Below are 125,340 nucleotides of genomic sequence, written 5' to 3'. Positions count from 1 at the left end.
TATTTTAAGCCTCATCCATATATATATATAGAGAGAGAGAGATTTGTATTAGAAAACACCTACATACAGCCATGTGCAAAATGACACATAGGGTCCACATCTAACATGCTGTTAACATGTTGCTGTTCGCCGATTGTGTAATTTGTTCTTCTTCGCTCATATTTTGGGATACCCCTGCACTACAAGCTGCGCAGCGTTTCTGTGTTGATAAAATTCTAATGAATGCAAATAACAACTGCCATACACCAAAATTAGCAGAAATATGCGTATATATAAATATACTTGATCATCGCCAGCCAAGGTTCATGTAATCCACCATCAACTTACTGTTAGAGACGGCTATATATGTTCAGCTTCAGCTTATTAGTATTCCAACAAAGAAGAAGTACGTGCTCCGACCATTCATTTGGTTATAGTTTACACGAATGGGTGTATACATTATTGTTAATCAAAGATAATTATTTGGTGTGGTAAATATAGTCAAATTACAACACTCATCTGATGAAAGAAAGTGTATCAGACATGAAACTGTTGGTGCATTTATATTTCCTGTAACAATGAAACGTTTTAAATTACATAATGCACACAATTGCTTGCAATCCAATTTAACCATTCTTGAGCCATATCTTTGTAATGCTCAGACATAATGGTACTTTGGTGCATTGTCATTTTGGTTAATGATCGAATTCAGAATGACTGACTTGTGGATATTTTGTATTTATGAATGCTGTTCCAGAGACGTATATATGGTATGCTTTCTTTTCTATGGGATATTTGTTCATATAAACTTACACTGAAAACGAACAGGGACTATGGCATGATTTATTATTTCATCAAACGAATTCAACTTTCAAGAATGTTGTATACATTATTGCAATTGCTTTTCGAAAAGTTATTGTTTTCAAATAAAAACATTCCTTCAAACTCTTTGTTTCGAAAAAAAGACATTCAATCCACATTAGGAAACTATCCGCCAATTCACGTTAGGAAACAAAGTAATTCCGTCAATAATGTGTAAAAAAGGGATTATTTTAAATGCATCAACTTAATAACAAGAGAAGAAAGGGCAGATTTGAAAAGATGCACAATTTGCAGTCTCTGGTATAAGTATGAAACCAATTTGATTTCCTCTAATCCTAATTTGAATATAAATGATAGCCAATGATACGAACTATCACTATTTCATAAAAACAAGTGGATTTCTACATGCTTGCATGGTATATTTCTTATGTAAAATATATGCATAATTGGACAATTAAAACAATAACATTTGGATACAACTGTATATGTGTTTCCCCAGTATCACATTAGGACGTTAATATTGTCACAGCATAATTATGTTAATATAATTATAACAAGCATTTTATTCATAAAGTTTTGAAAAATAAACGCATTACATTTTAGATCAAAATCAACGTACGACAATATGTCATAATCAATTATATTATCCGGTCTTAATCATGCAGTCACCCGTAGTGCAGTTACATGTTTGTTTCAGAAATATATACGCCCGGTAATACATACTCCCACACAATATACATATACAATATGTTACACTACATGTGTATGTTACATTTCAATGTGGTCAGAAACTCTGAAGCAACAAATGATTACTTCAGTAGGTCACATACATTAAAATGTCACTGATATGGTACCATATACTGGTTATAAGCCCTTTATTGCCAACACTGTCACAAATGCTTTGCTCGTGCAAATCGTGAGAAGATTGTTGGTCAATCGTTTGCTTTAAAATGTGATAAAATATTTTACAGATATAAAATTTAATTCACAATGTGAAAAAGAAAAATAAGTGATTTACTCAGCCAAATAATTTACAGCAACACATTTTTTAACGCATGTTGGGGTCATGAAATGTGTTATGTCGCCTTATCTTTATTGAACAGCACATAAAAACACACGATAGTTAAAAACATTTTGTTGTCAACAGCATGGGAAAAGTTTTTCATTTTTGCGTTATCTGGAACAACATACAGACATAATACCGATGAACCACTCAACTGACATCGACATAAGATAAGTTTTAGACGATTAGGTAATCTAAAAAACATATAGTAACACATATTGGTGGTAAACCATATCAGTGGCAACTATATAGGACGAGTTTTTTTTTCAGTCAAGGCATATGATAACAACATATGATAACCCTGCTGGTATTAAACCATGCAAATATACATGTGAACAATGTTACCAGATTTATATTCGGCCAAGTCATCTGGAACGCGAACACTCATGATAAATAATGCCATGTCCTCTGAAACAATACACAGCAACACATATTGATGTTATTATACTATTTCAGTGTCAGCAGTGCAAAAGAAGAGTTTTGGTCTGTCACGACATCTCAAACAACACGTGAAAATATAAGTAATACAATAGTTTTTAACAACATAACAGTACATAATTTGTTACTCGGCACGGCAAAGAAATAAACACTGGCATACCCATCCATTAATTTAAATTCAAAATTTTGATAGTGATTTCAACAAAGTACGATGGACATATAACAGTATACATAGGATTAAGTACATGTACACACGTTCATAGGACAATTGATATAATGGTGCAGAAACTAATGTGCTACATGTGATGAAATAATTATTCTCGGCGCATTCACATACATCAGGTGATATCAGGTGGTTGCAAAACAAGGGCAACACTTGAGTGGCAGAAATATATATATAAACGCTATTTCGTATTATCACATAGTGAATTACCTGTTTTGGTAGAATATTTGAATGTTGTCTCCATTCTTAATAGGACATGCAATTACAGACCTAATTCAAGTCACTTATCAACATTCTGTTTACATTAAGATCAAAGTTCTGTGTTCTGTTAAACATGCATTGATTAATCTTGAAAATGTATATTTAGAAATAACATTACAAGGCACACTGATCTAAGATAGTTACAGGGTAGCCATTCCTGGTTTTTTGGATGGCATATCTATTTAGTAACGATTTATCGTGTGTACATCATTATTACAAATGAATTCAGCAAATAAATAATACAGTGTACATAGTCGGAATGACTTTGATTGGATATTCTATGTTACGTTTTGTATATAAAGTACACTAAGGTCACACCGACTTAATTTTATGGATGACATCCGCGCGCGCATTAGTTTTCGCCTGTTCTCAAAAAAAAAAATCTCCGACGACGAGTCTCCACAGAACGGTTTTCTGTCCGGAACTTGCCGACTCATATTGTCGCAAAGCGCCGACTTGTCGTAAAACTCGTTTTGGACTACCTCAAAACCAAACTTCGCACAGTTAGATGCGCGTTACGTAAATGATCCAACATGGCGACCACACCACCAAAATACGTGAGCATAAAAGTTCAGAGGTATAAGGGAGGGATTGTTGTGGACTGCAATAGACGTTGGCCTGGGAGATGTGACGTTTACACAGCTGTACGATGAGAGAAATGGGGGAGGAATGGAGGTGTATGGTGGCCTAAAAGTCGGTTAGACGACAAGTCAGTTCGGTTGCTTTGTCTGCATTGAAGTCGACAAAACTGGGGTGAAGAAAAATTTCTTCTTATTTTTTTTTCATTTTCTGATTAGGATAATTTACTTGCACACACAGTCAGTAATATTTTGATCATATGACAAATTTTCATCAAGATACATGTACATAAATTTCTGCATTCAAATTGTTGTTGACTCTCTGTTGGTGTTTTTTTACAATATCGAGCCTCTTATAATTTGTTACATAGTTGAAGTAGTTCTAGAGCATTTGTGTCTACACTTAGTCTATCTGAAGTGTCACTTTCAAAGCTGTAGTTTGAATGTCAAAGAAGTTAATTTCCAGGTTTCTGTTGACAAACTTATTGTTCATTTTTAATTATTTTTTTTTCAATACAACACAGTAAGTTTTTCTTTATTATTGAGTTGATGTGTATGCCTTTGGCAAAGCTAACATCTGCCTTATCGTCTTGCCTTTTCAAAATCAAAGGTGATGATACCTGTGACAGTAATACAGTACGAGATGTTTACATCAACATGTGCCTCCTACAAATAAAGACTTGTTGTTTTTTTGATATACCGTGGTTCAATTCGTAATAATAGTTCCGTAGTCCTGTGGTTTTAGCAACATTTTTTTTTTTTTTGGCAGGATTTTTTTTTTTCGCCCTCTCGCATTAGTTTTGGGGTCTTCAGAGGATGTCATCCATAAAATTAAGTCAGTGTGGCCTAACTAAAACAGTAATTTTTGAGATAGTATGTGCGCGAAGCTTAGATTTTTTTATTTGGGTAACTATCCCAGAAATTGAAAAACAGAAAATGTCACATCTGTGGTTTGTTAAAACAGTTGATATTTCAACTCTGTAACAGGGTTTCCAACACTAACTAACAGTTCTCAATGTTACAGCGCGTCTTTAACTATAGCTAATATTTGGCGCAAGCTGTGCTCACTTTTATTCGAAATATGTCAATTCAATATGTTTAAGTATACTTGCTATTTATTGACAACAGATAATGTCAATGATGTCTTGTTGGGATATCGATTGGATATTCCTAAATTTCCATTCCAGTCGACGTCCATTGCGGGTTTTGTTTTGTTTTTCTTCAAAAACAGGCATGGCTTATGTTGATATACATTGGATGTATTTCAATGCCTACGTGACACCTGTACATTTTTAATAATCGGCACTTTGCAAGTAATGTAAGACTCGCCTGGACCTCAATCCACTATTAACATCGCTGTGAGTTGTTGACGGATTTATTCAAACGTGTTTATCTACGCGGGGTGAATACAAAAACCATCATTTACATTTTACATTTATATTTTCTTCTGTATTGAAATGCATAAGCTGTATTTATTTTAGTCGTATTTTTGTATTTATATATTACTAATGCACTTTGGCAATAAGAAAAGATAAGAAGATGAGATTGAAGATCAGTATTTAAGTCTAAACGTGATTTTGATGAACTGATGCGATATTTCAAACATAAATTATGATTTGTGCTTTATCTTCAATTTCTTGCTGTATGGACAAAACCTGACATTCATTTTGTTTTGCAATGACTGACACATTGACTATATATCGGACACTGTTCTCTAATGAAATCGGTTTAAAAAGACAGTGTATCTGGAAAAAAAACTTTTGACGGTTCTTAATTAAGATGTATTCCTTATGCACGACTTATACAGAAGACATCTTGCAAGTTGCATGTTATCAAGTATCCTGGAAAATTATTAGTGAAATGCCTTGTGTATTACTTTGAAGTGCCTGCTTCCAAAACAAATTGTGAATACAAATTAGTTTTCTCGACAATAAGTTGTACAATAATTAGTAGTAACAAGTTGTTTATCCTATTGTCATTTGTACTGTGGAGCATTGAGAGAAGTATAATTATCGTTTTATCTTGCAGTTGAGGGCAGTCTACGGATTCGAAATGTAAAGTTCTTTCAAGCTATGATTTTGTATTGAAGTCGCTATCAGTGCGGTCGGTATTCAGTACACACAGTACAATGAAACAGGAAAGTTTTTTTGTTGTAATGTTTTGTATTGTAAACATATACTCGTCTAGAAATATGTGCGTTTTGCCCGTTAAACACAATCGAAATGCAAATGCAATTTCGTTCCCGGGTGCCCTTTATATCTCACGCTAAGAACAAAATATTTTTGGCAAATCACTTCTCGTGACAAATTAAAAAATACATATAAAAAAATAATGACATCCAACTCGGTAACAGTGCATATATCCCTTGCAAAATATATATACAAGACTAAACAAATAAGAGAGGAAGCCCTCGCATAGATATCATGTAATTAGTTATGTATCTGTGTTGTATATTATTATATGTTATAGTCACATGGACCTGTGGCCTAGAAACACGTTAATCAGTAAAAACTCGTCTAGAAACTGAAGGTCAAGAAAATGACTTATTGAATATTGGAAATCTCCATCATGATCTTTAACGTGTACTGGCGACATGCACAACGCTTGAGACAGACATTTTAAACGTCTCCATCCAATAGGCCATTCCCCAAACTAATGCTGCGGCTAGACGTACTCTGTTTTATATTGATGAGTAAACAGTCGGCTGGGGCGAACGTGTTAACCACTTTACCATGTCTAGGTGGTGGTATATTATATTATTGAACTGTGGGTTGTGTGTAATTCCTAGTAGCAAGTATAACACTGCATTATTCCACCACGATAGATTAAACAGAGTCACGTTGCAACGGACACTCGTAAAATAAATTAGGCCCTGGGGAGACACCTAGTTTTATTTGAACCCCTTCTAACCGTCGTTTTAATCACGTTTGGATTATTGTCTTGAAAAAAAATCCTCCGCCGAGCTCATTGTTCACAATACTAGTTCACATTCGTGCAGCGACGTTCCAATCCAGTGTCTACGCCGCGATCGAGTGTCGACACAGGCAGACAGTCGCCGATTGACAGGCGCCGACTGTGTTGTTCTAAAAAAAATGTAATATACCTGTCTTGCTCATCAATTGTAATTCGCTCTTACTCTGTGACCAGGAATAAAGACCTCAATGGTAAATGTGTGTATGTGGAGTTCTTTGTAAATATTCTCAGCGCATCTAAGGCATTCCCTTCATCTTTATAAATATTCAGAATCATAGAGGTTTCCATTGGTTTATTGAATCACTATGTTACGTTTTCAAAAAACGTCACACTGTGAACGAAGTCACGAATTGTGTGAAACAGAATGGTGAGAACAATTTTATGAGTATATCCAGCAGACACGAAAATAAATAATACATGTGAGCAGACATTTTAGACATTTATCAAATTAATGTTCAATAAATGGGTTAAGCAACTTCGGGAAAAAAATGATATATTTGGCATCTTGTTTAATAGCGTTCAGGCATCGTGTCACTCCACCGATAATAAGTGAGGGTACTGTTGTCAGGAAATTCACTCGTTATTCATTGCAGAAACTAAATATTTACTTTGAATTGATGTGCATATCATCACGATAATAGGAACACTTGTTTGTCAATGCATGACGCTATGCAGCTGTATACGTTGATTTCGAGATTTACCAGGCATGATAACAAGTGCGTGACACGGTTTAAACCTACGATAGATTATTGAATGATATCATATTCTATAGCATTGTGGCGCAATTCGGTTGTTTTGCGGCGATCTGCGTGTCAATCATTCTATAGGCCACATTCCACGAGTACCCGGATAAACACCATGTGATTGCATTAACACTGTGAATGTTAAACCGTAAAACACACAACTGCAATCTTTTAACGAAAAATAAAAGTTACTGGCAAAATTGTTGAGCATACCACTCCTAAAAACCTGTGTGATACTTTGGTAGAATATATGTCTTACATCGTACAGCATCTATCGATTGTTCGAACGTACCGTCTACTGCTAAGGCGACTGCTATTATACACCCTTCTCTCGGATCAAGTATTCCATACACATATTACTTCGTTCCATAATAGTAGTTTGTGGACGGAATTTTCGGGGAGGGTACAGATTGACACACGATATAGTGGATCCATTAAATTAAGTAGTTTAATATATCTCTTTATACATTAAATTGAAAGCTTCTGTAATGCACTTATTCGATGAGAGGTGGTCCATGATGAGAAGTCTCAACATAATTGTATACAGCTGTTAGCAAAGCGACACATTCAAGCAGGCCAAGGCGAAGGCGAGACATTTAAATCAACACATTTCCATGCATCGAACAAGCAACAATAGATTATGCGACTCGCTATGAGTCTGGAAGATGTCGCTGCAAAACCTGGCAGCTTTCGCGGAAATTGTTCACGAACCGAAGAGAAAACTATTCTGAAAACACTACCTTTACAAGAATATTACTTCACTTAAGACGAAGACGTTCCATTGGACTGTCATTCTTTTAACACCGGTAGGTTGCAATTACACCGGTCACTACATGATGTCGCATGCAATATTTGCCCTGTATGTACATATATGTGTGTGTGCGTGTTTGTTTGTTTGGTAAATACATATCTCCAGTTCACACTTATGTATATAAATAAGTAAAATAACCCACTCCTTGAGAGAGAAAGAATATCCAAAACTCGCAAGAGAAAAATGTTTTCGGGTTTCTTCCGACAATATAAGGTACATACATTGTAATATAGGCAGACTGGTCTAAAGAGAGGAAGATTCGAAGAGTAGAATAAATTTGTCATCAAAATGGCCACCATGACTTGGCCTTGTCTCTGTGCTTCTTTTCAAGAGCCTTGGTTGTTCTGGAAAAAACAGACGCCCTGTCTGCCATGACTTCTGTCTGGTCTACTGTTCGACCCAGTTTTTCACCTCGTTCCCGCTGAGCCTAACGAGAGATAAAAATACTAGTGTGAGTGTGTAGTTCGGTGATCGTCAGTGTAGGCCAGTGTATGATTTGCCACCCACCCACATTGAATGTGTTGTCAGCGCCCTCGGCTCGTCAGCGGCGGAGAGCGCATGCACGTAGAGTGTTTCGGGGTTGATGTTACGAACGCCATGGCGCGGTATATCCCGGGAAGAAATCGAATTCTCATCTGGAAGGTAAAAATAGTGTAGTACAAATAAAAATTGCGCCGTTTAGAAACGTTTTCGTCAATTTCACTTCAATGAATGAATGAATGAATGAATGAATGAATGAATGAATGAATGATATTTTTTCCGGGCTGAAATATTTGTTATATACACATAAACAGCAATACCCCATCTCCCTCTCTGTCAGTGTTCGACACCCTAATAAAATAACACCAACCTTGTTTGCCCACCACACTGTATTTCTATTTGAAGTGTTCATTGAGCATACTAGTATAATGAACAACCACGAGCGCGTGGTTAGCAATGCTGGCATAATTAATTATTTTCTTTTACTTATGTGACCAGGGTCATCATAGACATCATCCTAAAAAGCAGAGTCACTGATAGTGTACCGAATGTCTCAACTCTGTTCCATCGGACCAATTTACCCAACAACCATACGTAAATTATTTTACTAAGTGGGCAGGGTGTTCAACGAACTCGTTAAGCATCGCTGTCATTGTGTTTAAAATGTAGCTTAAAGCGGGAGGGTCGTCACCTGAGCACGCATGGGAATTGAGTCTCAAGCGACGATAACAATACACGCTAAATCGCAAAGGCTCATGGGTAGACGCCTGTTTGTAAACAATAACACGCTACGGCCATCTGATGCATGCGCAGGTGACGACTCCCCCGCTTTAAGCATATCGAATTGTCAGACGCAAAAATTCAATACAAATCATTAAATCAATAGTAAGTAACCTACATCTAGATATATAACTGTATTAAATCCACTATATAATTAATAGGTGGAATTCCAATCTAAAACACTATGTGCAAATGAGATTGTCGTGAGCGTCCCATATACAGTGATTACAACATGCAGGTGAAAACAATACTAGTATATAATAAAAGTATACACATATAATGAAATCGACACCTGCTCAAGCTATGAACAACTTGTGACATTGGCAGAGCACTATTTTCTTGACCAGAAACAGGTTCGCAGGGAATCCTTGACTCAGCAATTTATGCACCTAAACAAGTGTATTGTTTGCAAATACTGAAGACTTGCTTTAGTTTTACTTAAAAAGTTGTCGCAATGCGCTGATATAACTTGATTGCCTAGCAACGTATACAACACATGTAAATACATTACAGTAAATACATATGTATAAATAATGTATGGACACGCGTTGAGTGACGACCAACGCCCTCTCAAATAAGTAAAAGTTTATTGGGGGGTAAAGGTACAAATTGCATACCTGGATGAAATACTTGACCACAATGAGTCATTTGTGACCCTGTAACGTTATTTTAATCCAAATAATGTAGTAAACCTCTAATAAGGTACGTTTTGTGGTCTCACAGAGTCTTAATTTCGCTCATTCACATATATATAGAGGTCTGGATTTCTTTTTTGTCTTACAAAAACAAATAATTAATTGTCAATTGAGCGCGATCACGCTAAAGAGGCCAAATTGACAATTAATTATATTTTTGTGAAATATAATATTATCATATATCTGTCACCGTAACGTCATAAGTTACAGCGTGTTGTACTTTTGCGGCGTATTTTCATCCTAACATATTAGGAAATACGAAGGAAGGTCGCATACTCCGTTGTACTGTCTTCGTGCATACTTTTTTGGTATCCCCGGTAACCGGGTTCGATCATTACAATTACCTGTCGTAGTCTTTCCAGATCTTTTAACAGACTTCCTGAACTTGAACTTTTTGCACCCATTGATGGGGGAGGATTTCTTGGAGCGGATTGTTCTTTATTGGTACCGGCGGAATATAGCCGACTTCTGCTGCCATGGTGTTCCGGATGCGTTCCATAATGGGGCGTTCTGTAAGTGTACGTTGGCGATGAGGGCGCTGACGATGTGATGTAAGGCGGTGAGTGAGAAGGACTTGATTCACCTGTCAAAGAAGTGGACGCGTTAGTTTTTATGAATGTTTTTTGCATAATTATTTCCACAAAACAGACTGTGGGTTATTAAATTAATCATCAGTTTCGAAAAAACGGATTTTAAAACTATTCAATACCTTATGAGTGATACTATAGGCAATGTTTACACTGTCATCACGCACGAATTTGAGACATAATAAAAAGTCCTTATCATAGTCATAGAAACCAATTATAACAAAAGTTTCAAAACAGAACAAAATCGTTTGGAACCATAACTAAGGCCGCTATTATTGTAATTCTTGGTATTTTTGCATGAGTATGACCACTCTGAGTTGCGAAAGTAGAATACATAAAATAGTTTGCTGAGTGACCTTATGTGATGTAAGGCGGTGAGTGAGAAGGACTTGATTCACCTGTCAAAGAAGTGGACGCGTTAGTTTTTATGAATGTTTTTTGCATAATTATTTCCACAAAACAGACTGTGGGTTATTAAATTAATCATCAGTTTCGAAAAACCGGATTTTAAAACTATTCAATACCTTATGAGTGATACTATAGGCAATGTTTACACTGTCATCACGCACGAATTTGAGACATAATAAAAAGTCCTTATCATAGTCATAGAAACCAATTATAACAAAAGTTTCAAAACAGAACAAAATCGTTTGGAACCATAACTAAGGCCGCTATTATTGTAATTCTTGGTATTTTTGCATGAGTATGACCACTCTGAGTTGCGAAAGTAGAATACATAAAATAGTTTGCTGAGTGACAAAATAAAAAAAGAGTAAATACAAATGGGAGGATACCGAACTTGTTTCCATGCAAACAAAACATGACTTTCAATTTCTCGGTATCGTTAAATTCTACTTTAACTTTAACGGCCATTTTAATTTTAATATTGGCATGGTGCATACACCCATTCAGAATATCAAAGAGCAGTTTAACAAAGTCTCAGGAAAACATACAGGGGTTTTGAAATGAACAACATAAATCTCGTTTAGAGCGGGGATTCATATAATGAAGGGCATTTGTACAAGCAATTACGGTGATTCACTCATTCACTCACCCAGTCAGTCAGTCAGTCAGTCAGTCAGTCAGTTGCGATCGAGTAGTATTCAAAATACTGAGTTCGTGAAGTGTTTCATGCATGCGGTGACAAACAATATATATTCTCGTTTATATCCGCTTCTCCGCATACTCGTATTTTCATGCAAATAATACTTGATAGGTGAATAGCTAGTGGAATACATCTCTTTTGTAATCAGCGCCCTCTAGCGACGAAGAATTCTATGACGTAAATGGGTGACACGTAGGCCGTTCAAAGCCTCGATATCGTTTCGATCCGTAGTCGTACTCAAGATGACGAACAGAAGCAGAAGCGCTCCGTCACTAGGGGGCGCGGGTTACATGTAAGGTATATTATGCGCGCGTATAATATACAGCATTTAAAAGCAGCTTAATATACCACAATTAAACGTGACATCACTAAATAAATACAAAATATGGCGGTATTAATGATGCTACAACCGCAAGTTTATGCCATAGGTGTATGCCAGGATAGCTGATATATAACAATACAGGTTCAGTAAGTCCCACATATATTTACGTGAGTTTCGTTTAATCTCAGACAGAGGTATAACGAAACCGATTTCGAGGAAAAGTACAAAGACATGTAAGCTTAATCTCTAAATTCGTTAAAATCCAGATCTTTACCTGATTAAAAACATAGCAAATGGGTCGGAATTTCACGTTACCATGGCGATAAGGCCCTTCTAGGCTGAGACTAAGTGCCTTTTTGTTGTAATCTGATTAAATATAACATAGGAAACAGTGGCACGTGATTCTCAAAGTTGATTGATTAGATACCGACTTAAAGTCCATTATCGGATGATCGACAAACTTGAAATGTGGCTTCATCGTTGATTTACCCATATTCACTTGTCCACGAAGCACACAGTTCCAGACATTGAGACAATCGTCCTAGGGGTCTCTAACCATCTTAGGATGGATTTGAATTGATATATACATACCGGTAATAAATATATATCATCAGAGCATAACTACTGAACCATATATTTCCTGACATGATTTATCGCAACCCAATTAATTTGGAATATTATAACGGACTGCTTTGATAACGATAGACATTTCCCTACATTATTGGTTATTTCATTTTTTGCAAGCAGAACAGTTAACATTGCAAAATATAATTAAGAAACGTACCGCGGAAGGACATAATTGAGATGTTCAGTGGAGTTTCACGTGGGTGGGTTCAAAGTGGACGCACGGGAGTTTTCATGAAAGAACACGAAGGAAACTATTATTTGAAGAAACGATAAATTGCATTCCCAACTCTTAGTGACTTATCGTCTCAAAATAAATGTGTAATGACAATGCACAGTAGAAGTATTTCCACCCAAGCCCGACTTGGCCGATACATTTAAACATCAACTTGGAATTCTTCTGATACAGCTCACAGATACGATATTAATGGATGTGTTTTAGGATTTTTAACTATTAGACAATAATAGATATTTGTTTTGTTACTAAGTAGTATTACATCGCGTTTGTAGCCTTCATTCTTTCTCGTCTGTTTTTGTTAATGGGTTTTTTTGTAGATTTTTGTTGGTAGTTTTTCAATTTAAAATTAGTAAAGTTAAACAAGAACACGTTCTAACACCCATGTATTAGCATAGGACAAACTACTGAAAGTGGGTTCCTTTCCCTTCTATTTTTTTCTTCAAAATACTATTCCCGACACATTATCCCGAGTTTCTAAACAAAAATGGGAAATACATACTAAACAAATTTGAACAAATCATGTTTTACTTTTTTCCGACAGAGTCCCTTGTATTAACTTCGCTATCTGCGTAAAGTAATAAAACGTTTAAGCTTAAAACTGTGACCCTTGGCACTGTTGTTTCCGCATAGGACCTTGCATTGTAAAAATGGAGCTACGTCACAGAACGTTCTACGTTGCTAAGACGCGCACCACTATTCGGGGGGGCGGACATCCGGGCATTTTCACCGACTGGCAACAGAAAACGGTACTTTGGGATGGTTGTTGAGACTACCCTGAATAGTGTAACAAGATTGGCCCTACGTGGATAACATATATAAATTTGGTTGTTCAGGATTACTTCAAAGTTGAGTTTATGTTGTTTTAACAACTAGCCCAAGGAACATTTTTTCTGAGAGTTTTCGGCCATTGTTTTCGCTGGTTGTGGTTGCCAGACGGTGCAAATGCCCGGATGTTCGCCACGAGAATAGCAATAAGCAATCTATTCCAAAGTATCGGCAATCTCAAAAGTTTTTAATGAAACTCTATTGATCAACCTCAAATTAGATGCACGATACCTGTATATTATTTACTGTATTTGATGCGCACGCGCATTACGAAGCAATCGGCGTATAATCGGCGTCATCGTGACGCATAATTACTTCAGTGAAATTGCACATCAAAACCTCTCCTAAATCATGTCCACTACTAACCAGAATCAGCAGCATCGAATATTAGTATTATTCAGGCCTGAAAACATACACGACATTACACACCATACACAACATTTCACAAGGTTTTCAAACATTTCACAAGGTTCCCCAACATTTCACAAGGTTTCCGACATTACACAACATTTCACAAGGTTTCCCAACATTTCACAAGGTTTTCCAACATTTCACAAGGTGTTCCGACATTACACAACATTTCACAAGGTTTCCCAACATTTCACAAGGTTTTCCAACATTTCACAAGGTGTTCCGACATTACACATTTCACAAGGTTTCCAACATTACGCAACATTTCACAAGGTTTCCCAACATTTCACAAGGTTTCCGACATTACACAACATTTCACAAGGTTTCCCAACATTTCACAAGGTTTTCCAACATTTCACAAGGTTTCCGACATTACACAAGGTTTCCGACATTACACAACATACACAACATTTCACAAGGTGTTCCGACATTACACAACATTTCACAGGGTTTCCAACATTACAAACATTTCACAACATTATATATTATACGACATTTCACAAAATTTCTAATATTATACGACAAACATAGCACCACACAACATTTAACAGCATAACACAGCGCACATCATTAACAGTAATTAAGGCATACCATGCACAACATACAAAACATTACATAACAAACACAACATTAATGTTGCACATAACCATGCAGCATTTTACAACATTGCACATCAATATACAACATAACATGTTGATACACAACATTACATAGTATAACACAACATTGCGCAGCATTGCACAACATTACACAATATTAAACAACATTTCACGCAACATTACATAACATACTCTATATAACGTTACATAGCATATAAAACTAATGTTGATTCAAGCCTAACGCGAAAACCGCAGTTTTGACAAATTACCCCGATAACTGCCACGCATGCTCAGCTGGTTTAAGGGTAGATCATAAATACGATAAGCTATTCTCTCGGCATAGAGTTCAAATTACAGACACGACTGGACATTACTTTTGCTCAATATAAACGTGTACTATACACTGAATGTAGGTAAAGCGGGTATGTTAGAAATTATTTATGTACTCGAGCGGTAGTTACCACACTGTACGAGTTCGTGCCCTGACGTAGGCTGACAGAATGGAGAGAGGCTAATGCAACCGTTTTGTTGGATTTGAATGAGACTGATTTCAGATGAAAACGATTGGTTTTATAAACCTATAAATCATGTTTATAAGTATTAACATGCCTTACTTGACTTCGGTGTAATAATTTGAATAAAAACTGATGATCGATATTGATAAATTTTCATAAATACGTTCATAAGCAGTACAAAAGATAAAAAAAACTTGTTTTGATAGACATGGTCAAAAAGTGGCCATCTTGCACCTGGCCTTCTTATATATGCAGACTTTATAGTTGAATTTTAGCCGTTTATTTGAAGTAGAATTTGCTCAAAAGTAAAGTATATTTAAATCAAGCTAATTAATATGCATAAACCTGTGAAACACATTATTGCAATATTTACATATTATTTTTTTATACTTGTAAGGAATTGATAAAAAAGATAACTAGCATGAAATGTGTCAATTTAGTAACAATGGATAACTCGCCCATTGTTATTTTTTTCAATTCGAGCAATACATCATATCGTGTTGGGAGAAATTGTATTAGATCCTAAATGTCACACATCCGGGTACTTTCCGGAGTATTGTCTCGTAATAGTATTAATTGCGTACATTACACTTCAATCGTTGCTTAAATTACTACCGATTGCATTTTTTTAAATATAATCGAGACGTTTTCATCTATAGAGAAACTCCCATACAATACCAGGATGTATGACCTTTCTGGGGTCATGCATAAGTTAATTTACATATGGTCTATTTGCTAATCACGCGTGATGATACGCATGGATTTCTACAAAAACTAATAATGAAGTTACCACACATAGACGCACAACAAAGACTCAAAGCACGACATAATCTCGTGTTTTGAAGCCAGAGACAGGGATTCTAGTTATAAAAATGTATATCCTCATTTAAAAAAAACGTAATATGCAACTGTGAATTTACGAACTAATACCATATAGACCGTTGCACTGCTTGTTTGTTTTTGTTTTTTTGTTTTTTTTGTGGGGGTGGCACTGAAGAATTGTTATTACAGGGAGTTGGAACAACTGCAGTCAAGTTAGTTGTAAACAGTGAGAACTCGACATTCATCTCCGGGACTTGGTGTGAATCAGCCATCTCTGATACCAACAATACGTTGCGATAAGGTTCTAGAATTCTACATCCGGTATAAACCAAATCCGAGGTGTTCAAGAACACTGGGGGGGGGGGGGGAGTATAATGTAATTTACAGTACACAGTATAGTGTGTTGTCTAGAGAAACGCACCGGGCATGTTTTCAACCCAATGTAATGTTTTAATGTCACATAAAATTTCGCGATCGAGGAACGCCGGATGCAGATGATGTTAGTTTCGTAAAATAAATCGTACAAACGGTTCCTGACCTTTCATTATCTGCAATACCGTATTTGTGTCCATCTGACGCATATTAGCATATGAAGAGACTGTCGATCGCTTATCATTTCAAATAATGGATACCTCGACGCCGACATTGCTAAACTATATAAAAGTACTACATAACAGCTCAGTATGCAGAGTTTACCGTTAATGCCGTGAATATTGATAAGACTGTAAGTCCCACACGCATAGATATATATTTTATTTAGACGATTCCAATAAAATTATCCGACAAAGAACATTTACCATACATATTTATGTCTATGTCACTACTGTGCTTCATAAAATAAATGTCGGTTGAATGTTTAAATAGCATTAAATGTTTCGGCACCCTTAATCGAAATTATTTACTTGGAACCAATGAGGGTAGGCATATTCTTTTATCTCAACTTGGAGAAGCGTCGATTTTAATTTCAATCAAAATGTTCCTTCCAATTGCTGTTTTACAGAATCCCCTCAACGAAGGAAAGCAAAAATATTTTATGTCAGGGTGACCTTATTTAGTATGTGTATAATGTCGCTTTTATTGTTAATCGAAGATTTGACCTTTGGCCGTTGTTTACATGGTATGCATAATTACCTCATATTATTTACATATTTCCTACACATTCTTGTGTAGCAACAGGTCACCCCAAAACATATCACCGATATCGTAAATATTAGCATACATTTGTATATTTACGTTCTGTTAATTTACATATTGCCTACATGTGTAGCACGTAGCTATCGTTTATTCACTCAAAATTTGCATAAATTTGCATAATTACGTCCTGTTAATTTATGTAATTCGTACATATTTCTGTTTAGCAACACGTCAAAAGAACACTACACAAATACTATCGTTTCTTCACTCCACATTTGCATAAATTTGCATTATTAATTACGTCCTGTTAATTTATGTATTTTTGTACATATTTCTGTGTAGCAACACGTCATAATGACGCTACACAAATATCATTTCTTCACCCCCAATTTGAATAACTTTGCATAATTACGTTATATTTTTTACCGATTGCGTACACATACGTGTAGCAAAAGTTACTACAATTGAAATTTGCATAAATTTGAATATTCACGTCCTGCTAATTTATCGTTTATGTAAAAACTTTACGTAGCAACACGTCGCCACAACAAACGATATCGCCGATATAGCTCCTTCAATTGAATTTGTTCAAAATTTGCATAATTACGTCTCACTAATTTACATATTTCCTACACCTGTAGCAACACGTCACAGTAAATTACTAGACCAATGAAATCTCAGCGAGAGTATAGCAAAAAAATAATAATGTAAATTTGAAATTCAAAATACGCTTGCTCGAGATCAAGCGATAAAAAATAACATATCAGTGATTACTGTAACTTGTCAATTTCAGGAATAGAGCGTGAAATAATACAACAACGTTCTACACAGTGTCAACCATTGGAGCAAGTTGACCTTTAATTAAAATAAGCTACGAATTAGATTTACAGTACTACACTAAAACGGGCAGGACAATATTCATTAAACCGCGAACTGAGACGTGATAATCCATCTAATGCCGACTCGTGAACAATGGGGCACAACACAGGTAGTGTGAGTGCAATTCTCTGGGCGAATTTCAATATTAAATATTGTACGTTTTACAAAATGCATGCAACAAGACGCCTCTGTCTCGGCGGATCTGAAACTTCGTATGAAGAAGGAATTGCCATCAAGTTAAGTAGATGGATTTTGATTAATGATAAGTCAGACCAAATTACCAATATCTGATTGACACTGATTATTAATCTGTACTTGTAGCGTGTTTCGATTAATGCGCCCGTAAAATCCGACCTAGATAAAATTACACTGGATGGATTGTTGAAATGCAGTTTAAAGAACCTCGAAATGAAAAACCGAGATCCGCCTCCTTTCCCAGTAGTGTGAACAATTGTAAAAACAACATCATTCGATATATGTCAAGGTTGCTTCGTGTGGAGCTTAAACATGAACATTCGGTACATCTTTCACTCACAGCGAGAGATATGTCGACCCAAATCTGGTTAATACCGCTCCTCTCGACGTGCGATGAATCGAAAAATATTTGTTAATAAGTAGTACATCTACATATCGTCGACACCTGACATCTACGCTGATGTTATATTAATTATAATAACGAATGAATGGACGTGCTTACCGGATTCGCTAGATGACGCGTATTCCGTTCGTGGCACCATATCTACTCCATATTTTAGGCGAAGCTTTCGCTCCTTTAGCTCTTTAGAATACGATTTGTGCATGCCGTTCTGTTTAAGTACAGGCCGTGCCTCCTATTTCACTGAAAACTGCTGGTGTGCGCCGACGATCTTTGGATTTAAAACCAACAAGCTGCGTCAACACTGTACCATCTTATAGTACATATACACACAACGGAATCCTAATCGTGTAGGTGAACTATAACCCTTTCCCTGCACCTGACCTAACCCTGACAAATCGATGGCATCATTTCAAAATCTTTGTAGATGCGTGAAGTCTGTGCGAACTGGTGAAGACATGGAAACCTCTCGTATCAGGCAGGTGATTTTGGAAGTCAGAGCGCTGCCGTTCGGGTGTCACGTGACCATGACGCTTTGACCTCAATTATTCGTTGCAGTGCATAGAATTTACACAGCGCCCGACATAGCGACAACTATGATTGCCAACACAGTTTGATTTATTATATGAAATAAACAATATGCGCGCTTCGTTTCATTTTCTACGTAGGAATATTCCGCGCAAATCAAAACGTACATTCTTCCAATCAAATAACTCCAGACTCGGAGTTAATGGAAAATACACTATTTTCGCTGAAGGGATGAATCAGTTTAAATAGACTTCATAGAAAACACCAAAAATGTTTTTCCAGCCATAATTAATTCCAGCTAAAATAAAGCAGTACAACGAAACGCGCTGCATTGTGGGAAATGTGCCGAGTAATTGAACTATCAAATCCTGTTTGTTTACATTTCAATTTTACAATTTGATTTGAACTAATTTGATTTAAATCACTTGAATATAATTTTATGTTGATTAAAAAACGTACCCCGCATACCGGTATACCGTGAATAAAGTTACAGCTTTAAAACTGTGCAAATAAATGTCACCTGTAAACACTGACATATGGAGCTTCCGTGTGACGCAATCAGATATGGTACATTATGACATAACAGAAACTTGTGCACTAGAACAGTTGCCGTTAACATTAAAATGAACCGTGTTTTATATTAAATTGATGTTTGAATAAATTCAAAGTACTGCAATTGATTGAAATCGAGGGCAACCACCTCTCGTCACACAAGGCCTTCGACACGCTCAATCGACACACTGAATCCAGTTTATCTCCGAGCTTTAAATATTGAAGCAGGAATAAATCGATTCTGTTAGAAGTCACAAATATATCACATTATTGCCTAAGGGGTGGACCATTAGAAACTCTGGAGGGTAGATTTTATAGAGAAAAAAATGAAAACAAAAATTTAATGAATGTGTTTACAATGTGGGCATATAATAGAGGACAAATATTTACTGCAAAACAATATCCTGATTAAATCTACTAATTCAAAACAGATTTCTCACTGTTTAATGATAGACCCATGTATGTCTAAATTCCTGATATTAAATAAATTATAATGTACAACAAATAAATAAATAGTTATGATTACGGTTTTTAAAATAAGGATAATGTCATTCTGTATGCGCGGCATGTGAGTACAGACGTGGAAATGTCTTGTAGGCCTATATGCTTGATTAGTAACTGTATGTAGCTAGATAGGATTATTCAAATACGACACACTCCACTGATGTTATCATGTGACCACGTCGGCGTGACAGATTACCCGGATGTTACTAGTCCATGATAATAATAATAATACACGCTCCCCTCGTGTCGGATACCGGATCAACCCCCGGTTGAATACTAAGAACCATGACATCGTGCGTTTTCTCATTAAATATGCGCATATTTATTTATGTATGGCTTGCGTTTATCGATGGTCCCTGGTTCTCGTTCGATCGTCATGTGACCACTGTGTGAGTAAAATTTGAAGGGTAAAACGCACCTGATATTATTTATACTTGACAAAAATGTGAACTATTCTTCTTAAATGGGAGGACGGTTTTCCCGTCTTGAAATACCATCATTGGGTGAAAACAGTGCCCCGGTGGGTGGATGTATGAGAGAGTGAATTACATTTTAAAAGCCGTGTCTTAAGAAACAGCAATTTACTATAGTGGTGTCAAATTACATGGACAAAATTAATGTGTTCATTCAGCCGTTCCTTAATCTAATTTCTTGATTGATTACTCGGTATATATATATATATATATATATATATATATATATATATATATATATATATATAAAGGAAGGTAGTCGATTATTCCAGGTGAGAGTGCTCGATACTAAACGATGAGTTTGTAGAGCAGATTTACATACGTGGACAGAGAAAATAAGACACGACTACATGAGTAAAGTTCCTACATGAGTAAAGTTCCTCATGTAGTCGTGTCTTATTTTCTCTGTCCACGTATGTATATATATACATACGTATATATATATATACATTGTATATTTATATCAAATAATCAAATGATAAATTCTGTCTCAATTATGAAGAATATGAATCTCTTTATTGTCAGATATTGGTCATCTCAATGTTTTTGAAATACAGTACTTTTTGAATTTAATTTATTCTATATGATAATAAATAGAATGTGTAATGTTTAATAGCTTGTAATAAAGTCCCTGGATGTATCATAGATCAAAGCATCATACTAGTATTCTTTGTTTTTCGGGTCGAGATGTGTGGGCAAGAAAACTCGTTTTGCTGTCAACGTCAGCTTGTTTGGTTGTGAAAGAGAGAATCGAGGACGTGTGTTCTAAATTTGTCAGGAAAAGCGATATATTTGTGCGACATGTTTACAGAATAGCTTAGAATATCGTTTTGTCATCACCTTTACAACAAGTGACATCATGAACTTGAATCGACCCTTGGAGGCATCCTTTTATGAAGCTGCACTTGTTGATATCCTGGGTGATTCCGTGAGTGTCAGTGTCGCATACGACTTGTTTACCACTTCCGTGTGACTGAGAATGTTCTAGAACCGTACTGTGTCTGGGTGATATATAGAAGATAATATTTGGTAATCGTAGTCCTAAATAACTATTAAAAATAGCTAGACGTTTCGAGCAATGGCTCTTTATCGATATGTCTGGGTGGAATTTTTAGAAACTGGTTGAATAGGTAATAGGACACTGTGGAAGGCAATAGAAGGTAATGGAACATTCTAGAAATTTGTAGTAAATTCTAGACTCATTATGTATGCTAATGTAATGGTCTATTTATATACAGTGTGGGTATATATAGGGGAGTTGTTCAGCACTGAGATCAGATCGAAGATCTCGTTAAATTGTATTGGAGTTTAAGTATCTAGTTATTGGAGTAGTGGAGATTTCCCACGTTATTGTACTTGATGGTTGCAGAGTATAATAATACCAGTACCAGTTGAAACCTCATCTGTTGGCTCCGTGTTCGTATTTTATCATCGCCGCCAGGGAAGTCTTTTTGTTACTGTTGCCATTTTGGTATTTGAACAATCACACCTGTACTATACCAATTACGGTAATATTACGTTGTGTGTGACAGTCAGTCAGTGTCAGTATATGGGTTTCCTGTCATGGATTTTGTGTGGACTGCGCTCATATATCCGCAGTATTTTTATCATTGTAAGTGAAGCAAATCATCGTTTACATTTGGGAAAAAACACAACTCGTCATTACGGTGCACATCAATATGAAATCAGACAATATACACAAATTGCACTATTGTCATCATTTATTTATTTATTTATTTATTTATTTATTTATTTATTTATTTATTTATTTATTTATTTATTTATTTATTTATTTATTTATTTATTTATTTATTTATTTATTTATTTATTTATTTATTTATTTATTTATTTATTTATTTATTTATATTTTTATTTTATTTTATTTTTTATTTTTTTATTTTTTTATTTATTTATTATAAAATACAGGTGCACGATTCACAAGAAATAACTCTACTGTTCATCATTGTCATGAATAACGTTACCCAATTCAGACGAATCTCAAAAAATAATAATTGCCAAGGAAGACTGGAGTCACGGCTCCCATCTCGCCTCTTTCATTGACATGCGGGATATCGATTTTGCTCAATTTGTTACGTTTACCCCGGATATGTTCTTGCGGACAATAGCCTACATTATTGCTTGAGCTGTTTGTAAAGTAGGGCGTATTCATTATTCGACAAGTTGGCAAGGATCCGCGCAACAAAATCGACCTGTAATCACAATATTTGTTTTCAAAATATCATAATGTTGTCGTGTACACATATACATGTTGAAATATAGAATAATAAGTCTTATAATTTGTGAAATTGAAGATTTTGAAACTTTTTGAACTTTTGAAACGTAACAATTATCAATTAGACACGAATTGTTAATTCTCTGTTTCAAGAGAAGAGCGCCACCACATGACCTAACATCAAATCTTGTCACTCGAAGATCATGAAATTTTCAAAAACCTACTATCACGGGGGTAATTCTTCTCTCTCTGGGGTTCTCCACACTTGCCAGGGGGGAATCTCGTCTCTATATCTCGTCCCCTTGAGGTATGGGATCGGGAACGTCACTTATACTTTACAGTCAAATAAGGCACACACAACGAAATACGTTTCAGCTCTCGTCTTAGTCGGTCAATCGAGCACTCTATAAGACACAGCGCCCTGGGGAAAAATCCCCAAGACTATCGCAAGGCTGACCCAAGACTCTTTTAGACTGCATCAACACTCGTCCCAAGGCTTTCCAGGACTTCTCTCGACTGCGTCTATCGTGCTGTGCTCCCCAAGACCAACTCAAACTCTCTTTATTCATTTTCAAAACTCTAACCAATTACAAAACAGTAAAAAGACTCTAGGGCGTAACCTTCAATCATAAAGCCAATCACACTAAGTACTGAATACGTCATATCTTTTGATTAATCGTTCACTACATTAATAACTATGAATATAAACTGTCAGAATGAGTAGTCTAAATAGCGGCGGTTATCTGGTAATTAGTTCCAAATCACTGAGCCAAGTTCCGTCCAAAACTTCAAATAGGCCTGAACGATGACAGACATAACACAGCAATTCAGCTAATAATCAGCTAATTAAGTCGGTTAACAGATACGCAAAAACAAATTCATGACACTACTGTGAAAAACAAAACAAAGCTACATATTTATCTACTAGTAAACTAAAGAACAGTTAATTGTTAGTCACTAAGCATCTTTAGTGTCTTCCTTATATAAAGGTAATATTTAAGTATAATTATATTACGTTGAGTTGACTACAGTTTAATACAGAGACGAATATTTATGATCCATGAAAGGAATAGCACGTGAACCAAATGGCCAAAAAATGTATATATATATATATATATATATATATATATATATATATATATATATATATATATATATATATATATATATATATATATATATATATATATATATATATGCCATCGTTGAAAGCGCCATGTTGTATACATCGTGGCGTGAACATTCATGCGGTACACATGAATCATAATAGATATTCGGTCTGTGCAATGGTTGCTGGCAGCTCGCGAGTATGGTCGGGGTGACCATATATACACGAGACATTATACAATTGTTTGGCGACTCAATTTTCAGTCACTTTTGAAGGGATTTTAAATTTGGTGAATCATCGAGTAAATTCTTACTCGGAATATCCGTTCAATCATATTGATTTCTCAAATTTCGCGATCATTCAGAATTGGCCCTCGATTAATCAAATGTAGTTATATTATACTACTGTCTATTACGTACCTTCCATAATACACGATTGTCTTACTCGCAAAGAACAAGACATATGTTTAGAAAAGTACACATCGACCCCGCCGTTAATTTGTTCCAATCCCTACACATACCAGCAATAAATATATTTGTCATATTTTTCTGTGTTTTTCCTATTTTTTATTCAATACATCGTTATAATTTAATAGCACAATTTCTCCCTGAGTTGGCACGGAGAAAAATGAACGCAAAACCAAACAATTTTAAAATTCAATTTAATGAAGCAAGCGAACCATGTTTTACACCATTCTAGACAAATTTCATCAGTATTTTGTATCCACATACTTCATCAAATCCACCATCTTGGTTCATATCAATTCATCGCTAGTCGTATTATAATCATAACAGTGATAGTGACAACACGATTTGGTAGCAAACTATTATTTATGATGAACTGGATTGACTTCCTTTATGATGCGGCACGTTCATAATAGTAAGTTTTGAATATCAGTTTTAAAGTGCCTGTGAAATTCCCACCCACACGTTCCCCATTTTAGACCTGTGTCCTACTGAAATGGCCAGTTATTGATTTGTTTGTATCCAAGTAAATTTGAAATTTTTCTTGTGCTGTAGCCACGGCCACCTATCCTGTATATTATAATTAAAGACAAAAAATAACAGAAGTTGAGCTCTCCCTACTAAATAATTATTGTGTTTTCATGGTTGGCATGTTTTTTAAAGCAGGGATTTTAGATTGTTGACAATTCCCAAGTAGATCCTGAAACTTAAATCACATATAAACAATGCAACTCGAAATTTAAGACAAACATGTTTGTGAAACATATTTATCTCTGATTGCGATGTTATGCAACCTTCGAGTTGGGTCGGATCGGAAATTTCATATCCACGAGGAACATAACAATATGTATGTTTTAGTTTCCCACGATATAATGTTCTTATAGAAAAACGTATCTTTGTTATGCGAACCGAAAATCCTGGTGTATATTACAACTCGTCATATTTGTATTGTTATGTATGCTTTCAAGCGCAGAAAATCACTGAATTTATTACGAAAACATGTATAGAGCACGATTTTCATTTTATCTGTGTTTGTCCTAAATATTAACTCGAGGTATTATTTGACCTATCCGTCTAATAAAAAACGAACATCTCTTTCTGTTCTAGTACCAATCCTTGTATTTTGGATAGAAAAGTCAAGTACACTTTGTATCAAGCTAAATTGTGTTTTCTTATCTTTATATTTGTATTGTAAATGTTCCCCTCTGGTCCGATGGCCCGCAAAGAATGATGAATATCGTATATGTTTTAGTAAGAGCGTTTACACCTATGCCTGACGTCGTGTCCAGGAAACACGCAATAGTCTGCGTTGTATTGGAAATATAACATGATGTATTCAGTATACATCTACATGTTTCTTCTCCGAATCTCTTTCATACGGGGCTGAAAAAACAACAGAGGTCTTATTCGAATCAGATTTGTTACACAGTTCAAGTTCAATTCGCACGGTTTCCGGCGCCGAAGCCGACCGACAACCCACCCGTGGCCGTTCCTACGATCGTTAGGCGACGGCCAAATAAATGAACCTTGGCTGGCGAAGATGGATTTGTTAGTGAACATCAATCAGATTCAGTTCAGAGGCGGCGGCACGCGAGTTATTATTATTGTTAGGTGATGACGCCTCCCAACATTTTCCCGGGGGCACCCCCGGTGCTGCCGCCACTGCAGCGGTCGGCCTGGTCAATGCTGTCCCTGTTGTCAATATCGGTAGACAGCGACCCCCTCAGTGTATATCCTGACAAATACCAGCAACGTTGTTGGTATGTGCTTGTAACGGAATATCGAGTCGAAATGTGTGAACTGCGAACTCGTTGATGAGCATGCGTACAAAGTCACATATTCCTTTGGAATTGTGGATAAATATTGAAAAATATAGAATTCATACCAGTAACATCATACCATTTAAAAAAATGTAAATCATTAAATTATTATAAAAGAGCATATTATTTGAAATTCCTTAGTTTTCAATTTGGTTCGAAGCTCTTTTAATTTGTCTTCACATTTGGCAAAACTGTGCGGGACAATCGCCTGAATGTAGACATGATCACAAATTGTTGAGTAGTGGATGGGAAATAAGAATATAAATTTAAGCAAAGTCGGGCGCATTAAATTTTACAAACTCCTCAAGCTAAACTACTAGGAAACGAACAGTCTTTTAGCACGAGCATAATTGTGTAATTTATTCGTTTACAGAAAAAGTAATATTCTATATGTGAGCGTGTCACGTGTCACATAGATATAGACATAAAAGCACATTTTTAAACAGCTTGATCCGTGGTGATTTAAAAAAACATATACTAGTACTTCACTCGTGTAGCCATTTTGTAGCCAATCGGAAGATGAAAACAATTATGCAATAAGAAATGTTGTTTGTGAAGATCAGTTACATTGTAGATATATTTGTCTAAACCTACAGTACTCTCAAAATGAAATGTGTGGAAAGGTCAGAGGTCATGATATCTACTTTTAACATTGCTGACATTACGATGGAAACTATATTTCTAAAGATGCAATACATTTATTATTATATTAAAGCGGGGGAGTCGTCACCTACTTATACGTCATGTTGCTATAGCGTGCCAGTGTCATTGTTCACAAACAAGCGTCTACCCATGAGCCTTTGCGTTCTTAGCGTGTGTTGTTACTAGTTACAATTCCCACGCGTGCGCAGGTGACGACAAACCTGCTTTAATTTATATTATTTTAGCAAACATAAGATATTTTTAACACATTCTATGTGTTAGTTTGTTCCACATGTTTGCATATTGAGGTTTAATAGTAAACATCAAATCAATGCTTATACAAATGTTTAATAATAATTTATAGTGGACTAAGTCATACGATATGAAACAAAATAGCAGACTCACAAAACACAATTAATATTGACAAAAATAAAATTATAGATTATTCAAAAAAAAAAGATGCCACGATTCCGGCAAATGCTCAGAATCGTAGTTGTTCTGATATGTTACGTTGTATTTCGTTGGGAGATACTAGTAGTTTGAATTATTGTTATCTTGAAAACTTGATAATAATTATTATCATCAAACCCATAATTATTTCAATATCAATAAATTCCATTTTTTTTTTATTTTGTTGTTTTAGCATATCGGTCCACCCCGACAGAATTGACGGTGTGCCCCTAAGAATTGTGATGATTACTTTTATAGTCACTCTTGGCTAACAAGAACAAGTATTCGGTCCGATTTGCCAGTTAACATCAACGGTAAAGTGTGGTTGTTGCGTACAACCTAGAAAAATGTATGACCGAATGTACCACGTGATCCAATCTGTCCTTTTATCCTGGTTAAACTTTGACCTTTCACTCCAAGCTCCAATATGGCGACATACAGGTAGATCTGTAACTTCCTGTTGAGTGTCGTGACCGTTTGGGCGTTCATTGCGAAGAAAATGTCGTTATTTATCCTGAATATTGGCTAGATTCCTCACGGTAAGCATCTGATCGTATAAAAATATTAACGAAAACAGTACTTTTCCAGTTGTTTTGGTTGTTCAATATCGTGTAGCGCCGGGATAGCAAACTTTCGTTCCGCAATAAATATTCCCGAGGTCAGTTGGGTGTTATCGATTATCGGTGTTAACGCGAAGACACATGCAAAATACACTGCTGGTTTATTTATGCAGTATACAGTTTAGTGGACCATAGTATGGTGAACATAGATGCAAAAGTTTGAAGCATGTGAGTCGAGTTCTAAATGTCAACATTGGGATTTATCTCGGCGTTGGACTCAGAGAGGTCAAATGAGGGCGGAACCATAATAGTTCCAGTCGATGCAGACTATGTACCTGTGGAATGTATCGGTGTAGTGCAATCTTCTAGATGTAATCGGACTGTGTCTTTTACGTGGCGCTACATAAATTTTATCGGAACATAATGTTTTTATAAATTGCTATAACAAATTTGTTATGTTATTTTCGGTTCCTCGATGATATTGTGTAGTGACGCAAGATTCCAGGAAATGCCCGATGAAATCGGTGCCAATGAAACAAGTGATATATATGGCGATTTAAATTGTTCTGTTTGGTCTAAATAATATTAAGCTTGCACATAACAACTTCACTTGTCTGTGTTCTTGCCTGGATTAGCTGTACTGATTCTATATAGTAGTTCATGCCAATTTTAAATTGCAAAAAATAATGTAATGCTGTATTTTGTTTTGACATGGCCATGAAACCTCAAACCACAAAACAAACAAGATTAATATGACTGAAACAGAGTTTTTTTAATCCTCTTATTGGTGTTGTTCTTTTTGTGGATTTTAGTTTCATGATTGATACTAATAACAATGATATGATATGACTTTCTGACTGCATTGCATAACATAATAGGTTTTCTCAGAGTTCAAAATCTACTTTGTGCTGAACATAAAAAAAGTGATTAACCTCGGGGAGTGTGCCACAGACTTAGTGATGAGGTCAATGTAACTGGGTGAGATTTTTATGGATGCAACTTTAAGGGAACCTTGGTTAAGATAACACCAGGATATTGTGTTTAATTATTGCACATCCCTGTTCTGTAGTCCGAACATGGGTAAGAGAATTTGCTCTTGCAATAAAAAAAAGTCAGGCGAGACACACAGTGTCGAAACTGTTGCTAAAATATGTTTCAAAGAATTCAGAAAATAGCATCTCAGATTTTAGCCTCTGAAATATTTTTATTGAATAGAAATGTTTTTAACATTTGTACCTCTGAAAGTACCAGAATGTATGACCCTCTGAAGTCATGCATAACACCTTATGCACTGAAAGATTTATAGATTTCCTTCCAACCCAAACTGAAATTTCGACAGTAACAGTTCTGCAATCTTAGCATAGTACATGTTTAAATTACACAAATGCAGATAAAGAAAAAACAATACACAATCATCTGGTGGCTACATTCTGGTGGTAAATAATATTGTGATAAAATGTGTGTATCTGTTGCGAAAATCAAAATACTTGTTTCATAAAACATTTTTCTATTTCCCTCAAAGACAGTAGTATCCCCAAATTGCTAGTTTGTTTATACTAGTATTTTATAGGGTTGCTAGACTTTGAGCTTAGTACCCTTGGTGCAAAGTCAAGTAAGGTTGTAGTCAAGTCAGTCGTTAATACTTTTCCTTCTGAATTTATGTGACGACAAGTTTACTTATACTATCACTGCATCTGAGAAACTGAATATTACGTACTTCCTAGGTTAGTTGGGTTTAGCACACACTAAAGCAGTATTCAAACATCAGTGCATGACAAGATTTATTGTAGTGAAAGAAATAATATTTGTGTTGATAAACATGGAAGCATGTTTTGTTCTGATCATTATAACCTTCCGATATGATTTTTTTGCCAAGTGACTCAAAATTTAAATGATTTTTAAATAAATATATACAACTTTATGTGCCTCAGGGAGATGTAGAGCTTGTTTGATATTAAATGTTTGTTGGGGATTATTTACATATTCACACTGTCAGTAGTCAATTGCGGGTATGCATGGTATTTTTTATTAGCTCTGCTGTCATCAAAGATGACCAAGTGGACCTCTTGGGTTGACCACACCTGTCATTGCCCGTCTGTCATACGTTGACTTTTTCTCCAAAACCGTCAGCTGGATTGGCTTGCTATTTATACCACACCTACCTGGGACTAACATCTGTCAGATTTTCTCATTTCATGACATCACATGTAAACCTGTGGCATGAATGTTGTTGTTATGGATTACACACAAACTTATTATTTTCATGATACCATATGCAAGTGGCTATTTTTGCATTTTTGACTTCTTCTATGAAACCGCCTGGCGCATTGCTTTGAAATTTATAATGTAGACACATAGGCTGGTCATCTTTCAAATTTGTTCATTTGGTAAAAGTATCTCTATTTTTGTGAAAGTTATGAATTGTTTTGTGAATATTTAGTTCCCTGTTCGGATGCAGTCCAAAAACGGGGACTTATGTTTTGACCTCTGTCCGTGCGCCCTTGCTTCCATTCGTGCGTCTCGGCTGTTCACAGATGGATTTTGTTCAAACTTGGTATATAGGTTGGACATTATAGGACCTTGATGCACATCATTTTGTTTTCAGATAAGATTAAAAATGGCCAACTGGTGGCCATTTTGTTTCAATAAATGTGGTTCTCGTGCCATATCTCTGACTTGCTGTGACTGATTATGTTCAAATTTTAAATATTCATTATACATCATGTCATAAATATACAGATATATTGGTTCAACGATCTTATTAAAAATGGCCGAATGGTGGCTATTTTTGTGCTAAAAAATCATCAAAATCAAGCATTTCTCGGCTTTTTACAGATGGATTTTGTTCAAACACATCATTTTGTTTTCAGATAAGATTCAAAATGGCTGACTGGTGGCCATTTGGACTTGCTTTGACTGATTATGTTCAAATTTTATATATTCATTATACATGTATTAATTAATGCTGTTCCAGAGCAATATCTCTCAATACTTGTTTGGCGATCAGATACAAATGTCAATAATTTAATGTTAAAAAATCATCATAATCATATTCCTGACATGTTTATATTCCAGCTTATTACTATAAACGAAGCTATATATCTTAAATTCAATAACAAACGGGGACTGTGCCATGCATGGCTTGTTTTTTCTATTTTTCCCACCTGCCCATACGTTATATATGGGCTATGTATAATACATGGACTGTAATAGACAAGTGTATTGTTAGGTTCTCAACTACCATGGCCAATATTTTTAAAAAATGTTGAATTTCAGGTCAAGGTTATTTTCAATGTTAATAATATACTGTAAAACATGTCTTTTTAGCGAATTTAGCGAGTGAACTGTTTCGCTAATTCAAGATGTCGCTAATGACTTTATTATAAATTCAAAATGGCCGCCAAACAATGTCTTTTTTCTCCACACACACTTTGTAAACAATACAGAAAAACAACATACTGACATGATAGATACACTTTATTGAAAATTAAATTAACACAAAGAAATAAACGTATTCATTGTGGTCATTATTTCAATAAAAATAAATAAATGAAGTGATACTGATATATTGTTACGTATATTAATAGTACCTTGTAATTTTTGAGTCCCACTATATAAGACCAATGTTCTGGATATAACGCAGCAACGATACCTGCTTTTTCAAATCCCTGTTGAATCATTTTTTTATCATTGCGAACAGTTTTTCTTTGTTTTTATGGAGGTGATAACTGCGCGTTTGTTTTGACGCGCGACAGACAAGTATTGTGAAAACAGGAAATCAACAATGACAGGAGAAATTCGCTAAATCAACATTTTGCTATTACGTCATTTTACCACAATTCGCTAAATTTGCATGTCGTTTTTTCAACATGTTTTACAGTATTTTGCTTTTAGACAACTGTAACAGTTGGAAGGTAGTCTTTATCAGTACACATCGTGTTGGGTAGTTAACTATCTGGGCCAATGTTTCCATGGTATTTTTCAGTACACATTGTGTTGGCTTCTGAACAACCTGGGCCAATGTTTTTAAAAAAATATTGAACTTCAGGTCAAGGTCATTTCAATGTATATATGTTTGCTGCTATTAGACAACTATGTTGAAGTTGAGGTCTCTGACTTTCTTTGACTTATTATGTTCACATTTCTAATATTCGTAACATCATGTCATAGATATTTAGATATATTGGTTTGACGATCCTATTCAAAATGGTCGAATGGTGGCCATTTTTGTGCTAAAAAAATCATCAAATATCAAGCATTCTGGCATTTATGGATGGATTTTTTTCAAACTTATAACATACATTAGATGACGGGTTCCTGATGCACATCATTTTATTTTTTAGATCGGATTCAAAATGACTGACTGGCCATTTTGTTTTAAATACTGGGCTTCTAGAGACATATCTCTGACATGCTTTGACTTATTATGTTTAAATTTTATATATTCGTTATACATCATGTTATAGATGTATACATGTATTCAAAATGGCTGATTTTGTTTTAATTAATGCTGTTCCAGAGCAATATCTCTCAATATGGACAAGTACTTGTTTGACGATCAGTTGCAAATGTCAATCATTTTAACGTTTAACATTCATAATCATATTCCTGACATATATAAACAAAACTATATATTTAAAATTTGATAACTGACAGGGACTGTGCCATGCGTGGCTTGTTTTTCATTTTTTTGCAACAGATGATATGTCATATTTTTAGCCATAATTCTTTGTCAGAGAATCCAAGATGGTAGACTACATGATACATACTATATACTGATAAGAAGTTGGATATCTAGAAAATGAAAAGTGATACAAAAAATACTGTAAATTGCATTTTCCTGCAGTGGTGTAGTTTGTTTATCTGAGAGCATTGTTAGCCTAGACTTACACTAATATTTTGAAAGCTTTGAAAGTATTTCAAATACCAAATTCACTCTTAATGTTTGTTATTTAATTATCATAGTACTAATACTATGAGGATACTGCGAAGTATGCACATGGGCAGTATTGGGGATCATATAATCTTATTTTTTATCCTGCTTGTTATATTGTAGTCTGTACTTGATGTTATTGTATTTATGTTGCACGCTATAATGCACATCTGCATCAAATGTAAATAAATGGCAGTGTTGAAAATGTGACATCCTTGAATGCTGGAATGCTGGTGATGTAGTTGTAAACGGGAAAATATGACTGTTTGATTGAGTGCCGATCAAATTTTATTGTTTCCTTGGCAAGTCACATGTTTAATTTATGTAGCAGTGAACATTCATTATTAATCACTGACGTCACAAATTTCGTTTTTTTAAATTGCCCTCAACCTTTTCACTTTCTTGCCCAAATTTTCTGCATTTATTCTTATATTCTTCAATATTTTTGGAAAGGAACTCAAATTTTGGAGCCAACAGACAAAATTTGAGTCAATTTGGATATTTTTGTTCCAAATTTCTAAAGAAAAGTGCAGACTATAAATGGAACTATTTTGTAAATTTGTGATGAAAAGAGGGAACTGGTGGTGAAAAAGTTACAATATCTTACTGCCAAATTGAAAGCAGCAGAAATAAATTTGTTTTATGTGTTTATATGATTATTGATATGTGAACAATGTTTTAACTTTTATAAAATAACACTCCCATCAGTAAACAATAGGATTCTTAAAAAAATAATATCATTAATGACAGCTAATTATTTGACCTTGCTTGTCAATTACATAATTGCAAGCTGTGCTGTTCTTACTGCATAACTGATTCCTCTGAGTACAGCCATGCACATGTAATTGATCTGCACAAATATCTATTTCTGTGTTCCATTTCAAGGTTATCTGCATATTATTTTCTCTGTAATGAATTGATAGCAAGATTATGTAAACTGAAAAGCTCTATACAATTATAATTTGATAATAAGTTTCTGAAACAGACAGTCATAAAATAACAAAATTAATCAATTTGCCTTGCATATTCAGTTCAGTCATTCAATTTCCAAAAGCCAACTTAACCCTTTGACCGTCGAAGTCAATTTTAGTTACATATTTGCAACAACAAAAAATTGATAAATTTTGATTGTAGGCAATAGAAACAGACTCATTTCAATCTTACTCATTATCAGTAAAATCATTGAAAAAACTCTCCACAAACAATTATCTTCCTTAACAAATTTAATATTACCAATAAGCACCAATATAGATTTCACAGAAAATACAGCACCAAGCTTGCCGCTTAGGTATGTGCTCTGTAACTTACAGCACATGAACCTAAAAACGTTAGGTAATCAAACAAAAATGATGTTGTACTAAAGTCCAAAAAGTAGGTTAAAGATCTTCACTTTTTCGTAGCATTAAAAGGATTTGCTCCCTCACCTATTGTGACACCCTCAAATCGACTGATTTCCATTCCCCTCAAGAGTCAACAATGGTATATTCTGCCATTTTACGCCACGACTCAATTTGCCATCAATAATGTTTCATTGGCAGTCACTGTCGTATTTGAGTCTTGCCAATAACATTTTGGTTCAAATTCATGTAACATACCGGAAATTGTCGTGTCGCCACAACAACACTTATACATGTTTAAACCTTAGTGGAGGAAATTCACTTGCATTGAATTGTGTTTGCAATCTAGGCAATCAAAAAATGTATTTGCACTAAAGTACGTTCAAGATCTGTTCTTTCTCATAGCATAAACAAATGGAAATAAACATGGAAGAATGGGCGAGCATTCATAACATTCGTCGTGATATTACATTACTTGCATTACACTGCGCTTTTGTCTTGCCATACATTGCGTTTTTAGAGTCCCTCAATTTTGTTTCAAAGCCTGCAGTTACACAGAGATAGCCAGAACGTTAAAAACTTTTTCGTGAAATTCACGTGCAGTAAGTTACGTTTTCGGATTCCCTCAAATTTATTTTGACCTTTGTCACCTATTCCCACATCAGAGTGTAGTACAGCATTAATATCTGTTCACCAGGAAACTTCGTTGGTATTTTCACTCGAAATACAAGGGCCATAAGACTTGCTTTCCAAGGACAATTTCTTTTGTTTCAAGTTCGTTGTATGCCTAGAAACATAGCAACGTTGTTATTTTGGTGAATATATAGAACATGTCCTATTCAAATAAAGGATTTTGATATCATGCCAATTGAACAACTCCGTACTTGAACGTCTCCAGTATAAAAAATCCTCTACTCTCCGAAATTTGACAATGGCACTAACGCAAAATGAACTTCTTTTTCAACGCATATTTACTGGGATGGGATGTAATCGATAATGTTGACGTCGCCTTACGTAAAAATACACTCTCGAACATGACAACATTCAGTCTCAGACAACTAACCAAATGAATGGAAATATCAATTAAATCAATCATGAAGACTGATGATTCGATTGATGGTCCGAAAAGCTGTATTGTTCATTTCTATGCAATTGTGATTCTCAATTTCAATGTGTAAAATATTGGTGGTATGAACGGCGATGACTGACAGACTGTTTTGATTCTGTAAGCTTTCTTGACACTGGCAACTGACTTTTATCTTTTTGTTACTATTATGACTTTTTCTCGGTTGAATTTTACACTGATAAATAAGTATTAAGTAAGTAAACAATGCGGTGCATAGTCAACATGAGACTTCAGATAATAGCTAGGACCTGAAGATAGTGTCAACATACAGCATTAATGGGCAAGTGTCACTTAGTGACAATCCCTTTTTTCAGTCCCCGTTCGGACGTAGTCCGAAAACGGGGACTTATGTTTTGCCCTGTGTGCGTCTGTGCGTGCGTGCGTGCGTGCTCACCTGTATCTCGAACATGCATGGACCGATTAAAATCAAACTTCACTCATACATCACACATTATATGGGACATATGCACATGCATTTCTTTCATGATCCGATTAACGATAGCTGAATAGCGGCCATTTTAAGGCCGAAAATGCATCAAAATTGCACATTTTCACCATTCCGGACCCGGATCTCAGTTATGCATGGACGGATTTTGTTCAAATTTGGTACATACATTAAACATAATAGGACCTTGATGCACGTCATTTTTTTTTTTTTTTGATCGGGTTTGAAATGGCCGACTGGCGGCCATTTTGTTTGAAAGAATTCAGTTCTGGATCCGTATCTGAGACATGTTTGGATTGATTGAGTTCAAACTTCACACACACAAGGTACATCATGTCACAAATATGTATGTGCATTTGTTTCATGATCTCATTAACGATAGCCAAATGGCGGCCGCTTTAAGGCCGAAAATGCATTGAAATCTCACATTTTCACCATTCCGGACCCGGATCTCAGTTATACATGGACGGATTTCGTTCAAATTTGTTACATACATTAAACATAATAGGACCTTGATGCACATCATTTCTTTTTTCAGATCAAGTTCGAAATGGCCGACTGGCGACCATTTTGTTTTAAAGAATTCAGTTCTGGATCCGTATTCGAGACATGCTTGGATTGATCGAGTTCAAACTTCACACACACAACGTACATCATGTCAAAAATATGTATGTGCATTTGTTTCATGATCTCATTAACGATAGCCAAATGGCGGCCGCTTTAAGGCCGAAAATGCATTGAAATCGCACATTTTCACCATTCCGGACCCGGATCTCAGTTATGCATGGACGGATTTCGTTCAAATTTGGTACTTACATTAAACATAATAGGACCTTGATGCACGTCATTTTTTTTTTCCGGATCAAGTTCGAAATGGCGGACTGGCGGCCATTTTGTTTTAAAGAATTCAGTTCTGGATCCGTATCCGAGACATGTCTGGATTGATCAAGTTCAAGCTTCACACAAACAAGGTACAACATGTCAAAAATATGTATGTGCATTTGTTTCATGATCTCATTAACGATAGCCAAATGGCGGCCGCTTTAATGCCGAAAATGCATTGAAATCACACATTTTCACCATTCCGGACCCAGATCTCAGTTATGCATGGACGGATTTCGTTCAAATTTGGTACATACATTAAACATACTAGGACCTTGATGCGCGTCATTTTTTTTTTTCGGATCAAGTTCGAAATGGCCGACTGGCGGTCATATTGTTAAAGAATTCAGTTCTGGATCCGTATCCAAGACATGTCTGGATTGATCAAGTTCAAACTTCACACACACATGGTACGACATGTCACAAATAGATATGTCCATTTGTTTCATAATCCGCTTAACAATAGCTGAATGATGACCATTTTAAGGCTGAAAATGCATCAAAATCACGTATTTTCACAATTCCGGAACCGGATCTCAGTGATGCATGAATGGATTTTGTTCAGATTTAGTACAATGTGTTGTACATATGCAGGTGCATTTCGGTCATGATCTGCTTTGAATGTATATGTCACTCAAATATGAACGGAACGGGGACGTGTCATTGACAATGACTTGTTAAATCTAGAATTTCCGCATGAAGTAACACATTATCTTTATATGAAGAAAAAATAAGAATTTCTTTTGTCCAGGTTGTATAATGGATTCTATAATTAATATATCATGTATATTTTTGTAAAGTGTACTTTTATGTATTACCGGTAAAACATGCACACCATTAAAATGATAAAAACTGATGCAACCAGTTATGTGAAATATTTGATGGTGTGAATATGTACTCTAGGGTTATTCTTATAGCTGTATTGGGGTCTTGGAACTATTACATGAAATATTTGATGGTGTGAATATGTACTCTAGGGTTATTCTTATAGCTGTATTGGGGTCTTGGGACTATTATGTGAAATATTTGATGGTCTGAATATGTACTCTAGGGTTATTCTTATAGCTGTATTGGGGTCTTGGGACTATTACGTGAAATATTTGATGGTGTGAATATGTACTGTAGGGTTATTCTTATAGCTGTATTGGGGTCTTGGGACTATTACGTGAAATATTTGATGGTCTGAATATGTACTCTAGGGTTATTCTTATAGCTGTATTGGGGTCTTGGGACTATTATGTGAAATATTTGATGGTGTGAATATGTACTTTAGGGTTATTCTTATAGCTGTATTGGGGTCTTGGGACTATTATGTGAAATATTTGATGGTGTGAATATGTACTCTAGGGTTATTCTTATAGCTGTATTGGGGTCTTGGAACTATTACGTGAAATATTTGATGGTGTGAATATGTACTCTAGGGTTATTCTTATAGCTGTATTGGGGTCTTGGAACTATTACGTGAAATATTTGTTGGTGTGAATATGTACTCTAGGGTTATTCTTATAGCTGTATTGGGGTCTTGGAACTATTACGTGAAATATTTGATGGTGTGAATATGTACTCTAGGGTTATTCTTATAGCTGTATTGGGGTCTTGGAACTATTACGTGAAATATTTGATGGTGTGAATATGTACTCTAGGGTTATTCTTATAGCTGTATTGGGGTCTTGGAACTATTATGTGAAATATTTGATGGTGTGAATATGCACTCTAGGGTTATTCTTATAGCTGTATTGGGGTCTTGGAACTATTATGTGAAATATTTGATGGTCTGAATATGTACTCTAGGGTTATTCCTATAGCTGTATTGGGGTCTTGGAACTATTACGTGAAATATTTGATGGTGTGAATATGTACTCTAGGGTTATTCTTATAGCTGTATTGGGGTCTTGGAACTATTATGTGAAATATTTGATGGTCTGAATATGTACTCTAGGGTTATTCCTATAGCTGTATTGGGGTCTTGGAACTATTACGTGAAATGTTTGATGGTGTGAATATGTACTCTAGGGTTATTCCTATAGCTGTATTGGGGTCTTGGAACTATTACGTGAAATATTTGATGGTGTGAATATGTACTCTAGGGTTATTCTTATAGCTGTATTGGGGTCTTGGGACTATTATGTGAAATATTTGATGGTCTGAATATGTACTCTAGGGTTATTCTTATAGCTGTATTGGGGTCTTGGGACTATTATGTGAAATATTTGATGGTCTGTATATGCACTCTAGGGTTATTCCTATAGCTGTATTGGGGTCTTGGGACTATTATGTGAAATATTTGATGGTCTGAATATGCACTCTGAGATCATCATATTGCTGTATTAGCTATGCTGTTCATATACATGTAGGTGATTTTCAGTCCATTCGTCAACAATTGCATTTTCAACTTCTTCTTGAAAACTACCATCTCAATTACTTTGATACTTGGTATATGGCTATGTAGGTAGGCCTCTGTCAGATTTGTTCATTTCATGACGATATCTTCAGTTCTCTATTTTTGGTATAAATGCTATTTTTGACTTCTTCTTGAAAGGTAAATTTTACAGTGCATATGATAGTTTCTTGAAAGGTAAATTTCACAGTGCATATGATAGTTTCTTGAAAGGTAAATTTCACAGTGCATATGATAGTTTCTTGATTCCTGTGCATGGAAGAGGGTTTGTGAGATTTTCATTTGTTCTTTTAGCACAAGGCGGAGATAATTTGACTATATTTTTGTATATATGGCTAATTTGTTTTAGCTCCACTGTTGACTTCGTCGAGCGGAGCTAATCATATTACCATTATTTTGTCTGTCTGCGTCCATGTCAACTTTTTGACGCACTACTTGTTGAAAACAACAAGTCTATTTACTCAAGATATTAAACATATATGTGGATCTCTCTCAGATTTGTTCATTTCGGATGATATCTTTAATTCTCTAATTTTGATAGTATTTTTGTTAAAAAAAATTATGTTTTCAACGTTTTGTTGAAAACAGCAAGTCTGATTGCTATGATACTATACATGTACATATAAGTATTTCTGGTGGATCTTTCTTTGATTTGTTCGTTTCATGAAGATATCTTTAATTCTCTAATTTTGATGAATATTTTTGTCATATCTGGTAAAAAAAATGATATTTTCGACTTCTATTTGAAAACTGCAAGTCCAGTTGCTTTAATATTGAACATATACATGTATATAAGTACCTGAGTTGAACCTATATTAAATTTGTTCATTTCTTGATATCTTTCATTCTCTAATTTTGATATTTTAGTAATTTTTGGTAAAAAGTGATATTTTCCACTTAGTCTTGAAAACAGCTCGTCCAATTGCTTTGGGTGGTACCAGTAGATTAAGTGGGCTCATCTAAGATTTGTTCAGATTGCTTGTAAAATGAGAATCGCTAACGAAGGGACTCTTGTTTAATCAGACATGCATTTCTCATGCATGTTTTGGTGGGGTTTGGTGGACTTCCTAAACTATGAATATATGTGATACGCAAAATCTGAATGAAATTATATATAACCTTGATTTTCCCAAAAAATATTATTTTGATTCATATTTTTTCACACACACAAACATATTGTTACATTGGCAACAATGAAAATTGAAATTGTATGAATTATAAGTATGTGACTATTAGAATATGAATCATATGTAAATTGTTTGTGAATAGTACGTAAATAGTACATGAATACCGTAGTACTTGTATGTGAATCATACCATATGGTATCTCCTCACTTGTAGCAAATATTGTATACCAAATGCAACAATTGATATGTTCGCAGGATATCCAGATCGGAAATTGTTTGAACAGTTGTCTATCAAAGTGAATCAAACATTTCTTTCGTAATTGAGTTTTTTTCATCAAGTCTCATCACGAGCAAGACATTCTGACTGACATTTAACAATTACAGTACTTTTCAAAAAATCTAAATTTCAAAGTGAAACATTTCCTATATTTTGAGATGAATGTCTGTTTTTCAGTTTCTGTGTATTTTGGGTCACTTCCTTTTAAATTTATATAACATTTTTGAAATCCAAACGAACATTGAAGGTGAACTCATGGCAAACAACATAATGATAGCAGATGAAAGAGCTCCACAAATTTAGGAGAATGCAATTTACAATTTTGCCATATCACTTGTCATTCTCTAGATATTCAACATTTCATCAGTATTATGTAGTCCGCCATTTTGATTTTCTAGCAAAGGATTGTGGGTAAAGTGTGACAGCATATCCACTGTTGTGTACAATTGAGAAAATACTTTGTGTGCTAGTTGCATTAAGTGTGTTTTGAAGCCAGATTCAAAACTTTGTTGCACGATAGGATTTTTAGTTGTCTAGATAAAACTAATCTCAACAGATGGCCTTGCACTAAGTGGCAAGTTCTGACACACATATCTCTAAACGATGTTACTAATATTTATTGCTTATGTTTAAGACAATAGAAAAGTTTAGCAGATAATAGTGTCACAATAGCAGCCATTTTTTAAATGCACAAATTAATTAAGGCGATTTCATTTACCAAACTCAGAGTACCATCAAATCTGTAGTAGAAGGGTCCTGCATTCATATTAGAAACTGCATCCCTATTAGAAACCGCATCCATTCCATTTTAACAATTGAGAATCAAAAATTCACCAATTTCCATCTGTTGTATTATACCATTTTAATAGAAGTCATACATTTTACAGTATCATATTGTGACGCAGTATTTTATTTGTGTGTTGTAGTAAACCATGTCACATGACAGCATGCCTGGTAGAATACATGTAAAAGACGAGAAGGTGCAAGAGAATGAAGTCGGTAAAAAAGATATGAACCACCAAGTCCTTGGCTCTGATCAATACAGACATAATGATGAATTGAATCAACAGCAGAAATGTAATACAGGTAAGTTACATGTGTCAGGGGATTTTGTAACTAAGTACAACTGTATGAGTGAATGTTTATTCCAGAATCTAGACATGAGATTGTATTAGTATTTTAGTGTGTCCTGACGAAGAAATGAACTGGAGCAAAACATTCTGTGTACAAATGGGATGCCTGTTTGTACATATCCAATACAATCCCAGGTCCAGACATATATTCTGGTGATTGATACAATCGTAACAATTTAAGATGGCTGCCTCAGTTTATGCGAGTGAATGAGTATTGCAAAAGTTACCCTTTCTTTACTTCTGATGGTTGTGTATTCTCGGGGTGGATGCTTGGAGGTCCATCTCAAGAATTAACATGCATTGTATTTTGTCCATTAGAAGTGCATTTCCAATAGAAGTACATATCTCATATTAGTTCCTTGAAATACTTTTAATGAATCATTACACAAGGCTGTTGGATTGAATTCCATTAACTCAATCATTCGTCTGACAGTGAATTCATTGTTTACCAAAAATGCAAGTTGATTTTTGCTTATGACCCTATCCAAAATGGCTTACTGGCAGCCATCGTTTGATGAAATCACTATTCCACTTATACCTCTAATTCACACTGTTCATATTTTGTATATGCACAATTCTATGACATAAATATAAATTCATGTGTTACAATTCAATCTAGTATGGCCGAGTGGCAGCCATTTTGTTCTATATTTTGCCAAAAGAATCATTATAAACTCATGTTAAGTTGTTTTGCACTCACAGTGTAGATCTGGTATATGCACCTGTACAACAATAAATAAATTTTGACAATTCATTTGTCATATAAAGGATTGCTGTGACACTCTCAATGGCTTGTCATATAAAGGATTGCTGTGACACTCTCAATGGCTTGTCATATAAAGGATTGCTGTGACACTCTCATATAAAGGATTGCTGTGACACTCTCAATGGCTTGTCATATAAAGGATTGCTGTGACACTCTCAATGGCTTGTCATATAAAGGATTGCTGTGACACTCTCAATGGCTTGTCATATAAAGGATTGCTGTGACACTCTCAATGGCTTGTCATATAAAGGATTGCTGTGACACTCTCAATGGCTTGTCATATAAAGGATTGCTGTGACACTCTCAATGGCTTGTCATATAAAGGATTGCTGTGACACTCAATGGCTTGTCATATAAAGGATTGCTGTGACACTCTCAATGGCTTGTCATATAAAGGATTGCTGTGACACTCTCAATGGCTTGTCATATAAAGGATTGCTGTGACACTCTCAATGGCTTGTCATATAAAGGATTGCTGTGACACTCTCAATGGCTTGTCATATAAAGGATTGCTGTGACACTCAATGACTTGTCATATAAAGGATTGCTGTGACACTCAATGGCTTGTCATATAAAGGATTGCTGTGACACTCAATGACTTGTCATATAAAGGATTGCTGTGACACTCTCAATGGCTTGTCATATAAAGGATTGCTGTGACACTCTCAATGGCTTGTCATATAAAGGATTGCTGTGACACTCAATGACTTGTCATATAAAGGATTGCTGTGACACTCAATGGCTTGTCATATAAAGGATTGCTGTGACACTCAATGACTTGTCATATAAAGGATTGCTGTGACACTCAATGGCTTGTCATATAAAGGATTGCTGTGACACTCTCAATGGCTTGTCATATAAAGGATTGCTGTGACACTCTCAATGGCTTGTCATATAAAGGATTGCTGTGACACTCTCAATGGCTTGTCATATAAAGGATTGCTGTGACACTCTCAATGGCTTGTCATATAAAGGATTGCTGTGACACTCTCAATGGCTTGTCATATAAAGGATTGCTGTGACACTCTCAATGGCTTGTCATATAAAGGATTGCTGTGACACTCTCAATGGCTTGTCATATAAAGGATTGCTGTGACACTCTCATTGGCTTGTCATATAAAGGATTGCTGTGACACTCTCAATGGCTTGTCATATAAAGGATTGCTGTGACACTCTCAATGGCTTGTCATATAAAGGATTGCTGTGACACTCAATGGCTTGTCATATAAAGGATTGCTGTGACACTCAATGGCTTGTCATATAAAGGATTGCTGTGACTCTCTCAATGGCTTGTCATATAAAGGATTGCTGTGACACTCTCATTGGCTTGTCTAAATATATTTGAACCTTCCTCTAAATACATCCATTTGACATTACATTTGATTGTTACACTAATCATTCAACTAATCTCCTTGTTGCTATTGTCGCCACCTAAAAATCAATGGAAATATTCTTTTTAGATTTGTTATACAAAGGTATAATAAATTAATGGGGTGTTGTGCTAACTACTAGGATTTTTTTTTTCCTTTTTGTAATTTCAATGAAATTTAGATGAAACGAAATGTTTTGACCAAATTCATAAACAATTAAATGTTTCACTCTCGTATTCAGTATTGTTGTCTCTGTGCACAAAATAGTGTTATTCAAAAACTGTTTTTTTTTCATACATCAGATGATAGAGCGTCTGATGGAATATATGTAAAAGAAGAGCAGATTTCAGAAAATGAAAGTAAAAAAGAGAGTATCCACCGTGACTTTCGCTGTGATCAGTGCGAATATAGTGCTGTGTCAGCAACTCAGTTGAGTCAACATCAGAGGTGTCACACAGGTCAGTACATTTGTGTGAATGGTGGTGTATGCAAAAGTCCTCTCCCCCATAAACTGTTAAGTTAGATATAAACCTAGAAAACTCTCAAGTCAACAAAACCAACAAAATTATTTTGTAAATTCTAAATGAATGAATTTTGAGAACAAAATTAAAAAAAATATTAAATTTTCAGAAAAAAATGCAATTTCAAACTTTCAAAAATAGCTATAATTTTAATTTTTTTTTGTAATTTTATGCTCTGCACCAGACTGTAGTGATATGGTACATTGTACTAATTGTAATATTTGTAATAGGTGATTTTCCGTTCAAATGCAAGATCTCGCGAGTTGCATGAAAGACGCGCATCGAAAGTCTGTCGCAAAAATCAAACGATTTGATTTTGAACTCTAATTTCTTTATTTCTAGCTCACATCGCCCAGCCGATCTTTTACAGAGGAATATTGCTTTCGAATACCCTTACTTCATCGAAATTGCCTATCATCAAATGTGTACAGCACATTTATTAAGGATGGAAATATCCCCAAAATACTTTCACGTTTGTCGAATCCCACGCGATGTTGACGCCACTACGACGCTATGACCTTTGTTTATTCTGTTTTTACGTTCAATTTCACGCATAACATGCGATTCTCACAGTGAGCGGACATTGGTCAATTGCAATATATTGCTCCAAAAAATGTTTAATTTGAAGTTTTTTGATGGTCTGTGATTGAGAAAAAGCATTACCAAAAGACTTTTCTAGCTGATGAAAACTGGATTTGAATGTTTTAGAAATTCACGATAAAAACATTCACTGCTTTCAGAAAATGATTGTAAATACAGCCTAGATTCATTTAACCTTGTATTTTGTTCCAAAACCTTTTTGTGTTAAATTTGCAGGAGATAGACCTTACATCTGCGATATTTGCGGATTTGCTTTCACACAGAAGGGTAACTTGACTCGTCACTATAAAACTCACACCAATGAAAAACCTTTTAAATGTAGCGTATGCCCATATGAAGCAAGACGACGAGATGCACTGCTGGCTCATATGGTAACACATACAGAGGACAAACGATACGTCTGTGAATTGTGTAGTACTGGGTATAAGCAAAAAGCCTCGCTTCGAGAACACATGAAGAAATGTGGACACAGTAGTATGACATATCATAAAGGTCTGGCACTCTTTGACAAAGAGCACAAAAAGAGGAAAAGCAGCACTCCAATGAGAAACCCTGGTGTGTAGAATTGTCCTATTTTCTGTCTGTCTGTCTGTATGTCTGTAACTCTCTGTATTGATATTGTCATATAAATCTAATATGCTAATTTACTAATTAATTATTGATGTTACATGTCAAGATCCTGCACTATGCTAATTTACTAATTAATTATTCATGTTATACGTCAAGATCCTGCACTATGCTAATTTACTAACTAATTATTTATGTTATACGTCAAGATCCTGCACTGTGCTAATTTACTAATTAATTATTTATGTTACATGTCAAGATCCTGCACTATGCTAATTTACTAATTAATTATTCATGTTATATGTCAAGATCCTGCAGTATGCTAATTTACTAATTAATTATTCATGTTATACGTCAAGATCCTGCACTATGCTAATTTACTAATTAATTATTCATGTTATACGTCAAGATCCTGCAGTATGCTAATTTACTAATTAATTATTCATGTTATACATCAAGATCCTGCACTATGCTAATTTACTAATTAATTATTTATGTTATACGTCAAGATCCTGCACTGTGCTAATTTACTAATTAATTATTCATGTTACATGTCAAGATCCTGCACTGTGCTAATTTACTAATTAATTATTCATGTTATACGTCAAGATCCTGCACTATGCTAATTTACTAATTAATTATTTATGTTATACGTCAAGATCCTGCACTGTGCTAATTTACTAATTAATTATTCATGTTATATGTCAAGATCCTGCACTATGCTAATTTACTAATTAATTATTTATGTTACATGTCAAGATCCTGCACTATGCTAATTTACTAATTAATTATTCATGGTATATGTCAAGATCCTGCACTATGCTAATTTACTAATTAATTATTCATGTTATACGTCAAGATCCTGCACTATGCTAATTCACTAATTATTTATGTTACATGTCAAGATCATGCAGTATGCTAATTTACTAATTAATTATTCATGTTATACGTCAAGATCCTGTACTATGCTAATTTACTAATTAATTATTTATGTTACATGTCAAGATCCTGCACTGTGCTAATTTACTAATTAATTATTCATGTTATACGTCAAGATCCTGCACTGTGCTAATTTACTAAGTAATTATTTATGTTACATGTCAAGATCCTGCAGTATGCTAATTTACTAATTAATTATTCATGTTATACGTCAAGATCCTGCACTATGCTAATTTACTAATTAATTATTTATGTTATACGTCAAGATCCTGCACTATGCTAATTTACTAATTAATTATTTATGTTACATGTCAAGATCCTGCAGTATGCTAATTCACTAATTAATTATTCATGGTATATGTCAAGATCCTGCACTATGCTAATTTACTAATTAATTATTCATGTTATACGTCAAGATCCTGCACTATGCTAATTTACTAATTAATTATTTATGTTACATGTCAAGATCCTGCACTATGCTAATTTACTAATTAATTATTCATGTTATACGTCAAGATCCTGCACTGTGCTAATTTACTAATTAATTATTCATGTTATACGTCAAGATCCTGCAGTATGCTAATTTACTAATTAATTATTCATGTTATACGTCAAGATCCTGCACTACGCTAATTTACTAATTAATTATTCATGTTATACGTCAAGATCCTGTACTATGCTATGTACTAATTAATTATTCATGGTGTATGTCAAGATCTTTTTTGTTGTTTTGGTTTTGTGATTTGGTTATTTGTTGGATACCCGGTTGCCATTTTGTTTTCTACTCGTATGTCCTGGTACAAATGCAAGATTTGTATTTTTGTGAAATTAAACCAAATGCCAGCTATTTTTATTTTCAGTTGACTCAATTTTATTTAAATTTGGTACAATTTCATATGCAGGCAAATTTGTTTTTTGATTCAATGAACTTTCATTGATTGACATTCTAAACCAATTGAGTTCTTAAACATCAATTCAGCTCAGCTCAACACAAACATGGACTATGCATCAACTAGAATGTTTTTAAAAGCATGCAAACAAAATATTTTTTTGGCATTTGTTGTCAGATGGTATGAAACTAAGTCGGTTAGAAGAAGATGGTGAACAAACTAATGGAGCACCTAAGAATGGTATAAGCATCGATACAACTCCGACTAATTCAAATAATGCAAGTACCCCTACTCAGGTAATTTGCTATAATATTTTATTTTATTATTGGCAGAATATTAAGTTGCTAACAACAAATTTGGTCAAATCGTTCAGTCACCAATAGCGCCATCAATCTATATTGCTACTGAGCCTCACTTTCAATCATAAACAGTGCCCCCAAACTATATCGCTACTGAACCTCACTTTCAATCATAAACATTCGCTGGTTCGCGGCGTCCTTTGCGAATGACAGGTAGGACGCAGGTAACTAGTAATCGCCATATTGTTCCATTTGGGCCGGTTTTCCAGCCAGAAGGCACGTGACTGAGTGACGTAATTTGAAAACATTCCAAGTTCCGTTCTGCGTAAATGTGTCTGTAATACTACAATAAAGCCATGCTTATATATACTGCCTGCTTAGATTCATATATTTGAGATGTTTCTGACATTCCTCGCTGTTTCTGTGAAAATTTATAACAAACAAAAAAACAGTTTTTTATTCGCCCAACTTTCGAGAGTAAAAGGAAACCCCTGAACGACCATGAGCATAAGCGCTGACGTCAGGTAACCAAGGGAAACAAGCAACGAAAAAGTGATGGACCAATCGGAATGCCGGATTCGTTACTAGTTACCGGCCTCTTGTGGCTTGGTACGCCATGACACTTGAGGTGGGAACCAGCCAATCATAAACAGTGCCCTCAATCTACATGCTACTGAACCTCACTTTCAGTCACAGACAGCGCCCTCAATCTATATTGCTACTGAACCTCACTTTCAGTCACAAACAGCGCCATCAATCTATATTGTTACTGAACCTAGTTTCGTTCATTTCCTTAGGGTGTAGAGATTGCCTTTACCAATGTGATGGCTATGTATGGACATGAAATTGACAACCCTTCACCAACTCCTCCAATGATGTCACCGCAAATTGAAGAAAATAACTTGAATAATAATGCTATAGATTATAGCATCAATCAGCAACAAGATCACCTTCAGGTCGTGCACCACCAACAACAAACAACGCATATCAGAGACAACGTTGAGCAGAGCGATAATGTCAGCGACTCTTTGGAAGAAATTAGCTGTCCTAGTGAAAAGGAGAATGTTACGTCTCGGCAACGAAAGTATCCACCGTGGCAGAATAGATGTCAGAATCATGACGACGAACCTGGCTCATCAGTTCCATCACGATCGTTGTGCGTAAGGTGTCGCATCGATCCTGTATCAGGTTCGCCCATTTATAAATGTGAACATTGCCAAATTATTTTTCTAGATCATGTCATGTTTACGATACACATGGGTTGCCATGGTTTCCACAATCCATTACAATGCAATATATGTGGTTTCCGTAGTAACGATAGGTATGAGTTCACATCGCATCTGACACGAGGTGATCATCTCTAATTCAGGTTATCTTTGTAATTGAGTTGATTTTTCTATGACTTATTCAGTTTATTGGAATAACTTTCTATAATTTCTTCCTTAACATTAATCTGATAAAAAAAGAAAACTGCACAGTGAAATCCTTATCTATTAATGCAATATTGAAACGTTTGACGGAATGTACCATACAAATTTTTTATACAGACTGTTGATTATTTAACAATATTTTTTGCTTCAGTTTTTGTTTTTCTTTCACAATAATGTGCCAGAAAAAAAGGAAAAAGTGGCATCCTTTTGTAACTAACACAGGCTGTTCACTAAATAGAAACAAATTATTTAGTAGGAGGGGGAGGAGTGATCTAATATATTTGTTTGGTCCAAAATCCAACACTTATATTGTATAAAGTTGTGTAAATACTTTTGCACTGAGATGTGGCAGCTCAGACAGTAAATAATTGCTATGACCTCAAACTGCTAACAGAAAGTTGAAGAGTGTGATTTCTTTTCTTACAGAGGTTATTCAAACCAATAGAATTGCTGAATTTCATTATTTTACAAATACTGTAAGAAATTTGTTGAGGATAAGCTTACAGCTTGGCATGTGCTCAGTTTGTGTTAATTGATTGGAAATGTCAACAATGATTCAGTTGAAACATGAATAATCATTGTACAACTTAGAAATTATGACTAAATAGCCTGGAATGTTTTCGCTGAGGCATATAAAACCTGCTACGCAAACTGACTCTCTCAAAAATGTTTGCTCTTGGTCAAAGCAGTTCACAAGCAGTACACAGCAAAACCAAAACGCAGGCAGTTGAACTTGGTACATGTTCTTTGTTCTATCAAAAGAATGATTGAAAAAAATCTCCATGTGATGTGTACCATCATAGCATTCATAGAAACCTTTCAGCTACATTTTCAAAATATCACTTTTGCATTTTTACAATTTGGGTTTTGGGTGAGAAACTTCAGTATTGAAACAAACAAATATTGTAAGTCAATCTAATCCCTTTCATCATTGTCTGGTACTTTGTTGTTGTTTGTTGCATTACATACCAAACGGTTAACGCTAACTGCATCCCTATCTTTTAATCGCCACAAAAAATAAATTTTGCTGTTGTGATTTTCAGAAACTCAAACAATTAACGAAATTAGGTCTCGCATTATGAAAGCATTCTACATATAACTTTCCCTGCAGTTATTTATTAAAAAATTCAGAAATATTATTTTATAGTCTCATATTTGTTAATTTTAATACATGGCAATCCAGATAAAACTGTCAACTTTCTTTGAGTAAACAAATAAGCAACAAACAACTCATTTCTTGGGGGAAAAGAAAGCCTAATCTACCTTGTATAATAACTTTCACCTATCCCCCCCTCCCTCCCTTGAATGAAATAAATATCTGGCCCTTAACAATTCAATAGATAATTTCTTCTTCCATTTCTTTTTAAATTTCAACTGACTGTTAAAACCTTACCAACCAATTTTTACATGGCTATATAAAATTCAGTGAAACACAAAAGGATAATGACCTCGCTTTTCTACGCAAGTTGCATTGCATTCATGGATATACTTCAAATGGCAGAAGTGGATATCCACAGTTTGTGAGATTTCTAATTGTTCTACCTCAAAGTCGCCAACTCAAATACTTTAATCTACAGTCCAGCTGAAATATTAAAGTTGGTATGGTACAGATAGTTTGTAGAGATAATAGTATATCCAGCTAATCGTTAAGATAGGTTTTCCTGTTCAGAACATAAATTTATCATTAGATTATTACCATTGCAGTTGGGAATGTTTTCTCACATCAAATTACTTGAGACAATTATGGCTGATTTTTTTCTATATTTGGAGATAACAATTTTATGTTTGTCAGTATTATTAGAGCTTTACCTCCATCAGTCAACAGAAACAATGATTTGTGATTGGTTTATGTAATCATCTGATAAGATGCAAGAATTATCATTGGTTTATATAGTCAGCTGACAATTATAAGCTTTGTGATTGGTTCATATAGTCATATGACATAATGCAATATTTTTCATTGGTTTAAATAGTCAGCTGACAATTATAAGCTTTGTGATTGGTTCATATAGTCATATGACAATGCAATATTTTTCATTGGTTGAAATAGTCAGCTGACAATTATAAGCTTTGTGATTGGTTCATATAGTCATCTGACATCGTACAAGATTTTTCATTGATTGACAGGTGACAGCAACCAAGTTTGCTATTGCTTTTTCAGTCTGCCGACAAACATAATTAATATCAATTAATTGAAAACGGTAATTCTTTATTACAGCAGTTTTTTTTTCTAGTAGTAGACAATATCACTCATTAATTTGATACATGTGTTGCCGAACACTAATTTTATGTCAATTTTCCAGTATTTTTTTTCCTCCATTTCTCTAAACTTTTCTGTATGTATTTTGTATTTCATGTACGTACATTATTATGAAATATGCAGGTTTTATAATATTATTAATTGTATTATGGTCTATACTAGACCAAGTGTGATATACCCAAAGTACTAACATAGCCAATCAAGGATTTTCTTGAAGGAATTGAAAATATGAACATTTTTTTTTACTTATTTAATGATTGGCCATTGGGTGAATGATGGTTTACATTTACAGAGTTAAGGGTACTTGTGGGTATATATTGGAGCATCTTGAAGGTGCTTTCACAGGAGTTGTGGTAGTTTACCTGACCTCCTGTTTATTACTGAAATCAAGGGTGGATAAAAAAAAGTCTTGTAATGCTACATGTATATTGGTACAAGTTAGTGATATCTTGTTGAAATCGTGCAAGATTGTTTTTTGTAACCTTTTCTATGGGAGTTGTTCGTTCGTAGAAGACTAGTGGGGAATGCCTCACTTTGTGGAGTTTCACATAATTCCAAGGAGAGAAAATAATGCCATGGAATTTTGAATATATTAACATATATACTACTTCTAGAATGGCATCGTAAATATGCATGTGTAAGACGATGCATATCAACTCTTGAGTATTAGGGAATACTTTGGACCATATTTTACACTAACTTAAGGGTTCTCCATCCTGTAAGAGCATCCCTAGCCACATTCAGGATAAACCATGTACAATGTTTCTTCTATTATAAGCATGCCGACAATAGATGCATATTGTAAACTCATTGCACACTTGTAATAGAGGAAAAATGGTACACACGATACAATATTTAACACAAATGCTGAATTTTTATAGCGGTGTGCCTTGATAAATTATGCAAATGACTTTCATAGTATGGAGTTCTATTTTAATATACGAATTGCCTTATATGGTATTTTACAAATGATTAAGTTTAATCAACTCTACAGGGAATCGTACCTTGAAGTGGAATTTATTTTGAATTTCCTTTTAAGTTGTTGCACTATTTCAGATGAGGCAATTACTATAAATATTTTTATCTGGTCTTAGGCTGAAAGAATCAAGAATTTGGTTCAATTTAAGTTGAAAAATGGAATGATCTATGTCATGCGGTGTGTAGAAATTGATGTGAAATTTTGACATTAATTGTCATAATGGGGACTTGACCACTGTACAGTGACTGTGATTCGAATAACTTTTAGAGCAAGAACTTGAATACAAAATCCTGATTTACACCGTTTTCTTCTCAGATGGCCTGATCTGAAACTGGGATTGTTAATTTCCATAAACTGGTTTAAACCAGTTATCATGCAACAACTTATAGCTATGTGTTTTTATGCCATGGTTCTTTAGCAGCCATCACCTCCAAGGTGATTTTCTTGAAGAAATTTTATTATCGGGTAACTATGGTTATAAATACTTTTATTCTCTCTGAGTGGGGGAAACATACTTGCATTGTGCCAGATGAAACAGCTCCTGAAACTGTTGACCAGATCCTGAAACTGTTGACCAGATCCTGAAACTGTTGACCAGATCAGATAATGATAACAACATGCAGCAGTTCAGCACACTGGTATAACTGCTATGGACTGTTCAAGTACAATTAGGTCATCACCCCTTCATAGTTTAACATCATTGTTAACTCTGGTGCAGTGTTTAAGTGGGTGGTATTACATCCACCACGATTTGTTTTTGTAAATTAATTAATATATGATCGGAGTGTTTTAATTGGATGCAAATTAATAATTTAAATTTACATAATATTTCAACCTTTTGTCTGATTGGTCTGTATAAAATGATGCAAATATTTTTTTTAAGGTGTTCTTTGTACTTTGTTTATTGGTGTATTTTTTCTATGTGCTTTAAATGAATATAAATATTTATCCGTCAATTATTGTCTGTTGTTGCTTGGCAACAAGGCTTTTGTTTGTTTATATCGGTGATGGTATCTTATTTGTCTATATTTTGATGTAAATTTTGCACAAATATGAAGGTTGTTAATAAATTGTATGAAATATTATTTCTTTAGTTTTTTTGTGATTATTCGTCTGTGAAGGTGATGTAGCAGTGAGTAAAGTTGTGATACAGTTTTTTTAGGAAGATGGGCAATAAATAACTTGTGTAATCAAAAAATCCTGAAACATATTAACAAACCAGGGTCTGTTTCTTTAGGCACACATACCCTATGACTGAAGTCTTAGGTAGTTTTGTTTTACACTTGCCTGCTAGGTCGTAGGCAAGGTGTGCAGGATTTACATAGATGTGTGGTGTCTATTGCAGTTGCATGCTGAAACTAAGTGTTAAATTAGATTGCATGTGACAGAATAATATGGAACTATGCGTGTATTGATGAATACAATATTGCAATAAGGGACGCCCACTAGTGATAAAGCACTGCTGTGATGTTGAAATGACATAAGCTATATGAAAGCGACAGTGCAAGTGATCCCTTATATGAGCTAAACACCGGATCCCAAATAAAGGGTAGTACATGCATGATGGTAGATTGGTGTTTTATCTGGTGGTACAGATACAAGACATAGTGCAGGGACGGATTTAGAGGGGGGCTGAAGGGGCTGCGGCCCCCCTATTTTTAACAACCAGCAAGGGCTTCGCGCCTTCGGCCAACTTATCCCCCCTCCCATTCCAGAATCCTAGACCCCCCTGTAGTGACTGCCTCTCATACGACAGACATGTTACAAACTGGAGCCAGTTTATGGATGTGATTTGTATTATTAAAAATGGACGCCATTCGGCCATCTTCCTGGAATCTGACATGAAGTATGTGTGAAGTTTGAACGTGATTGGACTGGATGTAAAAGGCAAAATGGTGTGCGTCAAGGTTCCAACATGTTCAATATAAGTAAAATGTTTAAATGAAATCCTTGATGCTTGATTTTGACGTATTTTAGTACTAAAATGGCTGCCATTCAGCCATCAAGCTGCTCTGGAAACATTCTGATTGTTTCATTTGAATCATAGGCCAGTCCCAGAACTCCGGTCACTGGGTATTACTATCGTCTCATTAATCCTCTACACTCCTCTGAAAGGATTAAAATTACAAAGATACATGTACTTATTTACAGCTCAGTGTACGAATTGCTAACTCGACTGAGATAAGCCTGATATAAGTTTCTGATAGAATACACAATGATAATTATCATGACTATGAACATGGAAATGTTCAGCAACTAAAATTCTCTTATTATTGGGATGAAAATTCAAAGTTGCTTTTCAGTGAGGCATTGCAAAGTAAAAATTTGTGTACGTTAATTGATAAATTTAATATTACTGATTTTGCTGCCTCTCAGCAGGCTGTTGATGAAGCAACATGCCAACTATCAAACATTTACCATGAGGCAGCTGGTAGTAGCCTGAAAAGACGTATAATTAGAAAAAAAACAAAATTTAAAAAAAGTAAGCCAAAGTGGTACTCCGATGAACTTAGCAGAATGAAAAGAGACCTAAAAGAAATTTCCAGGAGATTAAGTATCAATCCTAACAATAAGGAATTAAGAATGAAGTGCTATAACCAAAAAAGAAAATATAAACAATTGATCAAAAAAATGAAAAGAGAGTTTAAAAAAAATATATTGAATAAGTTGGAAAAAATGGGCAATTCTCGTCCTAACGACTATTGGGAATTGATAAATGATTTAAAAAGCAGTCAAGAAAACAATGATCATGAAAATATTAGTGAACAAAAATGGTATGCACACTTCAAAATGCTAAACACAAATGAGGTAGAAAATGATATAACACTTCAAAAAGAAATTACAAAACTGGAAGATGAAAACACTGCAAGTATCATATTAGACCAAGCTATATCTCAGTTAGAGATTCAGTCAGCAATAAGCAAACTAAAAAATAAAAAAGCACCTGGGGTTGACAAAATCACTAACGAGATGATAAAAGCAGGCAGAAATACACTGATTAAACCACTGCAAAAATTGTTTAATTTAATACTGAGCAGTGGAAAATTTCCAAATACTTGGAATTTAGGCATGATCACCCCTGTATTTAAACAAGGTATCAAATCTGAACCAGGAAACTATAGAGGAATAACTCTTCTTAACAGTTTGAGTAAGCTCTTTACTGCAATCCTGAAACAAAGGTTAACAAAATATATCAAAGAAAATGATATCATTATGAGAGAACAGATTGGCTTCATGCCAAATTTTAGCACATCTGACCACATCTTTGTTTTTAAACAACTTTTAACAAAGTACTTAAATAATGGTAAATATATTTTTTCATGCTTCATAGATTTTAAAAAGGCCTTTGACTCCATTTGGCATCTTGGCCTCTTCTATAAACTACAGAAATACAACACTTCCGGAAAATTCTACAATGTAATTAAAGCAATCTATCTTAATTCAATTAGCTGTGTTAAGCTAAAAAATAGATTAACTAACTCCTTTGCTGTGAAAAAGGGCATCAGACAGGGAGATGGCTTAAGTCCTCTACTCTTCAATATATTTGTTAATGACATCACAAGTCACATTGAATCCTCCAATAATGATCCACCAACTCTTCTACATAATAACCTTTCCTGCCTGATGTATGCTGATGACCTGGTACTGATTTCACAATCTAAATTAGGCTTACAGAATGCCATGAACAGTGTGGAAACATACTGCAAAAAGTGGAATTTAAAAATTAACACAACAAAATCAAAAATTATGATATTCAACAAATCTGGCAGAGTTCTCAACAAATTCAAATTCACAATCTCTGGCCAGCAATTAGAAAATGTAGCCTCCTATACCTACCTCGGAATCAAATTTAATCTAACTGGGAAGCTCCACAGAGCCCAAGAGGACTTGAAAAATAGAGCTCTAAAAGCCTATTTCAAAATGAAACAAATTTTGTATTCGGACACTGCAGTTCCATTAAAAGTACATATAAAAATGTTTGATGCTGTGGTAAGACCAATACTGCTCTATTGCAGTGAAATATGGTCAACTGATTACAACAACCATGCAAAAGATTTCTTTAATTTGACAACACCTATGGAAAAATTGCATGTAAAATTCTGTAAATCTCTTTTAAAATTAAACAGCAAAGCTACCAATCTTGCTTGTCTACTAGAACTAGGAAGATATCCATTAGCTATTACTACTGCTGAAGGAGCTGTAAATATAATATTTAAGAAACTGTGCACACTTTGTAATGTCATTTACGTCAAACAACGCATTTTTTTCAAGTTATGGTTCAATAAACATCCTGACATGGAATACCGGTACTAATATCATGAATAATAATAATAATCGTTATTGGTAAACGTATCATTAAATGCGATATTGTTCATAATAAAATAAAGTTAAATGTTGAAAACTAAAATGAAATGAAAAAAAATTTAGAGGAATATATATATATATATATATTTAGATTATTAGGCAGCTGGTAATTTTCATTTAATGAAGTTTTCTCTCATTAAGAAGCCTTGGTATAAAAATTTGCCTAGATTAATTAACATATTTTTGTATTTTGCTTTAAGTGTATTTACAATTTTTCTTCTTTCTTTTGATTGGTCGGTGTTGCAAGAAATTTAGTATAAGCCATGTTGTCATGCCAACTTGTTATATTTATATAGCTCTGGATAAAAACGAAATGAATGTCGAAATATAACTACTTGTAATTTGGCTAATTAAACATCGGTGGACAAAACACTACACTAAATGAAACTAATTAAAATTGACAAGGCCCAATACTAACCTCAGACGTCTTTTTCAGTCTGCACACTAAAGGGTTGGTCATTAGAAAATCAGAGGAGATGGCGGAATTGCACAGCAAAAAAATCATACAGCGTTAATTTACGTAATCAAAAATCGTAATACGTAAATCTTAAGGGGAAAATATTCCACACCGTGGAAAACAAATTACAGCAGTTTCATCATGAAAAAAAATACCGGTAGCTTACACATTTTTCTTGTCACCCATAATATTTAATGGTCTGTCCCTAACACAATAGCTCACCACATTCTGAAAATATGATTACATATTAAATTAACAAATGTACAAATATGATATTTGGTTGATCCAAACCAGTATATCAACTGCTTCCTGTGGTACGTGATTATGTTTATGTAACCATTGATTGGACATTTCCTAATTTTAATACTGTATTATAACATGGTTAGTCTGAATCTAGCAATCTGGCCGAAGCAAGGTTAACATTTGCATTTGCCTAGCACTTGAAGACCTGTGATTCCGACAGAAACAGAATAAACAGGCTTAAATATCTAACTGAATCGCGATTGCACGACTGTTCGCATTATACCACAGTCCCTCTATCGCGCGAGGACTGTGATTATACATACTAGTAATAATTGCGAGTGTATAATCAACTGAACAAAACAAGGAAACCTTGTACAAATACTAGTACGAATTATTATTGTAAAAAATAATAATATATGGTGCATTTTGCAAGAAAACTCCCCGCACAATAGGGCGTGAAAATTCTTAGCCTACAAAATGAATTAGAATGCCAGTTTATACAAATAAAACCAAAAATCCACGTGGAAATTATCATACAATGCAATAACAATGTAAATCGGGCGTTATGTTTTCAAAATTATTTCCCTATTAGGTGTTTTTTTTTTTTTTTTAAGCGGGAGGGTCGTCACCTGCACACACGCGGGAATCGAGTCCCAAGCGATGATAACAACACACGCTAAAACGCAAAGGCTCATGGGTAGACACACTATGGCCACCTGATGCATGCGTAGGTGACAACTCCCCGATTTAAACATGGTTCTTCGTCATCCCTTACAGTAGTAATATAATCAAAGAAACCCCGTTGGGAGAATTGTAAAATTTAAACATAGCAGCGTGACGTAACCAACGATTTTGTAGTGTGTTTGTGCAAGCTTCTTATGAGGTTATGAACGCCACGCTCGAGTGTATGGTAGCGTACATAAGATATCTGTGTTTAAAATTAGAATATCTGGGGCTTACGCTTGGTTATTATCTCTGACTAAATATGCTAATTTTTCCCAAAGATGTCTTAAATCTGCCACCAAATATCCTCACTTGCCGTTTATAACCTCTAAATAAATGCTCAGCAAAATTGTATAAATCCGATCAACATTCAAAATCACAATACCTTATCAACAAAACAGCCTTTGACGTGTGTGTGTGTGTGGGGGGGGGGGGGTGTGGGGGGGGGGGTCGCTGAATAAAATATGGTACGCAAGCTGAAGTAAAAAACACGTAAAATGGGTGTTATTTAGTTATTTGATGCGTATACGCGTGTACCGTGTTGTGGAAAAAAGGAATCTCATGAATTCATGTTACCTCGAAACAGTGTGATTTTAGTATGTATATAGGTTATCTATTTTAAGTTTCTGCACTTGAAATGGGGTATAATCTCACAAAAATACGTATGTGTTTAGAGTCTTTTTAAAAAAGCTATACTGCAGCATGGGTACCAGGTTACTTGGAGTAACCCCCCCCCCCCCCCGGCGTGTGAATCAGGTGTGAAGATTCTACTCTACTTTATTTTATTTTATTCACCGGTGTAAACCGTTCTTTGAGTCGCTACTTGCTAATTTAGATCAGATTGATTTTAATCCGTCTACAACTTTAGCTGGTTCCCGCCCCAAGGACGCCGGGTACCAGCGAAACTACAACTAAAGAAGTTTTTTGTATGTCTAGAGGGCGTAACATATTCTAGAGGTGAACACTTGTAACACTTTCGAGGAACAGTATTTATGAAAAAAAAAACTATGCTTTATGAGTATTCAACTTTTCTCACTTTGAATTATTTGTGTAAAATACGTATGTCTTTTTATTTGTGATACAAGGGGTACTGGGAGATCGTCCTAAATTTGGTGTCAAATAGGGTTGTTAACTCGGAATATATTACATGTGCGTATTGACATGTCCGTGTGTTTACATGTCCGTTTTGCTGAAGCCCATATAGTATAAATATATACGGTACAAAATTTCATAAGAAGAATAAATGTTGAATATTCAAATAAATTCAATCTAAATATAAAAGCATTTTATTTTCACTCAATTTTGATTAAGTAACCTCATATTTGTAAATCATTTTCTTTATCCATGCTACGTAAGTAAAAATAAAATAGGTGTTTTTGCTTTTAAAACTTTGACCACAATCTCCCAACTCAAACACTTAGTCATCAAAACGTAAAATGCGCTGAATTGCATTGGTCAAATAAACCAAACAACGGTAGACATCATCAATGAAATCTGTTTATATGATGTATATACGTATGTACTGACGCAATTTATCGATGATCGCAAACCTGCGGTTCACACTGGCATGTTTTTGACTTAAAAATCCAAATTCAGGTGACTTCAAGTTGGCAGATATACCCCATTTCAGGATGCTGGCACAATAGAAACTATTCATAAACATTTGTGTATTTGTTTTTCAGCTTTCACACAAAATCCTCCACTCTCCACAAAATTTTCAAATATATATATCAGTGTATATATTTCTGTTTTGCATACTTTTCATCTCACACTTGCTTTCTAGCAATTGATGGGGGGGGGGAGTTTAGTGTTATCAGGTTTATTGTAGGGGTCGTCCATATAATGTAATAATAGGGTGAAGATTTGTTCAAAAATGCAAGCTATACACCGAGAGAAAAGAGGACTTGCATGCCAGGTCTTATGCCAGACAGATTTAAATGTTGTTAGACCCAAGAAAAATTTTAAAAAAAAACGCGGCGAACACAATTTCCACTGGTCACACTCTTTCACTCCCTCTGGTTTCAAATCTTTGACCTCCTAGTGTTAATAGTTTAAACACTTAAAACTCCTCAAAGGAATTAAAATTGTTACATTACTAGTAGGCTTAAGAGAACACATCGTTAGTGTAGAGCAAAACCAACATTTTATGTGCATATAAAAACAGACTAATAAATATTTGCATTATTTTATATTACAATGTAATTATAAATATGCTCTCATCATTGGTTATTTTCTATTTTTAACCGCGAGTGCCTACAGAAGTTCCACGTCACAATGTTGTCTGTCATAGGGAAAATCCCCCCGATTATGTCGCCCAGCATAACAAAGACGATTCGTCACTGCAGCGCCATCAACGACTAATAATAAATATGACGTTAGGTGCGTCAGGTCAGGCTCGCATTCGTGGATTTTAAATCGTGGAAAAATGGCGACCCGGGTGAGTAACAATCTTGGTATGTCCGGTACGAATGTACCGGTATAAATAGTATGTGTATGTAAGCGTAAAACCATCATGGCATTCAAACATGAATATCTGGAAGTATTTTGTCCCATCCGGTAGCGTTGCTACCAAAGAGACGGCAGAAGAACGAAATCGCTCAGAATTAATGGGTGACCTGGATTTCATTCATTTACCGATGACACTAGACAAGGCAGGATCAGTTCACGTATGTTGTAGGTGTTGACAGCTTCGTTGCTGGTTACGTAACGGTGATGTACAACCATCCGTTCTGTGTTTGATTTACGGCCCAATATAAGACGCATACATATGTAATCTTTTACTAATCTCTTGCGAAGAGCTCACTTTCAATTATTAATAATCATTCTATTATTGTAACTCGTTTTGGAGTATAACCCTCAGGGCCTCTGATTCAAGTAATTCTAATAACTAACATTGTATTTGATTTGATCAGTATATTAATGCGGTTCTCGGTGACCCGTGTTAAAAGGGGCGTGTTTTGTAGTTTCCGCACTCTGCTGGACTGAAATGATTTCATTTACCTGACTACCTTCGTTTTGATCATGTCAATTTCGGCTGCTTAACATTGATTTTAAACTTGTTTAAAGTGAAGGTAATTATGCTAAATGCATGCATCCAGGATTTATGGTGCACCCCTCCTGATTGAAGTGGTTTGTTCCATTTTGATCTTCAAAGATCGGAAGCCAATATATCTGAGTGGTGTGAATTGCCATGTGTCTCAGTGATTACAAAATAAAAATATACGAAGAATCAAAATAGAGTACCTAGGCATTGTAAATCCCTCTTAGTAATTTTTGAGCCGATTGGCAGATAATTTCTCATCATTGGGATATCAAAATTTGTTTTATTGTTTGAAATTTTAAACATTCGGTGGGTGGTGACTAGATTCATCATTACTTGTGGCGTCACTGAGAGACGATCAAATTTACAACAAATCAGTTTAGATTCTTTAAATGTTACTCTTGTCTTTCCATGTTCGCTGTCTTAAGCGATTAAAATCAAAACTGAAAATGAATAACTCTGAGCTATATGAAAAATAATTTGTTGTTCTTAGTTTACATGAAAAATGTCATTCCCGTCATAACGACAAACACAAATCGTCGTCTGGCCAATCCCAATTTCGCAAAAAACACCCGTACTAATGTCCAACATGTAAATAAACGTAGCTCACCAAAGGCAACCACGATAACCCGTTGTATTGATGTTGATGAATCCCAGTTAAATGTGTTCGAAAATGCAAGAAATGAAAAAAATACTTCACAGCAGACTAAATACGTTTTGGGCCACCAATTTTGAAGACCTTTCTGTCATTGAGCTCGCCGACTTGCTGCAGGATTTTTACGCTGCAGCTCGCAAGCAAGATGGGGTGCAGTGCAGCAAGCCATCGCTGTCTGGTTTACGAGCTTCAATTCATCTGCACATCACTAGTTCTCCAGATCATCACAAAATTAACATTATGTAGGATAGGGAGTTCCAAGTTTGTCTATTTTTTTGTATACGTGTTATGTTGAAATGACCGCTGCACACTGTATTGTGTTTGTGTGTGTGAATGGGAATCGTTGCGTGAACGTTTTGACGTTATATACAGTATCCAGATTACAAGGCCCATATAATGTAGATGCGATTCTGTTAAATGTTTTCGGTCATTTCTTCCATATTATCTTAAATTTAACATGTGAAAATTCACTGCCAATGCAACAAAATAATAACAATAATGTACTCTCGGTGGCTTATTGTTTAAATCTTTTGTGAATGAAGATTAAAGTTTCTGTCTTAACTGTTGTTACGACTCCAGTGAAACTTTTGGCTGTTATATATCTCAGCGATCTTCACTGACTTGTGTAATTCACAAAAAAGTATTCATTTCTGTTTTAATGATAGCATAACAATTACTGTTGAGTTGACACTGTTTATAAAAAATACTGTATTTCTTCAAGCACATCTCCATATACATTTACGCATGTAAATAAAAATAAAAATAAATAAATAAATAAATAAAAATAAATAAATGTAAATAAAAATTTGCATTGGTTGTGTACTGGATCATTGAAAACCCTTCTATAATTTACATAACATGATAGGACAAATATGGTATATTACAAATTTGAATATGCATTAATTAAGAGAGATTACAATTTTGTACGTAATGTAGCTGGTGTATATTTCACAACAGCTTGAAATACCAAGATGAATTTACTCGCCATCTGTCTTTCTTCAAAAAAAAAATTGCCAATTATTTTTTCACCTATTTTGGCCTATAATGATGCAGGATAATTTAAAAATGCAATTTCCATGAGAACAGGTTCAGTCAACTGTACCTTTTTGCCACAAACAAATTATAAAAAAAATGTTTACAAATTTTCTCATCACAAATTTATGAAATTTTTGATGGTGGTCCCATATACATTGTAATCCTAATGAGCTGTTGTCTTATCTGAATGAATGTGGATTTAACGATGGATGTAGTAAAAATAAAACACTACAAATTCTTGATATTTTGCAGAGCGAAAGGTTTCATCAAATAAAAGACAAAAAGCAAATGAGAGATGGGGTAGTACCCCAACTTGTTACCATGGAAACACTAACACTGAGATAACCTCTTAGCAATATCACCTGCTGATTTCAATGTTTTTTTCTATTCATGTAGACTTTCAGTAGGCCATGTGTTAAACTGTGGTTTATGATTCAAAAACTATTTTACATAACCTTATTACCTAAAACCTTTAAAGTTTCAGTGATATCTTTTGTCAAAAGTGTTTTAATCATGTCCACCTTTAATGTCTGGAGTATCTGCGATCCTGACAGCATGAATTACTATTTTTAAAATACGCTATGCACTGACTGATGTATTCAATATTGTGTTTGCTGTATTAACCTTATTACTAGGGAAGCTGGAATAGTAATTTAATCATGGACTGTATCTTCTAGATTTACTTTACTTTTTTTTTCAATTTAGATCAAGACTTGTATGTCCATTTGGTCCAAAGTTTCAAAAAAATTATTGAAAAATACATGAAAATTTGTGAAATGTTCCTACTAAATTTTGACAGGAAAAGATTATGGTGTACCAAAGATTTAATCTTCTCATATTCTGAGTAGTATCTTGAGAACAGGGATTTCTGATCAGAATCTATGAAATTTTAGCAAGAATCGCCGAGTGTGAAACTTCTCTAGGGTGTATGTTTCTGTAAAACTGACAAGCAGATTCAGATCAGACGTCTTTTCTGGCTATTTTGCATACTAATGACTAGATTCTGGTCAGATTCAGATCAGACGTCTTTTCTGGCTATTTTGCATACTAATGACTAGATTCTGGTCAGATTATCCGAGGGATTTTCATAGTGCGAGTCAACAGGGGATGATTATTCTTGAGTAGTAATATAAATCTAATGCTTAAGTGTGCGTGAGATTGATTTATGTTTTTTTCATAATGTTTTATCTTTTCTGTTTTTAGGTTATCAAAGCAGTACGGTGTCCAACTGACGAGTTGTCGCTGTCCAACTGTGCCGTGGTTTCTGACAAAGACTTTGACCCCAATCATATAAGGTAAGAGCCTCCCCTGGTGTTAATAGGGAATAAAATAATTTGTTTTTCATCAGCTTATGCATTCTGGTTTCTGCAATTCATAAAATTCAAGAAAATTAGTCTCTCACCAAATTGAAATGCTCTATAGTCATTTAAAAAAACTTACATCAGTGCATGATAGTTTGTATAACAATAATAAAATTAAAAACACTCAATAAAGAAAATAAATCTTTATATAATTTACACATGGTCTTGAATAGAAGCTTGCGTTCTCACCTAATATGAAAGCCATTATGATAGTATTTGTCCAAGAAAACAAATGGACTGAATATTAAATAGCCAAAAATAATAAAGTAGGTATCTGAGGACCTGGGTTCATGAGAATTGAATTACCTACCTTACCATACCACGCTCGGGATGATTAGTTTTTATTTACAAAAATAACGGAAAATGGGAGTTTCACAAAATATGTGATGTAATTGCAAAATGATGGTTTAACACACAATATCCAGACTGGCAGGTACCATTTCACCCTCACTGGTACAACTGAGAAACTATTTTTCACGGTGGGCAAATTTTGAAACAAAAAATTGTCTACGCAACACTTTATGCGCAATACCGGATTCTGCCGTAAATTCGCCCTGAGCGTTAAATGGCAGTTTGGGTTTTTGAAAAAATAAAATTTTTCGGCAGTGTGTTAAAGTGTTATTTTAATCTTTTCTGATGCCTAAAAGTTTCACCATAGCTATTGACACCTATTCAATAGTATGATGTTTATTGTGACTAGAGTAAATGAATAAGTTTCGTTTCGACAATGAGCTGTTATCACTGTAAACAATGTTAAATTATTCAAATGCTCAGTTTATCTTTTGAAAACAACTAATTTTTTATTTAAAAACAAATCATGCCACTTTCTCATCAAAATCCAAGCCAAAAGATTGTACTACAACATCAAAAATTCTCTTCCATGCTATGTTCAATAACATTAACTAATATTTAAATGAGCTATGGTAATTTGAACATGTAGGCATCATCCATTGTTTTCATTGGTTAATTAGTGTTTTGACCTGTCAGGTCTCAAGTATATTGATCAATCAAACTTCACATCGTTCTTTTAAATAAATGACTTTCCCCCAAATCTGATTTTGTCCACTATGCACATGTAATATCTGATGAGGGGCATAGCATCTATCAATCTGCCATGACAGTTGCAATTAACTGAGAAAAGAAAGCTGTCCCAAAAAATCCCCTGTGGAATATCAAGTGTTGATATGCTGAACACCTTATTGGTTTGTAGAGATGAATAAGGGATGAATTCAGGCCTGGTTGCTATGGAAACATGACTATAAGAATGCAAATACTGAATGAAAATCAATGCCTTCTATATACCGCAGAATTCTCACGAGACCTTTGAAAGCATTTATCATCTTAATTCCTGTGGTGTTGTGCTCATACAAAGAAATTTAAAATTCCACAGATATGAAATATAGTTATTAAAGTATTCTATTATTTATCATTGAAAAGATTCCACATTAAGTACTGCATTAACCTTTGACCTGTACACCATGTCAGAATTCAAATTAAGTGCAATTAAGGTAATGACAGGGAAAAATAACTGAACCTGTTATTATAGCAATGTATGCATTTTAAGAAAGCCGTGAAATTTGTGTCATTCAAGTGATTACATGTACAAAAACGCTGTTAACAGCTGATAAGTATATTAAGTTTTTTTACTCTGTGAGCTGTTACTATCTTTTCATTCTTTCTATATATTCTCGGGAGTGAATATCTTGGCATTTTCACTGCCGACAACCATTACTTGTGAAAATAAATACATTCATAAAGCTGTGCTTTGGGCTAGTTGTTTAGACTCTCTTGAACAGTGTAACAAGATTGCCCCAATACATGCAACATACATAAATTTGGTTTTTCGGGATTGTCTTATAGTTGAGTTTGAGATGTTTTCTGTTTTCACCGGCTTTTGACTGGTGTTTGACAGTAGCTTCCACAAAGCCCATACATGGTACATTGGTGTGTGTCTGAGTGACATTTTTTACAGTTCTTTTGGGCAAGGTATTTGACTAATTCATAATGTCTAAGATTATGGCCACGCTCTATCATAATTATAACCCAATAAAAGTGAAAAGATTTTCAGTTAAGTTGAAGCATACAGTGTATATGCAAGGTAGAATGTCCGTCCGTCCGTCAGTCTGTCCAGAGTCATATTTCAGAATCCTGTGGACCAATTCCGTTCATTCTTTGCATGTGCCTAGTACCTTATGTGGGACATTTGCACATGCAGTGGTTTAGTGATTCGATTCAAAATGGCCGACTGGCAGCCATCTTGTTTTTTGAAAATGTTGTATTTTGGACATGCTTTGTCAGTTGTCATTCAAACTTGGTACATAGATTATACATGTTAGGATACATGTCCATGACGATTTATTTCGCAATTGGATCAAAGATGATCGACTGGCAGGACATCTTGTTTTTTTTTTAGCTCCGCTGCCGACTGTCGAGCCAAGCTTATCATATGAGTGATTCTCTGTCATCGTCCGTCGTCCGTGTCAATGTTTTACTTTTTTGACTTCTTCTTGAAAACTACAAGTCTGAATGCTTTGATACTTGGTGTATATGTACCTTGGGTGGACCTCTCTCAGATTTGTTCATTTCATGATGATATCTTCAATTCTCTAATTTTGGTGAATATTTTTGTCATTTTTGGTAAAAAGTGATATTTTAGACTTCTCGTTAAAAACCGCAAGTCCAATTGCTTTGATATTGCATATATAGGTACTACATGTGGACCTCTCTCAGATTTGTTCATTTTGTAATGATACCTTTAATTCTCTAATTTTGGTGAATATTTTTGTCATTTTTGGTAAAAAGTGATATTTTCGACTTCTTGTTAAAAACCGCAAGTTCAACTGCTTTGATATTACATATATATGTACTACATGTGGACCTCTCAGATTTGTTCATTTTGTAATGATATCTTTAATTCTCTAATATTGGTGCATATTTTTGTCATTTTTGGTAAAAAGTGATATTTTCGACTTCTTGTTAAAAAATCCCAAGTTTGATTGTTTTTATATTACATATATAGGTACTACATGTGGACCTCTTTCAGATTTGTTAATTTTGTGATGATATTTTCAATTATCTAATTTTGATGATTGTTTTTGTCATTTTTGGTGAAAAGTGATATTTTTGAGTTCTTGTTGAAAACAGCAAGTCCCATTGCTTTGATACTATACATATTGTTCATTTTCTAATAATATCTTCTGTTTTTTACTTGAAATGTGCATTGCTAACAGCGGAGCTATCTCAGCCGACCGGCTGCTTGTTTTTTATGCGGTATCTTGGACGTGCTCTGTCAGTTTTCATTCAAATTTGGCACATACATGTACTTTATACATGTTAGGATGCATGTCCATGACAATTTGTTTCAAAATCTGGTCAAGGATGGCCGATTGACAGCCATCTGACTTTTTGGCCTTACTTATATATATTTCCACAATGTATGTACCATTTTCATTCGTAGTTGGCACATACATCATACATATCAGTGTGTTTCATAATCAGATGAAAGATGGCCGAATAACGGCTGTTTTTATTTTTGGCCATATTACTACTACATGGAACACATGTTTGATGGAAATAAACAATCTGTTGTATATGCCACTTGTGTCAAGGACACACTCGTGACAACCCCTCCGCTTTAATATGATGAGCACAAAGGGAACTTTCAAAAATTTAACGGGGACTGTGTCATTTTCAATGACTTGTATGATATAGAATTTTGGTTCGTGACTTTTTATTAGTTTCCAATGCAACACAGCATTAACGCAGAGTTGGCATTGTCCAACATGATGTTAACACGACATTAACACAGAGTTGGCATGGTCCAACATGATGTTAACACAGCATTAACGCAGAGTTGGCATGGTCCAACATGATGTTAACACGGCATTAACACAGAGTTGGCATGGTCCAACGTGATGTTAACATGGCATTAACGCAGAGTTGGCATGGTCCAACATGATGTTAACACAGCATTAACGCAGAGTTGGCATGGTCCAACATGATGTTAACACGGCATTAACACAGAGTTGGCATGGTCCAACGTGATGTTAATATGGCATTAACACAGAGTTGGCATGGTCAAACGTGATGTTAACATGGCATTAACGCAGAGTTGGCATGGTACAACATGATGTTAACACAGCATTAATGCAGAGTTGGCATGGTCCAACGTGATGTTAACATGGCATTAACGCAGAGTTGGCATGGTCCAACATGATGTTAACACGGCATTAACACAGAGTTGGCATGGTCCAACCTGATGTTAACACAGCATTAACACAGAGTTGACATGGTCCAACGTGATGTTAACACGGCATTAACGCAGAGTTGGCATGGTCCAACATGATGTTAACACGACATTAACACAGAGTTGGCATGGTCCAACCTGATGTTAACACAGCATTAACACAGAGTTGGCATGGTCCAACCTGATGTTAACACGGCATTAACACAGAGTTGGCATGGTCCAACCTGATGTTAACACAGCATTAACACAGAGTTGGCATGGTCCAACCTGATGTTAACACGGCATTAACACAGAGTTGGCATGGTCCTACGTGATGTTAACACGGCATTAACATTTTGAGCTGTACTGTTTTTTGATAGGACTAAACATGTCTGAAAACCTGCAACTAGCTCATTTCTCTTAAAAGAAATATGCATAAAGTTGACGAACAATGCTGTTCCTTGCACAGTATATGTATATCCCAACTGAATTCTAAAAAATGAAATCCAGAGAAACAACAAAATCACTTAGACTGACGCATTCCTGCATTAATATGTAACATACTACTACATTATGCCAAATAGCATCCTCCAGGGACCGCCAAAACATTTATTTCCACCTGTAGTTACTACATAATGCAGGAAATGTCATTTTTCATCACTGGATGTTTTCATGATTTCTATTAAAGGACATTCATGAAAAGTAAAAGTCTCTGATGTAAGAACCCCCTGTGAAAATATATCAGATGTTTTTTTTTTAATTGGTTTCTTTTTTTGTGAATACTTTGCCTGATCGAAAAAAAATTTATAACATAAATTTGTGTCCATGTATTCCCTGCATAATAACATATTGCTTTTCCTAGCAGACACTATTTTAAAAATGCCATTGTCTCTTGTGTACTGGTTATAACTATTTGGTATTATGTACAAGCTATTTTGTAATTCATTGCATCTCTCAGGATTTATTTTGGCATTCAATCAAATTCAAATTTTGTTTTTATCAGGATCCCAGGGATTTAATTCGGTCTCATCTCTCTTGCGCTGTTCTGTTTTGACATTTTATAACTGGTTTATGTTTGATTCTGTGTTGACTATAAATTGAACCTGGCCTAATAATTTAGCAGGGGTTTTTCTAGAAAAAAAACTGCAAGAGAGAGCCCTGCAATTCAGCAGCGCCACCAAGTGGGGGGAGATAGGGTTCTCCCTACCAGGGTATGGAGTTTTTCATAATTTGAAGTTAAAATGGAGCATTCTATGGCTTCTTTGGGGATAAAATTACTATCAGACAGGTCACAGTTGAAGACTGGCCACATATGATCCATGATCATTCAGAATTTTATAGTTGCCAGAGGCACATGCCCATGGCATGAGGGTGCTGCGCCTCTGTTCCCTTATTTAAAAAAAATCCCTGATTTAGGCAAGCATTCCGCAACCCTGTAATACATGTATTATCTTGAATGTGGTTAGTTTTCAGCCCTAAATATCTTACGGTGTTCCAAATCTAGTTATAGCTAATGTGATTGACGTTTTATAAAGGATCAGGTTCAATACAAACTTGCTGTGAATGACATCTCTTGAAATGCAATGTACCAGTAACTGGTTAAAACCAGTTAGGATTGCGTACCACTTTAAATCTATGAAAAAAACATGGTCAAAGCCGGGTGTGATATGGAAATTTATTTCATGACTTGCTCATCAGGTTTCTCATAGCATATCAAGGCCAGGCAATTTTTAATACACAAGATCTGATAGGTCCAGCTAGTAATTAACCAATTAGAATGCATGGTGGTGCCAGGCGAATGTATTCGGGTTCTAGCGAATGCAACACAGACATGGTTTGTGTTGTTGCAATATGTTTTTCAGTATTGATTTTGATGGAAAACAGATTTTTTTAAATGAAAAACAAAAAAATTAGTATTCAACATTTTTCATTGTAATAACAGGTGTTAAATGTCAAAATAGAGTTTACCAGCTACTGCTATTTTCACTGAAGAAATAGATTCATTGAAATAAAATCCAACGAATATACCCTTTATTCTACATTTTACATTCAACTCGTCAAAAATCAGTGAAAATAAAAAAGTCATTAAAAAAAAAAGAATTTTACAGCATTCACAATAAAATTATGTTCTTGAAACCTAAGTTTTATTTTAATTTAGGTGGCAGGAAAGATTGAAATCAAATTTAGAATACTTAGGATACATTCATTATAAACAGGATCCACTACACCCTCCTTGGACATGCATATCAGATGTAGTAAACACACTGTATAATAGCTACATGTATGAGTTATGCCTTATGGGAGTGGAAACTGGAACAAGTGCAATTTAAAAAACAGGTGCATATTCCTCACGTAATGTAGATAAGGAGCTTGAGCGGAATTTAATGGAAATCGTATATTTACATCACATAGTATGGACATTCTGATTTCATTATCTTACACGCTTTATTCATTTAAATCTTTCTTCCATAGTGATGAACTCAAGCGTCAAATATGTTGTGAGGTTTATAAGCACATTTCAAGTGTTGTTTAGTAACAAATTCACGCATTTTGCAAAATTCTATTTGTAGAAAATTAATGAAATTTTATGCTGAATATACCAATTTGGGAAAAATATGGAAACTAAAACTGTTGCTTTATAAATGACATTATGTTAAGATAGGTTCAAGAATTGTGTTATCAGTAACTGTATTCTGTGTTCCTGCCCCCCAATATTAGAGAGGGGGACCCTCTACTAAAGTGAAAAAGGGGTCCTATTTATAAACAGAATATATTGTAAGTAATAACTTTATTGTTATCGAATCTCTGTTGAGATATAGAGAAAATTACAATGAAGAATATAATCATGATAATAAAAAAGTAAAAACCAAAAATTCAGTTGAGATAAAAGTAAAATAAGTACATTGCATAGATGGTAATATTACAATAAAATGTTATTAAAATGTAAGTTTATTTTCTTATCGGGATCCCTTCAAATGCTAATGCTAATTTTAGTGATTTATTCATTCTTTACATGTAAATTGATTTATCAATATTTTTTTTTCGTTTTTTTTGTGGTGTTGCAATTAGTAGTATGTGTTTCTTTTTCTCTATAAAAACACCTCTACCTATGTACGGTATTTATAATTATTGTATAATGGGTCGAATAAAGATTGATTGGTTGATTGCTAACCCTGGATAGAAATATTGCTGTTAACAAATCCCACAATGCACTTTGATGGCATTCATCGTGACAAATCAAATTTCAGGCACACAGCCACGTATCAATTAGCGCATGATTCAAACTGGAAATCATGCCAAGCACATTACCATTGTAAGCAGTGATGTAACCTACAACTCCACATAAACTGACCCATAAAAATATCACTGTATGAAATTTGCTGCAATTTCTAGCTTGTGAATTCCACTAAAAAATTGTCTGCTATTAAATAAAGGCAGTTAAGGCTGAGAAAAAAAATATCTCTGTTTCTCGTTTCCACGCGCATCATTTTGAACTATATGCCTCGTACATTTTTTTTTTTACCTTAAAGCATTCCAAAATGCGCTTGTACTCAAACTTGTCTGAAATTTCCTCCCTTTTATGTCAGTATTAACAGTTTTTATTTCATTTAATCCTTTGAATGCCAATGTCATTTTTTATCACTGTGTCCTTCCACAAAAACAACACATAATTTTTTTTGTATATTTAAAAATTTTTACAGCATAAATTTATTTCACATGTCTTCAACATTTTTACAACATTCTGTAGTCAGGAGCACATTATCGTAATTTGATTCAAAATTAATGAAGAAATTATAGAAAAATTCATAAAATTATGCACAATGTTGCATACAAAATTCAGCCACAAAAAATATGGCTTTGAAAGCTCTTAAAAATAGCACTTGTCATGAAACAAAAGAAGCACTCACGCAATCTGTCATTGTATTTTTTATATGATTAACTCACAGTATTGTTGTCATAGACTTCTTCCTTGTGTTCTGATACATGTAGTTCCCCAATTTGCTGTTCTGCCCAGAAAATAGATTTGGTTTAACTTCTCCTTTTTTTTTCAAAAATATTAATTAAGCAGTGTCACCAATAACAAGTTATGAATTTTTGGTCCAAAATTAACAACAAAAGTATAAAATATTAAATATCCAAAAAATGGTACACCGACAATTTGATGAAAAAAAAGATGATGCCCAAAGCGTTAATGATTTATACATGTAGCTTTCTTTTATTCAGAGGTGACTGCCCTGTGAATAATAATCAATATTACTGCTACTTTTCACTGGAGTCTTTTGTATGACGTATTAAAACATCTGTCTTTGACAAAAACATCTATACTTCATTTCATAAAATCCAGTTGATCTTGTTTTAATGTTACTATTTGTATGTTTTTAGGTTTTACAAGATTTGTATACTTGATTTGTATTCTCTTTTTTCCTTTATCATCATTATAAATAAAGGTTAACCTTTTCACTACCAGTTCCCCATTTTCATCACAAATTCACAAAATACCGTAGTCCCGTTTATAGTCTGCACTTCAGAAGATTGGGGCAAAAATAACCCAATTTTTTGGGCAAAAACAGAAAATTGACTCAAATTTTGCCTGTTGGCTCCAAAATTAGTGTTCTTTTCCAGAAATATTAAAGAATATCAGAAAAAAAGTGCAGGAAAATTTGAGCTAGATAGTCTGGTGGTGAAAAAGTGAAATTATTACTGCATGTGGAGAAAAAGATGTACCGGGGTATATACCGGTAATATAGGTTGTGGGTTTGAATCCTTCATAAAGCAACTTAGAACTTTTGACATACATATGTACATGTATGTATCATTTACAAAATAATAAGGTTCTTATGAGAACACAGCAAAGGATATACACAGGCAGCACTGGATTTCATCACCCTCAGCTATGTGTCTGTGAAACAATTGCTGTACTTTGTTCATGTATACGTTGTGCTATCTAGTGATAACCTTGTACTATTTCCTTGCTCATGGTTTTTCACACAGAGCTTTAATTATTTTTACTTGTTTGTTTCTAGACATGTTGAAGTACGTACAAGTCCGCATCATAAATATGTGTTCACTCTACGTGCTCATCATAGTATGCACCCCGGCACTATGGGGTTCAGTTTACCGCAAGTAAGTATACCAATACTGTGTATAGAGAAGCATATAGAAACTGAACTACAAAATAAACAAGTCATCAGTGTCACATGTACTTTACATAAATGAAAGAGGTGTTTATAAAGTCAAAATAAGTTATATTTTAATAATCTAGTATACATTAAATGCAATTTTATTTTTATATTTCTATATATTTTTATATATTTTTTATATATTTTTTATATATCGCTAAAAAACTGACATATCATATGAAAAATAAAAGCTTCATGATCATTTGTTTTATTATGAATGAGTTTAAAAACTGAAATGGCTCTCCATCGGCCATCTTTCACTGGATTGTAGAAATCAACACAACCCTGCAAAGATGTTTCCTTGCACTCCGATAATTAGAAGGAATACAGAACATAAGTGAATTTATTACGATAATATTTCTTATTTTTTTATTCAGAGAAAATGGGCAGTGTTATCCTTGAACCAAGACATAGAAGGTGAGTTTGTTTTAATATAATCTTCATACCAAAATAGATGCTGAGTTTTGAGTTCATGGGTCGTTACTTTACTAAACATGCCTGTGACCCAGTTTGTAGTGTATGGTGGGGTTATAACAGGTTATTTATTTATTCGTATCATTTTTGTTACAAAAGTAAGTGTGAAGCTCAAGATGTTATAAATTGTATTCTGTTAGTTTATTATAAAATGAATATTTCATATCAGGCTGAATTATGAGATATATTATGTGTTTGTAACACTACTGTGTGTATTTCTTGCAGTGACACCTTACAGATTTGACCCCAATACTCAATATTTAGAATGTATTACATTGGAAGCAGATTTTTTACAGAAAAATAAGTAAGTTCCAATACATGACCTTGTAAGGTCATCTAAAAAAATATTATATATGGCTGTATGTCAGTTTTGTCATAAAAATAAGTTGCCATGGCAGCTTCACTATAACTAGCCTGGTTATTCAAAGTTTCTTTGAAATTTGTTCTATATTTTAAAAGTTATTTTGGTCATAGAGAGATCAATGATCATACGATTTAATACTGTAGAATACTTTATTTTCGCTTGAAATTTATTTTTGTTATTTTCGCTGAAGGGATGCTTCAGTGAAAATAAAATCCAGGGAATATGTCTCACATTCAACTCGTCAAAAATCAGTGAAAATGAATTCCATACAAAACACCCAAAAAGCTTTTTCAGCAAAAAGTAATTCTGGCTAAAATAAAGTATTTCACTGTATTATGGATGGATAAGCCGTGGAAGTAAAATGATGGGAGAAAAAAGAATTTTCAGCACGAAGAAACATTATCTTAGTTTTTGTGTGGGTTTCAATCACTCTGTACAAGAAATGTGCATGATATTCAGTCCTCCATTTTAGAAAACAATTTTATGAATTCTTTTTGTATTTTCAGCACAACAACAGATCCATATGATACCGATAAAATGGCAGCAGAATTTGTGATGCAGTTCCCCGGGCAAGCATTCACAGTCGGACAACAGGTAAAGTTCATCTTTCTATTAAAAATGATCGAGTTATAATGATACAAAATTGGAGAATCATCACTTCCCATCATGGGAATTAATCTTTACATTATCATAGTGAGGGCGCTCTAACAGACTAGTAAATACTGTAAAGCTGAAGAAAATGAAGAACATTTCATCCCTGACTGTTGCTTCTTCACTCAAGAAAGAAAATACCCTCTTAGAAGACTGTAAATTAAAAATGTGTAATACAGCTAACCGAAATTTAATATTCACTTGCATATTAAATAGTAATAATGCACTTGCAAAATACTTAAAAAACACAATTTATAAAACCTAATTGTGAATCTATATTTTATATATATCCCTTTGTTTGTTATGTTTGTAATTTTGAAACTTTTTTTCTGATCTGTATCCTTACCATACAGCACCCACTTATGGTGCAGTTGTGTAATAAAGTTATTATTATTGTAAATGCATTTATTATTCACTGGGTTTTAATTTTGCTGTTTTAGTGAAATCAGCTAAATTACATAGTGAAATTAAATGGTTTTACAGTAGTTGTGGTCTTGATAAAAATTTTGAAAAAAAAAATGTTGTGATCGATAGCAAAATTTGGCTTGTTTTGTCATGTTTTAATGTAGTTCCACAGTACTCTACTCTGTGTTCAATTATGTGAAGTTATTTCAAACCCAGCAGTTTGAATAATAGCATACGATGTCGATCTTTGTCTGAATCAGACAATTCCACTTTCCAGCTACTTTATTCTGAGAAAGAATTGGCAAGTAGCTGGTGTGACGTCGTGAGTGACACGTGATTTGCTCAAGCAACTTGCAATGTTGATAATTGAATAGACTATTTCTTTCTGAATGTCAGAGTGAAATTTAGCACTTCTGTCCTTTTGGACATTGAAACATCGGAGAATAATTTAAGTTTTCTGTGACTGACAAAGAGTGTGGTGTGGACGAAAAATGCAAAATGATGTTAAACAGGCCTGCTGGGGGCGCTATACAAGAAAACACATTATAAAAAATAACTCTAGGTGGCGCCCTGCCTAAGGAACAAAATCTTGGCAAATTACCCCTTTCACCACCAGACTTCTCTCGCCAAAATTATTCAGCACTTTTTTCTTATATTCTTCAATATTTCTGGAAATGAACTCTAGTTTAGGAGCCAACAGACAAAATTTGAGTCAATTTTCAGTTTTTACTCAAAACATTTTGGCTATTTTTGTCTCAATCTTCTGAAGGAAAGTGCAGACTTAAAAAAAAAGAGACTATTTTGTGAATTTATGAAGAAAAAATTGGTGGTGAGAAAGTTAAAAAAAAATTACAGATAATTTATTACAGAATTGCAGTATGAGAAGAATTTCAATGTTATTCATCAATTTAATTTATAGACAAGCTGAAATATTTTTTGAATTGGTTTCTTCTAAAACCCCATATGTTTTTGTTTTTTTTTTAGCTCGTGTTTAGTTTTGCTGAAAAGAAACTGCTTGGTCTAGTTGTAAAAGAACTTGAAGGTGAGTCCTGGTTGTACTGTAGAGGGCAATGTTTAGGAAACTTAATTTTTTTTTTTTTTAAAGCGTTAAAGCGGGCGAGTTGTCACCTGTACATGCGTCAGATGGCCATAGCGTGTCATTGTTTACAAACAAGTGTCTACCCATGAGCCTTTGCGTTTTTAGTGTGTGTTATTGTTGCTTGGGACTCAATTCCCACGCATGCACAGGTGACGACCCTCCCGCTTTAAATGTTTAGGGGGTTACCGGTACTTTTATTTAAAACATTTATTTATTTAATTACTTTTATATTTTTCTTTGCACATTTTTTTCAAACAATATATGCAAACTTATTAACAAACACTCAAATGGTTTGTTTACATAACAGGGCACCCTATTTGCCAGATTTGACATTGAAGATCTCCAAGGGAATATAGAGCCCCCCCCCCCCATTGGAAGGATTCTGCATTCTTGCACATTTACCCAATGTTTTCACTTTTTCAGGCTACCTAATTTACATAATCAAGTCTGGTTATTACACGTTTGTGTTGTTGCTATGATATTGATGGTTTATAAACAATAACAAATATAAAAATATTAAAACCCAGAATTTTTTTATATGGAAAAGAAAAAAATCCTGTAAAATATTTACATTATTCTAAATACTTGATAGTCATGGTTAAAAAAATTTTTAATTACGTTGGAATTGATTAATATTGAGAATTCTCACATTGTTATCATTTAAGGTGCTGATGTTGGTGCATTGAAAGGCCAGAAATCTGCTGGGAAACCACGCAAGGTATTAACATTATTGTCTGTGTACATAGAGGATATCTTACAATATTAGATTTATCAAACAATTTAAGTGTAGTAATTTTCATCCAAGCTTTTGGCAAAGAACAAAATTACTACAAGTTTAATAAATTTAATATTTAATAATAAATTTAATATCACTGTTCATCCCATGTATTCATTTCGTAGCTTCTAAAGGTCGAAAACTAAAACAGAGGTCAAAGTTTGTTTCAATAAATCGTAGAACATTCTGGCTCATTTTCATAATGGATCTCATTTGCATAATTAATCTCATTTGCATAAATGATCTCATTTGCATAATGAATGCAATTAAGAAATATAGTTATTTTTTGAGTCATGACTATATGATTTTAGGGCATACATTAGTAACATTAGTAATTGTTCCACAATTCGTGACAAATAACCACTACCGGTAGATATGAATAAAACAAAAAGAGAAGTTGAGGTTGGGAAAATTTAAAATGGCAACTTTATATTATTTTAACCAACATTTTAAAATATCAGAGATTTTCAAATCGATATAATTGTTAATAATGAACTGATATATGAGATAAAATAAACAAATAATTTAATTTGTTGCCAAAATTATTATCCACCTGATCGTTAAAAATATATTTTTGCAAAAAATGTCATAAATTGTAGCAGTTCCAAATACGAACAATGGTTTATTATAATAGTCGACAACAAACTTTTTTTTTTACGAATATTAAAAAGTTTCTGCGATTTGTAAAACAATTCTTTGTCATTGACATTGTCCACAATTTTATTTTTCTTTATTTAAAGATCAATGTAGGCGTTTCCATGCCGAATACACAGGTTATATTTGAGAAAGCAGAAGATTCGCCCCTTAACTTAGTGGGAAAAGCTAAAGGGTATGTAAACAAAGCTGAATATGTACTCCAAGATTATGTCTGTATTGGGACTATTATGTGTAATATTTGATGGTCTGAATATGCAATATTTCATGCACAATTTATGTGTAATATTTGATGGTCTGAATATGCAATATTTCATGCACAATTTATGTGTAATATTTGATGGTCTGAATATGCAATATTTCATGCACAATTTATGTGTAATATTTGATGGTCTGAATATGCAATATTTCATGCACAATTTATGTGTAATATTTGATGGTCTGAATATGCAATATTTCATGCACAATTTATGTGTAATATTTGATGGTCTGAATATGCAATATTTCATGCACAATTATGTGTAATATTTGATGGTGTGAATATGCAAAATTTCATGCACAATTATGTGTAATATTTGATGGTGTGAATATGCAATATTTCATGCACAATTATGTGTAATATTTGATGGTGTGAATATGCAATATTTCATGCACAATTATGTGTAATATTTGATGGTGTGAATATGCAATATTTCATGCACAATTTATGTGTAATATTTGATGGTGTGAATATGCAATATTTCATGCACAATTATGTGTAATATTTGATGGTGTGAATATGCAATATTTCATGCACAATTATGTGTAATATTTGATGGTGTGAATATGCAATATTTCATGCACAATTATGTGTAATATTAGATGGTGTGAATATGCAATATTTCATGCACAATTATGTGTAATATTTGATGGTGTGAATATGCAATATTTCATGCACAATTATGTGTAATATTTGATGGTGTGAATATGCAATATTTCATGCACAATTATGTGTAATATTTGATGGTGTGAATATGCAATATTTCATGCACAATTATGTGTAATATTTGATGGTGTGAATATGCAATATTTCATGCACAATTATGTGTAATATTTGATGGTCTGAATATGCAATATTTCATGCACAATTATGTGTAATATTTGATGGTCTGAATATGCAATATTTTTTGCACAATTTCTTTATTTTACAGTAAAGCCACTAGACAGTCAATTATTAATCCGGATTGGGATTTCCAAAAGATGGGAATTGGTGGTCTTGATAAGGTCAGTTAAATTAAGAAAAATTGTGTTAAACATATCCATTGTGTCTCTTATAGCCGTTTTTTTCCTCTTTTTTTAGTTGTATTCCAATTTTGTAATATATTTGTGAGATTTATTTGCAGAACATCTCCACTGATTATTGGAATCTCTATGGCAACAAATCCGGATAAATTTGAAGCACTAAAGCTGACCTGTGATGTTAACCTTTTCACCACCAGTTCCCTCTTTTCATTGCAAGTTTACAAAATAGTCTCGTTTATAGTCTGCATTTTCTTTCAGAAGATTGGGACAAAAATAGTCAAATTTTTTGAGAAAAAAATGAAAATTGGCTCCCAAATTAGAGTTGATTTCCAGAAATATTGAAGGACTCTAGTATATAAGAAAAACGTGCAGAAAAAGAAAGTCTGTTGGTGAAAAAGTTAAGGTTTGTCTAATCACCAAATCAAGCAAACTTTCCACTGTTGTAATACCGCAAAGCTATGTAAGTTTGCGTGGCATACTTTATTTTCGAAGTACGTCTAAATTTCTTTTCAGGACTCTGTTGGATGAAAATTCTCATAAACTTTACAAAACCTGAAAGACTTATTAGGTTAATATGTGTCTGCACAAAATTGGAAAAATATATACCTTACATAGTTGTTCCATTCATATTACTCAATCAGTATGAATCAGTATGATTCAGTATGAATCAGTATGAATCTGTGTGAATCAGTATGAATCAGTATGAATCAGTATAATTCAGTATGAATCAGTATGATTCAGTATGATTTAGCATGGCAGGGGACTTGTAGCATATGTATGCAGGGGCAAGGTTGTGATTATTACGATATGTTTATTTTTTAGGAATTCTCTGGTATATTCAGAAGAGCGTTTGCATCTCGAGTGTTTCCTTCAGAATTTGTAGAACAGTTAGGTAAGGATGAATCAAATACCATGTGTATGTTTAGACAGCTTTATGGTTGTCTGCGTTTTTGGCAATTGGATTTTTTTTGTTTCATTCGGATCAAATTGCTATGACTTCTTGTCTGTCTTGATTCATATCATTTTGTTGTCTATAGAATAGTGTTTCTGTAGAACAGCAATCAAACCTTCCTATTGTGACAACCTTTATATAAAGACCACCTGCCCATAGTGACCACCTTTATATAAAGACCACCTGCCCATAGTGACCACCTTTATATAAAGACCACCTGCACATATTGACCACCATTATATAAAGACCACCTGCCCATAGTGACCACCTTTATATAAAGACCACCTGCCCATAGTGACAACCTTTATATAAAGACCACCTGCCCATAATGACCACCTTCATATAAAGACCACCTGCCCATAGTGACCACCTTTATATAAAGACCAACTGCCCATAGTGACCACCTTTATATAAAGACCACCTGCCCATAGTGACCACCTTTATATGAAGACTACCTGTCCATAGTGACCACCTTCATATAAAGACCACCTGCCCATAGTGACCACCTTTATATAAAGACAACATGCTTATAGTGACCACCTTTATATAAAGACCAACTGCCCATAGTGACCACCTTTATATTAAGACCACCTGCCCATAGTCACCACCATTATATAAAGACCACCTGCCCATAGTGACCACCTTTATATAAAGACCAACTGCCCATAGTGACCACCTGCCCATAGTGACCACCATTATATAAAGACCACCTGCCCATAGTGACCACCTTTATATAAAGACCACCTGCCCATAGTGACCACCTTTATATAAAGACCACCTGCCCATAGTGACCACCTTTATATAAAGACCAACTGCCCATAGTGACCACCTTTATATCAAGACCACCTGCCCATAGTGACCACCTTTATATAAAGACTACCTGTCCATAGTGACCACCTTCATATAAAGACCAACTGCCCACAGAGACCACCTTTATATAAAGACCAACTGCCCATAGTGAACACCTTTATATTAAGACCACCTGCCCATAGTGACCACCTTTATATAAAGACCAACTGCCCATAGTGACAACCTTTATATAAAGACCACCTGCCCATAGTGACCACCTTTATATAAAGACAACATGCTTATAGTGACCACCTTTATATAAAGACTACCTGCCCATAGTGACCACCCTTATATAAAGACCATCTGCCCATAGTGACCACCTTTATATAAAGACAACCTGCCTATCATGACCACCTTCATATAAAGACCACCTGCCCATAGTGACCACCTTTATATAAAGACAACATGCTTATAGTGACCACCTTTATATAAAAACCACCTGCCCATAGTGACCACCTTTATATAAAGACAACATGCTTATAGTGACCACCTTTATATAAAGACCACCTGCCCATAGTGACCACCTTTATATAAAGACAACATGCTTATAGTGACCACCTTTATATAAAGACCACCTGCCCATAGTGACCACCTTTATATTAAGACCACCTGCCCATAGTGACCACCTTCATATAAAGACCACCTGCCCATTGTGACCACCTTTATATTAAGACCACCTGCCCATTGTGACCACCTTTATATTAAGACCACCTGCCCATAGTGACCACCACCTGCCCATAGTGACCACCTTTATATAAAGACAACATGCTTATAGTGACCACCTTTACAATGTATATAAAGACGACCTGCCCATAGTGACCACCTTTATATTAAGACCACCTGCCCATAGTGACCACCTTTATATTATGACCACCTGCCCATAGTGACCACCACCTGCCCATAGTGACCACCACCTGCCCATAGTGACCACCTTTATATAAAGACAACATGCTTATACTGACCACCTTTATATAAAGACCACCTGCCCATAGTGACCACCTTTATATTAAGACCACTTGTCCATAGTGACAACCTTTATATAATTATAAAGACCACCTGCCCATAATGACCATTTGTATACAAATATCATCTGCCAATAGTGACCTTTACACATTTTGTATATTATGACCACCTGCGCAATGAAACCATTTACAGACAGCCTGGTGTATAAAAGCCAAATAAAGATGAATACCTATTTAGTATTTTATGAAAGTCTTTACACTGAGGAATGGAGGCTTTCAGAAGGCAGTGCATTAATCAAGAAATGAACCCTAGTTTTGAAACCAACAGACAGAATTTAGTAAATTTTCAGTTTTCACTCAAAAATTTTTGACTATTTTTGTCTCGATCTTCTGAAAGGAAGGGCAGACTATAAACAGGACTATTTTATGAATTTGTGATGAAAAGAGGGAATTGGTGGTGAATAGGTTAAATGAAACATTCTTGTCATATTTTTATCCATAAATGAATTCAATAAACCTTCATATAAAGACCATCTGTCTCATAAAGGACTGTTTTACTGTTAGTAGTAAATAATAAATTTGTTATATTTTATTCCAGGTGCAAAGCATGTGAAAGGAATTTTACTATTTGGCCCACCAGGTTAGTAGTCTTCTGTGAGATTGTGCTACTGATGAATATTTTCTATAACACATGGCAAGAAATTGTATAACTCTTGGATTCAATTTTTGACTCCCATGTGCGAAGCACAAAATGGGAGTCTTTGCAGTTAGTGTGTCTGTATGTGTGTATGTGTGTATGTGTGTATGTGTGTATGTGTGTGTGTATGTGTGTATGTGTGTCCGACTGTTCCACTGCTATCTCAAGAACCATACATCGGTTTTTGATGAAACTTGGTGCATAGATGCTCTGGACCAATGCGCAGATTTGATTAGGTTTTGGTAAAAATCCATGCTCGTTAATTACCTAATTTGCATGATAATTAGCTAATTTTTAGCTGTTCTATGACTGTTACACTGATATCTAAAGAACCACTCATTGGATTTTGATGAAACTTGGTACATAGATGCTCTGAACATATGCGCAGATTTGATTAATTTTTGGTAAAAATCCGTGCATATTAATTACCTAATTTGCATGATAATTAGCTATTTTTTAGTGGTTCCATGACTGTTCCACTGATATCTAAACAACCACTCATTGGATTTTGATGAAACTTGGTACATAGATGCTCTGAACTAATGCTAGGTTTTGATTAGTTTTTGGTAATAATCCGTGGATACTAATTACCTAATTTGCATAATGATTAGTCAATTTTCGTTTTTTCCACTGATATCTCAAGTACTAATCATCACATTTCAATGAAACTTGGTATATAGATGTCATACGGCACTGCACAGACCTGATAGTTTTTATGGTAATATCAGTACATATTAATTACCTAATTTGCATAATTAATTAATTTTCAGCATTTGATATAAGTAGTTAGCATTACATTTCAATGAAACTTGGTACTTACATACTCAAGGACTATGCAGAGATTGATTGTTTTCGATAAATATTTGTGCACGGGTATCTCAAGTACTAATCATCGCATTTCAATGAAACTTGGTACATAGATCCTTTAGGACTATGCAGAGACCTGATTAGTTTTAGGGTAAATAATTGTGCATATTAATTACCTAATTTGCATAATTAATTTTCAGCTTTTCTACTGATATCTAAAGTACTAATCATCACATTTCAATGAATCTAGAATTATGCAGACCCAATTAGTTTCCGGTAAATATTTGTGCATATTAATCACCTAATTTGCATAATTAACCAACTTTCACACTGATATCTCAGGTACTATACATCACATATCAATGAATGTACATGGATGCTGTAGGAGAATAGACAGACCTGAATAATTGTGGGTTAAAATCTGTACATATTAATTACCTAATTTGCATAATTAACCAATTTTAAGCTTTCACACTGATATCTAAAGTACCGTAAAAACTCCAAAATTTCGACCGGTTTTAAATAATTGGTGTTAGAAATGTGACGTGTTTTTAGAGTCAAAATTAAGGTGCATTTTCGGATGGTCGAATTTTTCAGAATAGAAATCAGCAAAAAAAAATGGGGATGATAGACAGTGTGCTTCATTAGTTTTTAAAAAATGCAATGTCCGTCAATTGACGTAAACTTCCTCATGTTTCACGGTAAAAGCAAAGGTCGTGGCCGAGTTGTAACTCAAAATCTAAACAAAGTCATCAATCAGTGAGTATTATGACAAGCAAAACAAAACATCAAGACGCGGAGAAGAGGTCAGCACAAAACTAACAGGTCAAAAGACAAAGCTGTCTCGCACTACCTAGGAAAACTTGCGAATGTTCGAAGTACAGGTACCCATTGGACAAAAGATACATGGAAGTTTAGCAAACGATCTCCCCGACCCAGTGCAATGTATCCGGTTAGAATCAAAGCTCACGTGTCCCTTATTTGAGGGACCAAATTCTGCCGTAAATTCGCCCTTGGATTAAAAAATAAAATGGGATTTAAGAAAATAAAATGGGACTTTTAAGGTGTATTTTGGCGTCATTTTTCGGACATTTCAATCAATCCTGCCGGCTAAAATAGAGTCTAAGTTTTACCGTAGTCATTGCCGTCTGTCTATTCAAGAGTACACGTGTATGATTTTTATCGTGACTAGCGTGAGCGGGTAAGCTTCCTTTCGAGAATGAGCTGTTATCACTGTGAACAATGTTAAATTATTCTTCAGATGACCAGTTTATTTTTTAAAAACAACTAATTTTTTTATTTAAAAAAAATCATGCCGTTTTCGCATCAAAATCCAAGCCAAAATATCGTACTACAACATCAATCTCTTCCGCATTGCGTTCAATAACATTAACATATTTAAATAAGCTATGGTAATTTGAACACGTTGGCATCATCCAGCTTTTTGATTGGTTAATTAGCGATTTGACCTATTTGACCTAAGAGAACATGGCGGATATCCTACAGCATCAAACGTTTATACGAGACCGGAATCATTCGCTTACGATGAAACCATGGAGCTAAAAAAATTAGCTCCATGATGAAACTAAGTTGACTTTTATTTGTATTTCATAACCATTCAACAAATTTATTTTGTGTACATTATTATAATCACTACTGAGTACAGTAATAATCAACAATTCAGAAACGCAGCATGCCGAGATTTTTGTGTTCGTTTTTATTTGAAATTTCGTTTATTTAGAATATATTTTCGTTACCAATAAAATAAAAATCTCTCAGTCAATCAGAAACCCGGATTCATGCCTTTGAGGAAGGTCCCGTTTGAACGCTCACATCGGTTTTTTTTTCGTTTGGGGGAAAACTAAAACTGGTCGCAATTTTCGAATAAGAATGAGTCGGCAATTTTTAGTGGAGTCGAAAATTTGGAGGTAAATAAAACACCGAAACCCGGCAAATAAATAGGCGTTCGAATTTTTAGAGGGGTCGAAATTTTGGAGTTTTCACGGTACTAATTATTCCATTTCAATGAAACTTAGTACAAAGATGCTCTAGGACAATGTACAAACCTAATTAGTTTGGGGTAAAAATCTGTTCATATTAATTCCCTAATAAGCATAATAATTCATAATTTTTTGGTTCTAATCACATTTCAATTAAACTTGGAGACATAGATTTTCTGTTACATTGCGCAGACCTCATTAGTTTTACACTCAAATCTGGTCATATTAATTTTCTGATTTGCATAATTAGTTTTCAGCTAAGTAATTTCGAATTATATTTAATGTGTCTCCAATACTCTCAGCACATGGGAGTTCTTTCTAAGCTTTCTTTGATATTTATTGAAAGTTTGTGTCACTCACTGATTTGAAAACCAAAAAAAGTGGAAAATGTGATTAAATAGTTGTCATGGCATAAAATAGTTTATAAAAATGGTTCGGTTTGTGAACAGGCTAATAGGTCACTTTTATGACCTCTAAAGGTCACACATCCTGGTACTTTTGTAAGAATTACAATTGAATTATTTTATTGATATTTCAACAGAATTATCTTGATTCAAATATTTAGTTCCCATTCATTCAATCTGTTTTGCCTGCAGTCATGCTTTTTGACCATACAACCTATATAATAATATTGCACATGAACCTGGAACCTTTGATGTTTCGTATGGAATTTATTTTCACTAATTTTTGACGAGTTGAATGTAAAATATAAGAAAAAAATAATTTATATAAAAGTATTTTACAGTACTAGACCAGCCAATTATTCACTCTCTATTACTAACTATGCTTTCGGTCCATATTACTTTATTATTGGCATGAATAACATTTCCCCTAATTCCAACGGGGACTATGTCATTGTCTATGTCATTGTATATGTCACAATAACTTGTTGTTTTAAATACTTGAGTAAAATGTTTCTGTTAGGAATAACAAAGATATTAAATGCCCCATTTGTGTATGTTTGTGATGATGTCATACCAACAAAAGTACCAGGATGTGTGAACTATAGGATCATGAAGGTGGTTTATTTGTTATAATATAATTGAGGGGGGGGGGGTCGTTACCTATGCATGTGGAAAACGACAATAGCATGTCATTGTTACATACATCTACTTTTGCATTTTTATTGTGCATTGTTATCATTGCTTGACTCTCAATTCCTGTATATGCGCAGGTGACAACCCCTCTGCTTTAATCTCAGTTGAAATTGTTCACATGAAAATCTTTATTATGTCATTTATAATTTTGCTATTTTTTGCACATATTTATGTATTTTTCTGTAATTTCTCTGTTAATTTTGGACCAAATTGACACAATTTTCCCTTGGATATAAATCTCTGAAAAATATGAAAAAATTAAGCTGGAATGATTCATTTTGTTAAAAATTGAAAAAAAATAATGGTCGGAAGGTTTGTAGGTTGTTATTATTAGTACATTGTGCATTTATCTCTCTCCGTTATCATTGAATAGGTACGGGTAAAACGTTGATGGCCAGACAGATTGGTACAATGTTAAATGCGAGAGAACCGCAAATCGTCAATGGTCCCGAGATACTCAATAAATATGTAGGAGAGTCTGAAGCAAATATCAGAAAATTGTTCGCGGCTGCCGAAGAGGAACAAAAAAGAGTGAGTTAATTGCATCACTTGTACTTTGATATACTGCAAGTCTTAGTTAATTGCATCACTTGTACTTTGATATACTGCAAGTCTTAGTTAATTGCATCACTTGTACTTTGATATACTGCAAGTCTTAGTTAATTGCATCACTTGTACTTTGATATACTGCAAGTCTTAGTTAATTGCATCACTTGTACTTTGATATACTGCAAGTCTTAGTTAATTGCATCACTTGTACTTTGATATACTGCAAGTCTTAGTTAATTGCATCACTTGTACTTTGATATACTGCAAGTCTTAGTTAATTGCATCACTTGTACTTTGATATACTGCAAGTCTTAGTTAATTGCATCACTTGTACTTTGATATACTGCAAGTTTTAGAAGAAACATGTTAGCAAACTTTTTCATTAATTCACTGATAATTTTATATTTGACAACACAGTAGGCCTACCAAGTAGTCACACACACTGTGGACTAATCTATATTGTAGCTGGGAGGGACAATGCAATAACACTTAACCTCAAATGTTTTCTAAAACTGTATATTTATATTATGTCATACTCAGTAGTTATATATTTCACTTCAAAATTGAATTATTAAAGTTATATCACAGTTATTGAAGTGATTATTAAATTGACTGGTTAGACTGTATGTCATCTCTGCTAATACTTACACTATAGTTGTCAGCGAATTAGTGAATAAACTTGCCTATTTGCTTTTGAGTGTTTTCTATAAAAGTTTTGAGTTGTTCTGTAACTTAACTTTTAATCTTTTGCTTAATTAGCAATTAATTATCTTTCACCCTAGTTTGCTGACCACAGTTACTAATTAGTATGTTATAAAGAATGTCTCAATTACAAACTAATAATCTGTTTCAATTTTAAAATATTTTTATTGTATTTTTTTACCTTTATCTTTAGCTTGCAAACAACAGTGGACTGCACATTATCATATTTGATGAAATAGACGCAATCTGTAAGCAAAGAGGAAGCATGGTAATCAGCTTTCTATCTCACTATTATTTATAATCTTGATTTTTAACACGAGAAGATCGGCATCTGTGCACACACAGGAATTGAGTCCAAAGCAAAGCTTATGGGTAGACGCTTGTTAATAAACGATGACACGCTATGGTCATCTGACGCATGCGCAGGTGACAACTCCCCCGCTTTATTAATTTACATAAGACAATTTCCAGCAGTATGATTCGTATATGCGTGCACCAACTTTAAATAATAATATGAAAAATATTCAAGATGTTTGTAATCTTGTATGATTTTCGGAAAACACAATATGTTGTTGTTTATGATATACATATGTAAAAAAACTAAAGAAAGTAATTTTTGCCAGCAAGCATGGGAATCTTTGATGATTAATGTCGCCCATTGATCAACGCTTGCTTACAACCGCAACCTTGTCCGTAAGTTGTTTTATTAACTGAGGCATATACATGTGTATATTGAATAACAACTGTAGTGAACAGCGTCTTTATATTATCGTCTTGCCAACCCAGCAGTCACTGTGTACGCGCAAGAGTATAAAATGTAAACAAGTGCGAACGCATGTAGATCCTTTTAAAGCGGGAGGGTCATCACCTGTGCACAGGCGGGAATTGAGTCCCAACTGACAATAACAACACTCGCAAAAAACACAAAGGCTCATGGATAGATGCTTGTTACAGATACAACTAATACTAATGAAAAACTATTAAAAAAGAAAATATCTATTACAAAAAATGAAACCCCTTTAAATTTATAATTTGGTATATTGTATTTTTGTTAAAAATATTTAGCAATGCAATACATCTTGCATATTGTTTTTTAAAGTAATTAAATCTTTCCTTTCACATTCTCCAAATAATAGTATTCTTTCCACTTTACAACAAATGTCTTGAATTTATAAAATCAGGATATGTAAATATGATATCACATTCAGAATAAGTTTTATGTACCTGTCATGCAGTGGAAACCCATAACATGAGAGAAAAGTTTAATAACATAAACGGAAAAGAATTAAATTATTGTGCTGATCAAAACACAAATAAACATGCAAGACATGTTATGTGAATACAAAAAGACAACACTAAACATTTTGGATTTCGGCATTCCCATGATGCATCTTTGGAAGGAAAAGATGTATAATAATAAGGTTATTATGAAGATACCTCAAACTCAGGCATTACACCGTCACATTGACCTCTGCTGCACGTCAGTCGATATTCCTGCTGTACTGTCTTCATGCATACTTTGAGGTATCTTCGTAATAACTTCATATTATTGAGCTTGGAAATACCCAAATACATGTTTGATGAATCCCATATGATGATTTCCTGCCATTACAATGCTATGACCTTTGTTTGTACAGTTTTTTCATTGGATTTCACGCATAACACAGGATCTCACAGTGAACAAAAATTGTCTATTTACATCACATATCTCAGTAGGCCCTTACCTTGATTCCATATTTGGACAGCGTTCATGAACTGCAATGTGTTTATATCTTTCATATTCTTATTTCAGTCTGGAAGTACTGGTGTTCATGATACAGTGGTCAATCAGTTACTTTCAAAAATTGATGGAGTTGAACAGCTGAATAATATTTTAGTAATTGGTAAGTAGTTGATATGTTATTTGTGTTTTATTGGCTTGCCCATAATAAACTTAAGGAAAAGTCATAGTAGTGGCAAAAAGTCGTCGCAAACATTTCTTGTGGGCACTCCACAATTATTCAGCTGATCACTGTCAAACTTATATATTGGCTTTACATTTGGGATTTCGAGAAACTTAATATGAATCGTTATGACATTCATACGCACAACACCTCGCCATGTTTCAACTTTTAAGTTGTCAGTTAGCAAGGTAGTAGCATTTCTATGAGATTGACGTACTAGAATGAATGGGTTCAATTATCAGTGTTCACTGATGACATCATTGACTGGCCCTCTAGAGGCGAAATGATGCCAGGTAAAGCGGAAGTTTGTCGTCTGCTTCACAGCCCGTTTTATACTTGATATTGAGGGCATTTCACAGCACATACAAGTTGTTTTTATCGACAGAATTCATTCATAGATCTCAAATTTCATGTACAGAGTGACAAAAGCCAGACCTCTGCACCCCTTTAACCACTAGGTATAATTTGCCAGTATAGATTTTTGACTTGATTTATTTCTGGAGTAAATGGGAAGCCATTACTTCTACTGGGGGTGGGGGCACAAAAAAAATGAATACAAAAGTTAGTTATAACATTATTTTCACACCTTTTGTAACTTTGCTTCTTGATACTTCACAATTTGTACTCTCTATTTAAATATAATTTCTCTAAAAACACATTTAAATTTATACGTGGTTAATCCTAGGTATGACTAATCGACGTGATTTAATTGATGACGCTTTATTGAGACCCGGAAGGTTAGAAGTCCAGATGGAGATTGGTAAGTAGTTTTTAATTATTTTATTAAAAAATATCACGTCTGTGTTTTGGTGTATGATTAGTATACACCAAAAATAAAACGATAGAATTTTTTGCTCTGTGAACAAGTGTATTGGCACTTGTTCTAAAACTTATCAGCACTCATTCAGTGCTCAAATTTTACTCTATACAGTGTAAATTACTTCTTTGACATTGATGCGTTTCAGGTTATTTACATCATATTCGAACACGCAGAAATGCTATAATGAAAATGGATACCTTTTGCTCGCATAAACACTCCTATAGTTCAAACGTTTTTTGTTGTCATTTCGGGATATTTAACTAATTATAAACTACTGTAAAATAATTTATTTTTGTTTGGAATTAATTTTCACTATTTTTGCTGAAGGAATTATTCAGTGAAAAATAGAATCCAGCAAATATACCTTTTTTCGTCAAAACTCATCAAAAATCAGTGAAAATAAAATCCATAGAAAACACCCAAAAAGTGTAATAATTCCAGCCACGGTATTATGTATTCCATTTACAGTAATACATGTATAATGTCATGTGTTTCTTTTCTTGTACTTACCAGGTCTGCCCGATGAGGAAGGAAGAAAACAGATTTTTGAGATTTATGTCAGTAAAATGCGTGCTAACAAAAAGTTAGCTAAAAACGTTGATGTTGAGGAGTTAGCCGCAATGACTAAGAACTTCAGTGGTGCTGAGATAGAAGGTTTAGTGAGGGCAGCACAGTCTACAGCAATGAATAGGCTGATTAAGGTACATACAAATTATCCCACTACCTACCCACAAGGGATCGGAATTATAACAAAAAATGCACCACTCTAAGAAACTGGTTGTCTGCTAGAAAATTTAGTAGTTCAATCCAGCTTTTATGTTTTGAGCCCTATTTCCAACTTTCACTGCTTGTCACTGAATAGTTTGTTGGTGTCTATAAAACTAAATACGGTAGTCATGTTAGAATCTGAATTACAACTGCTAAAAAGTATAAAAAAATGTGTTTTTGTTTTGTTTTTAATAATAAAAATGTATGTACAATGATAATAGAATACTCTATAGTTGTCCCAGTGTGTGACCAGTTTTCATATTTGAACTCCTGCCCATGCTACCACTCCAATCATTTTGTCATCGAAATATGTTAAATTTTACAAATGTTCGCTTCAACAATGGTCATACAATTATAAGTAACCTAAGGAGCTCATATATACAAGCAAGGCAAAGCTTGACTGAAAATCAAATGAAATCACAGTTTTCTCATAAATACAATAGTCAAATAGTAAAAGCAAGCATGACAAACTAATAATTTCAATAAATTTTGTTGCTATCTTGTTTCCTTGTTCCGAATGGAGAAAGCCGTTATACAAATGTCCACCCCAACAGAGGTGGATGATCATACAGTTTTAGTGACTGGAAGATCTCTGAATATATCATAAAACAGAAAGTGTGGCATTCAATCCAGAACACCCATGTAGAGCTGAATGCATGTATGCACACAAATCTACAAGTTGAAAGAGTTTAAGAACAGTAAATGCAATTTATTGAGCTTTATTATGTATACCTTATTTACCTTCATGGTTTTATAAATAAATACACACAAAATGCAGTACAAAATCAAACATAGCAGTCCGTCTCATGGCAAAGTCCATGACTTTCAGATACTTTAGAGAGACAAAATTCTGCTAGGACAGATCAAATGTTGCCAAGTGTGTGGCAATGCATGCTGGTAAAATTCTTAGAAAGCATGACTAACACTCATGCAAAATCTCTACGAAACGTTAACCTGTGATGCATGAATCTGTTTGGTTGTCATGGTCACAAGAGATATAATAATATCATAATAATGTCATAATTATGTGTTATAACAATATTTGTAATTTGTAGGCAACAGCAAAAGTTGAAGTAGATGATACTGCTGCTGATGACTTGGTGGTCACAAGAACTGATTTCATTCATGCATTGGAGTATGATATTAAACCTGTGAGTCTATCAAATTACAGTCACTTGATATTCTGCTGATATTATACATGTATCACAGTCACTTGATATTCTGCTGCTATCAAATTGCAGTCACTTGATATCTGGTTATATAAAATCCCAGTCACTGATATTAATATCAAAGTACAGGCACTTGATATTAATATCAAAACATAGTTGCATGATATTCTGCTGATATTCTTACTAAACCAAGGGGGAAAGTCACTCTTTTCATAAAAATCACAAATTTTGTAACATTTGACAGTTCAACAAAACAAGGAGTCAACCTTAACAACTTTTCATTGAAAAAAAAAAGCAGCATAATTATCTAAAAACCAAATTGATCAAGCCATTGTGAAATTATATCCATTTGACTCAAAAATGATAAAAAATTATGGAAAAAAAACAAAAAAACATGCACTAAAAATTTGTGGGATATATATGGCATCTGAAGTACTAATTGTCCATCTTGATTCATCCAGGCATTCGGTGTGAGTAATGAACATTTTGAAAACTACATATTGAATGACATCATCAATTGGGGAGATCCTGTCAGACGAATCATTGAAGATGGTGAATTGAAGATTGAGCAGGCGAGAAATAGTGAAAGAACGCCTTTAGTTAGTATGTTACTAGAAGGTAAGTAAAGAAAGTTGATCATGGTTTTTCTAGTTTGTTCTCATGCTTTAACGATCTTTGGACTCTCATCTTTAAATATTCTTGCTTTCAATATCATTGATGATAACTTGCTACAAAAATATGTTAAATCACAAATGACTGATAGTATGGTATAATTGTAACCGAATTCCATTGTCGCATTTTTAATGTAACATTTTCACTGATTATTACAAGTGAAAACTTTTTCGATATTATGCCATAGCAGCATCTATGAGTGCAGGTCAAATGTAATGTTTATTTGCACAACATATTTAATGTATTCAATATTCACAACAGCTACCACCTTTTAAAGTGAGAGGGTTGTCACCTATGCTTGAATTGTGTTCCAAGTGATGATAACAACACATACTAAAAACACAAAGGCTCATGGGTAGATGCTTGTTTGTAACAATGACACGCTATGGCCATCTGACGCATGCGCAGGTGACGACTCCCCCACTTTAAGTTAAAAGTAGATGAAAACTGTTGGGAGTGATGAATATAACATATTCAAGTGTTTGATGGTAATTTTAACTACAAAATTGCACACATTCACATAAATTATACAAAAGTCTTTCAACAGACATGTACGGTAGCTGCAGTAACTAAATAATTTTAAAAAACAAAATAAACATTACATCTTCTGAATCAGTGCTTTTAAAAAAAATGCAACAATCTACTTTCCACATCACTAAATAGTCATCGTTTTGTTTGTTTGTTTAAGGTCCTCCATCCAGCGGGAAAACTGCTTTGGCAGCCAAACTAGCAATGGAGTCTGAATTTCCGTTTGTGAAAATTTGTTCACCTGAAGACATGATTGGTTATACTGAAGGAGCTAAATGTCAAGCAATACGAAAGGTATCATTACCAATCAGAGGTTGATAAATAACAACATATATTAATTTTTTCAAACATTCAAATTTTTCTTTATTTGAGGTAAATTACGTCCTCAATGTTGAACACAGTCCACAATGTCAAACTCCCGTTTGTTAACATTGAATGAGAAGCTAGTAATAATAGTAATATAAATAGATTCCTGTTACTGAATGCAAAAGTTTTATTCCCATGTTGGGCAGTTATCTCTTATTAAAATTATTATAACATACAAAAAAAAGAAGCATAATAATAGTTATCAGAAATACAGTATGAGATTGCATTGACCTTCGTTGCACATGTAGCTTGATATGATCGTCGTACAGACTTAACTTTTTCACCACCAGTTCCCTCTTTTCATCACAAATTTACAAAATTGTCCCATTTATAGTCTGCACTTTCTTTCAGAAGATTGGGACAAAAATAGTGAAATTTTTTGAGTAAAAACTGAAAATTAGCTCAAATTGTGACTGTTAGCTTCAAAATTAGCGTTCATTTCCAAAAATATTAGAGATTATAAGAAAAAAATGCAGACAAATTTGGGTAAGTCTGCAGGTGAAAAGGTCAATTCAGCATATTCTCTTGATTATCTCATTTTAACTTCAGAGTAATTATTTTTTATAGATATTTGAAGATGCATACAAATCCCAGTTAAGTTGTGTTGTTGTTGATGAAATAGAACGACTACTAGGTATGTACTCTGGGGATTGTTTTTTTTTTTGTTCAACAATATTATGGTGGAAGTGTACAATATATAATGAATAGAGAACAGTTTGTGTTTCAGTATATTGAAGTATGGTTTCTTTTTGAACCAACTTTTGTCATCCACAAATTTTAAACATGAACAATTTTTTCATATTGTATCCAATATTTTGATGAAGACTTGCTGCCAATAGAAAATTATGTAAATTTGGTTCAGAATGATAAAAAAATATGTAGAAAAATATATAAAAACTGGCAAAATGTTGCTGAAAAAAATAATGGCACCCAAAGATTAAAAAACTTGTCATGTATGAATTTTGTTTAAAACCCTTGCCTCAAACATTTTTGTTGTTGCAGGTATGGAGAAATGTTTGAATTCTGTTTCAGAGAATGTTTTATCAATCTGAGTGCATGTTTTCAAAACCACACCACCATGAATTTTTTAAGTTTTCTTGTGGATGGAATCCTTTTGGTCTTAAAAGCATGTCATTATTGCTCCCAATTCTCTTTGGCAAAAATGACTTTCATCAGAACACATTATTGTTCTCATGACATCTCAACTGCATGCTTTCCCTCCTCCTTATTGCTATAACCAGTCAACTTTCTTTCATCTTCAGATTATGTTCCTATTGGACCAAGGTTCTCTAATCTTGTTTTACAAGCTTTATTAGTTTTATTAAAGAAACCACCACCAAAGGTAAGAGAATAGAACAGATTTTCAGATTAAAAATTATAGAAGTGTTATTTCTAAAGATGCAATAAAACATTATTATTATACATCTGTCACTGTAACGCCATCAGTTACAGCATGCCGTAATTTTGGGGTATTTCCATCCTACCATATTAGGAAATGCGAATTCCAAATATGGAATGATTACACACGTAAGCATCCTCTAATATTATAACAAACATGGCTGCCACCAGGGTTTGACCGGACTCCACACAAAGAAGTTCGCTGTTTCTGTTCTAAACTTTTTGGATTTCAGCATTCCCATGATGTATTCTTGGGAGGAAAAGATGTATAATAATAAGGTTATTATGAGAATACTTCAAAGTCTGCACTCGTGCATACTTTGAGGTATTCTAGTAATAACCTCATATTATTATTATTATTAAAGTGCTAGGTGAATTTGAATTTGAGAAGCCTTGCAGATAATCTTCCTCAGCCCTTTCTCTTGTCATCAATTGTAAGAACATGCTGGCTTCCAGATCTGTAAGTGGGTTTTTTGCATGTTGACCTCAGTAACAAATAAATACATTAAATTTTGTTCCATCTTCAAGGGTCGTAAATTATTAATTATCGGGACGACCAGTCGACAAGATGTACTTAAAGAGATGGAGATGTTGACATCATTTGATACGACAGTGCATGTGTCTAATTTGTCTACCGGAGACCATCTTATGGAAGTTCTTGAGGTATGTAGTCAAAAGTAGTGTAGTTATTGTGTTTGTAAAAGGTCTATTTTCTCTTGACAGTACTAAAAGTCTGTGGATCATTAACCCAACCCTTCCCAAAATAAACAAAAGTGCAACATTTTTAGGTACACTTCCACTTTGTATGTTGTTGTTTTTTCGTATCACATTGTACAATGTTTTGTGTTCACTCATGTTTTGTGTAGTTTCTTCTTCAAAATTAATTTCTACATACAATGTCTTCTTCAAATCAAACAACTTAATGTTTCCTATGCATCATTTCTACTGATCAACTGCCAATCATCAAAAACTTTTTTAAACTGACCAATGACAGTGACTCGGTCTTCAAACTGACCAATGACAGTGACTCGGTCTTCAAACTGACCAATGACAGTGACTCGGTCTTCAAACTGACTAATGAACAGTGATTCTTTCTTCCAATTGACCAATGAACAGTGAACTTCTTTCTTTGAACTGACCAATCAACACTGTCCTCCCATGGTCCCAGCAGACAGCATGGAAATCCATCTTTATGCGTAACTGACCATTTACGCTTTTATTGTTGAAGAACTTTGAATTATTCATATATGCTGTGTAACCTTTGACTCAACGTTGTGTTTGATATTTGATACATACAAATAATAATACTGGCTGTTTTTATTATTCCAGACATTGGAGTGTTTTCATGCTAATGAATTCAAGATTATTGGACAGAAAGTACGAGGTAAAAGGTGAGATTCTCAGATGCATTGTGGGAGATCAAATGTGTGTGATCATAATTAAAATTAATTAAAATTAATCATGTCTTCTTTTGGACCAATATGAATGCAGTACATTGTAGCATTCAATGGAGGTTACCTTTTTCTTAATTTTTGATTTGTTTACAGGTTATGGGTTGGTATAAAAAAGTTACTAGTTTTGATAGAAATGGCACGACAAACGGAACGACAGTACCGAGTCCCTAAGTTCCTGGCATTGTTGGAGGAAGAAGGAGGGTATGTTTAAATTTAATTCATAACAATTCAGATTTTTTTTTCACAAAAACTTCAATATGTTAGCATAAAATTGACAATGTTACCATGGTAATTAAAATCATAGAGATAATGTTTGTGGGTACATTTTGATCTTACCAATAAAAACTATGCAATTGTTTGGTCAGGTATGCTACTTTTTGACTCCCAAAGCACACAATGGGAGTCTTTGCAGTTACCCTGTCTGTATTTGTGTATGTGTGTGTGTTCGTCAGTTCCACTGATATCTCAAGAAACCATACGTTAGTTTTTAATGGAACTTGGTGTATAGATGCTTTTGGCTAATGCGCAGACTTGACTAGGTTTTGGTTGAAATCCATGCATATTAATTACCTAATTGGCATTAGCTAATTTTGAGCTGTTCCATGACTTTTCCACTAATATCTAAACAACCACTCATTGGATTTTGATGAAACTTTGTACATAGATGCCCTGGACTAATATACAAATTAAATGAGATTTGGGTAAAAATCCATTCATATAATTAACCTAATTTGCATAATGATTATTCAATTTTTGTCTTTTCCACTGATATCTCAGGTACTAATCATCACATTTCAATGAAACTTACATAGATACGTAGGCGATGCACAGACAGATATGTGAAATATTAATTACCTAATTTGCATAATTAATTAATTTTTAGCTTTTGATATTTCAAGTGCTATCACTTCATTATTTTCAATGAAACTTGGTACATATATTTTCTAGAACAATGCAGAGACCTGATTAATTTTGGGTAAAAATGTGTGAATATTAATCAACTAATTTGCATAATTAGTTGATTTTCAGCTTTTAGACTGATATCGCAAGTGCTAATTATCCCATTTCAATGAATCCTGGTACATAGATGTTCTAGGACAACGCACAGACCTGTTTAGTTTTGGGTTAAAATCGGTGCATATGAATTACCGAATTTGCATAATTAACCAATTTTCAACTGCATATATATTCTAACATAATGTGATGATCTAATTTTAGGTTTATATAGAGCTATATAATTACATAATTTGCATAATAATTTACTTTTCAGCTTTCCACTAATTTAGTTAGGATTGATCAGCACATTGTAATGAAACTTTGTACATGTGTGCCCTGAAACAATATAATGATTAATGTATAATGATTCATTTGGCTCATTGAGGTAGTCCAGACGTGATTAGTTTAATGTTGATAAAAATGCATATTGTTTATCTAGTATTAGCCAATTCCTGATATCTTAAAAAATCAGATTTAAATTGAATTCATAACAGAGGTACTCTAATTAATTAATTAATTAATTAATTAATTAGACTAAAAACCATGGATGAAAAATCAAATGTATTTTCTGTATGTATTATAAATTTTGATAATGTAAATCATATTGTTTTCATGTTGTGCATCGCAAATAGTAGACAAATATTAGTTGCTAAGTTTCTTGTTTGAAATGCAAATCTTAAGTTCTTTCTAAGCTTTTTTTGATTTGCTTTGTGAAGGTTAAAATCTGATGACATTTGCAACAAATGTATCATGAGGCCTTCATAGTTATGCTATGTTATTAGCCATCAGTGGAAAACCAATGAACCTACATGTATAAGTGCTTGTCCTGTAGAGGGTGTCCTTTGATCAATACCCTAAATTAAATCCATGCGCACATGTACAATAACATTCATGAACTTAAAAAAACATTGATAAAAAACATCAAAATAATGTTTTAAAGTAGTCATTTATGTAGTTTAATGAAGAGTGACACAACATTTTTAGTCCCCGTTCGGACGAAGTCCGAAAACGGGGACTTATAATTCGGTCTCCGTGCATCCGTGCGTTCGTGTGTCCGTGCGTTCGTCCGGAGTCATATCTCAGAATCCCTCGGACCGCTTTCGTTCATTCTTTGCATGTGTCTAGCACTTTATGTGGGACATATGCACATGCAGTGGTTTAGCGATTCGATTTAAAATGGCCGACTGGCAGCCATCTTGTTTTTTGCAAATGTTGTATTTTGGACATGCTTTGTCAGTTTTCATTCAAACTTGGTACATAGATTATACATGTTAGGATACATGTCCATGATGATTTATTTCACAATTGGATCAAAGATGGCCGACTGGCAGCCATCTTGTTTTTTGAAAATGTTGTATTTTGGACATGCTTTGTCAGTTTTCATTCAAATTTAGTACATAGATCATACATGTTAGGATACATGTCCCCGACCGTCCGTGAGTTCCTGAGTCTGTCCGTCCGACCGTCCTTGTGTCTGTGTGTCCGTGCGTCAGTCTATCCAACGTCATATTTCAGAATCCTGTGGACCGATTCCGTTCATTCTTTGCATGTGCCTAGTACCTTATGTGGGACATATGCACATGCAGTGGTTTAGCGATTCGATTCAAAATGGCCGACTGGCAGCCATCTTGTTTTTTGAAAATGTTGTATTTTGGACATGCTTTGTCAGTTGTCATTCAAACTTGGTACATAGATTATACATGTTAGGATACATGTCCATGATGATTTATTTCGCAATTGGATCAAAGATGGTCGACTGGCAGGCATGTTGTTTTTGTTTTTTATGCAGTATCTTGGACGTGCTCTGTCAGTTTTCATTCAAATTTGGCACATACATGTACTTTATACATGTTAGGATGCATGTCCATGACTATTTGTTTCAAAATCTGGTCAAGGATGGCCAATTGACAGCCATCTGACTTTTTGGCCTTACTACTATATTTCCACAATTTATGTACCATTTTCATTCGTATTTGGCACATACATCATACATATCAGTGTGTTTAATAATCAGATCAAAGATGGCTGAATAACGGCTGTTTTTATTTTGGCCATAATACTATGACACGAAACACGTGTTTTGATGTAAATAAACAATCTGTTGTATACGCCACTTGGAACTCAAGTTTCAAGGACACGCTCGTGACAACCCCTCTGCTTTAATATGACAAGCACAAAGAGAACTTAACGGGGACTGTGTCATTTTCAATGACTTGTTTCTCGTATTTTTATTCTCATTGCAGACTAGAAGCAGAGGTACCACAATTTTAGAGGTGTCGACCATCACATCAAAAATAAACATTTCTACAACCTGAATATATTTTCTATCAGTTGAAGCTTTATAAGTTGTGAGAGCAATCCTTTTTTCTCATCGCTCATAGTTACTAGGCAACAATTAGAGAAAAACATGAATGCAAGACACTGATAAAAATAACTGGAACCATTAGCAGTGTGTGGAAGAAAAAATAATTCGCACTGAAATTGTTATCTGGCCTGGCCCTCACTAGAAATATTATGGAATCCCAAACTTGTCCTTTGGTGAAAAGATGAAATACAACTTCAAATGAACAGAAACACGTCATCATCCACTGGAAACACTAGAAGTTGGAAGACAGATCAAGGATAAATGGTGTGAGGATGTGAAACTCGCATTGAAACTAGAGTGCAGTTTCAAAATGGTGGATAAGCACTACTGTGAATCTGTTACTATTCAGCCCAAAAAATACATATACATGTTTGTGGTCAATGTGTGCATCAGTTAAAAAACAACGTGAACATCACAACTTTTGATTTAGCTTTTCCCCAAATTTTAGAGAAAATGAAAGAAATTAAATATCATAAATTTAATAGAAATTTCAAAATATCAGTAAAAAACTGCCAATATACTCTGATTTTTGAAACAAAATGAACAGAAACTTGTTTATTTGTAAGCCCTACAACTAGTATGAAAGAACTGCATTCTGATTTTAATAATAAATTGATGTTTATTGTAGTTACCCTATTTATTACTATGTTATCATAAATACTACTAGAACTGTCATATGTTATCATAAATACTACTAGAACTGTCATATGTTATCATAAATACTACTAGAACTGTCATATGTCATCATAAATAGTTACAATAGGTCTGATGCATGGCCCCCTAAAGGGTCACACATCCAGCAACTTTCCTGGGAAAAAAATTAACTACTGGTGTGAATAATTTCCTCATTATTTTTTTTTTCAAAAACAGTTTAAAAGCATTTTTCATTTAAATTCAACATTGCAAAATTTCATGTGCCAGGATGTGTGACATTTAGGGGTCAGCATGTGCCAGGATATGTGACCTCTAGGGGTCAGCATGTGCCAGGATATGTGACCTTTAGGGTTCAGCATGTGCCAGAATGTATGACCTTTAGGGGTCAGCATGTGCCAGGATATGTGACCTTTCAGGGTCAGCATGTGCATGGATTGGTGACATTTAAATGTCTTTGCAATTTTTTTGAGGCAAATCACATTCCATTTACTTACATTAAATTATTATTCCCATTCCTGAAGTGTATTTGAATTGTCCATGAAGTAAAAAGTTGATATGTCCTATTTTATTCATGAGTTTATTGGCATATGTATATATACAGGTATGTTCTTTGAATTTATTCACGTATGTTGGCACAATTTTCTTTGATTGCCTGTTATGTGTATCGTACATCTGGTCTTTGACATTTGGTGTTTTTTAGCTTGTTTATGAAATTTAAATAATTATTGTTGATTACCTTCTTTTCTCTTCAACCTGGTCAGTATTAAATAATTAAATTATGAATGTTGAATGACCATATTATTTTTGAACAATTTATTCAAACCCGTACCAGGAAGAATTGAGAATGTAGACTGTATTTTCTCTGACATACATCTATCACAGGTTGAATCTCAATCTCAGTGCTTGAGCAGTGTACTGTGTTAACCCAAACTCTGATCAATAATGTGCCGATGAAAATATGATTTGATTATGGATTAAGTCAACACGCTAGGATTGCAGGAGTTGTTGCATGGATGGAACACAACATTGCAGAGAACATCTAGTATGGTCTTTGTGTTAACCTTTTCATCACCAGTTCCTTCTTTTCATCACAAATTCACAAAATAGTCCTGTTAATAGTCAGCACTGTCCTTCAGAAGATTGGGACAAAAATAGCCACATTTTTTTTAGTACAAACTGAAAATTTACTCATTGACAAATTTTGTCTGTTGGCTCTAAAATTAGGGTTCATTTTCAGAAATATTGAAGAATACAAGAAAAAAGTGCAGAAAAATTTAGGTGATAAAGTCGGAGGTGAAAAGGCACATTCATTTTTATTCACTGTAATGTCATCAATCTCTACTGGTATTCAGTTCACTATTTTTAGCATGTTGAGTACAACATTTAAATTCATGAATTTGTCAATTTAGTGATTTCACTTTACAGAAAAGAGTGAAACCAAACTCCAGTGAAACAATTGATGCAGTATGGTTATTTTGGGGTGGTGGAGGGTGTTGAATCAGGGAAAATTATTCTGACCTTTTTCTGTGTTTTCAGCATGCAGATGCAGATTTCGAGAAAAACATTACCTGTAACATTTAGGTTTTCAGTGAAAGTAAAAAAAACAAAAAACATCTGAAATAGGGTTCAGATCTGTTCATAAAAATGTATTATATATATATATATATGTGTGGAGGTATGTGTGAGGCTTGAAATCGACAGTGTACCGATTTTGATCCCCACACTTACCTCATGTGTGGGGTATTATTGAGTATTGCCCATGGTTGTATGATTTCATACCATAAATCACACTAAAAGATGGTTGTTTTGGAAATTAATGTGGAGTTATTGGTGTTGATAAAAACTGATATTGTAAAAATTATGAACCAGTTTGAATTTTCTAATTGCAATAAATATGTTATGCACCTGAAAATGCTTGTTTCATTTACAACTAGAAATTAGGTATGTGCGTGACTTCAATCCATATAAATTTCAGCCCAGTGTGTTCACAGCTCACAACACTCTCCATTGTCCCAATCAGCTGTGTTCTTCAATCCTCACCAACTCACTACACTTTTCGTTGTACCCCTCAGCTCACTGTTCTTTCATTCCAGCTCATGACACTTTCCATTGTACCCCTCAGCTCACTACTTTTTATTCTACCCCTCAGCTCAGTGTACCTCAATTCTTACTACACTCTCCATTGAACTCCTCGGCTCACTTTTCCTCTGTCAATCAAGCTCACCCCTCAGCTCTGTGTTCTCCAATCCTTTACAGCTTACAACACTCCATTGTACTCCTCAGCTCACTGTTCTTCTATCACTCCAGCCCACTATCCTCTCCATTGAACTCCTCAACTCCCTGTTCTATCACTCCAGCCTACTATCCTTCTATCACTCCAGTACACAACACTCTCCATTGAACTCCTCAGCTTAGTGTTCTTCAGTTTACTTCCACTCTCTACGTTTATTACAGAGTATTGCATACTAACCCCTTTGGTTAATGAAATTTTAATTTCATAAACAAATGGGATAATTGCCAATTATCATATAATACTGGTTAAATAAAATCGAAATAACAGTGGATAGCTCCCGTAGGGGGCGTCCTTCCCCTGTCATCTGATTTGCATACTTCCATTTTTAACCACGAGATTGATTCACGGTTGAAATTTGGGCTTGCCAAAATATCATTGTTTTTGCGGTGGAAATACATTGTTACCACCCATCAACACAGCCACCGAACTATTAGTGTGTCAGGAAGCTCTTGTGGACATCAAGAACTTCGTACTTAGTCACCTTGAGTAAAAAATTGTAGTTTTAGTAACGAAACTCAAAAGCCCGCCTTCAGTTTCAAGATGGCGGAAAATATGGATACCGGAGAGTTGAACACCGTTCATCCCAGCACTTCGAATTCAAACACTTTCGGACGAAAGTGTGAAGAGTGCCATATATCGATGCTCACTTACGATGATCACCGTATTTGCATTCCATGTGGCAGAAAATGTAATGGGCACATCAACTGCGGTGTTTGCCTCGCCTGGCCGATAGAAACTTGGAACTGGGATTCCCGCCTACGCAAGTCAACGGGAAAATCAGGAAAGAAGAAATCCAAAAAAAAAAAAAAAACGTCATTTGGAGGAGTCTTCGGTTTCATCGGTACCAACCAACGCTGAGGACGAACTATTGGCAGACGAACCCAGCCAAAAACGTCCAAAGGAGACTGACAATGAGCAAAGTGTTATAGCTCATTTACAGAACAAGGTGGATCTACTGACCAGAAAAATTAAAGTTTTGGAAAACCCAGTAGACGAAGAGGTACCACCAAAAGCATGGAGTGTCAGCGCTCTCCAGGCGGAAAAGAAAAAATCCTACACAACAGTGGTGCGAGAAAATGTTGAAGACGCACTGGCTGAGGCAGGCGTGATTTTTTCTACTGAAGATGCTACAAGCAACGCGGGGGAGGCCGGCTCGTCGAAAACCACAACAGCGAGTGGTACCGACAAGGAGGACCCCGAATTCAAAATCCGCTCCGATGCTATCACGAAAGGTGCGGTTATGGTCAAGAAAATCTTACCTCTACCGATTCCACCGATGGCGGACGCCCCACGTTTCTCGATCGGTTTGTCTACACTGCCGAAAAAGGACACTTTTACGACTTCAGCAATGCTACCATGGTCTCCCCGACTGACACAGGGCGCTGCTATAACACAACGCGTGATCGGAGGAGGCAAATGGGATCGTGAAGTTACCGAGAAAACCGCTACAGCCACCAAGGACGACTTCTTGGGGACTAACCGGGACGATTGGAGCAGACGCTACCAAAAAGTCATACCGCCCGCTGATGAGTGGAAAACACCGGTCGGTACCGACGCCAGCCTGCACGAACGACCTCTCGGCGTACAACCACCAGAACTGGAGCCATGCGTCCGGGAAATGGTCGCCGAAGGAAGTATAACGAAACATCCACTCGGCAAACCACAAGTTTACATCCCGTATTGCCTGTCCCAGTCAACGCTATGTAGATTGGAAAACAACGTTTGGGACACTTCTCTTGCATTAAGCCATAGAGAATTTTTCACTACTACTACACAAATTCAGTTAGCGAAATTCAAAACAGGCAACATCACCAAGGATGAACTGTTTAGCACATTAGAGCCGCTGTTGGTCGCGACTAACGTCGTCGACGCTGACATAATACAGAGTCACCTCCAGTTACGAGCGACTATTCAACACTCTCGCCGTGCAGCAGTTTGGTCCGCTATGCTAAAGACAGCCGCCAACGCTGAAATCAAGAACGAATTGGCGACGATCGATTTCAGAGGGACCAAATTATTCGACGGAAAACTCAGCGCTGTGAATTCTAAGTTGAATGAGAAAGCAGCGGCAAAAGTTAACCGTGTGATGATCGAAGGCGCCTTTAAAGCCAAGCAAGCCGCTAATAACAGAGCATCGCGACCAAGGCGAAGCCAGTTAACCAAGCTACTACGGATCAGCCCAAGGGAAACGCAAAGGCAAACCCGAATCAGGCAAAAGGAAAAAGTGAAAACCAGCAGCGACAGAATAAACAATTCTCGAAACAGACTGGTAACACTAAAAAGTCTTCCTGACTATACGTCAGCAAATATGGTAATGTATCAAAACAAGGTGCGATTAAACATGTCAAATATTACTCAAGTCTCCGAGTATTTTTGTCAAACAAATCAAACCACAGATCCCCTTACACATATACCACTTGCATTAAACGATTCGGTTCAGTGCCCAGGTCGGCGGGAACCAAGTCGTGCAAAACATCGTGCATTAAGCGATTTTGTTCAGTGCCCAGGATGGCGGGAACTCAATCGTGCACAACAAAAACACGGTCGGCCGCACCTCAGGTCGGTGGGCGATCGTATAAACAAACAACCGGCCGAATGCGTGGACCTAGGGAGAATGACGCATCGACCGGTGAAAAAACAGAAACCCGTAAGGCAGAGTCCCTACTCCCCTCCAGGTTGGAAAAAAAGGGGGGGAAGGACGTTAAACGGGGATATAACGCCGCATTCACTCCAGGGGGAAATGGAGAAATCGGCGATGTCAATGTATACCGCCACAAGCGACCGAGGGTTGGTGAGTCCCTCGACGCCGGTGGCACTGCGTCTGCAGAAATGTATTCCCCGGTGGAAAGAAACTATAAACGATCCGTATGTGATATCGATAATAACACACGGGTATCGAATACCGTTGATAAAAGAACCGAAATGCAAAAAAAGAACATGTATTTCGGGGAAACCGGGCTCTACTCAGTCAACAATACTGAAAGAAAGCGTGGAAATACTACTCGAAAAAAAGGTAATTCAGCGGGTACAAAACCCGAAAAATTCTTTCATCTCGAGGTTATTTCCCGTCAAGAAATCCAACGGTGGGTACAGGCTGGTGCTGGATTTAAAGGAGTTGAACAAATTTGTGAAGAAAGAAACGTTCAAAATGTTAACTCCGGCACTAGTGAGAGCGTCAATTCAAAAAGGGGACTGGATGACGTCCCTCGACTTGACCGACGCTTACCTGCACATACCAATACACACAGAAAGCAGGCGCTTGTTACGATTCGTGGTGAACGGTGTAACGTATCAGTACACCGTCCTACCTTTCGGCCTGACGTCAGCCCCACTTCTGTTTACAAAAGTTCTACGCACAGTGGTGGCGTTACTGCACAAGAACGCAGCAGACGTCAACCCCTACTTAGACGACTGGCTGATAAAAAGTCAAAATCGGAACCTGATTTGTCAATCAACCGAGCGGACTGTCAGTCTACTGTTAAAGCTAGGTTTTCTGATAAATATGGAAAAATCAGAATTAATACCGACGCAGAAAATAGTCTTTCTGGGCATGGAACTGGATGCGGAGAAAGGCATGATCCGACCAGCCCAGCACAGAATCGACAATGTACAAAAAATGATACAATCATTTCTAAAACAAAAACAAGCCACACTACGCCAGGTAATGCGACTAGTGGGGATGTTAACTTCGATGAGGGGCTTAGTACCGAGAGCGGCGCTACAGTCCAGACCGATCCAACGCCTAGTGTTAGACGCACAGTTAAAAATGCGACTATCAAAGGACGGGATAAAATACGAAAAACCGGTACTGTTCACACCGGCCTTTCTGGAATCACTTCCGTGGTGGGGCAACCTCAAGAACCTCACGGCGGGGATTCCCATGGACAAGGCGAAACCGACAGTAACGTTGGTGACGGACGCATCCATGACGGGCTGGGGAGGGCACTGCATGGACGGGATTGCACACGGTCAGTGGAACGAAAAACAAAGGAAATTTCACATAAACCGACTGGAAATGCTAGCGGTGCAGTTCTCCCTGCAATCCTTCAAAAAAGCGGTAAAAAACCGGGCCGTGTTAATAAGATCCGACAATCAGACTGTAGTAGCTTACCTCAACAAGGAAGGGGGAACGAAATCACAGTCGTTAAACGACCATGCTGTAGCAGTGCTAAAGTGGTGTGCACAAAACAAAGTCGAGCTGATGTGCAAACATATACCGGGAGTCCAAAACGGTGTAGCGGACTCGCTATCCCGGGGGAAACCCTACGACGACACAGAATGGGAGCTGTCACAGACGGCAGTAAACCTAGTGTTCGACATGTGGGGGGAACCCCAGGTAGATCTGTTTGCAACACCGGAAAACAAAAAACGTCCCGTTTTTGTGACGCGTTATCCGGACAAACAGTCACTGACGTGGGACGCACTTCAGATGGAGTGGGGCGGAATGTTCAGTTACGCATTCCCACCATTTCCATTTATCCACCGAACGTTACAAAAACTGGAACAATCGGAGAACTCGCACATGATTCTAGTGGCACCGAACTGGCCGTCTCAGACTTGGTTTCCGTTACTGCTGTCTCTGCTAACGGACCATCCGAGAAGCCTGCCACAAGAAATCACGTTGACACAACCCGGCGGTTATACACCAACCAACCCGGAGCTGTACCAACTTCACGTGTGGAAACTATCCAGCAATTTAGAATTGCGCAAGGGTTTTCAAGCCAAGTGTCGCAAACAACGACGGCCGGGCTTAGGGATTCCTCAAATGGATTGTATCAATACCACTGAGAAAAATTTCGTAATTGGTGTCTTGCAGGGGATATACATCCACTCTATCCCTCTTTGCCCCAAGTAGCGGAGTTTTTTTCTTATTTGATCAACGAAAAAAAGTTGAAACCGGGGACAGTAGAAAACTATAAATCGGCGATCAACTCTGTACTCAAACTAAGCCTAGACAAAAACATTTCGGATGACCCGACAATCTCCGATCTGTTCAAGGGCTTTATTACACAGGCGGGCCCCATTGAGAGGTACAAAGCACCTGCATGGAGCTTGTCAGTAGTCCTTGAAGCGCTACGACAATTCCCATACGAACCGAAGGAATTGGCGTCACTACAGGACTGGACGAAAAAGACTGTTTTTCTACTAGCACTCGCTTCAGGGAGGCGAGTTAGCGAAATACACGCTCTGTCATTTGAAGACAATTTTACGGTGTTTTATCCCGATAAAGCGATTTTAATGACATCAGTAAAATTCAGAGGAAAAAATCAGAAACTGCACGAGACGGCGACTCCGATCGTTATCCCGGCACTGAGCAATATTTCCAATGAAAAACAAGACAGAATTCTTTGTCCGGTACGTGCGCTAGCTTATTATAAGAAACGTACTTCCGGGGTCAGAAGGGGTCAAAGGTCGATGTTCGTTTGTTACCAAAAAGGTAAACAAAGCTCAGCGGCGTCGAAATTCACGTTAGCGAGATGGGTAAAAGAGACGGTTTACCACGCTTATAGTGATAAGTATTTGAGCACAGAGGCAGGCAAAGTCACTGCCAAGATGCATGACTTAAGAGGCATAGGTAATACACTGGCATTTGCTAGCGGAGCTTCTTTAGCCCAGGTGCTAGCAGCCGGGTCCTGGAAAACTAGCAACACTTTTCTCTCTTATTACCTGAAAGACCTAGCGGCCGAGTCACAGGGCCTACACTCGTTAGGCTACCTAGTGACAGGCCAAGTTGTAACGAAACAATAGGGCATGTAACTTTCCGCAACTGCAAGAATTATTCAGTTAGCGGGAGTTATACAGTTGGGGGGATGGAATTTTTTCAATTCCATAATCAGGTGGGGTAGTATTTATCTGCCAAGAGATATTCTCTGGTAATCTGTCCCATTTGTTTATGAAATTAAAATTTCATTAACCAAAGGGGTTAGTATGCAATACTCTGTAATAAACTTTTAAAACTAGCGCCGAAGGCGCATATTAGTTTTTATGTTTATATAAGAGATTGCATACTTACCTTCCCACCCAAAACCACCCCAGATAAATAGCTACGAATCAATATCGTGGTCAAAAAGATCTGGAAGTATGCAAATCAGATGACAGGGGAAGGACGCCCCCTACGGGAGCTATCCACTGTTATTTCGATTTTATTTAACCAGTATTATATGATAATTGGCAATTATCCCATTTGTTTATGAAATTAAAATTTCATTAACCAAAGGTAAGTATGCAATCTCTTATATAAACATAAAAACTAATATGCGCCTTCGGCGCTAGTTTTAAAAACTTCTTGTTTTGCCCCTCAGTCATCTCCAGCTAACTACGCTATATGTTCTTCAATCCTTTTCCACTCCAATCTTTCCGACTATCCAGCACCGTTTTTAAAGCATGCAGACAATTTTTTCGACAGATATTTAAGACACCGGTTTTCATTCTCCTAGCAACTCTAATGACTATCTACAACTTTCACGATTTTTAGGCAAACTTCCCGTTATTTCATACAACTTCACAAACTCTCAATACAACTTTTTTGACTTTTCATACAACATTTATATCTCTATGCAACATTCTGACTCTCCAAGCTACTCTACAACATTCTGACTCTCCAGGCTACTCCACAACATTCTGACTCTCCAGGCTACTCTACAACATTCTGACTCTCCAGGCTACTCTACAACATTCTGACTCTCCAGGCTACTCTACAACATTCTGACTCTCCAGGCTACTCCACAACATTCTGACTCTCCAGGCTACTCCACAACATTCTGACTCTCCAGGCTACTCTACAACATTCTGACTCTCCAGGCTACTCTACAACATTCTGACTCTCCAGGCTACTCTACAATATTCTGACTCTCCAGGCTACTCTACAACATTCTGACTCTCCAGGCTACTCTACAATATTCTGACTCTCCAGGCTACTCTACAATATTCTGACTCTCCAGGCTACTCCACAACATTCTGACTCTCCAGGCTACTCTACAATATTCTGACTCTCCAGGCTACTCTACAACATTCTGACTCTCCAGGCTACTCTACAACATTCTGACTCTCCAGGCTACTCTACAACATTCTGACTCTCCAGGCTACTCTACAACATTCTGACTCTCCAGGCTACTCTACAACATTCTGACTCTCCAGGCTACTCTACAACATTCTGACTCTCCAGGCTACTCTACAACATTCTGACTCTCCAGGCTACTCTACAACATTCTGACTCTCCAGGCTACTCTACAACATTTTGACTCTCCAGGCTACTCTACAATATTCTGACTCTCCAGGCTACTCTACAACATTCTGACTCTCCAGGCTACTCTACAACATTCTGACTCTCCAGGCTACTCTACAACATTCTGACTCTCCAGGCTACTCTACAACATTCTGACTCTCCAGGCTACTCTACAACATTCTGACTCTCCAGGCTACTCTACAACATTCTGACTCTCCAGGCTACTCTACAACATTTTGACTCTCCAGGCTACTCTACAACATTCTGACTCTCCAGGCTACTCTACAACATTCTGACTCTCCAGGCTACTCTACAACATTCTGACTCTCCAGGCTACTCTACAACATTCTGACTCTCCAGGCTACTCCACAACATTCTGACTCTCCAGGCTACTCTACAACATTCTGACTCTCCAGGCTACTGTACAACATTCTGACTCTCCAGGCTACTGTACAACATTCTGACTCTCCAGGCTACTCTACAACATTCTGACTCTCCAGGCTACTCTACAACATTCTGACTCTCCAGGCTACTCTACAACATTCTGACTCTCCAGGCTACTCTACAACATTCTGACTCTCCAGGCTACTCTACAACATTTTGACTCTCCAGGCTACTCTACAACATTCTGACTCTCCAGGCTACTCTACAACATTCTGACTCTCCAGGCTACTCTACAACATTCTGACTCTCCAGGCTACTCTACAACATTCTGACTCTCCAGGCTACTCTACAACATTCTGACTCTCCAGGCTACTCTACAACATTCTGACTCTCCAGGCTACTCCACAACATTCTGACTCTCCAGGCTACTCTACAACATTCTGACTCTCCAGGCTACTCTACAACATTCTGACTCTCCAGGCTACTCTACAACATTTTGACTCTCCAGGCTACTCTACAACATTCTGACTCTCCAGGCTACTCTACAACATTCTGACTCTCCAGGCTACTCTACAACATTCTGACTCTCCAGGCTACTCTACAACATTCTGACTCTCCAGGCTACTCTACAACATTCTGACTCTCCAGGCTACTCCACAACATTCTGACTCTCCAGGCTACTCTACAACATTCTGACTCTCCAGGCTACTCTACAACATTCTGACTCTCCAGGCTACTGTACAACATTCTGACTCTCCAGGCTACTCTACAACATTCTGACTCTCCAGGCTACTCTACAACATTCTGACTCTCCAGGCTACTCTACAACATTCTGACTCTCCAGGCTACTCTACAACATTCTGACTCTCCAGGCTACTGTACAACATTCTGACTCTCCAGGCTACTCTACAACATTTTGACTCTCCAGGCTACTCTACAACATTCTGACTCTCCAGGCTACTCTACAACATTCTGACTCTCCAGGCTACTCTACAACATTCTGACTCTCCAGGCTACTCTACAACATTCTGACTCTCCAGGCTACTCTACAACATTCTGACTCTCCAGGCTACTCCACAACATTCTGACTCTCCAGGCTACTCTACAACATTCTGACTCTCCAGGCTACTCTACAACATTCTGACTCTCCAGGCTACTCTACAACATTCTGACTCTCCAGGCTACTCTACAACATTCTGACTCTCCAGGCTACTCTACAACATTCTGACTCTCCAGGCTACTCCACAACATTCTGACTCTCCAGGCTACTCTACAACATTCTGACTCTCCAGGCTACTCTACAATATTCTGACTCTCCAGGCTACTCTACAACATTCTGACTCTCCAGGCTACTGTACAACATTCTGACTCTCCAGGCTACTCTACAACATTCTGACTCTCCAGGCTACTCTACAACATTCTGACTCTCCAGGCTACTCTACAACATTCTGACTCTCCAGGCTACTCTACAACATTCTGACTCTCCAGGCTACTCCACAACATTCTGACTCTCCAGGCTACTCTACAACATTCTGACTCTCCAGGCTACTCTACAACATTCTGACTCTCCAGGCTACTCTACAACATTCTGACTCTCCAGGCTACTCTACAACATTCTGACTCTCCAGGCTACTCTACAACATTCTGACTCTCCAGGCTACTCCACAACATTCTGACTCTCCAGGCTACTCTACAACATTCTGACTCTCCAGGCTACTCTACAATATTCTGACTCTCCAGGCTACTCTACAACATTCTGACTCTCCAGGCTACTCTACAACATTCTGACTCTCCAGGCTACTCTACAACATTCTGAAAAAATTGTACGACTTTCTGGACAATTTGCCTGGCAACTTTTTCGACTATCAAGACAACTCGCTTTTCATGCCCATTTTCAGGCATCCTTTCTGACATTACATGAACTTTGATACTTTTTTGTCCTAAGTGGTTTCCCCCAAACTTATTTACTTTTCATGCATAATTTTTTAACCTAGGTCACTTTCCCTCTTTTCAAGCTGTATGATGGCTTCTCAGACAAATTTCCTGGCACTTTTTTCAATCATCCAGGCAACTTTGAAAACTTTTAATGCAACTATCAAGACAACTTTATTTTCCAGAAACATTTCTAACTTTTTGTGACTTTTCTTGCAACTTTTTTTATAACCTCTATGCATTACAGACAACTATTAACTTAAGACTTCCCCTTTTTAAGACTATATTTACAGGCATAGTTTTTGAACACCTTTTACGACTTTCCAGGCAATGTTAACCTTTCCAACATTCCATGGAACTTTTCCTTCTTTCAAAAAAAAAAAGGACTTTGAGCAAATTTTACAACTATCCAATTACAATGTAGACAAATGTTTTGACTTTCCAGAATAATTTTTCTGGATTTTCATTCAAATTTTATGAATATACAAGGATCTTTTACAATATTTCATACAATCTTCCTGAAATTTTTTGTATTTGCTCAATTTGAAGCGCATCTCCTAGAAATGCACAAAAATACCAACTTGCATTTATCATTCACTAAACCATTAAAGTCTTCATCAATTTGATCAAATGGTCTCATATTTGTAATATATTGCACTGTACAAAAATGTGCCATACACATGTATACCCCTGTGAACAATATAGACACACACAAATTACAATCCAGTGCTAAAAGTCCACTGTAATATAACAAAAAAAACATATATATACCTCACAATATTCAACAGTCAAATTCATTACAATTACAGAATAAACAGTAAACTATACTTAACATTAACCTGAGTTTGAAAGAAAAGCTTTTAGAAATTTCAACTACTGACCACATACTGAGAGACACTAGTTATGACTGTGTGGCTATGCAAGACCTGTAAATTGGATGATACATTTTTTCTAAAAAAATGGTTTCTGAGGCGGAAACTCATCACTGAGTTAGGGGATTTTTATTGCTTTACCATGGATTATAACCCCTTTATGATTCTAAACAGACAACCCCTTACTGCATTTGATTCGATTTGATGCTTTACAAACATTTGGGTATTCACAAATTAGTCCAAATCACTTTTCAAGTCCCTCGTCCATGGAATAGCTTCTATAAAAGACCTATCAACAGTACTTAAATGTCTCTTTGGCGTGAGGCCAACAGAGTGCTAACAAGTAACAGAACGTTTAACTTCATCGATGATACATTCAATAAAAATAATAATTTTTGATCTAATATTGAACCACATATGCAAATTACCAAAGTCAATGCACAATGTTGTGTTTGATATGAGTCCCATGCAACATATACAACCGATGTAAAATACATTGGAATATATCAATTTGTTCTAGTGCTGCATCTGTGTCGCTTTACTCATTGGAAGTTACTGCGTGGAATTGTCTGAAGTGCAGGTAAGCGCATTTGAAAAAGTTGTCAGTATCATGTAATATGTGTTAAACTATTAACGTCTAATGAAGACATTTCAAGATTCAGATGAGGTCTACTGCGAAACAAATTTCAAGAACTTCGAACCACAGGATAAATGACACTGATAATTTCACAAATAACAAAAAAACATATTGGATTTGAATATTTTTAGTTTGGAAAGCGTAAATAATATACCATTTGTTTTGTAAACATAACTCAGTGATGTAGCATGACGAATGTTGACAAAGATGGTGAACTGGTTAGAGTAACCTTGACGATATGATGCGTTTTGGTGATCAGGCTTATCAAAGAAATAAATGCACATGCTGGTGCAAAGATGTCATACCTCTACAAATATAATTGTTTGTCAGAATTAGTTCTAATATAATAATATTCACGAAGGTTTCTGCACCTTAATATGATATACATGGAAAAATATGTCATGCGAGAATTTAACAATATCTCTTGACTTTAATACAACACTTCATGAAAGCCCTTCGCAGTTACAGAAAGTGGTATATAACTTTAAAGAAAAATTAAAAATAAATGTGTTTCTAAATTTCTCTTCATATTAAAAGTGCATTAAAGTGTAAATGAATATATTAGTAAAAAAATTGCATCAATGTAGCATTTAATGCTACGCAATGAATTCAATATATGTGCAATTTTTGCTAATCATACTAAACACAGGATTTGTACATGAAAACTTGGAGTCACACATAAGGTAAAAAGCAGATAATTTGCATGTATTTCCTGTGATTGATATAAAAAAAGTACATGTGGAAGCCATTGCAATTTTTTATCTTTGTTTTCAAGAGTACATGTAGTTCTACATCAATGCCACTCAAACAGAAATCAGACACCTGTTTAAACACTACATCAATGCCACTCAAACAGAAATCAGACACCTGTTTAAACACTACATCAATGCCACTCAAACAGAAATCAGACACCTGTTTAAACACTACATCAATGCCACTCAAACAGAAATCAGACACCTGTTTAAACACTACATCAATGCCACTCAAACAGAAATCAGACACCTGTTTAAACACTACATCAATGCCACTCAAACAGAAATCAGACACCTGTTTAAACACTACATCAATGCCACTCAAACAGAAATCAGACACCTGTTTAAACACTACATCAATGCCACTCAAACAGAAATCAGACACCTGTTTAAACACTACATCAATGCCACTCAAACAGAAATCAGACACCTGTTTAAACACTACATCAATGCCACTCAAACAGAAATCAGACACCTGTTTAAACACTACATCAATGCCACTCAAACAGAAATCAGACACCTGTTTAAACATTACATCAATGCCACTCAAACAGAAATCAGACACCTGTTTAAACACTTCATCAATGCCACTCAAACAGAAATCAGACACCTGTTTAAACACTACATCAATGCCACTCAAACAGAAATCAGACACCTGTTTAAACACTACATCAATGTCACTCAAACAGAAATCAGACACCTGTTTAAACACTACATCAATGCCACTCAAACAGAAATCAGACACCTGTTTAAACACTACATCAATGCCACTCAAACAGAAATCAGACACCTGTTTAAACACTACATCAATGCCACTCAAACAGAAATCAGACACCTGTTTAAACACTACATCAATGCCACTCAAACAGAAATCAGACACCTGTTTAAACACTACATCAATGCCACTCAAACAGAAATCAGACACCTGTTTAAACACTACATCAATGCCACTCAAACAGAAATCAGACACCTGTTTAAACACTACATCAATGCCACTCAAACAGAAATCAGACACCTGTTTAAACATTACATCAATGCCACTCAAACAGAAATCAGACACCTGTTTAAACACTTCATCAATGCCACTCAAACAGAAATCAGACACCTGTTTAAACACTACATCAATGCCACTCAAACAGAAATCAGACACCTGTTTAAACACTACATCAATGCCACTCAAACAGAAATCAGACACCTGTTTAAACACTACATCAATGCCACTCAAACAGAAATCAGACACCTGTTTAAACACTACATCAATGCCACTCAAACAGAAATCAGACACCTGTTTAAACACTACATCAATGCCACTCAAACAGAAATCAGACACCTGTTTGAACACTACATCAATGCCACTCAAACAGAAATCAGACACCTGTTTAAACACTTGCATGAATCACATTACAGTCACGGTTTATAGTATGATTCTAACGGACTAATGACAGAAGCACATCTAAATTGAAGATAAAAATAAAACGATAGTCAGACATTTACGATGACTTAGATATTTCTTGATTTGCCTTCAATTTCTTTACAATCAAACCTGGTAATAATATTGCAATAGCGGTTCCAGTTAATTTGCATAATGTCCATGAAGTAAAAATCTCCTCCATAGAACTAATTTCAGATAATATACACCCAGTTTCTACACATATGAAGTTATATGGCATCAAACCTGTAAAAAAACATAAAATATTCTAAGACATATTAAAAAGTAGCTTCTGGTATTTGGGCAATAAATGAAGTAGATCAATTATTAATTTCTAGCAGGGATGGGGATGATAGTTAATTCTCAAGGCGGAACCACATCAAATAATTTTCTATGCTGCTATGATGCACACAAAAAAACAGCACAAACTCAACGTAATTCTGAGCAACCAAATTTATATACACAGTTTTCTGAGATTTTTTGAACTTACATTGTTGGCAACATGATTTGACAATTAGAAATGTTTTTTTTAAATATATTATTATGATCTATTTATTTCACGACCTAAAAGTTGTACTCTAAGATCATTCCAATTATTTTATTGGTGTCTGAACAATTTATGCGATTTATTTGATGGTCTGAAAATGCATGGCATTATGGGAAATATTTGTGAGGAGCAGCAATTCAAAATACAGGTGATGAGTAGTTGTGTAGACAAACATTAAAAAAGAAAGAATCAAATGATTGTTGTCATTCCAAATCAAGCACTATTATGATCATTTTAATAAGTACATATTTTGCACAAATTCAGATCATGAAATATTTCATGTAATATCGATGAAGATTGAAGAGTTATTTCAGAGTGGAAGATCAAAGTGTTAGTTAAAAATGTTATTATGTCATTAGTTTAAAGCAGGGGAGTCATCACCTACACATGCGTCAGTTGGCCATAGCGTGTCATTGTTTACAAACAAGCATCTACCCATGAGCCTTTGGATTCTGAGCGTGTGTTGTTGTTATCATCGCGTGCACAGATGATGACACTCTCGCTTTAATTTAATCTTTGAATCAATCATTGGTTTAATCACTAGTGCACAGTTTACTCACCTATAAAAACTGATAGAAAGAAAAGGTGTAGTGGTATATTGAGCACCGGAGAAGCCAGATTTAAAAACCAGTTTGGCATCATTGGAAGAAGTCGCACAAATAACAGGAAAAAAAACAGGCTATGTGTGTTGTTGTTGATCTGAAATAATAAAAACACAAATTAATTAAAGACGGACAGTAAAATTCAGGAAGAAATAACCTTTATCTACATTGTATACACTGTTCCAGGTGCCATGGTTCTATAATCAGAGGAACACTTGTTGAAGATGATTTATGGATTGATTGGCCCAGTGACCATGTATAGAATAGAAACCCAGCAGAAAATAGAAGCGGAGTCAATTTTCGTCCAGGGGGTTTTCAATGCTATTTAGAGCTAACAACCGACAAACAGCTGTTTTTGTAAAGTCAATTTGGATTTAAGTTCTAGGACATAGTGTCTAATGATTTAGCAAAAAGTAAACTTTGAAGGTTACTGCATGACTTTACTTTGTATGAGAAACAAAGATGACATTTGTAAATAAACACGATTCAAGCACTATTATATGTATAAATTATAGAAATAAAACATGGATTTACCACAAACATCCAACCATATATATAGCTGCACTTCCCTCCATTGTCATGTCATACTAGTATGAATCAGTATATGTTTAATTTCATCACCGAGGGCGAGATTTCGGTTCGTGATGAGCGTTCATGCAGCAAATCTCGGCACATGCCGTTTCGATTCCAAGTACCCATCAGAACCATGATCAAGTTTTTTTAGGCATGTGCCGACTCGGTGCTGATCATACATGTTTGAATCTCTAATGTTGACTACCATCATTAGCTTGCTTACTATACAACTTGTTCAGGGTTACTATGAGTGAAAATAAACCCTAAATCCAAACTTTATCAGGCCATAAGTCAAAGTTAAAAATTATGACAGGGAAAAGGAAAAACCTAAAGTGTCACGTAAAGCTGCTCACAAGAGATAGAGATAAGGCGTCTATAAACGATTTAAGGCAATACTGTAAAATACTTTATTTTAGCTGAAATTAATTTTCGCTGAAAAGACTTTTTGGGTGTTTTGTATGGAATTCATTTTCACTGATTTCTGATGAGTTGAATGTAAAATATAGGAAAAAATGTATATTCGCTGGATTTTATTTTCAGTGAATCATTCCTCCAGCGAAAATACCGAAAATTAATTTCAAGCGAAAATAAAGTATTTTACAGTATTACAATACCCAGATAAACTGGATCCCTTAGAAGCATTCTTACCATCTGTTGCAACTTATGGGTTTTATCTGGGAAATATTGCTTGATATACTGATATCCAAATGTATAGGATAGTAGATAACAGAATGTGGCACCAATGGCTGTTAGCAGACAAACCAATATCACACCATTAAATGAACCAAACAATGCTCCGGCTAACACATTCTACAGATATAAATAAAACATCAGTAACAGTTTTAGAGCATTTCTGAAAATGAAAATAAACGAAAATGATAAAATATTAGTTCTAAACCTGCAGAGAACAAATCTATAAAAATTGAATTCTTTTTTGCATGACACATGCTGCAACTTTCTGTGAAAAAGAGGTTAATCATTGAAATACAATTATTGAAATATTACTTATCGAAAAAATGCATCAAATAAATATCAAAATTCAAAAAGCAGATACATTTCCATGGAAACATTGATTATGTAGATTGTTCAAATCATTAAACAAGATCCTGGTCATTTTGAAGTGATCAAAAGAGGTAAGATTCCTAAATAAAACACCAGTTTACTGGTAACAGGGTAAAGGATAGTAGGGTAACAGTCTAAATAGCTACATGTACTGTTCTATGTGCTATAGACACAGTTCTTTAACATTGCTCAAAGCCGTGGCTCACAAACATATAAACAGTCTTTTGATATTAGTAGAAAATTAGTACTCTCAACAATAACTTACCAGGAATACAGATCCTGGAATGGCGAATGTCTGTTTATAAAGATATGCACTACAGAACAGCAGCAGGACATAGTTCTGATGTAGTGTTTGGTAGTGCTTCAATAAAGACGCTAATGCAGTTAATTCTTCAAAACTTGTAGGAAAATTTACTTCTGTCCTAATAACGAAACATAAAAGATGAATATGTTCGATCAGTCTTTGTGATCATTCAAAGATGTGATAAGTATCCTGTTACACTGTAATAAGATGTACAAGGTAATAGGGGGTTCCCAAATTGATAATGTTTGCGCGTTCATCGTTTGTGCGCTTGCGCATATCGCGTGACCTGGGAGCAACAAACTGGAAGGTAGGACAGATTTTGAATGTTCCAAACACGCAGAGTCGCAGTAGAATTACATCACGTCTGACGCTAATTCGGGAATCATGAATTAAAAGGATGAGTATCATATAATTAGTCTATTTTATAACAGAGGCAGCCACACTTGGTGACGTGAAAAATGGTGTACATCTGCCAATATGCTAGTCATTGACGTTATGTATTTTTCTTTTTTGGGTATTTTTTTTATTTAAGTGATGTAATCAATCATCATCATGTTAAATGCATCAAATTATTTTCTGTAACAACATTCAATTTCACTTTAGAATAGAATAGAATAGAATAGAATAGAATAGAATAGAATAGAATAGAATAGAATAGAATAGAATAGAATAATGCTATATTAAAATATTATTTTTGATTACATGTACATAGGAAAATTTCCAGATAAATTTTCACTGCTACATTGTTTTCACTGACTTGTAAAATTCAGTTTCTCAGTAGTGATACATGTACTTGGTGATTTAAACACAACCAATTTAAACTCCTTTTACACCAGAGAAACGTCACAGCTATTTTTCTCAGTGGATGTCAATTTGTTCCACGGATAGGTTGTTCAAAGTTGCTTTGTCCCACAAGTTCATACTTCCCAAAGTTCATTTGTTCCACAAGTTTATTCTTTCAATCGTTGGTCCGATTTGAGGTTAGCTTGTGCAGACCGTATTCATACCAAGATAACCCATGGTGACATACATGTATAGTGAATGACGGGTCAATGTAAAATGATTGATGGAGAGCAATTGAGAACAGCAGGACACCATACATGTATTTCTTTATTTATTTGACAGAAATTTACACAACTTTGTACTTTGAACTTGATTCTGTAGCAAACCGTTCATCATTGACATTAATATTTGACCTCACACACATACATAGCAATTGGGATCGTTCTGATCATAAGTCTGACGAAAGTTATCGGAAAGTATATTGGGATGAATGTGAATTGGGACGAATCTACTTGCGAATGCGTTGAAAGGAATGTGAATTGTGACAAATTGACTGTAGGGTGGACGAATCGTTTTTCTAACGTCTTTCATATCTTGTCTTGTAGGAGTGTCCTGTCCATGATTTGAACTTGCAATCTTCAACATGGATAGTCATGCAAATGAATGATTTGTTTTCATATTTAGCTTTATTGCAAATTAGTGTTTGCGAGAAAAGACTGGCAGGCATGGGAATTGTACCCAGGTCCTCCTGATTACTGTGTAGACAACTGACCCACAAGACCACAATTGATTGACTGGATGTGTTTGCATTTGATAAGACTATATAGTGTGTATATATATAGAAATACAACATATTTCTATTATTATTTCTAGTTACAATTGTCCAAAAAATTGCCAATTTTGTGTTTTTACTTGTGTAAACTATATGCATGCCATAACCCGTTAGTGTACATCTTGCCAATTGGGTGTTTGCCATTTGCGTTGCCCATACCTGACCCGACCCTAACCCTAATGCCAAGACACGTTCCTGTTAATAATTCCGTTGCCCATACCTGACCCGACACTAACCCTAATGCCAAGACACATTCCTGTTAATATTTGCTCAATAATGATTCTCTGTTGTGCTCTGTCTGCGGGTAAGTTGCATTGATGTCAACTGATTAAACAAGTCGCGTTTAAGTAATTTCCACTATTAACAAGTGGTTAAATTGTGACAATAAATGTGTGGACAAATATTATACACTTATTTTGGTGTAGACAGCTCTAGTTTAATTATTTTACACCATTACAAGTTGTTATATTGAGAGAATAAATGTATGGACTAATATTTGAGACTTATTTTGGTGTAAACAACTCGCTGTTTGATTAATTCCCACAATTACAAGTTGTTAAATTTGAGAGACTAAATGTGTGGACAAATATTTTAGACTTATTTTGGTGTAGACAACTCTCATTTAATAATTTTACACCATTACAAGTTGTTAAATTGAGTGAATAAATGTGTGGACAAGTATTTGAAACTTATTTTGGTGTAGACAACTCTCTTTTGATTAATTCCAACAATTACAAGTTCTTAAATTGAGAGAATGAATGTATGGACAAATATTGACCATTATATTTGTGAGTAAATACCTGTCATTTAATTAATTTCCACCTCTACAAGGTTGGTATATTGAGAGAATAAATGTGTGGACAAATATTTGATATCCATTTAGGTGTAAGAACTCGTGTTTGACCAACTTCCACCATTGCAAGTTGTTAAAATAATGAAATAAATATACTGGTATCATTGAATATTTGATTTAATTGTGAAACTTTCTAACAAAATGTTAACTGCTGACTTCGAACCCTCAATCAACAATTCCGCAGACACAGTATAAATTCCACAACACCACAGAATATATTCGTCTGTTGCCTGAATTGTTTTTGTAATATAGGGAACAAAATTTTCCTTGACTTGGGTCTTGTTTATCTCTTGTCACAATCTGGAAACTGTTGAACAAATTGCGCGTTGTCCATTTTAAGACGTAAGTTATTTTATTATTTATTCATTCAGTTTTGCATGATGGAGTTTTGTGAGGTTTATTATTTTTTCGTGACATTCTTTGTTTACTTGTTATGGTTTGAGTGATTTCAGTTTATTTGATTTACGTGTTTACGGTAGCTCTGAGCGGGACTCGAACCCACTGCCTTTTCAAGCTAATTTTGTTTTATTTTGATGGCACGCTTGTGTACCACGCCACGACGTTGGTCGTTGAGTGGTGTTAATTTTTCTAACTACTCCAGTGTTCCGGTGAGTTGAACGGGAAAGCCAAAACGATTGCTGGTTTCTGATTGCTTCGGTTCTGGTGAGTGTGTATCTAGTGTGATTCGAACCCATGTCGTTTGTATTGGGCGTTTTTTTTTATTTCCCATGTTGGCTGCGTCGTAATATGCAACCACTTCCCCGTTTTATTGTGATTTTGTGAGTGTTTAATGATGTCTTCCTCACCCAGTTTCAACCACAGTCACTTGGGGGCTGAAAATCAATAAATACTAATTTAAAAAAAAAAAATCATCCGCTATACGTATATAAATAAACAAGTTGTGAAACACGGCACCTAGTAAATCGACACCCTGTCGGTTTCAAATGTCGATTTCTTACCTTAAAATGCGAAACAAAAATTTTAGAGGGGATCAGGTGTTACGTTAATAACCATTGTTCATAATCGCTAACTTGGTTTTATTCAAAACTGCACAAATCGCGAGTTTTCTGGTGATATCCGACAATTTCATGATCGAAAATGGCCAGCAGCCAGAATCAAGGGGGATTCGCACAGAGTTCTGGGTAAATCAAGTGCGCATACTCATTTTCAGCCAATCAGGCGTGCCGTAACAGCGAGTATTTCCTTGATTTACCCAGAACTCTATGCGAATCCCCCTTGATTCTGGCTGCTGACCATTTTCGTTCATGAAAACGTCGGATAAGGTAAGAAATCAACATTTGAAACCGACATGGTGTCAATTTACTAGGTGCCGTGTTTCACAACTTGTTTATTTATATACGTATAGCGGATGATTTTTTTTTTTGAAAATTAGTATTTATTGATTTTCAGCCCCCAAGTGACTGTGGTTTCAACCACACGGCCATTTTGCAACAAAGTGCGAGACCCTCGGCGTGACCCGACTAACTATATGATCGTTCTGTTCAACTGTAAAGCTAGGATTTATTACCGTTATTATCATTATATTGTCACGTGATTTGTTTTACCTTTTGTGTAATGTCTTAAGTATCTTTATAGTAATTTGTATATACCAATTCGTATATACCGCGGAAACGACCCCGATTGAAGGTCATGTATTTTGTGACGTCACCAATTCGTGTGTAGGTACGGCTTCTAGAGCCGTGCCCAGCGAAATTACATATGAGTGACGGAATGGCGTTACGCACTGTCAACCCATGTCACGTTTACCATTATTCATTACAGGTCAAAGTTTATCTTGGAAAATAAATTGATCGGATGCAATCAATCCGCCAATCAAAGACACTGAGAGAAGAATACAAGGTAAAAAAAAATATTAGTGATAATACCCGTACACCTTACTTGTTACGTATATCAGTCTGTGATAAATTGACTTCCGGGTTACCGCCGTTTGGTGGGTTGACAGACAACCAATACAACCACATCGTGCTGACTAGGAACACAACGCCCACGACCCACACTGGTGCCATTTTCAACTCTGTGAATGTTTCGCTATGAAATCGCTTGCATTACGCGTGAAAAATTACAAAATGTCATCGTCGTTTACACATTTACATGTTTCAACTGTGCACGTCAAAACAGTTTGAATGACGCCATGTTGAATCATGCGATTGACACCGAAGTTAGTTTCTGATACTATTAGACGCATTTGAGAGAGATTCGTTTTTGAATCATGTATTCGCGACCTAGACCCAAGGGTATCGACCTGTCCCGAACGAATAGTTTTCTGAATAATTTAGCATGGCGTATTTCTCATGCTTATGCTCAGACTAATTCAACATCGCGCATTCAAATCCCTCAGGGGGTGCCGAGGGGGTGTAATGTAGACAGCCCAACCCAACACAACATAACATAACTTTACATTTTATTTTGTTTCTCTAGTAAAGTGAATTAAGTATTATTCATTTCCATCGGAGGAATAAACAGTTTTGTTTTGCAATAACACTTATCTGGTAATTTTCGCCCACTTGTAGATTCGAGGATGACGCCCTCTATTCACTTTCCGAGTTCTGTGTAAAGAAGAGTGTTTATTCACAGTCCCTCTATCATAGAGGGACTGTGGTTTAATATATTTCCGTCGTGAGCGGGCACACGCGTCTAGCGCAAACCGCATACTTTCAAACAGAACTAATAGATGTGACTATATGGGCTGGGAAGGATATTGAGTATAGACAAAAATAGGCATTTCATCGCAAGGAGAGCCCGTATGCGAGAGAGGTGTTCTTTATTCGACTTAAAATCTGTCACCCAACTACATTGTATCTATACTATTTTAGGACAATCTCATATTTGCAAGTACATTCAACATGTTCTGACATCAGCCCTATACGAATTTAGCTGTAGCGGAAAATGACGTATTCCCAAATATAATACAGCATAAAAACAAACAAACAATTAATTGCGCTATGCGTGAATTCATCGTCTGCATTCTGAATTGAGACAGGCAATGGCAAGTTCGTTTCTTTGTTATTTTCCCAAAGTCAATATATAAGCGACAGGGTCATGTTTTGACATATAATATCCCTAGTACTTTACTTAATCGCTGTTTTCCCACAAGTAAGGTTGGATATGTTTTGTTGATCTTGGTAGATTCTAGAAGGTGCTTGAAAAGTTAAGCGACTTCTTCAAGTTGACAATGTAAACCTAATTGAGCCAAACGGGGATAAAATTCAGAGTAACTAAATGCTTACTAATATGTTCAATCATATATGTAGTTGACTCTGCGTTGTGTAAAAGCATCGTGCAAAGTCGAGAAAACTGCTCGTAAACGATTAAACTAGGATTCAGTCTGGGAAAGTTGCCTTAAAATATTGAAAGCAGCGTCTAAAGTCTGAAAAAGTTGATACAACTATT

General features: G+C 35.3%; 4 protein-coding genes across 5 annotated transcripts; 2 read left to right on the top strand and 2 right to left on the bottom strand.

Annotated features, from left to right (window-relative positions):
• Positions 1-7,510: 7,510 nt before the first annotated feature.
• Positions 7,511-19,024, bottom strand: LOC100378524 (uncharacterized). Its single transcript, XM_002735902.4, has 3 exons — positions 18,605-19,024; positions 10,191-10,429; positions 7,511-8,318 (listed from the first exon to the last, which is right to left on the bottom strand). The coding sequence occupies exons 1-3, from the start codon at positions 18,705-18,707 to the stop codon at positions 8,175-8,177; spliced, it is 486 nt and encodes a 161-aa protein (XP_002735948.1). The 5' UTR covers positions 18,708-19,024; the 3' UTR covers positions 7,511-8,174.
• Positions 19,025-27,637: 8,613 nt separating this feature from the next.
• Positions 27,638-53,199, top strand: LOC102809338 (uncharacterized). Its single transcript, XM_085495706.1, has 6 exons — positions 27,638-27,815; positions 41,287-41,446; positions 43,932-44,087; positions 44,967-45,305; positions 47,324-47,442; positions 48,243-53,199. Exons 2-6 carry the CDS (start codon positions 41,293-41,295, stop codon positions 48,807-48,809), a joined length of 1,335 nt encoding a protein of 444 aa, XP_085351832.1. The 5' UTR covers positions 27,638-27,815; positions 41,287-41,292; the 3' UTR covers positions 48,810-53,199.
• Positions 53,200-60,284: 7,085 nt separating this feature from the next.
• Positions 60,285-102,761, top strand: LOC100378822 (vesicle-fusing ATPase-like). Of its 2 annotated transcripts, none has more exons than XM_085496077.1 (26): positions 60,285-60,339; positions 63,836-63,927; positions 73,243-73,342; positions 73,776-73,815; positions 74,098-74,176; positions 74,743-74,830; positions 76,277-76,334; positions 77,057-77,109; positions 77,907-77,995; positions 79,011-79,083; positions 79,924-79,993; positions 82,463-82,504; positions 86,839-86,996; positions 87,910-87,984; positions 89,509-89,599; positions 90,345-90,419; positions 90,993-91,180; positions 92,303-92,398; positions 92,878-93,034; positions 93,777-93,910; positions 94,550-94,616; positions 95,245-95,324; positions 95,909-96,043; positions 96,710-96,771; positions 96,928-97,035; positions 100,074-102,761. In XM_085496077.1, the coding sequence occupies exons 1-26, from the start codon at positions 60,328-60,330 to the stop codon at positions 100,099-100,101; spliced, it is 2,250 nt and encodes a 749-aa protein (XP_085352203.1). In that variant the 5' UTR covers positions 60,285-60,327; the 3' UTR covers positions 100,102-102,761. The 2 variants fall into 2 exon arrangements, with proteins under 2 accessions (XP_085352203.1, XP_085352202.1); XM_085496076.1 differs by lacking the exon at positions 60,285-60,339 and adding an exon at positions 60,385-60,568.
• A 13,579-nt stretch (positions 102,762-116,340) lies between these two features.
• On the bottom strand, positions 116,341-124,088 carry LOC102802221 (transmembrane protein 41A-B-like). Its single transcript, XM_006825981.3, has 5 exons — positions 123,829-124,088; positions 119,423-119,579; positions 118,744-118,905; positions 117,481-117,619; positions 116,341-116,619 (listed from the first exon to the last, which is right to left on the bottom strand). Exons 1-5 carry the CDS (start codon positions 123,954-123,956, stop codon positions 116,435-116,437), a joined length of 771 nt encoding a protein of 256 aa, XP_006826044.2. The 5' UTR covers positions 123,957-124,088; the 3' UTR covers positions 116,341-116,434.
• Positions 124,089-125,340: the final 1,252 nt, after the last annotated feature.

Source organism: Saccoglossus kowalevskii, chromosome 22, assembly GCF_978046115.1.
Source record: "Saccoglossus kowalevskii chromosome 22, keSacKowa6.1, whole genome shotgun sequence".
NCBI classification, from domain to species: Eukaryota; Metazoa; Hemichordata; class Enteropneusta; family Harrimaniidae; genus Saccoglossus; species Saccoglossus kowalevskii.
Note: the sequence above shows the minus strand (reverse complement) of the source record. Positions and strands in the feature narration are given on the sequence as shown.

What these genes read in the sequence shown, in the direction of transcription:
- LOC100378524 (XM_002735902.4), bottom strand. Translation starts at nt 18,707, where the DNA reads ATGCACAAATCGTATTCTAAAGAGCTAAAGGAGCGAAAGCTTCGCCTA. An exon ending in CGCGTCATCTAGCGAATCCG is followed by an intron (nt 10,430 to 18,604) that starts GTAAGCACGTCC and finishes CTTCTTTGACAG; the next exon opens with GTGAATCAAGTCCTTCTCAC. An exon ending in ATCTGGAAAGACTACGACAG is followed by an intron (nt 8,319 to 10,190) that starts GTAATTGTAATG and finishes ATCTCTCGTTAG; the next exon opens with GCTCAGCGGGAACGAGGTGA.
- LOC102809338 (XM_085495706.1), top strand. Translation starts at nt 41,293, where the DNA reads ATGTCACATGACAGCATGCCTGGTAGAATACATGTAAAAGACGAGAAG. An exon ending in ACATCAGAGGTGTCACACAG is followed by an intron (nt 44,088 to 44,966) that starts GTCAGTACATTT and finishes TTAAATTTGCAG; the next exon opens with GAGATAGACCTTACATCTGC. An exon ending in CACTCCAATGAGAAACCCTG is followed by an intron (nt 45,306 to 47,323) that starts GTGTGTAGAATT and finishes ATTTGTTGTCAG; the next exon opens with ATGGTATGAAACTAAGTCGG.
- LOC100378822 (XM_085496076.1), top strand. Translation starts at nt 60,428, where the DNA reads ATGAATATCTGGAAGTATTTTGTCCCATCCGGTAGCGTTGCTACCAAA. An exon ending in GATTTTTTACAGAAAAATAA is followed by an intron (nt 74,177 to 74,742) that starts GTAAGTTCCAAT and finishes TTGTATTTTCAG; the next exon opens with CACAACAACAGATCCATATG. An exon ending in AGAATTTGTAGAACAGTTAG is followed by an intron (nt 79,994 to 82,462) that starts GTAAGGATGAAT and finishes ATTTTATTCCAG; the next exon opens with GTGCAAAGCATGTGAAAGGA.
- LOC102802221 (XM_006825981.3), bottom strand. Translation starts at nt 123,956, where the DNA reads ATGGCACCAGTGTGGGTCGTGGGCGTTGTGTTCCTAGTCAGCACGATG. An exon ending in TTCCAGGATCTGTATTCCTG is followed by an intron (nt 118,906 to 119,422) that starts GTAAGTTATTGT and finishes TTATATCTGTAG; the next exon opens with AATGTGTTAGCCGGAGCATT. An exon ending in CCCATAAGTTGCAACAGATG is followed by an intron (nt 117,620 to 118,743) that starts GTAAGAATGCTT and finishes TTATTATTTCAG; the next exon opens with ATCAACAACAACACACATAG.